A 132,642-nucleotide genomic window follows, 5' to 3' on the forward strand; every position below is an offset into this window, starting at 1 on the left:
CAGGTGTGGTCTATTCTGTCCTCTTAAAATGCTTGAATTTTATATTATTTGTAATGAAATAGAAAATCTTGGGATAGTTTAGAAAGAAGAGAATTCGAGTTAGTTGCAGCAGAGTTTATCTGTGGTACAGGTAGAAACCTAAGAGCAGGAGGAGACCATTCAGCCCCTGGCGTCTGTTCAGTTCAATCAAACCATGGCTGATCTGTATCATCACTCCACCTACCCGCCTTGGTTCCAACCCTTAATAACCTTACCTAACAGAAAGGTGAGGAGCTGGAAGACTCAAAGCTGAGTCACTACTGCACCAGCACTGGTAGGAGGGTGTTGTCACAGCATTGAAAGGTTACATCGACAGTCTCCACTGTTAATGTGGCTCTGCAAACTTGTAATCGAAAAAGTTGATACAAAAGTATGGCAACCTCGACAACGGGAATTAAGGTTTTGTAGACAGGAATTGTGTGCAGATCTAAGATTTTTAATACATTCTTCTACGGCACCAACCACCTCCCAAGCTCTTGACCTCCACCCCCGAGAAGGACAAGGGCAGCAGGCGCACGGGAACACTGAGTTCCCCTCCAAGTCACACACCATCCTGACTTGGAAATATATCGCCGATCCTTCATCGTCGCTGGGTCAAAATCCTGGAACTCCCTCCCTAACAGCGCTGTGGGAGAACCTTCACCACACGGACTGCAGCGGTTCAAGAAGGCGGCTCATCACCACCTTCTCAAGGGGCAATTAGGGATGGGCAATAAATGCTGGCCTTGCCAGCGACACCCACATCCAAGAATGAATAAAAAATTGTAGTTTGGGCAGGTTTTGAAGACATGAATTATTAAAATAAATTGAATTCTCACCCAAAAGAAGTAAATATTTGAGACTGTGTTTCCTGTTGATGTTCTTTGTGATACTTGCAAGCACAAAGTTAGAAATATTTGAGTTGATAATTGGAGGATATTAAATGGGCACCAGTTGAAGGAGCGTCTTAAAGGAGGAAAGAGAGGTAGAGAGGCAAAGAGGTTTAGGGAGGGAATTCCAGAGCTTTGGGCCTTGGCAGCTGAAGGCACGGCCACCAATGGTTGAGCGATTAGAATGCTGAAGAGGCCAAAATTAGAGGAATGCAAATATCTTTGGGGGGGTGGAGGCGGTGGTTGTGGGCACTGTTCCCCCTAAGCTATGCGCAGCCGCGCGTCACTCTTGATTGGGCCGCGCAGTGAAAAAAATGGGCCGTGCACTCGCGTTCCCTCGACGCTGACTCAAGGCAGGCAGCTGCATGGTAACCGCACCTCACTGGCAGCCGTGTGATTGGCAGGCCTGTCCAGTGAGGGGCAGTTACCGTGCCGCTGCCGCTTCCAGTCAGCATCACCAGCGCGAAGCTTCAGCGTGCCGCGGGAGCACGAGTGCAGCCTGAGGGGTTTATTAGACAGTCAAAGGAAGACAAGTCAGTAAGTACCTCAGCATCCCGAGTGCTTATCAGCACGCAATCCTGGCCAGTAACAAGTGTAGTATTAAGTTAAAAAAACATTATTTTACTAATCTGCAGGGCGATTGCCACACTGGTAAGTCCCCTGGAAATCCTTTGAAGAGACTGAAAATTGTCTCGGGACTTGGGCCCAACAGGTTTCAGCCTTTGTTGGTAGTTTCTGTGGGGACTTGTTTGAGACTGAACTTCCGTCTGCCCCAAAAATGGCCCCTGATGTCAGGAATTTCCTCATTCTCAGCCTGGTTTATGCAAAGCAGCCAGAATGCCTGCATTAACCAGCCAAACAAGCCATGAGCCAGAGGGTCCAGGCATGGGTGTTAGTCAAAAATGCAAGCAGAAAATCAGTTCCCCCTTTACAAGGGACCCGATTAGCCCTTTGACATCACTGCCACAATTTTATTTAATGATTCTGCAGTACTTAGCCCAAATTCAGGAAACTTCTTTTTATCCGGCACGGATGGGACCGACGTGGTGCCGGTTCATCAAAAATTCCGGATAACCGAACGCTATAGTGAAAGATACGGAGCGGAGAGCTCCGTATAAAGCAACAAACCCTTAGCAACAGCTTCAGAACAATGGGCACAAGTTGCAAGCATCTCTGTAGCTTAGCAACAGCTGCAGCCACACCCTTGCACAGCAACAAATGGAGTAAAAAAAGTAATAAAAGTTACCTGAACCTACTCCTGAATTTTGCCGGTTAACCGAGATTTCCGGTTATTGAGGTGTCGGTAAATCGAGAGTTTCCTGTATAACTGCTCCCCTTTGTTTGTGACTCAAATGCTTTTGGATCAACTGTGTGATTTGACACCAGTTTTTGGGCCATTCACTTTGGTTCCCAATTTTAACATGCAAAGGCTGAAACACTTGGCATAACAACGTAAGAAGCAGGAGTAGGCAGTTCACCAGGCTGATACCTGGGATGGCAGGAATGACGTATGAGGAGAGATTGGGTCGATTGGGCTTATACTCGCTGGAGTTTAGAAGAATGAGAGGGGATCTCATCGAAACCTATAAAATTCTGTCAGGCCTGGACAGACTAGATGCAGGAAGGATGTTTCTGATGGCCGGGGAAGTCCAGAACCAGGGTTCACAGTCTAAGGATAAGGGGTAAGCCATTTAGGACTGAAATGAGGAGGAATTTCTTCACCCAGAGAGTGGTGAACCTGTGGAATTCTCTGCCACAGAGGGCGGTGGAGGCCAGTTCATTAAATATATTCAAGAAAGAGTTGGATATATTTCTTAAGGCTAAAGGGATATGGGGAGAAAGCAGGGACAGGGTACTGAATTTGGATGATCAGCCATGATCTCATTAAATGGCGGAGCAGGCTCGAAGGGCCGAATGGCCTACTCCTGCTCCTATCGTCTATGTTTCTATGTTCGGCCCTTTGTGCCTGCAGCGCCATTCAATAAGCTCATGGCTGATCTTCAGTCTCAACTCCACTTTCCTACCCGATCCCATATCCCTCGATTTCCTTAGAATCAAAAAATCTATCTATCTCAACCTTGAATACACTCAACGAGTGAGCATTCACAGCCCTCTGGGGCAGAGAATTCCAAAGATTCACAACTCTTGAGTGAAGAAATTCCTCCTCATCTCAGTCTTAAATGGCCGACCCCTTATCCTGAGACTGTGCCCGCTAGTTCTAGACTCTCCAGCCAGGGGAAACAACCTCTCAGCATCTACCTTATCAATCGCCCTCAGAATCTTGTATGTTTCAGTGAGATCACCTCTCATTCTTCTAAACTCCAGAGAGTATCGGCCCAATCTCTCCTCAAAGGACAACCCTCTCATCCCAGGGATCAATCTAGTGAGCCTTTGTTGCACCTTCTCTGAGGCCAGTATATCCGTCCTCAGATAAGGAGACCAACACTGTGCTCAGTACTCCAGGAGTGGTCTCGCCACGGCCCTGTACAATCTTAGTAACACTTCCTTACTCTTAAGTGCAGGAATTGATATTGTGGAGAATGTTTGAGAGCAAAACATTGGAAGTGAAACATCTTTACGTCAACATATTAGTAAACATTTCCAAGTCTGCCTGATTGGTTCTTCTGTCCATGAAGAAAGATGAATGTCTATTTCTGTTAAATCATAGCTTTTCCTGCTTTTGGTTTTTAATTCGGTGACACAAATTGTGTGTTTTTTTCTGTACTTGTAAATAAATGCTGCATTTCCGACATGTTACATGGGGGTGTGCTGGTTCAAGAACACAACGTTTATTAATGGAAGTGATTGAGATTGAAAATACCTGTTTTTGTTCAGTTCTTTTTAATACTGTGAACTAAAGAACTACAGCACTTTATATTTTGATATGTGGAACACTCTTTGTTCCAGTCCTACTCAGGTCCCCTCCCTCACCTCTTTTTCCGGTACATCGATGACTGTATTGGTGCCGTTTCCTGCTCTCGCCCTGAACTAGATAAGTTCATTCACTTTACTTCCAATTTCCACCCTTCCCTCACCTTCACATGGTCCATCTCCGACTCTTCCCTTCCCTTCCTTGACTTCTCCGTCTCCATTTCTGGCGATCAGCTTTCGACAAACATCCACTACAAGCCCACAGACTCCCACAGTTACCTGGACTACACTTCCTCCCACCCCGCTTCCTGTAAGGACTCTATTCCATTCTCCCAGTTTCTCCGTCTCCACCGCGTCTGTTCTGACGATGCCACCTTCCACACCAGTGCTTCCGACATGTCTTCCTTTTTCCTCAACTGAGGATTCCCCTCTACTGTGGTTGACACGGCCCTTGACCGTGTCTGTTCTATTTCCCACACTTCTGCTCTCACCCCTTCCCCTCCCTCCCAGAACCACGATAGGGTTCCCCTTGTCCTCACCTTTCACCCCACCAGCCTCCACATTCAACGGATCATCCTCCGCCACCTCCAACGTGATCCCACCACCAAACACATCTTCCCCTCACCTCCCCTTTCAGCATTCCGAAGGGACCGCTCCCTCCGCGACACCCTGGTCCACTCCTCAATCACCCCGAACAGCCCTGCTCCTTCACCTGGCACCTTCCCGTGCAAGCGCAGGAGATGTAACACATGCCCTTTTACCTCCCCCCTTCCCACTGTCCAGGGCCCCAAACACCCCTTCCAGGTGAAACAGCGATTTACTTGTACTTCTTGCAATTTAATATACTGTATTCGCTGCTCACGATGCGGTCTCCTCTACATTGGGGAGACCAAACGCAGATTGGGCGACCGCTTTGCGGAACACCTCCGTTCAATCCGTAAGGGTGACCCTGAGCTTCCGGTCGCCTGTCATTTTAATTCACCGCGTCACTCCCACTCTGATCTCTCTGTCCTCGGGCTATTGCATTGTTCCAATGAAGCTCAACGTAAGCTCGAGGAACAGCACCTCATCTTTCGATTAGGCACTTTACAGCCTTCTGGACTCAACATAGAGTTCAACAATTTCAGATAATTATCCTTGCCCCCATTTTTCATGCAGTATGATTTTTGCTATTCCCATTTGCAACATTTTATCTTTCCTGCCTCTTAGAAAAGTACAGGGTGTTCTTTCAATTCCTTCCCAGACCTGAAACGTTAACTCTGTTTCTCTCTCCACGGATGCTGCCTGGCCTGCTGAGTATTTCCAGCATTTTCTGTTATTTCAGATTTCCAGCATCCGCAGTATTTTGCTATTATAGCACTTTATATTTATTGGGTGTCTGGTTGCATTGTGATTAATATTCTAATGACTTATGCGGACGTCCAGCCCGTCAGCGCCACAGGAAAGCCACTGCTCCTGCTGCTTGTGCAGCCATTGCTATAGTGACATGAGGGATGGGCTAATATGTTGAAAACTTTAAAATTAACACAAATTGCACAAACAGATATGCCTCTTTCAGCTCACCTTGGGCTTTCGGATTGTTTGTCGATGCATAACCGTGTAACTGAGTGACATTTCTGAAGTGTTAATGCTTTATTATGCAGTTTTTATATCCCAGTCATTGCTGACAAATACATTTTTATAAATAGTTTGTACACGACGAACTGAAAGCTTTTAATTAATTCTACCGTAAACAAACTTGCAGAATGGGCATGTAAATGACAAATGAATTTGCATGTCGATAAGTGTGAGGTGGTGCATTGTGGAGGAGGAATAAGGAGGCGACCCACTCCTTGGAAAATCAGAGTCTAAACGGAGTAGAGGTGAGAAGGGATCGAGGGGTATAGATTCCCAAATCATTAAAAGTAGCACCGCAGGCTAAAAAAGCCATAAAAGTGCAGATAAAGCACTGGGGTTCATTTCTAGAGAATGGAATTCAAAAGCAGAGACATTATGTTAAACTTGTATAGAATCTTGTCTGATTGTCTCATTATTTAAGATGGTGGGGTGGCAATATGGCATTACCGTATATATGCTTTTAAGTGGTTGCTGTTGCTGCCGTTGTTGTAAAATTTGCCTACGGATAATAAGGTCGCGCGGAAAGGAGTTTGTGACCCGCTCAGTACAAAAAAAATTAGAGGGAACTTTGGTTGTGGGGCTGGAGGAGGTTACAGAGATAGGGAGGGGTGAGGCCAGGAAGTGATTTGAAAACAAGGATGAGAATTTTAAAATGTACAGGTAGATTGATCATGATCTTTGGTTATTAGCTGTGTGTACATGTTCTGTTCAAATGGATGTTGGTGGGAAGGTTAAATCAGAAGTGATTGAGGATCACAGCGTGTTTTACTTTGAGCGGCTTTGCATCATATTGAGAAACTAGCTGAAACGTCTGTGGTATTTACTTCTGTATTTCATATTCCGTTTCAGTTTGATCTTGTCGTTTAAAATTAGTTTATTCCTTACTTGCCATTTTTGGGGTTCTGTTAAACATACCTTTTATAAAAAGGAAAAACAAGCGGCGTCTAGACTGACTTGGGCACCTGCTTGGCCCTTGTTCCCATGATCTGACGAGCGAGATGTTTCAAGTTCAGAATGTCCTGTTTGAAGTTAAATGTACCTCGTTCCTCCCCCACACTATCACTGAACAAAGGGAAGGAACCATTCCAGTATCGCCAATCATGCAATGCAAGTTGCAGTGGTATGTTGTATATTTAGTGAAGAAATAAATGCCGCAAGCTATGCAACCAGTACTCTTGTGAAAAATAAAAGGAAGACTTGAATTTCTATCGCGCCTTTCATGACCACTGGACATCCCAAAGCGCTTTGCAGCCAATGAAGTACTTTTTGATGTGTAGTCACTGTTGTAGGAAATGTGGTCGCCAATTTGCGCACAGCAAGTTCCCACAAGCAGCAATGTGATCATGACCAGATCATCTGTTTTTTAGTGATGTTGATTGAGGGATAAATATTGGCCCAGGACAAACTCCCCCGCTCTTCTATGAAATGGTGCCATGGGAGCTTGTAGTCCGCCTGAGAGGGCAGACGGGTCCTCGGTTGAACGTCTCATCCGAGATGGCACCTTCGACTGTGCAGCACTCCCTCAGCACTGCACTGGGAGTGTCAGCCTGGATTTTTGTACTCAAGTCTCTGGAGTGGACTTGAACCAACAACCTTCTGACTCAGAAGCAAGGGTGCTACCCACTGGGCCACTGGCCGACATAAGGGGTGGACATGGTTGGACTTGCCTAAAAGTCTTAAGGTTTTAACGTGTTGTAACAGTGTGGAAAATTCTGCTTTTCTTATTAAACTGTCAAGGTCAGCAGTGTCGAAACATTTCTTGAGGGCAGTTAAACTGCATGTCATGAAACCTCATGGCCACATGCCTCTTTAAAATTTATATGTATCTCCAAGCTACAGGTAACCATAGATCTTGGTGTTGTGATTTAGGATTTATCTGCCAATTGGGCAAAGCCAGTCTGCTGACCTCCAGACCTACAAAATCAAACGGGTCAATCAGTGAGTCAGAAACAAAATGAACGCAAGTGGAGCTGAGTTACCTGAGCTTCATGGATTGCATATCAAGGGTCAGCCGTGGCTCCGTGGGTAGCTCTCTCGCCTCGAGTCAGAAGGTTTTGAGTACAAATCCCACTCCAGAGACTTGAGCACAAAATCCAGGCTGACACTTCGGTGGTGCCATCTTTTGGATGAGACGTTAAACCGAGGCCCCGTCTGCCCTCTCAGGTGGACGTAAAAATCCCACGACACTATTCAAAGAAGAGCAGGGGAGTTCTCCCTGGTGTTTGGGCTTCAATCAACATCGCTAAAAAACAGATCAACTGGTCATTATCACACTGCTGTTTGTGGGACCTTGCTGTGCGTAAATTGGCTGTTGCATTTCCTACATTACAACAGTGACCACACTTTTCAAGCACCTTTTTTCTTGCTTTCGTTCTTGTTTGCTTCCTTCCCTCCTCCTTTACAGGCTGTACGCAGTCCACGGTCTGTAGCACTCCTGCTCCATGTAACAACATCTTGAAAATCTCTGTGGGGAGTTAAAACCATAGTGTCATCAGTACCCGTTTATGAAAGCCGTTGCCCCTGGTTGTGTTAAAATAAATGGCGGATGCCATATTCATCGGAAGGGATTGGTTTGGAGAAGTGACTGTGCCCAGCAGTGTAAGGGAGCTGAAGTGGAATACACAGGCCATGAGCAGTGAGGCTGAGTAAACATAGAAACATAGAAGATAGGAGCAGGAGTAGGCCATTCGGCCCCTCGAGCCTGCTCCGCCATTCAATGCAATCATGGCTGATCATCCAAATTCAGTACCCGGTCCCTGCTTTCTCCCCATACCCCTGGATTCCTTTAGCCTTAAAAAATATATCCAACTCCTTGAATATATTTAATGAATTGGCTTCTACTGCTTTCTGTGGTAGAGAATTCCACAGGTTCACCACTCTCTGGGTGAAGAAATTCCTCCTCATTTCTGTCCTAAATGGCTTACCCCTTATCCTTAGACTGTGACCCCTGGTTCTGGACTCCCCGCCATCGGGAACATCCTTCCTGTATCTAGTCTGTCTAGTCCTGTCAGAATTTTATAAGTTTCAATGAGATCCCCTCTCATTCTTCTAAACTCCAGCGAGTACAAGCCCAATCGTCCCAATCTCTCCTCATACGTCATTCCTGCCATCTCAGGTATCAGCCTGGTGAATCTTCGCTGAACTCCTTCCATGGCAAGAACATCCTTCCTCAGATAAGGCGACCAAAACTGCACACAATACTCAAGATGTGGTCTCACCAAGGCCCTGTACAACTGCAGCAAGACATCCTTGTTCCTGTACCCGAACCCTCTCGCTACGAAGGCCAACATACCATTTGCCTTGTTAACCGCCTGCTGCACCTGCATGCTTACCTTCAGCGACTGGTGCACAAGTACGCCCAGGTCTCGTTGCACTTCCCCTTCTCCCAATCTATTGCCATTCAGATAATAATCTGCCTTCCTGTTTTTGCCACCAAAGTGGATAACCTCACATTTATCCACGTTATATTGCATCTGCCGTGCTTTTGCCCAATCACCCAACCTGTCCAAATCATCCTGGAGTTTCTCGGCATCCTCCTCACAGCACACACGCCCACCCAGCTCTGTGTCGTCTGCAAATTTGGAGATATTACATCTAGTTCCCTCGTCTAGATCATTAATATATATTGTGAATAGCTGGGGTCCAAGTAACTCCGCTCAGTGGCACCTTCATGCCAGGCCCTTTGACATTCATCAGTGGCCATCCCTCAAAGGAGGAAGTAAATAGATAGATGTACAAACGAGCAGCTCTCCGATAGCATTGTTTAAAGTCAGTCAGAGAATACACTGTTATAACAATGGGGTGTTGTCCACAAATTGCGATTGGGGGAAATATTATGGCAATAATTGACATTTATGTGCACGCTATGCACATGACTTTTAATTCATGGAATCATACAGCGCAGAGGGAGGCCATTTGGCCCATCGTGCCTGTACCAGCTCTTTGAAAGAGCTCTCCAATTAGTCCCACTCCCCATCTCTTTCTTAATAGCCCTGCAATTTTTTCCTTTTCAAGTATTTATCCAGTTCTCTTTTGAAAGTTACGACTAAATCACATTATAGATATTTTTTGACATTGATGGAATTGAACAAATGATGGCGCACTTGATGCTGATTCTATGTAATAAGTCACCACACTTGGAAAGTAATCATTTTTTGAAATATTTGAGCGATACGATCAGGTCCTCTCCTGCTTCTTTCTTTCTTGCTCTCTGTCTCTTTGCGTCTTTTTTCTTTCCACTTGTGCGCTGTTTCTCTCCCTAACATGATTGCTGGTGCTGCCACTCTCTCTCACCTATTAACTGTACCCCAACAAGGACTCGGATGTTTTTCAAGCGTGCGGGAGGAGAGGAAATTAGCAGGAGGAGGATGGAAAGGTGTTACTTTTAGTCTCTTGAGTGGCTCCTCTCAGCAATGGTCTTTGCACTGGTATAAATATTTAGCTCATTAACTCAGAACAATTGAACTTTTGACTACAGTGTTGAAAAAAGCAGTGTGTGTTTATTCCTTCAGCTTTGTACAGCTGAATATATTGTACTTGCAGCCTGTTTGTGGTACTGACGCAGCGGGAGCAATTCCTCCTCCCAGATGACAGGTTTGAAAAGCTTCCTTTTTGTTTTCTGGTGCCTTTGTTGAGTCACATCGCTAAAAATTCAAACTTATTCTGTGACTCACTGATGAGGCAAGTCGCAGTCAGGGTTGAGGCAGTATATGTATCTGTTAGCGGCTGAGTTTTGGATGGGAAGAGAAAGGCTACTTAATACTACGTGGAAGCTTTCCTCTTCCTAATTCTTTTACATTTAGTTTCCTGCAATGGTAGCTCTTTCTTTGGGTAGCCATCACTCTTGGGGGAAATTAGAATGGGTCAAATGTTCCCTGTAGGTAGTACTCTGTTCTGCGCGGCCTGTTTCTTTAAATGTGCGGTTCCTTTAAATTTCTGCGCATGCATGGTATTTCCACTGTAAAAGTTTGTGAGCAGCCTGCACGGGACCTTGCAGATTACTGTGCTCGCAGCTTAGAGGGAACATTGGATGGGTCTCCATTGGTGTGTGTCAATGTTACCAGGCAGTCGTCATGAGTGTGTCATTGTTCACAGGGGGTCCTCGGGAGTGTGTCAGTGTTAGCAGGGGGTCTTCGGGAGTGTGTCATTGTTAGCAGGGGGTCCTCGGGAGTGTGTCATTGTTAGCAGGGGGTCCTCGGGAGTGTGTCAGTGTTAGCAGGGGGTCCTCGGGAGTGTGTCAGTGTTAGCAAGGGGTCATCATGAGTGTGTCAGTGTTCACAGGGGGTCCTCGGGAGTGTGTCAGTGTTCACAGGGGGTCCTCGGGAGTGTGTCAGTGTTAGGGGGTCCTCGGGAGTGTGTCAGTGTTAGCAAGGGGTCATCATGAGTGTGTCAATGTTAGCACGGGATCCTCGGGAGTGTGTCAGTGTTAGCAGGGGGTCCTCGGGAGTGTGTCATTGTTCACGGGGTCATCATGAGTGTGTCAGTGTTCACAGGGGGTCCTCGGGAGTGTGTCAGTGTTAGCAGGGGGTCCTCGGGAGTGTGTCATTGTTAGTAGGGGGTCCTCGGGAGTGTGTCATTGTTAGCAGGGGGTCCTCGGGAGTGTGTCATTGTTCACGGGGTCATCATGAGTGTGTCAGTGTTCACGGGGTCCTCGGGAGTGTGTCAGTGTTAGCAGGGGGTCCTCGGGAGTGTGTCATTGTTAGTAGGGGGTCCTCGGGAGTGTGTCATTGTTCACGGGGTCATCATGAGTGTGTCAAAGTTAGCACGGGGTCCTCGGGAGTGTGTCAATTTTAGCAGGGGGGTCCTCGGGAGTGTCAATTTTAGCAGGGGGCCCTCGGGAGTGTGTCAATGTTAGCAGGGGGTCCTCGGGAGTATGTCAATGTTAGCAGGGGGTCCTCGGGAGTATGTCAATGTTGACGGGGCCCTCAGGAGTGTGACAATATTTGCAGAGGGCTCACTGCACAGAAAACTGGTGCTATAGACAAATACTCCCCCCCCCCCCCCCCCCCCCAAACAAAAATGATCTGGCACTATGACCTACATTTAATCTTAGTTTTGAATTCTTATCCAGTCAGCTCTTGTGTTGTTATAGTAATGTTGCGGCTTGGAATATGATGTTGGGGATAGGCAGGGACTACAGAAATATCAACACAATATGGAGGGAGCTCAGGCTGGGCTGAGCTGCCCTCTGTTATTGAACATCCTGCTGACACTGAACTCGTGCAAAAGAACTTGCCTTTATACAGTGCCTTTCACGACCACATGATGTCCCAAAGCGCTTTACAATCAATGAAGTACTGTACTTTAAAGTGTTCACTTTTGTAATGCAGTCCAGGAATAAACATTGGCCAGGACACCGGGGAGAGCTCCTCTGCTCTTGGAACTGGTGCCATGGGATCATTTAGATCCACCCGAGAGAGCAGACGGGGCCTCGGTTTAACATCTTATCCAAAAGACGGCACCTCCAACAGTGCAGCACTCCCTCAGTACTGCTCTGGGAGTGTCAGCCTAGACTCCAGTGGGATTTGAACCCACAACCTTTATGACTGAGGCGAGAGTGTTACCAACTTAGGAAGACCACTAGTGCAAGGTACTGAAGTGCTGTTGGCACCCATGGAGCAGTTGGAGAGACTGAATCTAAGCAAATATGTTGTGCATTTAAAGGGGGATTGTTAGAACTGAAGGAGAACTCGGCAAAAAGGGAACAGAGAGATTGGGAAAAGGATGAAGCCTTAAAAAGCAACTTGCATACGAAATGTTGTAGCAGCAATTACATAAAAGAAGCTGCTACCGGATTAGCATGACTCCAAACTAAGATGGGGTAATCATTGATGCTGCCATCTGCTGTGCTTGATGATCAGTCTAAAAATATGTAAATATGTTGTTTTCTGTTAGACTGGCACCAAAATCTTAAAATAGAACTCTGTTTCATCCAAAGTTGTGTACATACTGTTTTTTGTCGCAGTTTAACTCCTTGCGGCCAAAGATTTCAGGTGCAAGTTCTGCAAAATGTAAGGATTGTTATTTCATTGAAGCCGCATTTCTAAAGTGCCTTTAATGTCGATAAAGTTTCCAAGCTGCATCACTGAGGCGTAAGGAAAGCAGATGCCAAACCACAGAGGGAGCAATTAAGAAGAGTGACTAAAACCTTCTCAGGCCAAGGAGGGATGCGGAATAAATGCTGGCATTGTCAGCGACGCCCACATCCCAAGCATGAAAATATTACAAAACAATAACTCGGAAGGCACAGATTATTGAATAAAATGCCGTCTTCATCTATTATAAAAAAAGGGATATAGAGGCACTGGAGAAGGTGCAAAAGAAGATTTACAAGGATGATACCAGAACTGAGAGGCTATGCTCATCAGGAAAGGCTGAACAGGCTGGGCCTTTTTTCTTTAGAAAAGAGTAGGCTGAGGGCTGACCTGATAGAGGGCTTTACAATTCTGAAAGGGTTTGATGGGGTAGATGTAGAGAAGATGTTTCCACTTGTGGGTGAGACCAGAATTAGGGGCCATCAATATAAGATAGTCACTAATAAATCCAACCAGGAATTCAGGAGAAGCTTCTTTACCCAGAGAGTGGTGAGAATGTGGAACTCGCTGCCACAGGGAGTGGTTGAGGTGAATGCGATAGAGGCATTTAAGGGGAAGCTGGTTAAACACATGAAGGAGAAAGGAATAGAAGGATATGGTGAGAGGGTTAGATGAAGATGGGTGGGGGAGGCTTGAGTGGAGCATAAATAACGGCATGGACCAGTTGGGCCGAATGGCCTATTCCTGTGCTTAAATTCTATGTAATATTAATTGCATATTCAGCAACCAATCCCCCACCATGAACATCCTGGGGGGTCACCATTGACCATAAAGTCAACTAGACCAGCCACATAAATGCCATGGCTACTAGAGCAGTTCAGAGACTGGTTATTCTGCGGCGAGTGTCTCACCTCCTGACTCCCCAAAGCCTTTCCACCATGTACAAGGCACAAGTCAGGAGTGCGATGGAATACTCCCAACTTGTCTGGATGGGTGCAGCTCCAACAACACTCAAGAAGCTCGACACCATCAAGCAGCCTGCTTGATTGCCAGCCCATCCACCAGCTTAAACATTCACTCCCTCCACCACTGGTGCACCGTGGCTGCAGTGTGTACTATCTAGGCTTTGGTAGGAAGAATAGGGAGGTCGCTTATCACTTGGAGGGTGGGAGTCTAGATGAGGTAGAGGGACAAAGGGATCTCGGAGTACAAATACACAAATCACTAAAAGTTGCGACACAGGTTAGCAAGGCCATAAACAAAGCAAACCAAGCACCAGGGTTTAGTTCTAGAGGGATAGAATTGAAAAGTAGGGAGGTTATGCTACACTTAAACTGCTGCGTGCAGTTCTGGTCGCCATATTATAAAAAGGATACAGAGGCACTGGAGAGGGTGCAGAGAAGATTTACAAGGATGATACCAGAAATGCGAGGGTATACATATCGGGAAAGGATGAAACCTAGAAGATAGGAGCAGGAGTAGGCCATTCGGCCCCTCGAGCCTGCTCCGCCATTCAATGAGATCATGGCTGATCATCCAAATTCAGTACCCTGTCCCTGCCTTCTCCCCATATCCCTTGATCCCTTTAGTCTAGAAATATATCCAACTCCTTCTTGAATATATTTAATGAATTGGCCTCCACTGCCTTCTGTGGTAGAGAATTCCACAGGTTCACCAATCTCTGGGTGAAGAAATTCCTCCTCATCTCTGTCCTAAATGGCTTACCCCTTATCCTTAGACTGTGACCCCTGGTTCTGGACTTCCCGGCCATCGGGAACATGCTTCCTGCATCCAGTCTGTCCAGTCCTGTTAGGATTTTATAAGTTTCAATGAGATCCCCTCTCATTCTTCTAAACTCCAGCGAGTATAAGCCCAATCGACCCAATCTCTCCTCATACGTCATTCCTGCCATCCCAGGTATCAGTCTGGTGAATCTTCGCTGCACTCCCTCCATGGCAAGAACATCCTTCCTCAGATAAGGTGACCAAAACTGCACACAATACTCAAGGTGTGGTCTCATCAAGGCCCTGTACAACTGCAGCAAGACAGCCTTGTTCCTGTACTCGAACCCTCTCGCTACGAAGGCCAACATACCATTTGCCTTCTTAACCGCCTGCTGCACCTGCATGCTTGCCTTCAGCGACTGGTGCAGAAGGACACCCAGGTCTCATTGCACTTCCCCTTCTCCCAATCTATTGCCATTCAGATAATAATCTGCCTTCCTGTTTTTGCCACCAAAGTGGATAACCTCACATTTATCCACGTTATACTGCATCTACCATGCATCTGCCCAATCACCCAACCTGTCCAAATCATGCTGGAGTTTCTCGGCATCCTCCTCACAGCACACACGCCCAACCAGCTTTATGTCGTCTGCAAACTTGGAGATATTACATCTAGTTCCCTTGTCTAGATCATTTATATATATATTGTGAATAGCTGGGGTCCTAGGACCGAACCCTGCGGTACCCCACTAGTCACTGCCTGCCACTCGGAAAAAGAGCTGTTGATTCCAACTCTTTGCTTTCTGTCCGCCAACCAGTTCTCTATCCAAGTCAATACCTTGCCCCCAATCCCATGTGCCTTAACTTTACACACTAATCTCTTATGCGGGACCTTATCAAAAGCCTTCTGAAAGTCCAAATACACCACATCCACTGGTTCTCCCTTCTCTATTCTACCAGTTACATCCTCAAAAAATTCCAGTAGATTAGTCAAGCACGATTTACCTTTTTGTAAATCCATGTTGACTTTGTCCGATCCTGTCACTGTTTTCCAAGTGCTCTGCTATTACATCTTTTATAATGGATTCTGGCATTTTCCCCACTACCGATGTCAGGCTTACCGGTCTATAATTCCCCGTTTTCTCTCTCCCACCTTTTTTGAATAGTGGGGTAACATTTGCTACCCTCCAATCCATGGGAACTGTTACAGAGTCTTATCGAATTTTGGAAGATAACCAGCAATGCATCTACTATTTCTAGGGCCACTTCCTTAAGTACCCTAGGATGTAGATTATCAGGCCCTGGGGATTTATCGGCCTTCAATCCCGTCAATTTCCCTAACGCTATTTCCCTACAAATACTGATTTCATTCAGTTCCTCCCTCTCATTAGACCCTATGTTCCCCGACATCTCTGGGAGTTTATTTCTGTCCTCCTTTGTGAAGACAGAACTAAAGTATGTATTTAATTGGTCTGCCATTTCTTTGTTCCCCATTATAAATTCCCCTGATTCTGACTGCAAGGGACCTACGCTTGACTTCAGCAATCTTTTTCTCTTCACATATCTATAAAAGCTTTTACAGTCAGTTTTTATGTTCCCTGGAAGCTTACTCTCATACTCTATTTTCCCCCTCTTAATTAATCCCTTTGTACTCCTTTGCTGAATCCTAAACTGCTCCCAATCCTCTGGATTACTGCTTTTTCTGGCCAATTTATATGTCCTCTCCTTGGATCTTATGCTATCCCTAATTTCCCTCGTTAGCCACGGTTGAGTCACCTTTTTTGATTTATTTTTATGCCAAACAGGGATAAACAAATTCTGTAGTTCATCCATGCGATCTTTGAATGTTTACCATTGCCTATCCACCGTCAACCCTTTGAGTGACATTCCCCAATCAATTCTACCCAACTCGCGCCTCATACCATCGTAGTTTCCTTTATTGAAATTCAGGACCCTAGTCTCTGAGTCAACTACTTCACTCTCCATCTTAATGAAGAATTCTATCATATTATGATCGCTCTGACCCAAGGGGCCAACAGGCTGGGTTTCTTTTCTCTTGAAAAAAGAAGGCTGAGGGATGACCTAATAGAGGTCTTTAAAATTATGAAAGGTTTTGATAGAGTGGATACAGAGAGAGTGTTTCCACTTGTGGGGAAGAGCATAACTAGAGGCCATCAATATAAGATAGTCACCAAGAAATCCAATAGGGAATTCAGAAGAAACTTCTTTACCCAGAGAGTGGTGAGAATGTGGAACTCGCTGCCACAGGGAGTGGTTGAGGTGAACAGTATAGATGCATTTAAGGGGAGGCTAGACAAGCGTATGAGGGAGAAGGGAGTAGAGGGTTACGCTGATAGATTTAGATGAGGAAAGATGGGAGGAGGCTCGAGTGGAGCATAAACGCCGGCATGGACTGGTTGGGCCGAATGGCCTGTTTCTGTGCCGTGTATCCTATGTATGTAATCCTGTGTAATAGCTACAAGATGCACTGCAGCAACTCACCAAGACTTTGAAGACAGCTCTTCCCAAACCCGTGACCTCTACACCCAGAAGGACAAGGGCAGCAGGTGCATGGGAACACTATTATCTCCAAGTCACACACATCATCCTGATTCAGAAATATATCAGCCATTTCTTCAATGTCGCTGGGCCAAAATCCTAGAACTCTCTACCTAACTGCACTGTGGGAGCACCTTCGCCACAAGGAGCGGCTCAAGATGGTGGCCCACCACCTTGAGGGCAACTAGGGACGGACAATAAATGCCAGCTATGCCAGTGATACCCATATCCCAACAATGAATTAAAAAAAAAAAAATTACAAAATTGAGGTGAGAACTGGAACTACAGTAGTACTAAAATGATATATTTCTGCTTGCCATGGGACTTTCTTAAATTGTTTCTAACTCGCTAGCACTGCAAAAGAACTGAAAACTGACAGTTCAAGAAGTGTGCCCCCGTTACCAGCAGTAGTGCTAATGTTGCACACTTGACTTGAGCACATAAACCACTTGACACTCCAGGGCAGTGCTGAGGGAATGCTGCACTGTCGGAGGTGCCGTCTTTTGGATGAGATGTTAAACCGAGGCCCCGTCTGCTCTCTCAGGTGGACGTAAAAGATCCCATGGCACTATTTCGAGGAAGAGCAGGGGAAGTTCTCCCCGGTGTCCTGGTCAATATTTATCCCTCAACCAACATCACTAAAACAGATTACCCGGTCATTTTCACATTGCTGTTTGTGGGAGCTTGCTGTGCGCAAATTGGCTGCCACGTTTCCCACATTACAACAGTGACTGCACTCCAAAAAGTACTTCATTGGCTGTAAAGCGCTTTGGGACGTCCGGTGGTCGTGAAAGGCGCTATATAAATGCAAGTCTTTCTTTTTGCGTTGGAAACGGGTAATATTTAGAGGTGACACTAGAAGTGTGAATGCGTTCCATGACAAGTTAGTCAAATGTGCTGTGGCAGGACTCCTTGTCCATGGTTTCTAACTTCAATCCCTGATGATGGACGTCTCGGGGCGAAGATGACATTGTCTGAAGAGAAGCTGCTTAACACGGAGATCTGGACAGTACAAAAAAATCTTTCTGCACTTGAGTATTTGGGCTAAAACTGACACAGCAATTTTTCTTTGTCCACGCTCAACGCCCTGCGCCGCCACATGTTCACTCTGGACCTCTCCAGCAGCACGGACTCACTCTATCTCAGAGACCCATCTTCTGTTTCTTTACCTGTCCCATAACTTGCTTCATACGATCATCCCTTTCATCATTTAATCACTCCCGCCTTCCCCCCTATCTCAGACCTTCCCTTTCATCATTTAATCACTCCCGCCTTCCCCCCCATCTCAGACCTTCCCTTTCATCATTTAATCACTCCCGCCTTCCCCCCATCTCAGACCTTCCCTTTCATCATTTAATCACTCCTGCCTTCCCCCCCATCTCAGACCTTCCCTTTCATCATTTAATCACTCCCGCCTTCCCCCCCATCTCAGACCTTCCCTTTCATCATTTAATCACTCCCGCCTTCCCCCCCTATCTCAGACCTTCCCTTTCATCATTTAATCTCTCCCGCCTTCCCCCTATCTCAGACCTTCCCTTTCATCATTTAATCTCTCCCGCCTTCCCCCTATCTCAGACCTTCCCTTTCATCATTTAACCTCTCCCGCCTTCCACCCTATCTCAGACCTTCCCTTTCATCATTTAATCACTCCCGCCTTCCCCCTATCTCAGACCTTCCCTTTCATCATTTAATCACTCCCGCCTTCCCCCCTATCTCAGACCTTCCCTTTCATCATTTAATCTCTCCCGCCTTCCCCCCTATCTCAGACCTTCCCTTTCATCATTTAATCACTCCCGCCTTCCCCCCTATCTCAGACCTTCCTTTCATCATTTAATCACTCCCGCCTTCCCCCTATCTCAGACCTTCCCTTTCATCATTTAATCTCTCCCGCCTTCCCCCCTATCTCAGACCTTCCCTTTCATCATTTAATCTCTCCCGCCTTCCCCCTATCTCAGACCTTCCCTTTCATCATTTAACCTCTCCCGCCTTCCACCCCTATCTCAGACCTTCCCTTTCATCATTTAATCTCTCCCGCCTTCCCCCTATCTCAGACCTTCCCTTTCATCATTTAATCTCTCCGCCGCCTTCCCCCCATCTCAGACCTTCCCTTTCATCATTTAATCACTCCCGCCTTCCCCCCCATCTCAGACCTTCCCTTTCATCATTTAATCTCTCCCGCCTTCCCCCCTATCTCAGACCTTCCCTTTCATCATTTAATCACTCCGCCTTCCACCCCTATCTCAGACCTTCCCTTTCATCATTTAATCACTCCCGCCTTCCACCCCTATCTCAGACCTTCCCTTTCATCATTTAATCTCTCCTGCCTTCCCCCCATCTCAGACCTTCCCTTTCATCATTTAATCACTCCCGCCTTCCCCCTATCTCAGACCTTCCCTTTCATCATTTAATCACTCCTGCCTTCCCCCTATCTCAGACCTTCCCTTTCATCATTTAATCTCTCCCGCCTTCCCCCTATCTCAGACCCTTCCCTTTCATCATTTAATCACTCCCCGCCTTCCCCCTATCTCAGACCTTCCCTTTCATCATTTAATCACTCCCGCCTTCCCCCCTATCTCAGACCTTCCCTTTCATCATTTAATCACTCCTGCCTTCCCCCTATCTCAGACCTTCCCTTTCATCATTTAATCTCTCCCGCCTTCCCCCCATCTCAGACCTTCCCTTTCATCATTTAATCACTCCCGCCTTCCCCCCCATCTCAGACCTTCCCTTTCATCATTTAATCTCTCCCGCCTTCCCCCCTATCTCAGACCTTCCCTTTCATCATTTAATCACTCCCGCCTTCCACCCCTATCTCAGACCTTCCCTTTCATCATTTAATCACTCCCGCCTTCCACCCCTATCTCAGACCTTCCCTTTCATCATTTAATCTCTCCTGCCTTCCCCCCATCTCAGACCTTCCCTTTCATCATTTAATCTCTCCCGCCTTCCCCCTATCTCAGACCTTCCCTTTCATCATTTAATCACTCCCGCCTTCCCCCCTATCTCAGACCTTCCCTTTCATCATTTAATCACTCCTGCCTTCCCCCCATCTCAGACCTTCCCTTTCATCATTTAATCTCTCCTGCCTTCCCCCCATCTCAGACCTTCCCTTTCATCATTTAATCACTCCCGCCTTCCACCCCTATCTCAGACCTTCCCTTTCATCATTTAATCACTCCCGCCTTCCCCCCATCTCAGACCTTCCCTTTCATCATTTAATCTCTCCCGCCTTCCCCCCATCTCAGACCTTCCCTTTCATCATTTAATCACTCCTGCCTTCCCCCCATCTCAGACCTTCCCTTTCATCATTTAATCTCTCCTGCCTTCCCCCCATCTCAGACCTTCCCTTTCATCATTTAATCACTCCCGCCTTCCACCCCTATCTCAGACCTTCCCTTTCATCATTTAATCACTCCCGCCTTCCACCCCTATCTCAGACCTTCCCTTTCATCATTTAATCACTCCCACCTTCCACCCATCTCAGACCTTCCCTTTCATCATTTAATCACTCCTGCCTTCCCCCCTATCTCAGACCTTCCCTTTCATCATTTAATCACTCCCGCCTTCCCCCTATCTCAGACCTTCCCTTTCATCATTTAATCTCTCCTGCCTTCCCCCCATCTCAGACCTTCCCTTTCATCATTTAATCACTCCTGCCTTCCCCCTATCTCAGACCTTCCCTTTCATCATTTAATCTCTCCCGCCTTCCCCCCCATCTCAGACCTTCCCTTTCATCATTTAATCACTCCTGCCTTCCCCCCCATCTCAGACCTTCCCTTTCATCATTTAATCTCTCCCGCCTTCCCCCCCATCTCAGACCTTCCCTTTCATCATTTAATCACTCCCGCCTTCCCCCCCATCTCAGACCTTCCCTTTCATCATTTAATCTCTCCCGCCTTCCCCCCATCTCAGACCTTCCCTTTCATCATTTAATCACTCCCGCCTTCCCCCTATCTCAGACCTTCCCTTTCATCATTTAATCTCTCCCGCCTTCCCCCTATCTCAGACCTTCCCTTTCATCATTTAATCACTCCCGCCTTCCCCCCATCTCAGACCTTCCCTTTCATCATTTAATCTCTCCCGCCTTCCCCCCATCTCAGACCTTCCCTTTCATCATTTAATCACTCCCGCCTTCCACTCTATCTCAGACCTTCCCTTTCATCATTTAATCTCTCCCGCCTTCCCCCCATCTCAGACCTTCCCTTTCATCATTTAATCACTCCCGCCTTCCCCCCATCTCAGACCTTCCCTTTCATCATTTAATCACTCCCGCCTTCCCCCTATCTCAGACCTTCCCTTTCATCATTTAATCACTCCCGCCTTCCCCCTATCTCAGACCTTCCCTTTCATCATTTAATCACTCCCGCCTTCCCCCCATCTCAGACCTTCCCTTTCATCATTTAATCTCTCCTGCCTTCCACCCTATCTCAGACCTTCCCTTTCATCATTTAATCACTCCCGCCTTCCCCCTATCTCAGACCTTCCCTTTCATCATTTAATCTCTCCCGCCTTCCCCCCTATCTCAGACCTTCCCTTTCATCATTTAATCACTCCCGCCTTCCCCCCATCTCAGACCTTCCCTTTCATCATTTAATCTCTCCCGCCTTCCACCCCTATCTCAGACCTTCCCTTTCATCATTTAATCACTCCCGCCTTCCACTCTATCTCAGACCTTCCCTTTCATCATTTAATCTCTCCCGCCTTCCACCCTATCTCAGACCTTCCCTTTCATCATTTAATCACTCCCGCCTTCCCCCCATCTCAGACCTTCCCTTTCATCATTTAATCTCTCCCGCCTTCCCCCTATCTCAGACCTTCCCTTTCATCATTTAATCACTCCCGCCTTCCCCCTATCTCAGACCTTCCCTTTCATCATTTAATCACTCCTGCCTTCCCCCTATCTCAGACCTTCCCTTTCATCATTTAATCACTCCCGCCTTCCCCCCTATCTCAGACCTTCCCTTTCATCATTTAATCTCTCCCGCCTTCCCCCCTATCTCAGACCTTCCCTTTCATCATTTAATCACTCCCGCCTTCCCCCCATCTCAGACCTTCCCTTTCATCATTTAATCACTCCCGCCTTCCCCCTATCTCAGACCTTCCCTTTCATCATTTAATCACTCCCGCCTTCCCCCTATCTCAGACCTTCCCTTTCATCATTTAATCACTCCCGCCTTCCCCCTATCTCAGACCTTCCCTTTCATCATTTAATCTCTCCCGCCTTCCCCCTATCTCAGACCTTCCCTTTCATCATTTAATCTCTCCTGCCTTCCCCCCATCTCAGACCTTCCCTTTCATCATTTAATCACTCCCGCCTTCCCCCCATCTCAGACCTTCCCTTTCATCATTTAATCTCTCCCGCCTTCCCCCCATCTCAGACCTTCCCTTTCATCATTTAATCACTCCCGCCTTCCCCCTATCTCAGACCTTCCCTTTCATCATTTAATCTCTCCCGCCTTCCCCCCATCTCAGACCTTCCCTTTCATCATTTAATCACTCCTGCCTTCCCCCCCATCTCAGACCTTCCCTTTCATCATTTAATCACTCCCGCCTTCCCCCCTATCTCAGACCTTCCCTTTCATCATTTAATCTCTCCCGCCTTCCCCCCCATCTCAGACCTTCCCGTTCATCATTTAATCTCTCCCGCCTTCCCCCCTATCTCAGACCTTCCCTTTCATCATTTAATCTCTCCCGCCTTCCCCCCCATCTCAGACCTTCCCTTTCATCATTTAATCACTCCCGCCTTCCCACCATCTCAGACCTTCCCTTTCATCATTTAATCACTCCCGCCTTCCCCCCATCTCAGACCTTCCCTTTCATCATTTAATCACTCCCGCCTTCCCCCTATCTCAGACCTTCCCTTTCATCATTTAATCACTCCCGCCTTCCCCCCATCTCAGACCTTCCCTTTCATAATTTAATCACTCCCGCCTTCCCCCCATCTCAGACCTTCCCTTTCATCATTTAACCTCTCCCGCCTTCCCCCCCATCTCAGACCTTCCCTTTCATAATTTAATCACTCCCGCCTTCCCCCCATCTCAGACCTTCCCTTTCATCATTTAATCACTCCCGCCTTCCCCCCATCTCAGACCTTCCCTTTCATCATTTAATCTCTCCCGCCTTCCCCCTATCTCAGACCTTCCCTTTCATCATTTAATCACTCCCGCCTTCCCCCTATCTCAGACCTTCCCTTTCATCATTTAATCACTCCTGCCTTCCCCCTATCTCAGACCTTCCCTTTCATCATTTAATCACTCCCGCCTTCCCCCCTATCTCAGACCTTCCCTTTCATCATTTAATCACTCCCGCCTTCCCCCCATCTCAGACCTTCCCTTTCATCATTTAATCACTCCCGCCTTCCCCCTATCTCAGACCTTCCCTTTCATCATTTAATCACTCCCGCCTTCCCCCTATCTCAGACCTTCCCTATCATCATTTAATCACTCCCGCCTTCCCCCTATCTCAGACCTTCCCTTTCATCATTTAATCTCTCCCGCCTTCCCCCTATCTCAGACCTTCCCTTTCATCATTTAATCTCTCCTGCCTTCCCCCCATCTCAGACCTTCCCTTTCATCATTTAATCACTCCCGCCTTCCCCCCATCTCAGACCTTCCCTTTCATCATTTAATCTCTCCCGCCTTCCACTCTATCTCAGACCTTCCCTTTCATCATTTAATCTCTCCCGCCTTCCCCCCCATCTCAGACCTTCCCTTTCATCATTTAATCACTCCCGCCTTCCCCCCATCTCAGACCTTCCCTTTCATCATTTAATCACTCCCGCCTTCCCCCCATCTCAGACCTTCCCTTTCATCATTTAATCACTCCCGCCTTCCCCCTATCTCAGACCTTCCCTTTCATCATTTAATCACTCCCGCCTTCCCCCTATCTCAGACCTTCCCTTTCATCATTTAATCACTCCCGCCTTCCCCCCCATCTCAGACCTTCCCTTTCATCATTTAATCACTCCCGCCTTCCCCCCATCTCAGACCTTCCCTTTCATCATTTAATCACTCCTGCCTTCCCCCCCATCTCAGACCTTCCCTTTCATCATTTAATCACTCCCGCCTTCCCCCCATCTCAGACCTTCCCTTTCATCATTTAATCACTCCCGCCTTCCCCCTATCTCAGACCTTCCCTTTCATCATTTAATCACTCCCGCCTTCCCCCCCATCTCAGACCTTCCCTTTCATCATTTAATCACTCCCGCCTTCCCCCCTATCTCAGACCTTCCCTTTCATCATTTAATCTCTCCCGCCTTCCCCCCCATCTCAGACCTTCCCTTTCATCATTTAATCTCTCCCGCCTTCCCCCCCCATCTCAGACCTTCCCTTTCATCATTTAATCTCTCCCGCCTTCCCCCCCATCTCAGACCTTCCCTTTCATCATTTAATCACTCCCGCCTTCCCCCTATCTCAGACCTTCCCTTTCATCATTTAATCACTCCCGCCTTCCCCCCCATCTCAGACCTTCCCTTTCATCATTTAATCACTCCCGCCTTCCCCCCCATCTCAGACCTTCCCTTTCATCATTTAATCTCTCCCGCCTTCCCCCCTATCTCAGACCTTCCCTTTCATCATTTAATCTCTCCCGCCTTCCCCCCCATCTCAGACCTTCCCTTTCATCATTTAATCTCTCCCGCCTTCCCCCCTATCTCAGACCTTCCCTTTCATCATTTAATCACTCCCGCCTTCCCCCCCATCTCAGACCTTCCCTTTCATCATTTAATCACTCCTGCCTTCCCCCCCATCTCAGACCTTCCCTTTCATCATTTAATCACTCCCGCCTTCCCCCCCATCTCAGACCTTCCCTTTCATCATTTAATCACTCCTGCCTTCCCCCCATCTCAGACCTTCCCTTTCATCATTTAATCACTCCCGCCTTCCCCCTATCTCAGACCTTCCCTTTCATCATTTAATCACTCCCGCCTTCCCCCCCATCTCAGACCTTCCCTTTCATCATTTAATCACTCCCGCCTTCCCCCCATCTCAGACCTTCCCTTTCATCATTTAATCTCTCCCGCCTTCCCCCCTATCTCAGACCTTCCCTTTCATCATTTAATCTCTCCCGCCTTCCCCCCCATCTCAGACCTTCCCTTTCATCATTTAATCTCTCCCGCCTTCCCCCCATCTCAGACCTTCCCTTTCATCATTAATCACTCCCGCCTTCCCCCATCTCAGACCTTCCCTTTCATCATTTAATCACTCCCGCCTTCCCCCCCATCTCAGACCTTCCCTTTCATCATTTAATCACTCCCGCCTTCCCCCCATCTCAGACCTTCCCTTTCATCATTTAATCACTCCTGCCTTCCCCCCCATCTCAGACCTTCCCTTTCATCATTTAATCACTCCCGCCTTCCCCCCATCTCAGACCTTCCCTTTCATCATTTAATCTCTCCCGCCTTCCCCCCCATCTCAGACCTTCCCTTTCATCATTTAATCTCTCCCGCCTTCCACCCTATCTCAGACCTTCCCTTTCATCATTTAATCACTCCCGCCTTCCCCCCATCTCAGACCTTCCCTTTCATCATTTAATCACTCCCGCCTTCCCCCCCATCTCAGACCTTCCCTTTCATCATTTAATCACTCCCGCCTTCCCCCCCATCTCAGACCTTCCCTTTCATCATTTAATCACTCCCGCCTTCCCCCCCATCTCAGACCTTCCCTTTCATCATTTAATCACTCCCGCCTTCCCCCCTATCTCAGACCTTCCCTTTCATCATTTAATCTCTCCTGCCTTCCCCCCTATCTCAGACCTTCCCTTTCATCATTTAATCTCTCCTGCCTTCCCCCCTATCTCAGACCTTCCCTTTCATCATTTAATCTCTCCCGCCTTCCCCCCATCTCAGACCTTCCCTTTCATCATTTAACCTCTCCCGCCTTCCACCCTATCTCAGATCTTCCCTTTCATCATTTAATCACTCCCGCCTTCCCCCCTATCTCAGACCTTCCCTTTCATCATTTAATCTCTCCCGCCTTCCCCCCTATCTCAGACCTTCCCTTTCATCATTTAATCTCTCCCGCCTTCCCCCCTATCTCAGACCTTCCCTTTCATCATTTAACCTCTCCCGCCTTCCACCCTATCTCAGACCTTCCCTTTCATCATTTAATCACTCCCGCCTTCCCCCCTATCTCAGACCTTCCCTTTCATCATTTAATCTCTCCCGCCTTCCCCCCTATCTCAGACCTTCCCTTTCATCATTTAATCTCTCCCACCTTCCCCCCATCTCAGACCTTCCCTTTCATCATTTAATCTCTCCTGCCTTCCACCCTATCTCAGACCTTCCCTTTCATCATTTAATCACTCCTGCCTTCCCCCCATCTCAGACCTTCCCTTTCATCATTTAATCTCTCCTGCCTTCCCCCCATCTCAGACCTTCCCTTTCATCATTTAATCACTCCTGCCTTCCCCCCATCTCAGACCTTCCCTTTCATCATTTAATCTCTCCCGCCTTCCCCCCCCATCTCAGACCTTCCCTTTCATCATTTAATCACTCCCGCCTTCCCCCCATCTCAGACCTTCCCTTTCATCATTTAATCACTCCTGCCTTCCCCCCATCTCAGACCTTCCCTTTCATCATTTAATCACTCCTGCCTTCCCCCCATCTCAGACCTTCCCTTTCATCATTTAATCTCTCCCGCCTTCCCCCTATCTCAGACCTTCCCTTTCATCATTTAATCTCTCCCGCCTTCCCCCCCCATCTCAGACCTTCCCTTTCATCATTTAATCTCTCCCGCCTTCCCCCCATCTCAGACCTTCCCTTTCATCATTTAATCACTCCCGCCTTCCCCCCCATCTCAGACCTTCCCTTTCATCATTTAATCACTCCCGCCTTCCCCCCATCTCAGACCTTCCCTTTCATCATTTAATCACTCCCGCCTTCCCCCCATCTCAGACCTTCCCTTTCATCATTTAATCTCTCCTGCCTTCCCCCCATCTCAGACCTTCCCTTTCATCATTTAATCACTCCCGCCTTCCCCCCATCTCAGACCTTCCCTTTCATCATTTAATCTCTCCTGCCTTCCCCCCATCTCAGACCTTCCCTTTCATCATTTAATCACTCCCGCCTTCCCCCCTATCTCAGACCTTCCCTTTCATCATTTAATCTCTCCCGCCTTCCCCCCTATCTCAGACCTTCCCTTTCATCATTTAATCTCTCCCACCTTCCCCCCATCTCAGACCTTCCCTTTCATCATTTAATCTCTCCTGCCTTCCACCCTATCTCAGACCTTCCCTTTCATCATTTAATCACTCCTGCCTTCCCCCCATCTCAGACCTTCCCTTTCATCATTTAATCACTCCTGCCTTCCCCCCATCTCAGACCTTCCCTTTCATCATTTAATCTCTCCCGCCTTCCCCCCCCATCTCAGACCTTCCCTTTCATCATTTAATCACTCCTGCCTTCCCCCCATCTCAGACCTTCCCTTTCATCATTTAATCTCTCCCGCCTTCCCCCCCCATCTCAGACCTTCCCTTTCATCATTTAATCACTCCCGCCTTCCCCCCATCTCAGACCTTCCCTTTCATCATTTAATCACTCCTGCCTTCCCCCCATCTCAGACCTTCCCTTTCATCATTTAATCACTCCTGCCTTCCCCCCATCTCAGACCTTCCCTTTCATCATTTAATCTCTCCTGCCTTCCCCCTATCTCAGACCTTCCCTTTCATCATTTAATCTCTCCCGCCTTCCCCCCCATCTCAGACCTTCCCTTTCATCATTTAATCTCTCCCGCCTTCCCCCCATCTCAGACCTTCCCTTTCATCATTTAATCACTCCCGCCTTCCCCCCCATCTCAGACCTTCCCTTTCATCATTTAATCACTCCCGCCTTCCCCCCATCTCAGACCTTCCCTTTCATCATTTAATCACTCCCGCCTTCCCCCCATCTCAGACCTTCCCTTTCATCATTTAATCTCTCCTGCCTTCCCCCCATCTCAGACCTTCCCTTTCATCATTTAATCACTCCCGCCTTCCCCCCATCTCAGACCTTCCCTTTCATCATTTAATCACTCCCGCCTTCCCCCCATCTCAGACCTTCCCTTTCATCATTTAATCACTCCCGCCTTCCCCCCATCTCAGACCTTCCCTTTCATCATTTAATCACTCCCGCCTTCCCCCCATCTCAGACCTTCCCTTTCATCATTTAATCACTCCCGCCTTCCCCCCTATCTCAGACCTTCCCTTTCATCATTTAATCACTCCTGCCTTCCCCCCATCTCAGACCTTCCCTTTCATCATTTAATCACTCCCGCCTTCCCCCCATCTCAGACCTTCCCTTTCATCATTTAATCTCTCCTGCCTTCCCCCCATCTCAGACCTTCCCTTTCATCATTTAATCACTCCCGCCTTCCCCCCCATCTCAGACCTTCCCTTTCATCATTTAATCACTCCCGCCTTCCCCCCATCTCAGACCTTCCCTTTCATCATTTAATCACTCCCGCCTTCCCCCCCATCTCAGACCTTCCCTTTCATCATTTAATCACTCCCGCCTTCCCCCCATCTCAGACCTTCCCTTTCATCATTTAATCACTCCCGCCTTCCACCCTATCTCAGACCTTCCCTTTTGCCCTTTCCTCCTCCCCTTTCCCTGCCCCTACACTTGCTTAAAATCTGTTATATCTCTAACTTTTTCCATTTCTGACAAGTCATCGACTTGAAACGTTAACACTGTTTCTTTCTCCATAGCCGCTGCCTGATCTGTGGAGCGTCTCCAGCATTTTCTATTTTTAATTTCACTTTTCCTTTGTTGTTCATTTTATACCACATCCGTAGAAATTGAAAACACCATAGCTTGGGCATCGCTCTATGTTTATCATGGGCTGTCTACGTGCATACTATGGAGTGCCAGGTTCCATATGCAAACTTCCATTTGCTGTTCCTGTTAAGATTCATGCAGCTTAAGTTGCTGATAGTAACAGATCTTGGTGTTGTGATTTACAAGGCTTGAAAAGCCTTTTCGAAACATTCAGGTTCACCCAATTCAAACTGGTGAGGAATAAATATGAACACAAATAGGACTGGGATGGGGTGGAGTTTAGTCATTCCTGCTCCGTAGTAAGATATTTAATATGGGATTTATTACAGCTGGAAGCAGGATCTGCCACTTAGTTTTTTTCTTGGATAATGAATAATTCAGCCCCCCCCACCCCCCCTCTCTCCCGCCTTGCTTGCAAGTTGACTTCTTCATCTGGCAGCTTACAATTGAATATTTAAGATCATTGAAATTCAATAACACTGTCGTCTTATTCAGCTATCGCAGCTACCCACACGCAGTTTTAATTTGTTTTATGGACATTACAGTATCTCTCAAAAGTTTAGTCTATTTACGGGAATCATTCTTGTTGAGGGAGTTAAAATTTAAAAAATTCCAGTCGCTTCCAATTGGCAGTAATTTTATTTTTTCAATTTTAGGGAAATGCAGTATTCCTTTTTTTTTTGAGGGTCTTGGCCAGATTAAAAATACACACTAACCACAGTCTCGAGACATGTTTGGGAATGTCATCATGCACTGGGTTCTGCAAATGCTTAATGAACAGTACTTTTATCTTGTGTATACTATGCGATTGAAACATCTGTGTTATCGTAGACCAGATAAGCCAACTCGTGTGTCTCAAGGCACATGGGTCTCTGGTTGCAGAATCATAGAATGATGCAGCTCAGAAGGAGGCCACTCGACCCATCGTGCCCGTGCCAGCCCTTTGAAAGTTACCCAATTTGTCCTACTCCCCTACTCTTTCCCCACAGCCCTGAAATGTGGTCATTTTTGAAAGTCTCTGCAGTCCACTCCCCAGTTCCAGGCTCCTCTTGTAAAGGGAAGGATGGAGGGAGAGCAAAACATCGTGCTATGATTTCATTTACTTAGCCAGTTTCCATTATTGGGTGCCTGAGCTATGAATTAGATTCTCTAAACCTGGCATAGAGGACACAGAGCACTTACACTCTGTGTAGTTCAGCGTTAGGCTGCTGTCGTCGTATTTACATTGGTTTTACCAATTCTGGCAAGCTCTAGGATGAACAGACTTGAATTTTCAATGTGAGCTTTTAATCTCTCTTTCGCTCTCTGCCATGCACTTCCTGCATTTGAGAGTTACAGATAAAATACTGCAGAGGTAGAATTTCCTTTCCAGTTGCTTTATAAGAAACAAAGAAAAGAAAGCAAGACTTGCATTTATACAGCACCTTTCATGACCACCGGACATCTCAAAGCACTTTACAGCCAATGAAGTACTTTTTGAAGTGTCGTCACTTGTAATGTAGGAAACGCGGCACCAATTTGCACACAGCAATTTTTTCAATTTCAATTTTATTTGTCACATAACCAAATGAAATCCAGTCAGTGAAATGCTTTTTTCTTAACGAGCCGAGCGCACCAAGCAGCAAAGGACACTTAGCTGCCTGGTACGCAAGAAGCCCGCAAGGACGGCAGCCATCTTCATCGGCGCCATCACAATAAGGTCTGCTCTCGCCTCGCTCCGCCTTTCCCGCACTCCTGCCCGACAATCTTCAGCCGCCGTGGCACCGACGTCCCGCGGCCTGCTTCTCCCTGGCTCTCCTGCCACCCGGTCTGACCTCTGAGCCTCCCGCGGTGTCCGACCTTCCAGGGCCTGCTTTTCCCGCCCTCGGTCCGCTGGCCGCCTCCCCTCCTACCAGTTCGACCTCCCGCCGAGGAGCTGCCGGCCATTGTGCTACAGCGGGTCGTCGTGGCCTCCATCGCTGCTTCTGCAGCCTCCTCGCCGAACTCATCAGCGCCGATGCACAGCGTCTGTAGTGGGAGTGGGCCGACCGACTCAGGGAGAGCGCTTACCCTGCGACCGCCGCGGACGCCATCAAGCTCACACAAACAGCGATGTGATAATGAGCAGATCATCTCTGATGTTGATTTGAGGAATAAATATTGGTCAGGACAATGGGGAGAGCTCACCTGCTCCTCTTCGAAATAGTGCCGTGGGATCTTTTATGCCCACCTGAGAGGGTTTGAAGTCTCATCTGAAAGACGGCACCTCCGACAGTGCTGCACTCCCTCAGCACTGCACTGGAGTGGCAGCCTAGAATTTTGTACTCAAGTCTTGAGAGGGATTTGAACCCACAACCTTCTGATTTAGAGGTGAGGGTGCTATTCACTGTGCCACAGCTAACATAGAAAAATAGGAGCAGGAGTCGGCCATTCGGCCCTTCGAGCCTGCTCCGCCATTCAATATGATCATGGCTGATCCTCTATCTCAATACCATATTCCCGCTCTCTCCCCATACCCCTTGATGCCTTTTATGTCTAGAAATCTATCTATCTCCTCAAATATATTCAGTGACTTGCCCTCCACAGCCTTCTGTGGTAGAGAATTCCACAGGTTCACCACCCTCTGAGTGAAGAAATTTCCCCTCATCTCAGTCCTAAATGTCCTACCCCGTATCCTGAGACTGTAACCCCTCATTCTAGACCCCCCCAGCCAGGGGAAACATCCTCCCTGCATCCAGTCTGTCTAGCCCTGTCAGAATTTTATACGTTTCAAAGAGATCCCCTCTCATTCTTCTAGTCAATACAGGCCCAGCCGACCCAATCTCTCCTCATACGACAGTCTTGCCATCCCAGGAATCAATCTGGTGAACCTTCGCTGCACTCCCTCTATGGCAAGTATATCCTTTCTTGGGTAAGGAGACTAAAACTGCACACACTACTCCAGGTGTGGTCTCACCAAGGCCCTGTATAACTGTAGTAAGACATCCTTGCTCCTGTACTCAAATCCTCTTGCAATGAAGGCCAACATACCATTTGCCTTCCTAACTGCTTGCTGCACCTGCATGTTTGCTTTCGGTGACTGGTGTACAAGGACACCCAAGTCCCTCTGTACATCAACATTTCCCAATCTATCACCATTTAAATAACACTCTGCCTTTCTGTTTTTCCTACTGAAGTGGATAACTTCACATTTATCCACGTTATACTGCATCTGCCATGTATTTGCCCACTCGCTCACCTTGTCTAAATCACCTTGAAGCCTCTTTGCATCCACCTCACAACTCACAATCCCACTTAGTTTCATGTCATCAGCAAACTGAAATATTACATTTGGTTCCCTCATCCAAATCATTGATATATTGTGAATAGCTGGGGCCCAAGCACTGATCCCTGCAGTACCCCACTAGTCACCACCTGCCACCCCGAAAAAGACCCATTTATTCCTACTCTCTGTTTCCTGTCTGTTAACCAATTTTCAATCCATGCCAGTATATTACCCCCAATCCCATGTGCTTTAATTTTGCGCACGAACTTCTTATGTCGGACTTTATCAAAGGCCTTCTGAAAATCCAAATACACCACATCCACTGGTTCTCCCTTATCTATTCTACCAGTTACATCCTCAAAAAACTCCAGTAGGTTTGTCAAACACGATTTCCCTTTCATAAATCCATGTTGACTTTGTCTAATCCCGTTGATATTTTCTAAGTGTCCTGTAACACTGTAAGGGAGCACTTGGTACATTTAGCTTGAGGTTGTTAAAGAACGTTTAAGCACTTTTGACCCTTTCTTCCAGAGGAATTGCTGTGGTTGATTGTTGGAACAAAGTAAGTTGTAAGTGTTACATTCAGTGCCATTTGTTTTCTGCCAAGTTTAAAACAGAGCAAAAACGTTGCAGCATCTGACGAGTAGTTGCTGTTGTGTGTCGTTGCATTGGTAGCCAGTGTGCTGTGTATGGCCTTGGCAAGCAGTTTAACTGGAGTAGTTCTGTGTAATTCAGCAGGACAGGTTCAGTTTGGTAAGACATGAAAGTATTGGGTCTTCATTAAATATATGGCCCCACATTTACCAACTTAATTGAGGAGCGGGCGTCTCAGATTGACCCGCAAATACTTAATTGTTGGGACTGTATATCGGGCACCCATGCCCACGTGGTTGAGGAAGATAGAACAACTTGTCGCGCCTTCCACAATCTCAGGACATCCCAAACTGTGTTCCCGAACTTTTTTTTTTGGGTGTGCAGCCCATTCAAATTATGGTGCATGTGCGTTTATTTCCATTGAAAAGCCAGTGAATGCCCTGCGGGTCCTCCAGACCGCTGCACAGCTTAGCGGGATGCATTGGTCTCAAAGCACTTTACAACCAGTGAAGTGCTTTTCAAGTGTAGTCACTGTTGTAATGTCGGAAGCGCGGCAGCCGATTTGCGCACAGCAAATACTGTACAGAATGGCAAATGCTGCAACTGTAGAAAGAACGTTGATCTTTTGTATCTTTTTGGCGATCACTTTTTGGGACCACAAGTTCCTATTGCTTCAGAAAATTGCCAACTGTGTTCATCCATCATGCTTTAGAAATCTGAGATGATCTAAAATTAAGTGAGTCTGCTGCCTGTCTTTGGTTACCTGGAGGACGAGCGTTTGAAGATGTGCAAGTTGTGAACATGCCAAATTCTGCAACTGGTATTTGTCGATGTTAAATGTGATGGTTCTTACGACGAGAATTTATCTTGCATTTAAATACCAAGGAGATGGGTAACTGCTAGAACACAATAGTCAGAACTTCATTTCGACTACAAACTTGATGAGTTTCCGTTGTCCTTTTTTTTGGTAGGTGTTATTAATTGTACTAAACTCCAGGATTAGGTGTGCTTATTGCATTCAAGTGACTGGGCAGATATATTTGAAATATTTCAGATAAATAAAAGATGGCTTAGGACCCAGGACTCCTTTGTTGTGCTGTGGTCCTTGTTATAATATTTTGTCATGATCCTTCTTTAGTTCCCACATTAGGCCCATACGACCTATGCAGTTGCATTGGGCCCCTCATTTTGGGGGTCTTGTACTACATTTTCTCATAGACCAATATGCAGGTCGACTGTTTATACCCAAGCATTAATTGAAAGGAAGCCAGTTTCTGAAAACTGATAGTTGAGGCAGAGATCTTATAAGGGGAAAAATAGAAAAACATTTTAAGTGAAAGAGGAGGTCGTTGAGATACTGGATGGGATAAAAATTGATTACGAGGAGGTTTAAGGTAGCAAAATACTGCGGATGCTGGAAATCCGAAATAACAACAGAAAATGCTGGAAAAACTCAGCAGGCCAGGCAACATCCGTGGAGAGGGAAACGGAGTTAACGTTTCAGGTTGAAGACCCTTCATCAGAACTGGAAAAAAAGCAGGAAGAGGGATAGATTTTAAAGCAAGTGGGGGCTGGGAAAAGGGGGAGGGGATGAAAGATTAAGATTTAAGGTGATTGGCAGAAGAACCAAATGCGACATGAGGAAAATCTTTTTTACGCAGCGAGTGCTTAGCATCTGGAATGCACTGCCTGATAGGGAGGTGGAGGCAGTTTCAATTGTGGCTTTCAAAATGGAATTGGATAAGTACTTGAATGAAAAGAATTTGCAGGGCTCCGGGGAAAGGGCGGGGGAGTGGGACTAGCTGAAGTGCTCTTGCAGAGAGCCGGCACGGGCTCGACGGGCCGAATGACCACCTTCTGTGCTGTAACCATTCTACGATTCTATGAGCAGACGAAGATACAGAGCATTAGTTGTGGATTACTCTCGCAAAGAGCTGGTGCAGATACGATGGGACAATTGGACTCCTGTGCTGTAAACCTCTCTGGTTTTAAGTGATTTGCATTGTGACAGCTGTGGCTCAGTTGGTAGCACCCTCGCCTCTTGAGTCAGACGGTTGTGGGTTCAAGTCCCACTCCAGAGACTTGAACATAAAAAGCTCGGCTGACACTCCCAGTGCAGTGCTGAGGGAGTGCTGCACTGTCGGAGGTGCCGTCTTTCAGCTGAGATGTTAAACCGAGGCCCCCTCTGCTCGCCAGTGGATGTAAAAGATCCAGTGGCACTATTTCGAAGAAGAGCAGGGGAGTTATCCCCGGTGTCCTGGCCAATATTTCTCCCTCAATCAACATAACAAAAAACAGATTATCTGGTCCTTATCACTTTGTGGGAGCTTGCTGTGTGCAAATTGGTTGCTGTGTTTCCTACATTACAACAGTGACTACACTTCAAAAAGTATTTCATTGGCTGTAAAGCACTTTGAGACGTCCTGGGTGCATGAAACGCACTATATAAATGAAAGTTCGTTCTTTTTCTTTTCTCTCTCTCTCTATCCTTTGTCTTAATGGTTCCAGTTCGGTTCCAGTAATAGAATCTTTCAATACTAAGGTTTCAGTTCTGAATAACTTATGCGGAAAACTTGGACAGTTGCACATACAAATATTTGCCAGTCGAGGTCAAAGCAACATCTTGCAAAGTAGCCTTGCCTGATGTTGCTAACTTTTATGTCCAAAGTGAGTATTACAATTCAGGCTTTCCTCCAACACTTTTAACTTATATTCACATCAAAAAGGCAGTTCCTGTAAGAAAACCCAAGTCTGGTACAAACTGAAACTTGCACACTTTTATGCTTGAGGGTGAGTGGGATAGCGTTACTCCTTCACCATGGGTTTATGCACTGGAGGTTACATAGACGGCCCACCATGTCCTATTTATCCATTACAAAATGTGGCAAATAGCACACCGACCGGAAGGCCATAAACCTTCAGGTTAAACAAGTGATCGAATTTATTTTCCAGCGGTATCATTACACAGAAGCAGAAACAGAAAGCTGCTGATTGAATCTTGACTGTTCTAAAAGTATTTGTAGTATCAGTGCACAAACTTTTAAATGGCTCCAGAATGTAGTTCTTACTCTGTCCAATTAATTTGCTAAGCTTTTGTAGACTTTCTGATGCAATAATTGTACGTGGGTGAGAGGCTAATCTTGCCTATTGCGCATAGTTCCGCCATCAATAAGTGTGGATGGTGAACTACCAGTCAAGCCAGTTCAAAATGATGCATTTATGCATGGAATTAATTCTTGGACAATATGCTGTGAGGAGGATGTCGTGAAACTCCAGGATGATTTGGACAGGTTGGGTGATTGGGCAGAAACATGGCAAATGCACTATAATGTGGATAAATGTGAGGTTATCCACTTTGGTGGCAAAAACAGGAAGGCAGATTATTATTTGAATGGCAATAGATTGGGAGAAGGGGAAGTGCAAAGAGACCTGGGTGTCCTTGTGCACCAGTCGCTGAAGGTAAGCATGCAGGTGCAGCAGGCGGTTAAGAAGGCAAATGTTATGTTGGCCTTCGTAGCGAGAGGGTTCAAGTACAGGAACAAGGATGTCTTGCTACAGTTGTACAGGGCCTTGGTGAGACCGCACCTTGAGTATTGTGTGCAGTTTTGGTCGCCTTACCTGAGGAAGGACGTTCTTGCCATGGAAGGAGTGCAGCGAAGGTTCACCAGGCTGATACCTGGGATGGCAGGAATGACGTATGAGGAGAGATTGTGTCGATTGGGCTTATACTCACTGGAGTTTAGAAGATTGAGAGGTGATCTCATCGAAACCTATAAAATTCTGTCAGGCCTGGACAGACTAGATGCAGGAAGGATGTTTCTGATGGCCAGGGAGTCCAGAACCAGAGGTCATAGTCTAAGGATAAGGGGTAAGCCATTTAGGACTGAAATGAGGAGGAATTTCTTCACCCAGAGAGTGGTGAACCTGTGGAATTCTCTGCCCCAGAGGGCGGTGGAGGCCAGTTCATTAAATATATTCAAGAAAGAGTTGGATATATTTCTTAAGGCTAAAGGGATCAAGGGATATGTGGAGAAGGCAGGGACAGGGTACTGAATTTGGATGATCAGCCATGATCTCATTGAATGGCGGAGCAGGCTCGAGGGGCCGAATGGCCTACTCCTGCTCCTATCTCCTATGTTTCTAATATTTAATTTGATTAACCCCAGGGTAAAGATTAGGCATCTGAACTACTTTGCAAGTGAAACACCCTAACCTGCATCTTGTAGGCATCTTGTCACCTGCCTCCATCTTGTAGTTCATCAGGAATAGGCCCACTCGAGTTAGTTCACAAATACCGTTAGCCGGTTTTTCTCCGATCATTTTCCAAAAAAAAGAGCTGTAATAGAGTAATGTTAGGGTTATCTCCTTCTCTGGCTCAGTATCTGTTGAGACGTGACATAACTCTGCTTCCTGTCAGAGTTACAGGTGTATTTTTACTTGCAGAATAATATAAAACATTGTATAAATGAAAAACAGAATCTTGTCATGCTTTTAGTGCATTGTGATTTGTGACCTTTCATTCTTCTTAAATATAAACTAGGATGTCAAGACTCAAAGCCACTACAGTCATGGCTACAGTGATTCGCTGGCACGGAAAAGCCACATCGATGACTACAGCACTTGGGACATCGTCAAAGCTACACAGTAAGTGCAAAATGTTTTCAGAAACCTGTTGGGCTTCTTGGTGTATTTTGTCTCTGCTTTAATCATTAAAGTTTTTTTTTAAAACCTTGAAAGTTGACCGACATTGCCTCCCGGTTTAGTGACGCCTCGATTTTAAAATTCTTGCCCTTATTTTCAAATCCTTGAATGGCCTCGCCCCTCCCTATCTCTGTAACCTCCTCCAGCTCCACAACCCTCCCAGATATCTGCGCTGCTCCAATTCTGGCCTCTTGCACATCCCCGATTTTAATCACTGCGCCATTGGCGGCCGTGCCTTCAGCTGCCAAGGCTCTGGAATTCCCTCCCTAAACCTCTCTGCTTCTCTACCTGTCTCTCCTACTTTAAAACACTCCTTAAAACCTACCTCTTTGACCAGTCTGCCCTGATATCGCCTTATGTGGCTCGGTGTCAAATTTTGTCCGATTGCGCTCCTGTTAAGCACCTTAGGATGTTTTACTACATTCAAGGCGCTATATAAATACAACTTGTTGTTGTCGGTGTTGTAAAGTTACAGCAGAGCCAGTATTTATTTAAATCTAGCTATTCTCTAGCTTACATGGAAACATTTATCATCTCGTTTTGTACCAACAACACCAACTTGCATTTACATAGCGGCTTTAACATAGAAAACCATCACCAGGCGCTTCGCAGCGGTATACTGAGCCAGCGAAGGAGCTACTGGGAGGGATGACCAAAAGCTTGGTAAAAGAGGTGGGTTTTAAGGAGGGTCTTAAAGGAGGGAGGGAGGAGTCGGAGATCATTCAGGAGGGAATTACAGAGCTGAAGGTTCAGCTGCCAACACTGAGGCAAAGGGAGAGAGGGATGCTCAAGAATCCAGAGTCAGAGGAACGGAGAGCATTGGAGCGTTGTGTAGGGCTGGAGGTTACGGAAAGAGGGAGACGTGAGACCGTGCAAGGATTTAATCATGAGGATGAGATTTTTAAATTGGAGGCACTGGGGGACCAGGAGCCACTGTACGTCAGCAAGAACAAGATTGATGTTTGAGTGACACTTGGTGCGGGATAGTATATAGGCACCAGTGTTCCCTCTAGGTTGCGCAGCACTCTGGACCTCCCGCACAGCCAGCTTGCCAGTTTTTCAATGCGAAAAACCACGCATGCGCAGTATTTTGAATGGGCCGCGCACCCAAAATTAACGGGAACATAGGCAGGATAAGGATAGACTTCAAGAGGACATAGGCTGGTGGAATGGGCAGACACGTGGCAGATGAAATTTAGCGCAGCAAAGTGCAAAGTGATACATTTTGGTAGGAAGAATAAACTAAATGGTACAATCCTAAAGGGGGTGCATGAGCAGAGAGACCTGGGGGTATATGTGCACAAATTGCTGAAGGTGGCAGGGCAGGTTGAGAAAGTGGTTAAAAAAAAAACTAAGGGATCCTGGGCTTCATAAATAGAGGCACAGAGTTCAAAAGAAAGGTAGTTATGAAGAACCTTTATAAAAGACTGGTCCGACCTCAACTGGAGTATTGTGTCCAATTTTGGGCACCGTACTTTAGGAAGGATGACGACGCTTGCGTCTGCGCACACTCTGAGGTCGAACTCCAAACCATTGTCAACACCTTCACCGAAGCGTATGAGAGCTTGGGCCTTACATTAAACATCCGTAAGACAAAGGTCCTCTACCAACCTGCCCCCGCCACACAGTACTGCTCTCCGATTATCAAAATCCAAGACGAGGCCTTGGACAACGTGGACCACTTTCCATGCCTAGGCTCCCTAGGGCAGACGTCGATGACGAAGTCAAACACCGCCTTCAGTGTGCCAGTGCAGTCTTCGGTCGCCTGAGGAAGAGAGTGTTTGAAGACCAGGACCTCAAATCCAGCACCAAGCTCATGGTCTACAGAGCAGCAGTGATACCTGCCCTGCTGTATGCTTCAGAGACCTGGACCATGTACAGCAGGCACCTCAAAGCACTGGAGAGGTGCCACCAACGCTGCCTCCGCAAGATCCTGCAAATCCATTGGCAGGATAGGCGCACCAACGTCCGTGTTCTCACTCAGGCCAACATCCCCAGCATCAAAGCTTTGACCACGGGTCACATTGTCCACATGCCCGATACGAGACTCCCAAAGCAAGCACTCTACTCGGAACTCCGACACGGCAAGAGAGCCCCAGGTGGGCAGAGGAAAAGCTTCAAGGACACCCTCAAAGCCTCCTTGAAAAAATGCAACACCCCCACCGACACCTGGGAATCCTTGGCCCAAGACTGTACAAAATGGAGGAGAAGCACTCAGGAAGGTGCCGAACACCTCGAGTCTCTTCGCCGGGAGCAAGCGGAAGCCAAGCGCAAACAGTGGAAGGAGCACACGTCAACCCAAGAACCCCACCCAACCACTGTCTGCCCCACCTGTGACAGAGACTGTAGGCCCCGCATCGGACTCAGCAGTCACCTGAGAACTCATTTCTAGTGTGGAAGCAAGTCATCCTCAGTTCCGAGAGACTGCCTAAGAAGCAGAAGAAGGCCTTAGAGAGGGTGCAGATAAGATTTACGAGAGTGATTCCAGGGATGAGGGACTTCAGTTACGTGGATAGACTGGAGAAACTGGGGTTCTTCTCCTTGGAGCAGAGAAGGTTGAGAGGAGATTTGATAGAGGTGTTCAGAATCATGAGGGGTCTGGACAGAGTAGAGAGAGAGAAACTGTTCCCATTGGCGGAAAGGTCGAGAACCAGAGGACACAGGTTTAAGGTGGTTGGCAGAAGAACCAAAGGCGACATGAGGAAAAGCTTTTTTACGCAGCAAGTGGTTAGGATCTGGAATGCACGGCCTGAAAGGGTGGTGGCGGCGAATTCAATCGTGGGCTTTCAAAAGGGAGTTGGATAAGTACCTGGAGGAAAAAAATTTGCAGGGCTTCGGGGAAAGGGCAGGGGAGTGGTCTTGCAGAGAGCCGGCATGGGCTCGACAGACCTAATGGCGGCCTCCTGTGCTGTAACCATTCTATGATTCCAGTGCCTCAATACTCTTTTTATAATATGGGGACCAGAATTGTACACAATACTCCAAGTGTGGTCTAACCAAGGTTCAACACAAGTTTAGCATAACTTCTCTACTTATCAATTCTATGATCAGTCATACAAGAATGGGTGAGCTGCCGGCCATGCCACTTGAACAGCATCGTGTTAATTGGTCTGCAAGCTGCGGCTTTTCATGGGCAGAGTGTAGGGTCAGGATTTTGGTTGAGGTAACAGCTCAAGAGCACAAAATCATTTGCTCTTGTGCTCAATTTTCCTGTTTTGAATTACAGGTTTGTTTGCACACACACACACACACACACACACACACACACACACACACACACACACACACAGACACACACACACACAGACACACACACACACACACACAGACACACACACACACAGACACACACACACACAGACACACAGACACACAGACACACACACAGACACACACACACACAGACACACACACACACACAGACACACACACACAGACACACACACAGACACACACACAGACACACACACAGACACACACAGACACACACACACACACACACACACACACACACACACACACACACAGACACACACACACACACACACACACACACACACACACACACAGACACAGACACAGACACACACACACACACACACACACACACACACACACACAGACACACACACACACAGACACACACACACACAGACACACACACACACACACACAGACACACACACACACAGACACACACACACACAGACACACAGACACACAGACACACACACACACACACACACACACACACACAGACACACACACACACAGACACACACACACACAGACACACACACACACACACACAGACACACACACACACAGACACACACACACACAGACACACAGACACACAGACACACACACAGACACACACACACACAGACACACACACAGACACACACACACAGACACACACACAGACACACACACAGACACACACACAGACACACACAGACACACACACACACACACACACACACACACACACACACACACAGACACACACACACACACACACACACACACACACACACAGACACAGACACAGACACAGACACACACACACACACACACACACACAGACACACACACAGACACACACACACACACACACACACACACAGACACACACACTCTCTCTCTCTTGGGTGTGGTGTATTTTGCTAGATGCTCATGGAGAAGATCAAACTAAGATTTTGAAAATCTTAGCAGCATGGTCATTACGAAACAGGAAGGCGCACTGCCATTCACATGAGACCCTGATGGGCAATTAGGCTCAAGCACCGTGGTATGTTTTGCTGTGTAAAAGGTGCTATATTTTACACAGCAAGTTGTTGTGATCTGGAATGCACTGCCTGAAAGGTGGTGAAAGCAGAATCAAAAAGTAACTTGCAAAAAGGAATTGATAAATACTTAAAGGGAAACATTTACAGGGCTATGGTGAAAGAGCAGGGGGGAGTGGGACTAATTGGTAGCTCTGTCAAAGAGCCGGCACAGGCACGATGGGCTGAATGGCCTCCTGTGCTGTATAATTCTGTGATTCTATAAATGCAATTTGTTTGTTGTTGATGTCGTTGGAAGAACTCTCTTATTGAACTGTTGAGTTACTGACTTAACCCCATCACTGCAGAGGCTCGTTGTTGTGCATGGGGCGGGAGTGTTGGGAATGTGGCTATCTGAGAAAGTTCCTTCCATCCAAATGTTAGTTTCTAGTACGTATGTTGTGATTGTGAAGAGTTGTTGAATTTGAGATACAGGGTACTGATCATTCGATTTTTGCTTCTTTTCCTTAAAATAAAACAGCGTGGTTGATTTTAAAGCTCATTACTTCGTACAAATGCAGAGATGCTAAACTGCAAATCGTGCATCCTCTAACCTTAAATCAGCATAGATTGCAAAATGAAGTTACAATTACAGTTGGACAAATGTCAATTTGCAAGTGCTATATTCCCGAGAAAACCTCTGCATCATGCAGCAGATCATTCAGCTTAGGTATACTCTGACTCAAGACTGGTTGATCTAAACAGCAGTTTGACGGAGTTAAGCTGCTTAACATTAACAAAGAATGACGGAAATTGTGGAGGATTTACCAGTGTCTCAGATAAGCCCAAGGTGAAGGGATGGGTTTGTTTCATTATTTTCCTCACCTGGTTCTTCAGGTAGTACATAATGAATCTGAACCTGTGTATATATTTATAAAGAAAAACAACAACTTGAATTTCTTCCCCCGATGGTGTGGTTGGTTATGGCATTGAACAGCTGAGCTATACCAAAAAACAAGGTTCAGTCCCTAGTCTGCAAGAGGATAACCAGGGAAAGGGTAGGGCCCATGAGGGACCAAAGTGGCAAGCTGTGTGTAGAGCCAGATGAAGTAGGTGGGGTTTTAAATGAATTTTTTGCCTCAGTGTTCACTATGGAGAAAGACGATGTAGACATAGAAGTCGGGCAAGGGGACTGTGACATACTTGAACATATTAGCATCGAGAGGGAGGAGGTACTAGCGGTTTTAGCAGGCCAAAAAGTGGATAAATCCCCAGGCCCGGACGAGATGTATCCCAGGCTGTTGTGTGAGGCAAAGGAGATTGCAGGGGCTCTGACACAAATTTTCAGAACCTCTCTGGCCACAGGGGATGTACCAGAGGACTGGAGAACAGCTAATGTAGTACCATTATTCAAGAAGGGTAGCAGGGATAAACCAGGGAATTACAGGCCAGTGAGCCTAACATCTGTGGTAGGGAAATTATTGGAAAAAATTCTGAGGGACAAAATTAGTCTCCACTTGGAGAGGCAAGGATTAATCGGGGATAGTCAGCATGGCTTTGTCAAGGGTAAATCATGTCTGACCAATCTGATTGAATTTTTCGAGGGGGTGACTAGGTGTGTGGATGAGGGAAATGCTGTGGATGTGGTTTACATGGACTTCAGTAAAGCTTTTGACAAGGTCCCGCATAGGAGACTGGTCAAGAAGGTAAGAGCCCATGGGATCCAGGGGGCCTTGGCGCGTTGGATCCTAAACTGGCTGAGTGGCAGGAGGCAGAGGGTGATGGTCGAAGGTTGCTTTTGTGACTGGAAGCCTGTGTCCAGTGGGGTACCTCAGGGATCGGTGCTGGGTCCCTTGCTGTTTGTGATCTACATTAATGATTTGGATGAGAATGTAAAGGGTATGATCAGTAAGTTCGCGGATGACACGAAAATTGGTGGGGTGGTAAATTGCGAGGAGGAAAGCCTCAGGCTACAGGACAATATTAACGGGTTGGTCAGATGGGCGGAAAAGTGGCAAATGGAATTTAACCCGGAAAAGTGCGAGGTGATGCATTTTGGACGGACAAATAAGGCAAGGGAATACACAATGAGTGGTAGGACCCTAGGAAGTACAGAGGGTCAGAGGGACCTTGGTGTACATGTACATAGATCCCTGAAGGCAGCGGAACAGGTAGATAAGGTGGTTAAAAAGGCTTATGGGATACTTGCCTTCATTAGCAGAGGCATAGAATATAAGAGCAGGGAGGTTATGATGGAGCTGTACAAAACGCTGGTGAGGCCACAGCTGGAGTACTGTGTGCAGTTCTGGTCGCCTCACTATAGGAAGGATGTGATTGCTTTGGAGAGGGTGCAGAGAAGATTCACCAGGATGTTACCTGGGATGGAGCGCCTCAGCTATGAAGAAAGACTCAACAGGCTGAGGTTGTTTTCCTTGGAGCAAAGGAGGCTGAGGGGGGACCTGATTGAGGTGCACAAAATGATGAGGGGCATAGATAGGGTAGATAAAGAGGAACTTTTCCCCTTAGTAGGGGGGTCAATAACAAGGGGGCACAGATTCAGGGTAAGGGGCAGGAGATTTAGGGGGGATTTGAGGAGGAACTTTTTCACCCAGAGGGTGGTTGGAAGCTGGAACTCACTGCCTGAAAGGGTGGTAGAGGCAGGAACCCTCACAACATTCAAGAAGCATTTGGATGAGCACTTGAAATGCCATAGCATACAAGGCTATGGACCAAATGCTGGAAAATGGGATTAGACTGGACAGGGAGGGATGGGCGGCGCAGACACGATGGACCGAAGGGCCTCTTTCTGTGCTGTAAAACTCTATGACTCTATATGGTGTTGGCTGATATCAGTCAGATTGGTGGTCGGGGTGTTACAATTGGGCTTGCTGCTCCTGGGTTCGAGAGAAGAGAATTGGCCAGGGTTCTTGATCCTTAAAGCTATCCATTCTACGTTGACATATGAAGACTCTCCATGCTTGAGAGTGCATGATATCTGTGGAACCACAACAAGAAGCTAATGCTTTCTGGAGGGAGAAACCCCTTGAGGTTTCTCTTGTGCAGAAGGTGACGAATGTTGGTGCTGGTGAAAGGAACACTTCAAATACAATCGGATCAGATACATGCCGAGGAAAGCCCCTTCCACACCTCTCTCTCAACAATGGACCTCAGGAAGAGCACTCCTTAAAGCGCCAGTGATTCTCTATCACTGATTACAGCTATCCTATGGTCATTCTGAGCAAGGTTTCCACAGGAAAGTTGCTGTAATATTGGCTCATGCCCACTCAGAACTGGGTTGAGTCTAACCAAGGTCATAAAACAATCAGTGAAGAGACAGGAAACCTTCCTCCTGTCGGTCAGGACTGGGTTTGAATTCTAGGCCCTTGAGTTGGAATGCTACTGTTGACCGCACTGAATTACCCACCCCTTTTTGTTTTAATTCATTCTCAGGATGTGGGTGGCCCGGGCAAGGCCAGCATTTATTTCCCATCCCTCGTAGCTCTCGGCAAGGTGGTTGGCTACCTTCTTGACCCATTGCAATCTGTGTGGTGAAGATGCTCCCACAATGCTGCTAGGACCCTTTGTCGTGGTTTGATAAACCGCGAGGCCACTTCACAGGGCAGTTAAGAGTCGTACCATGTTGATATGACACTGGAGTCACAGGTAGGCCCAGTCCAGTTAAGGATGGCAGGTTTCCTTCCCTGAAGGCCATTCGTGAACCATTTGAGTTTTTATGACAATCTGACAGCTTCATGGTCACTTTTACTGGTGCAGTCAAGCCTGTTTAAATTAATAATGATAAAAGAATAAAATGTTGGAGAATAAAATCTCCTTGCACAAATCCCTGTTCCAATTATAGCTATCCTTTTAAAATGAAAAAAGCATTTAAGTAAATTGCATAAGTCTGGATTTATTCATTTAAATGTTGCACTGCCTCGCAAAGGCCTATCTGTTAAGCCCTTTTGCCAATCAATGTGTTAAGCTCTCTTTACCAGTGTTTTTGTCTAGGTGTGAACTAACCAATTGAGTGATGTTTCATGGTCTTTTTCACCTCATCAGGTGCTACTAGGGCTCAAGCAGTCAATGTCGCAAGCACTTTTGTTAAGGTTTGAAACGTGCCCTATCCGGTCCTAAATGCTTTTAGCTGACCCGTCGCCAACAAACCTGCAGAAACTCTGTCTGTGTGAATAATGGAAGCACCATCCTCTAAAGAAGGTTTTTACTCTTGCTGATGGTAATCACAATGCTGAAAGGTTCCCAGAGTGAAATCACGCAATAGTTGCGTGTGTCACAGCATGAAATATGTCACGGAATCAAAAATACAGATCAAATTATGAATGAATGGCATCAGATGGCAAACCCTGTAAGAAGGAAGAGAGAAGGGAAGGACACAAAGGTGAAAACTGCACTGTTGCTCCGGTTTGAGAATGTCCATGCAGTTGGTCTTCCAAGAATTGGGCCACTTATGCAGATGAAAGCCAAAACACTGGCAGAAGGTTTAGGTCGTCCAGATTCGATCCTAACAATGGCTGGTTGTCTTGCTTCAAATTTGGACTCGAGATTGTCTTTAAAAAGCCTGATGGAGGAAAAGAAGGATGCCAACTTTTTATTTCCCGATTTTTTTAGTTTAGTTTTGGACTGAATTTCCAAGCTGCCCGTGGTGTGATTTGAAATCTCATTCTCCGGATTATTCGGCCAAATCTTGGCTTGCTAGTCCAGCAGCGGAACCTCTGCACTATCGTACCCGCTTTTCAAAATAAAAAATCAGGTAAAATTAAAAAATTAACACTTACAGATTGACATTCATTGCGAGGAAGGTGGATCTGTTCTCTGCTCTGACCCAGTATGGCAGATCTGAACAAGAATGTCTCCTTTTAGGGAAAGGGCGTTATTCCGCTTGACGTTTCTCCACTGGATAACTACTTCCGCTGTCTTTCAGTGAGGCGAAATAGTGAATCACAGCACCTGGCGCCAGGATTGGTCTTAGTTTACACTTCATCCCAAGTTTCTTTTATGGCCTCAGGTTTCTCAAATTGAATGTAGATTCTGCTGTAGGGTTAATTGTAAAACTGAACAATTGCTCGTTTCCTTTGAATGTTATACTTTACAGTTTCTAAATGTAGACTTGTAAGTTGGTTGAAATTGATGATATGCTGACTATATCGAACAGGGAGAAAAATGAGAAATGTTGATTGATTTGACACCTTTGGCCAATTTCATGAAGAGTTCATTTACATATATAAAGCTACCAGTGTGTCTTCACCAAATTCCATTTCCACTAAACAGCATTTTATTTTTGGGAAACCCATTTCAATCTGTCGATGTGTTGAGGAAGCTGAGGTCAGAATCCCAGCAATACGTGAAGAAGTGCAAGGCACCTGGCTTTTCAGATGGCGTTCTTCAGCTGGAAGTAGCATCCCGCGTACCCATCGCTCTCCCTTTCAGCAAAGCAACATCTATCATCATCACAGCCACTTCTATACTGCGTCCAATGATTTGCTTCCATTGGAGAAAGAAACAATTGGACGTGGAGGTGTTTCCACTTGCGGTGGGGGAGTACAAAACTAGGAGTCAATAATATAACATAGTCATCACTAATAAACCCAGTGAGGAATTCAGGAGAAACTTCTTCATTCAGAGTGGCGCGAATGTGGAGCTTGCAACCACATGGATTAGTTGAGGCGAATGGCACAGATGCATTTTAAGGGGAAGCTAGATAAGCACATGAGGGAGAAAGGAATAGAAGGTTATGTCGATAGGGTGAGATGAATTAGGGTGGGAGGAGGCTCGTGTGGAGCATAAACGCCAGCATGGACTGGTTAGGTTGAATGGCCTGTTTCTGTGCTGAAATTCTATGTAATTGGCTATTTCTGAGAGGACCCTCCTGTGTATAGTGCAGGAGAATAAGGTCATGTGGTGACTTCATCTCATTTATGAAGCACTTCTGTGTCTCCTCTCCTGAAAGTGGTGACTGATGCTCGGGAGCAGTAACATGGGTTGCACAGCCCTCTGATACCTGGCCAAAGTGGCTGTGTGTGAGTATTGGTCGGACAACAAGGAGGCCGGGAACATTCGAGCAATGGGCAAGCCTGTACCCACACATGCAGTTTCTAGCAGGTGTCATTCGATAACAAATTGGAGTCCGGGTCCTTGCTTCCCTTCACCTCCCCCGCATCCGCCATACACCTCCCAGCCAAGCTATCAGGAGGCCAATTGTATCATCCCTCCCCCCTCCTCCACTGCGAGGAGCAGTTCAGCATGTACCTGGGGTTGAGCCCAGGAATTTCATGGTCTGATTAAGGTAGGACCATGTTGAGTGAAACAATTAACAGTTAAGAAGCTCGGAAATTGATTTTTCCACAGAGAATTGTGTATACGCGCCGAGAAATAAGATGGAAATTAATGATGCTAAGTCTGAATTATATGAAAGCCTACGTCAACACAATCGTCAGACACGTGCATAGGTAGAGCAAAGTCGTTTTCTTTCTTTTCTAGGTATGGAATATTTGACCGCTGTCGAGAGCTTGTGGAGGCAGGTTACGATGTACGACAGCCTGACAAAGAAAACGTCACACTCCTTCACTGGGCCGCTATCAATAACAGAATTGATCTGAGCAGGTAGGTCTTTGAGACCCATGGCCGTGCTTCAAGCTATCACGAACAAATCGGGACATGGTATACGCTGGCTTGTAATACCTTGCTTTAAATGTCAATTGACAACAAGACTGGTGCTTGGTGACGGTCTGATTTGTGTAATGAAAATTGCATTAATGTGTCTAGTATCTCTTGTGCTATTATGGAATGCCTACAGTTTAAGAATCTTACTTGCCATCATTGCATTTCGGATGTTTGATTGAAACCCTGCCTCTGCCTAGTTTATATCCATTCATTTACGCTTCATTATTAACTTCTTTCTCTGTTTCACAGGTTATATGACCCCTAGTTATGGGGGTGAGCTAAGGTTCTTAATTCTAAATGATCCAAATACTTGCAGTCAACATTGAAGGTGTTTTTACATTTTCAGGGTTGCATCTCATGGCAGAGAAGGTCAAGGTGGAAAAAAAGTGACCAAGACTAGGATATGTAGGTTATTTGCAAGTTAAGTCCAGTTTGTGATCTCACAAGCACACGGTGTTTTAGGGAACTTATGCCACCTGAACATCAACCAACAACAACTTTCATTTATTTAATACCTTTAATGTCAAAAAACATCCTAAGGTGATTCACAGAGGCGTAAACCAGTTCCAAGAATATTGATTATGCAGGTCTGTCATGAGCAGGACCGCATACAATATTGAATGAAGTACCTTTAACTATTAATTGTCAATGGTACTGAGAAATGAGCCAGACAGATGTTTTGACTACGAAAGCAAAATACTGCGGAGGCTGAAAATCTGAAAAGAAAGAGAAAATGCTGGAAATACTCAGCAGGTCAGGCAGCATCTGTGGAGAGAGAAACAGAGTTAACGTTTCTGGTCGATGAACAGATGTTTTGGCTAGCTCTAGAACAAAAAAACAAGAGACAAACGGAAATCCCGCCTGAGAGAAGAGCAGAACTTCTTCAAGGGGGGCATTCCTGGAAGACAAGTGGCAGTGAATTCCATTTTTTATTTATGTTACTAGCATGACTTGATTTAACGGCTACTATACGACAGTCATTACTACAGCAAGGTTCGAGGTCAGAGAGTACGGCAGTGTAGCTGATTAGCAGTGTTCCCCGTAGGCTGCACTGTGTTCTGCGCGGCCTGTTTCTTTCAATGCGCGGTCCCATTTAAATTTCTGCGCATGCATTTCCAGTGTAAAAGCTTGTGAGCAGCCTGCACGGGACCTAGCAGATGACTGCGCAGCCACGCACACTCGCAGCTTAGAGGGAACATTGCTGATCAGCATAAAAAAAACTCAAATTTATAAGTATCAGAAATTGCTGGGTTAAATTTTAAAACCGTGCAACAGGATAATGTGTGTCATGTCCAAAAAGATTAGGACTTGGTAAGTTGAAAATTTACAGTGTATTTTCAAATTGGCCCTGATGGACTTGCACTAGAAGCCTGTCACTTGCAGGACAAGACTGAAAGATGCTATTTCCTCAGGTTGCAAACGAATTGTGGTCTGAGACAATTCAGTGTTCGTCTACGACGCTCTAGTTTTAGCCTTTGGAGTACATCTGCTGCGAGTTGTCTATGGTTGTTGCTTTCCTTTTCTGACTTACAACTAACACCTTGCACGCACTGGCATTTGTCATAGATGCATTCATGCTCTTTCTGAACTTCAAGCACTTGTGCTACTGAATTAACTGTCTGCATGCCCTTCGCATTATTTCTACTTTGATCGTAGCCTTTCCAAAAACCATGTTCTAACTCACCGTTAACCGTACTTAGGTTTTTAACCCAAGGTATTTTCTTCAGGCTCAGTGTCACAAACTGCTCCACTAAGTGAGCCCCTGCTCCTGGTGAACCGGATCGCACCGTTACTTGCCCAATATTTTGGTAATTGTAGCAAGCCCAGGAATCAAATGGGGAACTGTATTGCAATCGCATGTCACCACAACTTTGGAAAAGCGTAATAATGAAGGTTCTCTCAGAAGGCTTGGTCTATAAACCACCAGACAAATTTATTGAAAAGTGAACAGGTAAACGAGCGATAGCAAGAACAAATGGTAGATTTACATTAATTATATACTTAACTATATCCCACAGGATATAGGAACCAACAAAAGTGCTTCTCCTGTGCTAGTACTCCATATAAAACAACCTTGAGACGTGCTTCCCTACGAGTCTAGTGTGATGGTTTTACTGCTGATATGCAAAGGAATCTTTTGTGTACCTCTGTCTGATGGATTTAAAAAAACCTCTTGATGCAGGTGAAGACTGCCAAGTATAAATGCACATCCGGGAGCTCCTGGCTACAGCGCTGCCCAGCAAATGGATGCAAAGAAACAGGGTCTGCCCGTTCTCTCGCTTCCACCCCCTCCCTTTCCCCCCAGCCCCAGTCAAAGCCTGACAAGAGACTTCCCTCGATTCCTGAGAACAAGGGATTCAAAAACGTGCGTGCCTGCGCAAATACAGCTGCCGTGTACAGTAGAATTCAAAGACATCTCCCAGCTCGCCTGCCTTGTCGCCAACTGAGAAGTCAAACTGACAATCCGATTGAGTAGACCAACACCCGAGCAGGTGGCAACGAGAAATGCTTCTTGGGAATGAGGCCGTTGTAGTAATTTTTTGCACATCATATTGTGTAATGTGTATTCTCCGCAGCCTGAGGTAGTTGCTAGCAGTATGTGGCATTTAAAGTGACTGCCAGCCTCATCGATCAAGATATTAAAATATATGGATGATCGTATTCGAAATGTGACTCTGAACCCTTTGTCGCAACTCTGTAACCAGTGCAAAACCTCAAGACTTTCGAGCAGCTTTCTAAAACCTTTCCATTCAGGTGACCAGGTTTAACTTATCTTGTAGGAAAAGCCTTTCTCGTGAAAATATCATCACAAGGCCTCTAATTTACCATCTTGTCAAGCTCAAGACCAGGGAAAATACATTCCTTTTTTGTCTCATTTCCACCGTCTACTTATTGGTAACTTCAACAAAGGCTCCACCCAAGGTTGTCGAAGGCTGGCTGAAAAGAACTCCTTTGTCCAGGTGATGCTTCCCGCAATCCGCAGGGAGTTTGATTGAACGCTGCAGTCCCTTGAGAAGTGGTTGGATTCACCACGCTTTCTCTACACACAAAGAAAGGAAGACTTGTATTTCTCTAGTGCCTTTCACGACCATCGGACGTCTCGGTGCTTTACAGTCAATGAAGTACTTTTTGAAGTGAAGTTACTGTTGCAATGTGGGAAATGCGGTAGCCAATTTGGGCACACCAAGATCCCACAAACAGCAGTGTGATAATGACCAGATAATCTGTTTTTACTGTTGTTGATTGAGGGCTAACTATTGTCCAGGACACTGGGGATAACGCCCCTGCTCTTCTTCGAGATTGTGCCCTACGATCTTTTACATCCATCCGAGAGGGCAGATGGGGCATCAGTTTAACATCTCATCCAGAAGGGCTAACAAAGTGGAGAAAGCAGAAGATCAATTCATCACATGAATACCCAGTGCACCAATCATTTTCTAAAGATCCTCTTTTCTCACTATCTCGGAGTCCCCCCTCCTTAGCAGTTTTGCAGTTCTTGCCCCTTGTCCCGTGGATGAAGGGAAAGCACCCCCACACCCCGTCAGCCACCCAATTTTTGAAAAATTCGGCCAGCATTTATTGCCCATCCCTAATTGCCCTTGAGAAGGTGGTGGTGAACCGCTGCCTTGAACAGCTGCAGCCCGTGTGGTGAAGGGACTCCCACAGTGAATATACTTCTTTGTAGAGGTTTGGTACAACTGAGTGTCTCGCTGGGCCATTTCAGAGGGCAGTTAAGAGTCAACCACACAACCACATTGCTGTGGGTCTGGAGTCACATATAGGCCAGACCGGGTAAGGACGGCAGATTTCCTTCCCTAAAGGACATTAGTGAACCAGATGGGTTTTTATGACAATCCAGAAGTTTCATGGTCATCATTACTGATACTACCCATGAGGGACAGCAGGGAAAGCATCCCGAAGATAGAGACCTGCACTAAATAACTGTGTTGTACCAGAAAATTTACACCATAATCATTGATCCGGAGGTTAAGCTGTCCAAATAATCTTCTGTCTTCAATTCTGCCATCTCTTTTCACACAGTTTCTGTTCCTGTTTGAACCCCCACTATCCTTTCCTAATCCTCTGTGGTGTTCCCAAAACTGCTGCCTTGGACTCCCAACAGTAATGGTTAAAGTGCTCCTGTATATTTCTTTCCACTTTTCTTTCCTGCCTCTCCCAAAGGTGTGCTTTCTCACCCAAACAGCCAGTCTTTGTGTGCAAGCCTAGGCAGTGAGTAACAGTGATCAATTCAACCATGAGAGGCCTCATTAACGTCCACGTGGCCACTTTCCGGCAGCAGTCGTTGGACAACAAAAGGGAGTCCTAATCTGTGTGTGTGTGTGTTGTTGCTCCTCCTTCTCCTTCTCCTCCTTCTTCTTCTTCTTCATCGTCCCCCCCCCTTGCTGCCACCCTGGCTGAGATCCAGTACGATAGCAGAGGCCATAGATGGATCACATTAACTTCAAGCAATTCAGCAAGTACATCGTGAACAAGATGCAGTGTTTGCCATGTATTTACTGCCTGTGGGAAGTTCCAAGTAGTTAGAGATTTGGACCACCTTAGCTCGCTACTGTTTTCACTCGAACATTGAATTTTCTGTTGACCTTTCCAAATAAATTTCTGTCCCAAAGTGATATTGTTTTGAATTAGGACTGCTCAATACTGTATATATCCATATTGTACATGATCCTGGAAGTGCTTAAAATGATGATAAAGACCCTCTATCTCAATTTTAATATCTAAATCAATCTATATGTGTGTAATCAGAAACTTTTGGATACCTGCCTCAGCATGCTTTCAGCTTCTAAAAGAAAGGACTTGCATTTATATAGCGCCTTTGACAACCTCGGGACGACCCAGAGTGCTTTACAGCCAATGAAGTACTTTTTGAAGTGTAGTCACTGTCGTAGGAAACGCGGCAGCCAATTTGCGCACATCAAGCTCCCACAAACAGCAATGTGATAATGACCAGATAATCTGTTTTTAGTGATGTTGACAGGGATAAATATTCGCCTCAGAGACATGGACCATGTACAGCAGGCACCTCAAAGCACTGGAGAGGTACCACCAACGCTGCCTCCACAAGATCCTGCAAATCCATTGGCAGGATAGGCGCACCAACGTCGGTGTTCTTGCTCAGGCCAACATCCCCAGCATCGAAGCTTTGACCACACTCGTTCAGCTTCGATGGACGGGTCACATTGTTTGCATGCCCGATACGAGACTCCCAAAACAAGCGCTTTACTCGGACTCTGGCACGGCAAGAGAGCCCCAGGTGGGCAGAGGAAACGCTTCAAGGATACCCTCAAAGCCTCCTTGAAAAAGTGTAACATCCCCATCAACACCTGGGAATCCCTGGCCCAAGACCGCACAAAGTGGAGGAGAAGCATCCGGGAAGGCGCCGAACACCTCGAGTCTCTTCGCCGGGAGCAAGCGGAAGCCAAGCGCAAACAGCACAAGGAGCGCACGTCAACCCAAGCACCCCACCCACCCGCCCCTTCAACCACCGTCTGCCCCACCTGTGACAGAGACTGTAGGTCCCGCATTGGACTCATCAGTCATCTGAGAACTCATTTTTAATGTGGAAGCAAGTCATCCTTGGTTCCGAGGGACTGCCTAAGAGTAAGAAGAATAAGTATTCGCCAAGACACTGGAGAGAACTCCCCAGCTCCTCTTTGAATAGTGTCAAGGGACCTTTTACGTCCACCTGAGAGAGGAGACGGGGCCTCAGTTTAAAGTCTTATCCGAAAGGTGACGCCTCCGACAGTGCAGCACTCCCTCGGTACTGCACTGGAGTGTCAGCCTAGATTTATGTGCTCCAGTATCTGGCGTGGGATTTGAACCCACAGCCTTCTGACTCAGGTGAGAGTGCTGCCCACTGAGCCACGACTGACACTTAATGACACGAATGGTGAAATATAGTGTCTCATAGCTCTAATCTTCAATATTGTTCACCTCTCACTTTTCAAAACTTGCTTTAGATACTTAACTATGTTCAGCTTTGTTCCCCAAAATCTCTTATCTCACTTATACATTTATATTAAAGAAATTGCTGTATCTCCAGAATTGATTTGCAGTATTAGCTGAAGGTGCAATTAGTTTAGTTGTCGGTGTTTTATGCTGAACTCGTTCGTCCCCAAAACCTCCTTTCCTTTTCTCAGTTAGTGAATGTTATAGCACAGAAGCAGGCCATTCAGCCCATCACGTCTGTTCCGTTCTGTGTTTCTCCACATGAATTAATTAGCAATCTTGTTGTGCGAGACCCCTTAGGGCGGAACGATCATAATATGATAGAATTCTTCATTAAGATGGAGAGTGAAGTAGTTGACTCAGAGACTAGGGTCCTGAATTTAAATAAAGGAAACTATGATGGTATGAGGCACGAGTTGGCTAGGATGGATTGGGGAACGTTACTTAAAGGGTTGACAGTGGATAGGCAATGGCAAACATTTAAAGATCGCATGGATGAACTACAGAATTTGTTCATCCCTGTTTGGCATAAAAATAAAATAAAGAAGGCGATTCAACCGTGGCTAACAAGGGAAATTAGGGATAGCATAAGATCCAAGGAGAGGACATATAAATTGGCCAGAAAAAGCAGCAAACCTGAGGATTGGGAGCAGCTTAGGATTCAGCAAAGGAGGGCAAAGGGATTAATTAAGAGGGGGAAAATAGAGTATGAGAGTAAGCTTGCAGGGAACATAAAAGGTGACTGTAAAAGCTTCTATAGATATGTGAAGAGAAAAAGATTGGTGAAGTCAAGCGTAGGTCCCTTGCAGTCAGAATCAGGGGAATTTATAATGGGGAACAAAGAAATGGCAGACCAATTAAGTACATACTTTGGTTCTGTCTTCACAAAGGAGGACACAACTAACCTCCCAGAGATGTCGGGGAACATAGGGTCTAATGAGAGGGAGGAACTGAATGGAATCAGTATTTGTAGGGAAATGGTGTTTGGGAAATTGACGGGATTGAAGGCTGATAATCTACATCCTAGGGTACTTAAGGAAGTGGCCCTAGAAATAGTAGATGCATTGCTGGTCACCTTTCACAATTCTATAGACTCTGGAACAGTTCCCATGGATTGGAGGGTAGCTAATGTTCCCCCACTATTCAAACTGGTAGAGAGAAAACGGGGAATTATAGACCGGTAAGCCTGACATCGACAGTGGGGAAAATGCTAGAGCCCATTATAAAAGATGTAATCGCAGAGCACTTGGAAAACAATGACAGGATCGGACAAAGTCAACATGGATTTACAAAAGGTAAATTGTGCTTGACTAATCTACTGGAATTTTTTGAGGATGTAACTGGTAGAATAGATAAGGGAGAACCAGTGGATGTGGTGTATTTGGACTTTCAGAAGGCTTTCGATAAGGTCCCGCATAAGAGATTAACGTGTAAAGTTAAAGCACGTGGGATTGGGGGTAAGGTACTGACTTGGATAGAGAACTGGTTGGCAGACAGGAAGCCAAGAGTTGGAATAAACGGGTCTTTTTCCGAGTGGCAGGCAGTGACTAGTGGGGTACTGCAGGGATCGGTGCTAGGACCCCAGCTATTCACAATACATATTAATGATCTAGACGAGGGAACTAGATGTAATATCTCCAAGTTTGCAGATGACACAAAGCTGGGTGGGCGTGTGTGCTGTGAGGACGATGCCGAGAAACTCCAGTATAATTTGGACAGGTTGGGTGATTGGGCAGATGCAGTATAATGTGGATAAATGTGAGGTTATCCACTTTGGTGGCAAAAACAGGAAGGCAGATTATTATCTGAACGGCAATAGATTGGGAGAAGGGGAAGTGCAACGAGACCTGGGTGTCCTTGTGCACCAGTCGCTGAAGGTAAGCATGCAGGTGCAGCAGGCGGTTAAGAAGGCAAATGGCATGTTGGCCTTCATAGCGAGAGGATTCGAGTACAGGAGCAAGGATGTCTTGCTGCAGTTGTACAGGGCCTTGGTGAGACCACACCTTGAGTATTGTGTGCAGTTTTGGTCACCTTATCTGAGGAAGGATGTTCTTGCCATGGAGGGAGTGCAGCGAAGATTCACTAGACTGATACCTGGGATGGCAGGAATGACGTATGAGGAGAGATTGGGTCGATTGGGCTTATATTCGCTGGAGTTTAGAAGAATGAGAGGGGATCTTATTGAAACTTATAAAATTCTAACAGGACTGGACAGACTAGATGTAGGAAGGTTGTTCCCGATGGTTGGGGAGTCCAGAACCAGGGGTCACAGTCTTAGGATAAGGGGTAGGCCATTTAGGACAGAGACGAGAAGGAATTTCTTCACCCAGAGAGTGGTGAACCTGTGGAATTCTCTACCACAAAAGGCAGTTGAGGCCAATTCATTAAATATATTCAAGAAGGAGTTAGATATATTTCTTAAGGCTAAAGGGATCAAGGGATATGGGGAGAAGGCAGGGACAGGGTACTGAATTTGGATGATCAGCCATGAGCTCATTAAATGGCGGAGCAGACTCGAGGGGCCGAATGGCCTACTCCTGCTCCTATCTTCTATGTTTCTATGAACCACCTCGTCTAATTCCCAGTTTCCTGCTCACTCCCCATATCCTTTCATATTCCTCTTTTTTTTCAGCAGCTGTCTAATTCACTTTTAAAAGTATTTATGGACTCCGCTCTAACCGGTTGGTAACACAGAATCCCGCACCCCAATCACCCTCTGTGAGGATTTTATTTTTTCTAACCTCCAATTTCATCCAGTCTCAGAAAAGTAGAGAGTAAAAGCTGAGTCATGGGGCTGGAGGAGGTTGTAGAGGTACGGTGAAGCAAGGCCGTAGTGGGATTTAACATCAATAACGGTAACTAAGCTGATTGAATCTACCATCATAATTGTTCCTCTCCTCCCGACCTCAGAAGAATGTTGTTTACAAGATCCATTCTTGCTGCTTTCCTTTTCAAATTCTAAGCATGTCGACCTCTCCTCCTTATCAATGATTTTACTTTCTCCCCAAACTTCCTACAGTACAGTGCAATGAGCAGATTGAACAGGTAATTTGCTGTGGTCTGGGGCTGGCTGGCAGACTCCAGCTGCAGTGTCTGAGCTCCGCATCTAAGTACCTCGTTAACACAAGTGTGTGTTGTCATGCCCCCAGGGTATTACAGTTCAGAAGCAAAATACTGCGGATGCTGGAAATCTGAAATAAAAACAGAAAATGCTGGAAATACTCAGCAGGTCAGGCAGCATCTGTGGAGAGAGAAACAGTTAACGTTTCAGGTCGATGACCCTTCGTCAGAACTGGAAAAAGCTGGAGATCGAACAGGTTTTTAACAAGTGCAGGGGGCAGGGAAAGGGGGGAGGGGAGGAAAAAACAAAAGGGAAGATCTGTGATAGGCTGGAAGGCAGGAGAGATTAAGAGATGGTGCAAGGCAAAAGGAGATGGTAATGGGACAAGTTAAGAAACAAAAGATGGCTCTAGATGAAGTGTAAATGGCTCTGGCAGAATGAGAGACAGCTGCCATGTGGGAGAGAGAAAAAAATATATAAATAAAATAAATGGGGGAAAAAAGAATAGGGGCCGAGGTTACGGTCTGAAATTGTTGAACTCGATGTTGAGTCCAGAAGGCTGTAAAGTGCCTAATAGAAAGATGAGGTGCTGTTCCTCGAGCTTACGTTGAGCTTCGTTGGAACAGTGTAAGAGGCCGAGGACAGTGAGGTCAGAGTGGGAGTGGAGCGGAGAATTAAAGTGACAGGCGACCGGAAGCTCGGGGTCACCCTTACAGACTGAATGGAGGTGTTCTGCAAAGCGGTCACCCAATCTGCGTTTTGGCCTCCCCAATGTAGAGGAGACCACATCGTGAGCAGCGAATACTAAATTGCAAGAAGTACAAGTAGGGACCGTTCCCTCCGCGACACCCTGGTTCACTCTATCACCCCTTCCCCTTCGCCCGGCACCTTCCTGTGCAAGCGCAGGAGATGCAGCACCTGCCCATTTACCTCCCCACTTCCCACTGTCCAGGGCCCCAAACACTCCTTCCGGGTGAAACAGCGATTTACTTGTACTTCTTGCAATTTAGTATACTGTATTCGCTGCTCACGATGCAGTCTCCTTTACATTGGGGAGACCAAACACAGATAGGGTGACCGCTTTGTGGACCACCTCGGTTCAGTCCGTAAAGGTGACCCCGAGCTTCCGGTCGCCTGTCACTTTAATTCTCCGCTCCACTCCCACTCAGACCTCTCCGTCCTCGGCCTCTTGCACTGTTCCAATGAAGCTCAACGTAACCTCGAGGAACAGCACCTCATCTTTCAATTAGGCACTTTACAGCCTTCTGGACTCAACACAGAGTTCAACAATTTCAGACCATAACCTTGGCCCCTATTCATTTTTTTTCCATTTATTTTATTCATTATATTTTTTTTCTCTCCCACATGGCAGCTGTCTTTCATTCTGCCAGAACCATTTACACTTCATCTAGAGACATCCTTTGTTTCTTAACTTGTCCCATTACCATCTCCTTTTGCCCTCGCTCCATCGTCCCTTTTGTCTCTTAATCTCTCCTGCCTTCCAGCCTATCACAGACCTTCCCTTTTGTTCTTTCCTCCCCTCCCCCCTTTCCCTGCCCCTACACTTACTTAAAAACCTGTTCCATCTCCAGCTTTTTCCAGTTCTGATGAAGGGTCATCGACCTGGAACGTTAACTCTGTTTCTCTCTCCATAGATGCTGCCTGACCTGCTGAGTATTTCCAGCATTTTCTGTTTTTATTACAGTTCAGAGTGCGGTGAGAACGCCAAACTCCCACATGCAGCGCTCACACTGAATTTGTCATTGGGTGGGGACCGAGTTGAAACTCTCCAGCTCTGGGACTGGAGCAGAACCCAAGCTATGGGGGGAAGGGGTAACCTATGCAGGATAAACATCTTGCTGTACCGAACATTAAATGGTACATTTTATGAGTACAGGAAACTCTCTTTTTACTGGCACCTAAATAACCGGAAATCTCTCTTAACTGGCAAAATTCAGGAGTAGGTTCAGGTAAGTTTTACTTCATATTAGTGGCCATGTAACCGGGGTTCTGGATCTGTGGCCGTGTAACCGGAGTTTTTTTTTAATTCATTGATGGGATGTGGGCGTCGCTGGCTAGGCCTGCATTTAGTGCCCATCCCTAATTGCCCTTGAGAAGATGTTGGTGAGCCGCCTTCTTGAACCGCTGCAGTCCATATGGTGTAGGTACACCCACAATGCTGTTAGGAAGGGAGTTCCAGGATTTTGGCCCAGCGACAGTGAAGGAACGGCGATACAGGTCCAAGTCAGGATGGTGTGTGGCTTGGAGGGGAACTTGTAGGTGGTGATGTTCCCATGCGTCTGCTGCCCTTGTCCTTCTAAGTGGTAGAGGTCGCGGGTTTGGAAGGTGCTGTTGAAGAAGCCTTGGCGAGTTGCTGCAGTGCATCTTGTAGATGGTACACACTGCAGCCACAGTGCGCCGGTGGTGGAGGGAGTGAATGTTGAAGGTGGTGGATGGAGTGCCAATCAAGCGGGCTGCTTTATCCTGAATGGTGTCGAGCTTCTTGAGTGTTGTTGGAGCTGCACTCATCCAGGCAAGTGGAGAGTATTCCATCACACTCCTGACTTGTGCCTTGTAGATGGTGGAAAGGCTTTGGGGAGTCAGGAGGTGAGACACTCGCCGCAGAATTCCCAGCCTCTGGCCTGCTCTTGTAGCCACAGTATTTACATGGCTGGTCCAGTTCAGTTTCTGATCAATGGTAACCCCCCAGGATGTTGATAGTGGGGGATTCAGCGATGGTAATGCCATTGAATGTCAAGGGGAGATGGTTAGAGTCTCGCTTGTTGGAGATGGTCATTGCCTGGCACTTGTGTGGTGCGAATGTTACTTGCCACTTGTCAGCCCAAGTCTGAATGTTGTCCAGGTCTTGCTGCATATGGACACGGACTGCGTCAGTATCTGACGAGTCTCGAATGGTGCTGAACAGTGTGAAATCATCAGCGAACATCCCCACTTCTGACCTTATGATGGAGGGAAGGTCATTGATGAAACAGCTGAAGATGGTTGGGCCTAGGACACTGCCCCGAGGAACTCCTGCAGTGATGTCATGTGATTGAGATGAATGGCCTCCAACAACCACAGCCAACTTCCTTTGTGCTAGGTATGATTCCAACCAATGGAGAGTTTTCCCCTTGATTCCCATTGACTTCAGTTTTGCTAGGGCTCCTTGATGCCACACTCGATCAAATGCTGCCTTGATGTCAAGGGCAGTCACTCTCACCTCACCTTGCAACAGGGACGCCTGGATCTGTGGCCATGTATGGGGCTCTCGTACCTTAGTAAGTATACCGCTCTGTAATCCGGACTTTTTGATCAACCGGCAGCACGCCGGTCCCGTCGGTGCCGGATAAAAAAGAGTTTCCTGTAAATTCAGTGGATTTTTCTGGGGAATTCTTGACTTGCACCAAGTCCCATTCACCCATCGCCATGTGCTCACTGACCTACATTGTCTGCCGGTCCGTCAACACCTCGATTTTAAAATTCTCATACTTGTTTTCAAATCCCTCCATGGCCTCGCCCCTCCCTATCTCTGTAACCTGCTCTAGCCCTACAACCCTCCAAGATCTCTGCGCTCCACCAATTCTGGCCTCTTGCACATCCCCGATTTTAATCACTCCACCATTGGCAGCCATGCCTTCAGCTGCCTGGACCCTAAGCTCTGGAATTTTCTCCGTAAACCTCTCTATATCTCTCTTCCTTTAAGTCTCTCCTTAAAAACTACCTCTTTGACCAAGCATTTGGTCATGTGTCCTAATATGACCTTGCGTGGCTTCGTGTCAAATTTTTGTTTGATAACGCTCCTGTGAAGCGCCTTGTGATGTTTTACTACGTTATAAGTGCTATATAAATGCAAGTTGTTGTTAAGGGTCTAGGACTGCAGATTGGGTATTCCTGCCCTACATAGGTAACTAGAGAGATAACCCATTTAAGAATGGATTGGGAGAAGTTTTTGGACACTTTGAGCTGATCCTACGTTTTGACTGGCCATTTCCTTCTATTCCCAGCCGTGGTTTACGTATTCAAACAACTATGTTTGGCTGTATATTGTATTGGTCTGTATATTATCTTTGAGATTAATTTATATACTTGGGGAAACTAGGAAAAAATTTAACCATCTTTGCTGGCCGAGTTTTTTTCCATACAGCCCAAAATCCATTGCCGTAATCCAAATACTGTAGTTGGATGAAAAATGGTTTATTTAATTGTTGAAGTGAATGTGAGATAGTGTGCGTTTTTTCTTTCAATTTGACACTGAGATGTGTTTGCTGGTTCAAAACATAGGAATAGTTGGACAAAGGTCTGCTGCTGTGATTTTTACTTTGCCTCCAGGTGTCCATGTGGACGATACTGAGATACTACATGAGAGACCAAGGGGCAAGTGCTTCTCTGTAGAGCAACGGGGAAAATGGGGCATGTCAACTTGCCCAACTCTCGTTAATGACAGAAGGAGGCCATTCGGCCCATCTTGTCTGTGCCGGCCGACAAAGAGCTATCCTGCCTAATCCCACTTTCCAGCACTTGGTCCATAGTAGGTTACAGCACTTCAAGTGCATATCCAAGTACTTTTTAAATGTGATGAGGGTTTCTGCCTCTAACACCCTTTCAGGCAGTGAGTTCCAGACCCCCACCACCCTCTGGGTGAAAAAAAATTCTCCTCAACTCCCCTCTAATCCTTCTATCAATTACTTCAAATCTATGCCCCCTGGTTATTGACCTCTCTGCTGAGGGAAATAGGTCCTTCCTATCCACTCTGTCTAGGCCCTGCATAATTTTATACACTTCAGTTAAATCTCCCCTCAGCCTCCTCTGTTCCGTTGGGACGGACTTCACTTGGCCAGTGCTGGGACTAGAATCCTGGCGAATCGAATAACTAGGGCTGTAGAGAGGGCTTTAAACTAATTAGTTGGGGGGAGGTTTTAAGAAAGCGAAAAATAAAAATGACAGCGGAGAAGGCATTAGAGCAAGGTAGCAGTGGGGGAATTAAAAACCAGAGCGTGTCAGGAAGGGACAGAATGTATGATGGTAAAGTAGTAAAAGGGGTAAAAACAGGAATAAATTGTCAGGAAACATATTTGAAAGTTCTTTATCTGAATGCACGCAGCATTCGTAACAAAATAGACGAGTTGACGGTACAAATAACTACACATGGTTATGATCTGGTGGCCATTACGGAAACATGGCTGCAAGATGATCATGACTGGGAACTAAACATACAAGGGTATTTGACAATTAGGAAGGATAGACAGGAAGGAAAGGGAGGTGGGGTTGCTATGTTAATCAAGGATGGAATCACTGCAATAGTCAGAAATGATATTGGGTCAAAGGATCAGGATAGTGAAACAGTTTGGGTGGAGATAAGGAATAATAAGGGGAAAAAGTCACTAGTGGGTGTAGTCTATAGGCCTCCTAACAGTTGCAACTCTGTTGGTCGGAGTATAAATCAAGAAATAGTTGGGGCTCGTAATACGGGAACAGCTATAATCGTGGGGGATTTTAACTTTCATATTGACTGGACTAATCAAATTGGGCATGGCAGCCTTGAGGAAGAGTTCATAGAGTGTATTAGGGACGGGTTCCTTGAGCAGTATGTAACTGAACCAACCAGGGGGCAGGCAATCTTAGATCTGGTCCTGTGTAATGAGACAGGATTAATAAAAGATGTCCTAGTAAAGGATCCCCTTGGAATGAGTGACCATAATATGGTTGAATTCCAAATTCAGTTTGAGGGTGAGAGAGTTGGATCTCAAACCAGCGTACTGAGCTTAAATAAAGGAGACTATGAAGGTATGAGAGTAGAATTGACTAACGGGACTGGGAAAACAGATTAAAGTGTAAGACGGTACAAGAGCAGTGGTCTACATTCAAGGAGATATTTCACATCTTTCAAGAAAAATATATTCCACTGAGGAAAAAGGGGAGTAAAAGAAAAGACAGCCATCCGTGGCTTAGTAAAGTAATAAAGGATAGTATCCGACTGACAACAAGGGCATATAAAGTAGCCAAATCTAGTGGGAGGATAGAAGATTGGGAAGCATTTAAAAGCCAGCAAAGAATAACTAAAAGATTAATTAAGAAAGGGAAGATAGATTATGAAAGTAAACTAGCAAAAAATATAAAAACAGATAGCAAGAGTTTCTACAGCTATATAAAAAGAAAAAGGGTGGCTAAAGTGAACGTTGGTCCCTTAGAGGATGGGACCGGGAAACTAGTGGTGGGGAACATGGAGATGGCAAAGACGCTGAACAAATATTTTGCATCAGTCTTTACAGTAGAGGACACTAAAAATATCCCAACACTGGACAAACAGGGGGCAATGGGTGGTGGGGGGGGGAGAGGAGCTAAACACGATTAAAATCACTAAGGAGGTGGTACTCGGGAAAATAATGGGACTTAAGGCGGATAAATCCCCCGGACCTGATGGCCTACATCCTAGGGCCTTGAGAGAAGTAGCGGTAGGGATTGTGGATGCATTGGTGATTATTTTCCAAAACTCCCTGGACTCAGGAAAGTCCCGGCAGATTGGAAAACTGCTAATGTAACACCCTTATTTAAGAAGGGAAGTAGACAAAAAGCTGGAAACTATAGACCAGTTAGCCTAACATCTGTGGTTGGTAAAATGTTGGAGTCCATTATTAAGGAAACAATAACAGAGCATTTGGATAAACATAATTTAATAGGACAGAGTCAGCATGGTTTTATGAAGGGGAAGTCATGTTTCACAAATTTGCTCGAATTCTTTGAGGACGTAACATACAGGGTGGATAAAGGGGAACCAGTGGATGTAGTGTATTTGGACTTCCAAAAGGCATTTGACAAGGTGCCACACAAGATTACTGATCAAGATAAAAAATCACTGGATTGGGGATAATATACTGGTACGGGTGGAAGATTGGCTATCTAACAGAAAACAAAGAGTTGGGATAAATGGTTCGTTCTCGGGCTGGCAATCAGTAACTAGTGATGTTCCACAGGGGTCAGTGCTGGGACCCCAACTCTTTACAATCTATATTAATGATTTGGAGTAAGGGACCGAGTGCAACATATCCAAGTTTGCCGACGATACAAAGATGGGAGGGAAAGCAGTGAGTGAGGAGGATATAAAAAACCTGCAAAAGGACATAGACAGGCTAAGTGAGTGGGCAGAGATTTGGCAGATGGAATATAATATTGGAAAGTGTGAGGTTATGCACTTTGGCAGAAAAAATCAAAGAGCAAGTTATCTAAATGGAGAGAAACTGCAAAGTGCTACAGTACAAAGGGATCTGGGGGTCCTGGTGCATGAAACACAAAAAGTTAGTATGCAGGTGCAGCAGGTGATCAGGAAGGCCAATGGAATCTTGGCTTTTATTGCAAGGGGGATGGAGTATAAAAATAGGGAAGTCTTGCTGCAGTTATACAGGGTATTGGTGAGGCCACACCTGGAATACTGCGTGCAGTTTTGGTTTCCATATTTAAGAAAAGATATACTTGCTCTCGAGGAGGTTCAGAGAAGGTTCACTCGGTTGATTCCGGAGATGAGGGGGTTGACGTATGAGGAAAGGTTGAGTAGGTTGGGCCTCTACTCATTGGAGTTCAGAAGAATGAGAGGCGATCTTATCGAAACATATAAGATTGTGAGGGGGATTGATCGGGTGGATGCGGTGAGGATGTTTCCACTGATGGGTGAGACTAGAACTAGGGCATAATCTTAGAATAAGGGGCTGCCCTTTCAAAACTGAGATGAGAAGAAACTTCTTCACTCAGAGGGTAGTAAATCTATGGAATTTGCTACCCCAGAGAGCTGTGGAAGCTGCAACATTAAATAGATTTAAAACGGAGATAGACAGTTTCCTAGCAGATAAGGGAATTAGGGGTTATGGGGAGTGGGCAGGGAAGTGGACGTGAGTCTAGGTTCGGATCAGCCATGATCCTATTGAATGGCGGAGCAGGCCCGAGGGGCCGTATGGCCTACTCCTGCTCCTACTTCTTATGTTCTTATTATGTATCCCGTATGCATTCGTAACCACCTTATCTACCTGTCCTGCTACCTTTAGGGATCTGTGGACATGCACTCCAAGGTCCCTCTGATCCTCTGCACTTCTCGGTGTCCGACCATGTACTGTGTATTCCTTGCCTTGTTAGCCCTCCCCAAAATACATTACCCCACACTTCTCCGGATTGAATTCCATTTGCCACTGTTCTGCCCACCTGACCAGTCCTTTGATATCTTCCTGCTGGCCGCAGGTTTTTTCTTCATTCTCAACCACACGGCCAATTTTTGTATCATCTGCAAACTTCTTAATCATATTTTATACATTCAAGTCCACATCTCACCTCCTCCATTGAGAAAGACTCAAGTCCCTTCACTGCAACATCCAAATGATTCCAGTGCTTTTCTCTTCCACTGGTTTAACTGGCATTCCATTGCATGTGTTGATCACTCTTTAGGTGAAGAAAAACTGCTAACAGCTTTGCCCTTTTACTCGTTTAAACCTTGTACTCTGTAAACAGCAAGGAAAATTACTTGAAATCATGTAAGATCACTTCTCCGATCTTTTTTCCTTTCAAAGCTAAAGAGCACAAGTTTCTCCAGTTTTTCCTTTTACTGGAGAGCTCTTTGTGGCTCTCTACACTCAATTTGAATGTCTCCCTTGTGCCTTGTAGCACAGAACTGGGCACAGTTATTCAAGTTGTGGTCTGATCAAGGCACTGCAATCTGATTATGACTGCTTCTGATTTGCATTTTATTGCTTTGGTTCCATAGTTCAGCATGTTATTGCCTTTGTTGATTGTTGCTCTGCAATGTTCGGACATTTTCATCTCCGAGTCTACGAACACACCTGGGTCTTGTCTAACTTGCAACTTTAGATACTTCAAAACCATTCGCCAAATGTGTGCTGCAAATTCAACCATTTTGCTTTTGGGTTTCTGCATCCAAATCATTGATATAATTAGAAACAATAGTCGCTCCAACACCGATCCCTGGGACATACCAATCAGTACCTCCCCCCCACCCCAATGTAACTCCTCTAAAAAATACCCTTCGACCAATTCTTCTCCCTTCCAAAGATTTACCTTGAATCCCACAGCTTTCAGCGTAACTAATAACCTTTTGGGTGGAACCTTGTCAAACGATTTCTGTCAGTCAATTTATAGGGTTTACTGCAGCACACTTGCGATGTAACTTCCTCAAAGAAGTCAAGGAGTTGGTGAAGCAGAATCTTTCCCATCTGAATCCAGTTGACTGCTGTTAATTTGAGTTGTTGTACAGCTAGTCTTTTACGTTTACACCTGATATCTGATTTCCATTGTTTTACACAGGATTAAAGGGAGACTAATGGTCTGCAGCTGCCTGTGTTTGAATTGTCTCGCTTTTAAAATAAGGCATGACATTGGCCAGTTTCCAATCTACTGGTACCTCCCCAGTGTCAAATGACTCCCTCGTAATGACTGTTGATGCCTCACTAATGGTTTCCTTTAGCACTGTGGGATAAACAACTGTCTATCCCTGGGGATTTATTGTTTTTGAGCCCATTCAGCCTGTCTAGGTCGTCCATTTCAGTTGCGTCGGAGTCATTAATTTTACCTGGGGTGACTCTGTTTTGGGGAAGGCATGTTGCTCATACCATCCCTTGTGAATACTTGGAGTAAGTAGTCATTCCGAATGTTTACATCCCAGTCCTGTCCTCTGTTTCAAGCTTGCCTGCAATTTTTATGGTACTCACCCATTCTCTGACTGCTCTTACTGTTGAGCTGCAGAAGTAATTTCTTACCGTTAGCTGTTGTGCTTTTTTCCCCCCTCCAGAGCTCTTTGCACCTCTGATCATCTTTCGAGCATTTTCTTCCATTTATTCCCGTAAACCCCAGCACCTTCCTTTCTGCAGTATTCTGTGCAGGTCATTTTTTCTCTCAATATTGCTTCTTCTTTGTTTTATTAATCCATTTCGGGTCATGCCCATTTAGGTACAGTATGTATTTATCCTGCATGCTGAACATTGTGCTTTTTTAAAGGTGTTCCGTTTGCCCTGGCCTGAAGTGTTGTTGAACCACCTCCTCCAGTCGAGTTGCTTGAGCTTGTTCCTTCATTTCTCTTTTAAGTTAGCCCTTTTAAAGCTGTGTCTTTGGTATTTCCGAATCTCAGATCACGTTAATCATTTTGTGGTCATTGTTGGCCAGGAATGCCAAGATTCCCTTTTTTTGTGCTATGTCTGGGTCACTTACATGGACCAGGTCGAGATGAACGTTACCTCTTGTGGTCTCTCTGACCCACCGGGCCATGAAGCAGCCCTGTGTTACATTAACGAGCTCCGACTCTGGACAACTTGGGCTTGTCCCAATTCATTTCAGATTGATTAAGTTCACTGATTTAAAATAGCTCTCCTGTTCTTGCATGCCATTCTTATTTCTTCATAAAGTGAAATGTCTTCCTCCTTCTGCTGATCAGGAGATCTATAAGCATCCTTCTAGCGTCAGCCTAATTGGGTTTTTTGTTGCATGTGAGAGATGTCTTAAAAAAAAGGAAAGACTTGCATTTCTATAGCGCCTTTCACGACCACCGGACGTTTCAAAGCGTTTTACAGCCAGTGAAATGCCTTTTGGAGTGTAGTCACTGTTGTAATGGAGGAAACACGGCATCCATTTTGTGCACAGCAAGCTCCCACAAACAGCAATGTGATAATGACCGGATAATCTGTTTTTGTTGCGTTGATTGGCCCAGACCCCAGGGATAACTCCCCTGCTCTTCTATCCAGAGTAGTTTGTTTATTTTTCTACCTCTCACTGGAACAACTTCTTTTACCTCCCAGGTATCTCTGCCATGTATGACATGACTACACCACCTCCTTTACTGACCATTGTTTTTACTGAACATTTTATATCTTGGCGTTGTCAGGGAATGTTAGTAAATGAATAAATAATAGCATGTGGAGAGAGTAACACAGTGGGTTAAAGAACTATGGCCTAGAAATTCAGTTGTTAGTGCCAGCCGCTAGCGCCTTAGGAGGAGGAGAAGTGAGGCGCGAAGCGGCTAGCGCCTGGGCGCGGCGCGATCTGCGCCTCTCGCGAACTTCGGTCAAGATTTAGCGGCGGCGCAAAACCGTAGCGCCCGCTCAGCTGCGCGCGCAGATCCTGACGTCATTTCATGGTGCAACGCCCTTGGTGCGCCCCGAACCGGAACTTCAGTGGCGCCCCCCTTCTGTGCACCTGGCGCCCCCAGCGACTGGTTGAGTGGAACAGTTCCCAGTTGCTGCGGGGGGCGCTATTTAAAGGGGATTTTTCCTTCATTCTTTGTGGCAGCCATTTTGTTCCACTCCTGTGTGAGAGAGAGATATTTGGAGAGACACAAAGGGAGAGAGCTTTCTGCTTTGACTCAGCGTTCGCACAGGTACTTCTGGTTTCAGGCCAGAGCTTTGCAGTTGGATTTAACTTTCAGTGCCATAGCCTTGAGTCGCCACATATAATGGGGGCTGCAATGGGTGGAAACGTTGGCTTTCTGCATTGCATTCAAAGGGCTCAGAGACGCCGAGAGAGAGTGCCAGTCATGGCCAGATGGAGACGGGCCAACAGGCGTTGGCACAGGAGGCCTTACCCACCCAGGGTATACCGCCAGCAGTTCATATCTGAACATGTCTGAGGAGCAGTGTGTTCGGAGGCTGCAATTCAGAAGGGAGGTGGTCACAGAGATCTGCCACCTGCTTCAGAGAGCTCTGCAGCCACAGCTGAGGAGCAGGACGTCTCTGTCGGTGGCAGTGAAGGTGACGGTGGCTCTCAACTTCTATGCCACCAGCTCCTTCCAATCCGCTACTGGGGACATTGCCAATATCTCCCAGTTCGCGGTACATTGCTGCATCCGCCAGGTGACGAATGCCCTCTTCAGAAGGAGACGTCAGTACATCTCCTTCCCCATGACCCTGGACAAGCAGCAAGAGCGTGCAATGGGATTTGCAAGAATAGTGGGCTTCTCCATGGTCCAGGGCGCCATTGACTGCACGCATGTGGCTTTGCGGGCACCGCTACAGAATGCCGAGGATTACCGCAACTGGAAGGGCTACCATTCGCTCAACGTCCAGTTGGTGTGTGACCACAGGCAGCTCATACTAGCTGTCAATGCCCGCTTTCCAGGCAGCAGCCACGATGCCTACATCCTGCGTCAGACTTCTGTGGCAGACATTTTCGAAGCCCCAGCTCACCCAGGAGGCTGGCTTCTCGGGGACAAGGGCTATCCTTTGTGCACCTGGCTGATGACCCCGCTCCGTGCACCCAGCACCCCTGCTGAAGAGCGATACAATGACAGCCATCAAGCTACCAGGAACGTCATTGAGCACACAATCGGCGTGCTCAAGCAACGGTTCCGCTGTCTGGACCGTTCCGGAGGAGCCCTACAGTACTCGCCTGAGCGAGTCTCCCATTTCGTTGTAGTGTGCTGCATGCTGCACAACCTGGCTATCCTCAGGACTCCGCCACTGCCAGCAGACATTGGAGGACCACCAGAGGAGGAGGAAGAGGAGGAGCACCAAGACGGGAGGGAGGCACAAAGTGCAAGGGCCGTCTGTCGGCGGATTATTGCAACTCGGTTCTAGGCCCCCTCTCAGGGAATGGCTTGTGCCAATGAAAGAACATGAATGGAGCCGCTCCGCAAACCCTCAGCCGGTCAAGGCAACAAATAGTTCAAAGTGCAAAGATGGACAATCTGAATAAAGCAAATTTTTTATTTTACAAACTCTGTGCCCTTCCTGCATGACAAACAAATTCAGAGAAACCCCCCAAAAAACAGTCAGACACATAACTGGCTCTCACAACCTTGAGAAAATGAAAAAAACAGTTAAACAAAAATGACCATGATTCTTGGCCTTCATATAAAAAACAAACACAACATTCTCGGCCTTCATATAAAAAACAAACACAACATTCTCGGCCTTCATATAAAAAAAACATTTTGCCACACCTACTTTTTCTACTGCGAGGGTGATCCGCCTCGCTTCCACGATTAGCCCCTTCCCGCCCTGCAGCTCCTCCTCAATGGGACCCCAGTGGTTGCAGCAAGGCTGGGGGAAGGCTGCTGAGGGTCAGATGGTGAGACGGCAGATGCCCTTGGGGGACGGCCTGGACCAGCTCTGGGCCTGGAGGGCCCGGCTTCTGACTGCTCCAACTCTGCTTGGGCGGCAGCAGTCTGTCCTACGGGTGGTGGCAGCTGCAGTGGAGGAGTGACAGTGTTGGCTGCAGGAATGCTGCCAACCTGACAGAGCACAGGCACTCCCTGGTCGGCCGAGACACTGGCACTCGCACGGGTCAGCACTGAAGCATGCGCAGCAATCTGCTGAAGCACAGACTGCTGGGCTGCTGCGGCGCGGCGAGGGCCCCGTTGCTGCCTGGCCGATCCAGCGAGGGTGGCAGCAGTTAGTGCCCGTGTGGCCCTGGTCTGTGTCTGCATCACACCAGCCAGTGAATGCACGGCACGACTGAGCACTTGGCTGGAAGCCGCCTGTGATGCCACGAAGTCCTGCAGACTCCTGGCCTGTGCTGCCCTGAATTCCTGAACACTTCTTGCCAGTGACTCTGTGGAGTCAGGCATCCTTGCCACTGCAGCCATGAGCTCAGTGTGCCTGCGCTCAGCCTGGGCGCCCATTTCACCAAGGAGCCGCACCTCCTCTGCGCTCACCGTAGCAGGACTGGAGGCCGCACTCGCCCTCCGGGGAGAAGGCTGCCGAGCTTCCCCACCCCTCCCGCGTTGCTGCAGCCCGCTGGGCCCCGGAGCTTCACCCTCATCAGACCCTTCCCCACTTCCCCCCTGCTCCCCTCCAGTGAAGACGTGTCCCCATCGTGGCCATGGGCTGCGTCGGCTGAGGGTGGCACTGATGGGCCGGCTTCCTCTTCCTCGAATTCTGAATCAAGACACAGTGCCAGCTTGAGGGCCCGCCTCCTCACCTGGCGAATCAGCATCTGAAAGCAGGGAGGCACAAGAGTTGCTTTAGAGTGAGGACAGGGCGGCAGCGAGGGAGGCATGAGTGCTGCTATGCACTGCATTGGTTCGAGAGTGGCAAAGGATGCTAGTGTGAGGCACAAGTGGAAAGAGAGAGGTCAAAGAGGTGATGACCTTACCATTGCTGTCCAGAACGGGGTCGGCATCTCCAGTGGCGACGGGGCCAATCAGCCAGCCTCCCATAATCTGCTCCACTCACTGCTCCAGGTCGCTGAGCTCTTTAAGGTCAGGACGGCCTCCCCCGGTCCGTCGCTGCTGCCTGCAAGAGAAAGGACGGAGTCTAAGTACACTGTCAAGCCCTGATCTTGCCTGCACTGCTTCCCATGGTGGAATAGCCCTGACGGTGTGTAAAGTGCTGAATGTGCAAGTGATTTTCATGAGAGTCCCATAGCTGTTGGATGAGGGCTGGGCATTGGGGCTTTCAGGTCCCTTTGGCCATAAAGTGAGGTGCACATGCAGGGATGAAGAGGATACTAGAAAGGGTACTCACCCTGACAACCTGAGTGAGGTCGTTGAACTTTTTTCTGCATTGCACAGGAGTCCTGGCAACCATGCTGTTGGAGGTCACCCTGTTTGCCACCTCCCTCCAGGCTTTTCTATACTCGCTGGGCAGCGGCCTCCTGCCACTATCAGGGAAGAGGACAGGTCGCCTGCGCTCCACTGCGCCAACCAGTAGCTTCAGGGCACCCTCGCTGAAGCGCTGCGCTCGCTCCCTGGCCTTATCCATAGTCCTGCGCGTTGAACTGGTGAAGCAGCTATGTTCAGGGCTGCAGTGTGCAGGGCGTCGCAGCAAAACAAATCGACCCTCCCCCTTTAAGAGCTGACCGGCGCCAGCGTGTCTGCCTTCAATCAGCAACTCGCCGCACCTACGCTGCGCCCGCCCTTGGTGGTAGCGCCCCGGCTCGCCGGCTTAGCGCCTTATGCTAGTCGTGCACCGCCTGCTTTAGTGCAGCAGCAACCTCTTGGGGCAATGCAACTCAATTTCGGCAAAGGTGGCGCTGAGTTGCGCCGTTCGCTAAATTTAGCGATCGCCCGGCTGCAGCGCCCCAAACGTGGCGATACTGAATTTCTAGGCCTATCTCTTTTACTTCTGGGGCCCTGGCTCAAATCTTGTCCAGGCTCATTGGATGAAAGTCTCCTTTCTCCGTCAGCCCACCATGATCCTGGGTTGTAACTGAGTCTGGGCAGACACGGCCAGTTCTGTGCGCGTGTGGTCCCACAGCACAAAAAACTGCCAACAGTTCGATCCTCATCGTCCCAAAGGGTTGGCAAATGAGAACAAACCACCCACTGGTACACTGGTGGGTCAGGAGGTAATGGTCTTCTCAGGCTGGTTTTAGCAAACATTGTTGGAACATTGAGATGATGAAGTCTAAAGTCGACATTTGACTCGCACTGAATTGGTGAGCATAAACTTTCTACAGAAAAAAAATGGCCACCCCACCTTCAGAACAAGAACAATGATCTACTGACAATAATGCATACATCAGGATTCATGCCAGAGATCTGGCGCTCGTGTTCGCATCATGCCAGCGTGCTCCCTGGTCTGTCAGACTGCCCTGATCATTATTAACTACAAATAAATGTCAATCGCCTTTGTAAGAATACTGTTAACCACAGCTGAAGCACTGTCCCTCATTTATTGGACCGATTTTATACTTGGGCAATTATTTCATTTGATGGAAGGAAGAACTTTCATCTGCACAGCACCTTGAGCTGTCTCTCAAAGGTCCCAAACCCTTTCATAGAACAGTGAAATACTTCGAAGCAGGGGTCATGGTTGTTGGGTAGGTGAACGTGGCAGCCATTTTTGCACACAGCAAGGTCCAACGAATGGATGAGCTGTTTGTTTATTTGGCGGTGTTGGTGTGAGGGAGGAATGTTGGCTGGGACACACTTGGACTCTTGTATTTTTTCCCCAATGGCATCTTTAACATCCATCTTTGATAGAGTACGTTATGAAATATGTTATTTCTTCCCCAGAGCATTTAGTTTAATTAACCCTTGAAAATGACAGTGACATTTCTGCATGAAAAATTACCTTGAGTATCTATTTTTTTATTCCGGAAACACTATGTTCATCTCATTTAGTGGGATAACACTTGGCTAGAAATTTACAGAAAATAACTTCCGAAGCTGTGGTATTGGGGACAAGGTGCATCTGTTCCTATACCTGAAAGGGTCCTTTAAATATTTAAAAAGTTGCAAAGCAATTTTACCAAAACGTTAATGTGTTTCAACTTGAAATATCTTGTTTCCTCAGAGATTGGGTGAGGCAGTGGTGTTTGAGTGAATGAATGATTTTCTGGCACAGCCGAGACTTGCTAATGGAATCGTTAATGAAATGTATTTCAGGTACTACATCTCAAAGGGTGCAATTGTGGATCAGCTCGGAGGAGATCTAAATTCCACCCCTCTCCACTGGGCAACAAGGTAAAGATACACTTGGCTTCACATTGCCTTGTAGGGCTGATCCTGTGCTCTGAGGGAATGGAACATGCTGGGACACAGTAAATGGAACCAACTAGGATTGGTTTAGGATTAATTTTTCAAGTTGCTGAAAAATTTTACAGGTATAGCAAAAACATTTAACGGTTTACATAGAATGTACAGCACAGAAACAGGCCATTCGGCCCAAGTGGTCCGTGCCGGTGTTTATGCTCCACACGAACCTCCTCCCACCTTACTTCATCTCACCCGATCACCATATCCTTCTATTCCTTTCTCCCTCATGTGCTTATTCAGCTTCCCCTTAAATGTATCTATACTATTCGCCTCAACCACTCCCTGTGGTAGTGAGTTCCACATTCTGCCCACTCTGAATGGATCAGGCTAATGCCATTCCGATACAGGATTTAAACCATTGTTTAGGCGACGAGGCATGACCATACCTTCATGGTGCAGTTCTTTGCGGACTAGAAAGGTTGTGGCAACCTACATAAGGGTTTTTTTTTTAAGCACTGTATCTGTAACCTTTTACCTGAATAGGAAGCTCTCAAAATGAGACCTGTTTTTAATAACGATTGTTTCAAATCTGTATTGCAGCTTTCATTAGGCACCACCAGACTGTTATAGCATTTAACCACGTTAACTGTGCTTTTAAGTGTTTCTATCCACTGAGGTCATGACCTGTGCAACAGTTCATATATATCCTGACCAAATTGACATGTACAACCAGTGCCAACTACATGTGTTAGGAAGACTTCTACAACATGTGTCCAATGTGAGAAAAGGCCATTGGCCTATCAAGCCTGCTCCATGTGAGTATTCTAGCATGGATTTCCCCTTCCCTCCACCATCACTTGTTGACCCCGTCTGCCCCATACTAAGAACTGGTGAGTTTTCTTCAATTAACAGCCCCGAAAAAAAAAAATCAAGCAGCGTTCCAAATATCCCTATAGCCCACACTTCCCCCAAATTGACAGATGGCAATTCAGCTTCCTTGGGTTGGGGAGCGGTGGGGGGGGAGCTGACTGAGTGGGGGAGGAGGAGATAAAGATATTTCTAATCTCTAGCCTTGTCTGAGATTTGTGAAGTTTGTACTGCTGCCCTCCAGTGTTATGTTGATTGTTGATTTTAAATAGTCTGGGGCTTACTTCAGCCTTGCTCATACTGCAGGTATTCTGAACCTTTTGTTATTTTAAAAGGCCTCTGCCATGTCTCCCCTATTTCTCCCGTAAAAATACGATTAGCTGCTTGAGCCTTTGTTAATAACTTAGTCCTGGAATCTTAGTATCGCTGAATGTTTGTTTTTTATTGTCAAATGTGCTTTCAGCAACATAGAAGATAGGAGTAGGCCATTCGGCCCTTCGAGCCTGCTCCGCCATTCAATGAGATCATGGCTGATCATCCAAATTCAGTACCCTGTCCCTGCTTTCTCCCCATATCCCTTTAGCCTCAAGAAATATATCCAACTCTTTCTTGAATATATTTAATGAACTGGCCTCCACCGCCCTCTGTGGCAGAGAATTCCACAGGTTCACCACTCTCTGGGTGAAGAAATTCCTCCTCATTTCAGTCCTAAATGGCTTACCCCTTATCCTTAGACTATGACCCCTGGTTCTGGACTGCCCGGCCATCAGAAACATCCTTCCTGCATCTAGTCTGTCCAGACCTGACAGAATATTATAGGTTTCGATGAGATCCCCTCTCAATCTTCTAAACTCTAGTATAAGCCCAATCGACGCAATCTCTCCTCAGACGTCATTCCTGCCATCCCAGGTATCAGCCTGGTGAATCTTCGCTGCACTCCCTCCATGGCAAGAATGTCCTTCCTCAGGTAAGGTGACCAAAACTGCACACAATACTCAAGGTGCGGTCTCACCAAGGCCCTGTACAACTGTAGCAAGACATCCTTGTTCCTGTACTCGAACCCTCTTGCTACGAAGGCCAACATACCATTTGCCTTCTTAACCGCCTGCTGCACCTGCATTCTTACCTTCAGCGACTGGTGCACAAGGACACCCAGGTCTCTTTGCACTTCCCCTTCTCCCAATCTATTGCCATTCAAATAATAATCTGCCTTGCTGTTTTTGCCACCAAAGTGGATAACCTCACATTTATCCACATTATAGTGCATTTGCCATGTTTCTGCCCAATCACCCAACCTGTCCAAATCGTACTGGAGTTTCACGACATCCTCCTCACAGCTTACCCTCCCACCCAGCTTTGTGTCGTCTGCAAATTTGGAGATATTACATCCAATTCCCTCGTCCAGATCATTAATATATATTGTGAACAGCTGGGGTCCTAGGACCGATCCTTGCGGTACCCCACTAGTCACTGCAATTATCTTGAGTTAAATTTCTTCTGGGTACTTAACCAAAAGTGACAGATACCAGGGCAAATATTTTGTCCTTGTTGGGCAAATCCTCGACCAAACCTTTGCATGCTCATAATAGTCGTCTAGTCAATAGTTTGTGTAAAATATTGTTTGTGTCATTCCTTCCAGACAGGGTCACTTGTCCATGGTTGTGCATCTGATGAAGTATGGTGCGGAACCCTCACTGATCGATGGAGAAGGCTGTAGCTGTATCCACCTGGCCGCTCAGTTTGGTCATACCTCTATCGTTGCATACCTGATCGCAAAGGGGCAGGTAATTTTCAGCCTATGTTTGTTTGTACACCTGAACAGCATAATTTATCATCACCGACAAAGCAGCCCACTTGATTGGCACCCCATCCACCACCTTAAACATTCACTCCCTCCACCACCGGCGTACCGTGGCTGCAGTGTGTACCATCTACAAGATGCACTGCGGCCACTCGCCAAGGCTTCTTGGACAGCACTTCCCAAACCCACGCCTTCTACCACCGAGAAGGACAAGGGCAGCAGGCACGTGGGAACATCACCACCTCCAAGTCACACAACATCCTGACCTGGAAGTATATCGCCGATCCTTAGTGGTCGCTGGGTCAAAATCCTGCAACTTCCTCCCTAACAGCACTGTGGGAGCACCATCACCACACGGACTGCAGCGGTTCAAGAAGGTGGCTCACCACCACCACCTCGAGGGCAATTAGGGATGGGCAATAAATGCTGGAATTGCCCGTGACACCCACATCCCATGAATGAATTTTAAAAAAAAAGAACTTTCATTTATATAGGGCCTTTCATTTCCTCAGGATATTCCAAAGTGCTTCACAGCCAATGAATTACTTTTGAAGTGTACTCACTATTGATTTGTTAGCAAGCATGACTGCCAATTTGTGTACTGCGAGGCCCCACAAACAGCAGCGAGATAAATGACAAGTTAATCTGTTTTGGTAGCGCGACAGAATACCGGGGAAAAGTCTCCTGCTCTAGTTTGAATAGTGCCAAGGGATCTTGAGCAACCCGCTAAACAGGCAGACAGTTTTTAAAATTCACCCAGGTTTGTACTCTTGTATTTTTTTGTATTATTCAAAACCCCTTTTTTTTTAAAATGGTTTAACCCCCGCCCCCAGGTTAATGATAAAGGCTTGAGGGGTAAAAAGTTGATGGGTAGCGTTAGTTCATCGAGATTCCCATAAATAAATACCCACTCAACCAACACTTAAAGTTGAAGTGAAGAAAACCAAATTAAAATAACCGAAAATGCTGGAAACACTCGGCAGGTCAGGCAGCGTCCATGGCGAGAGAAACAGAGTTAACGTTTCTGGAGTGTTTCCAGCATTTTGTGTTAAGCATCCACAGTATTTTGCAATTGTAAAACCAAATTAAATCCTGTTGTGTTTCAGAGCTGCACCGAAAGCAGATATGGTTGCTTCAGTTTTGCAAAATCGAAAATAGAGAGAGGCAGAAATGCAATCCAGGATTAGCAGCATCGAGAGATCAAAATCGGTGGCAGAAAAGATGAAGGAAGTGCTCGAAGGCAGAGAAGCCTAGCCGGGACTTACACCAAAGCAGAATAGATTTGTTGCTCAAAAGCAAACTAGCTTAATTAAAAGTATGAAATTGTATTTTTTTTTTGCAGGTTAGAAACTGACTTGGACCATCATGTTTGGTGACCTCAACAGGCTCCCAGCAGTCTTGCTTAGCTATGTGTCGCAACCAATGTTCCCTGTAATTTTTTTTTGGGGGGGGGGGTCATGCGCCCCTTCAACGGGCTGCGCGGCCCATTCAAAAGTCCGTGCAAGCGCGGCTTTTTGATAAGGCTGCATAGGACCCCTGGAGTGCTGCGTGGCCACACGACTTAAAGGGAACATTGGTTGCAACATGAGAGTTCTTTTATTACCCCCACCCCACCTTCCCTTCCACCAGTAGGAAAGTACCTCACCTCTCTTTGGCAGTTCTCCAAAATAGCTCAATTGAGGTCGGGGACACGGCAGAGTGGGGGACAGCACCTGCATCTCGCCACCCGAATGCATTCCTTAATTTTTTTCCTAAACAGCTGCGCGTACAAAAAGCGGTATTTGTCGCAGTTATTGGCTGTAGCACGGTGGCATAGTGGTTAGCACTGTTGCCTCACAGCGCCAGGGACCCGGGTTCAAATCCGGCCTCGGGTGACACTGTGGAGTTTGCACATTCTCCCCGTGTTTGCGTGGGTTTTCTCCGGGTGCTCCGGTTTCCTCCCACAGTCCAAAAATGTGTGGGTTAGGTTGATTGGCCATGATAAAAAATTGGCCCTTAGTGTTAGGGGGATTAAATACGTGGGGTTACAGGGTTACGGGGATAGGGCTTGTGTGGGATGGCTGTCGGTGTAGGGACCGGGTGCTAGGGTTTGGATGATCAGCCATGATCTCGTTGAATGGCGGAGCAGGCTTGAAGGGCCGAATGGCCTACTCCTGCTCCTATCTTCTATGTTTCTTTGAGTGAGATAATGTGGCCGTGATATAGCGTGAAGGGCTGAGGATCATTCATTTCTCATTGGTGCTCAGCATGATCCATGTTGACGTTTATTACATAAATACTCGTTGCGCCCCTCAATAGTTGCCTGATCCTGTAAAACTCTGATCTGATTATTCCAGCAAGGCTTTAGAAAAGAATTAATGGCATTTTGGAATCCCTTTCTGGCTAGGTTCACGACATAAGGATTACAGAAAGCAAATTTATGGGATCAAAGAGGGAATGGAAAAAAGCTATTTCTGACGGCTTTCATTCCAAAAGACGGGTCAGTGAAAAGCTCAATACAAGCAATTGAAAATAGCCCTGAAATTATAGTGACAGTCGTACATGGAAGCTACTGGGAGGCAGCATTTATAGCCAGTGCTAAGGCTTTAAAGGAGTTGTTTTTCGTATCTTTCCAACGGTAAAGCCACTGGTTTTGGCCACTATCCGCCCCTATTGTTACATTGCAGTAATTACTGGAATGAGATCATCAGTGTTTGTACAAAAGCAAAACGCTGCGGATGCTGGAAATCTGAAATATAATCCGAAAATGCTGGAGACACTCAGCAGGTCAGGCAGCATCTGTGGAGAGAGAAACAGAGTTAAAGTTTTAGGTCGATGAACGTTTCGTTCTGACGAAAGGTCATGTTAGGTTAAGCCCCTGTTTAATAAAAAAAACATACACTGATGTGTTTTACCAGTTCCTTGCTGCTGATTTCCAAACTTGAGCTCCCACTCTACCTGATTGATGAAGTTTGATCCTTAATTGGATGAAAATTGACTCTACTCTTCCAGCTAATTAAGTCTCAGGAAGTTAAAGATTAACCCAAACGCATCATTGAAGGTCTTTTATTTGCTTTGTGGCACTTGCTGCTCCCCTCATTTAGATCTTGGCAACGCCCACACAGTACAAGTCGATTTACATGACCCTTCACCACATTGTTTCTCAGATCCGTGCTATATCTTTAGGAACTGGATCTTAATGTTTGATAACGCTGAAACCCTCTAACGATACAACAGCGCTGCTACATCTAATGCTGCAGTTAAAATTCTTCCGTGTAACCCCGTCCTCAAGGATGCTTCAAATTGGCACCCGTCACTGTGCTGTTGGAAGCAGTTACGCTTAGTGTTATGCAACTTAGGTAGAAACATAGAAGATAGGAGCAGGAGTAGGCCATTCGGCCCCTCGAGCCTGCTCAGCCATTCAGTGAGATCATGGCTGATCATCCAAATTCAGTACCCTGTCCCTGCCTTCTCCCCATATCCCTTGATCCCTTTAGCCTTAAGAAATATATTTAACTCCTTCTTGAATATATTTAATGAATTGGCCTCAACTGCCTTCTGTGGTAGAGAATTCCACAGGTTCACCACTCTCTGGGTGAAGAAATTCCTCCTCATCTCTGTCCTAAATGGCTTACCCCTTATCCTTAGACTGTGACCCCTGGTTCTGGACTCCCCCGCCATCAGAAACATCCTTCCTGCATCTAGTCCTGTTAGAATTTTATACGTTTCAATGAGATCCCCTCTCATTCTTCTAAACTCCAGCGAGTATAAGCCCAATCGACCCAATCTCTCCTCATACGTCATTCCTGCCATCCCAGGTATCAGTCTGGTGAATCTTCGCTGCACTCTCTCCATGGCAAGAACATCCTTCCTCAGATAAGGTGACCAAAACTGCACACAATACTCAAGGTGTGGTCTCACCAAGGCCCTGTACAACTGCAGCAAGACATCCTTGTTCCTGTACTCGAATCCTCTCGCTACGAAGGCCAACATACCATTTGCCTTCTTAACCGCCTGCTGCACCTGCATGCTTACCTTCAGCGACTGGTGCACAAGGACACCCAGGTCTCGTTGCACTTCCCCCTTCTCCCAATCTATTGCCGTTCAGATAATAATCTGCCTTCCTCTTTTTGCCACCAAAGTGGATAACCTCGCATTTATCCACATTATACTGCATGTGCCCAATCACCCAACCTGCCCAAATCATCCTGGAGTTTCTCGGCATCCTCCTCACAGCACACATGCCCACCCAGCTTTGTATCGTCTGCAAACTTGGAGATATTACATCCAGTTCCCTTGTCTAGATCATTTATATATATTGTGAATAGCTGGGGTCCTAGCACCGATCCCTGCGGTACCCCACTAGTCACTGCCTGCCACTCGGAAAAAGACCCATTTATTCTAACTCTTTACTTCCTGTCTGCCAACCAGTTCTCTATCCAAGTCAGTACCTTGCCCCCAATCCCATGTGCCTTAACTTTACACGCTAATCTCTTATGCAGGACCTTATCGAAAGCCTTCTGAATGTCCAAATACACCACATCCACTGGTTCTCCCTTATCTATTCTACCAGTTACATCCTCAAAAAATTCCAGTAGATTAGTCAAGCACGATTTACCTTTTGTAAATCCATGTTGACTTTGTCTGATCCTGTCACTGTTTCCTAAGTGCTCTGCTGTTACATCTTTTATAATGGACTCTAGCATTTTCCCCACTACCGATGTCAGGCTTACTGGTCTATAATTCCCCGTTTTCTCTCTACCACCTTTTTTGAACAGTGGGGTAACAATAGCTACCCTCCAATCCATGGGAACTGTTCCAGAATCTATAGAATTTTGGAAGATGACCAGCAATGCATCTAGTATTTCTAGGGCCACTTCCTTAAGTACCCTAGGATGTAGATTATCAGGCCCTGGGGATTTATCGGCCTTCAATCCCGTCAATTTCCCTAACACCATTTCCCTACAAATACTGATTTCATTCAGTTCCTCCATCTCATTAGACCCTATGTTCCCCGACATCTCTGGGAGGTTATTTGTGTCCTCCTTTGTGAAGACAGAGCCAAAATATCTATTTAGTTGGTCTGCCATTTCTTTGTTCCCCATTATAAATTCCCCTGATTCTGACTGCAAGGGACCTACGCTTGATTTCACCAATCTTTTTCTCTTCACATATCTATAGAAGCTTTTACAGTCAGTTTTTATGTTCCCTGCAAGCTTACTCTCATACTCTATTTTCCCCCTCTTAATTAATCCCTTTGTCATCCTTTGCTGAATCCTAAACTGCTCCCAATCCTCAGGTTTACTGCTTTTTCTGGCCAATTTCTATGTCCTCTCCTTGGATCTTATGCTATCCCTAATTTCCCTTGTTAGCCACGGTTGAGTCACCTTTTTTGTTTTATTTTTATGCCAAACAGGGATGAACAAATTCTGTAGTTCATCCATGCGATCTTTAAATGTTTGCCATTGCCTATCCACCGTCAACCCTTTGAGTAACATTCCCCAATCAAATTACAGCATCAGAAACAGGCCGTTCGGCCGAACTGGTCCATGTCGGTGTTTATGCTCTGTGAATTAAATCAAGCTGCGATATTAGGAACCACTTGTTAAACTTCCATTTTACAATGTTGCTGAGCAGTTGAGCAACAGCAAATTCATTACTGTGGCTCTGATAAATTTATAGACAACCTTGTTCCCAGCAGACACCGCGTGTTGGGTTCTAATAATTGGGTATTGCAGCCATATTTTAATCCTTTCGGCCCATTGCATTTTTCTGACAACAACATGTCTGATAAAAAAAATAAGGAGCTGTCTTTGCATTCGATGCAGTTGTTTGCGAAATGTTTTCATTTATTTTGCCAGGCGTGTGCTGAGCATATACTGACTCTCATGTGTTCCTTGCACATGGCATGAAAATACAAAGGAAACCCAATTTAAAATAGGAATCTGGTCCCTGCTCATCAGGGGCTGGTTGTTGCATCGCAAATTGTTAATCCTGATCTTCCATCTGCCCCGTAATTACCCACCAACAAAAGGAAATGTGTGTGAGGGAGGGTAACAGCAGCAATTTCTGCCTCATCTGTTGCAGGAATTAACAAGCACCCACACAGACGAGGCGAAGGTCATCTTTTTGTTCTAGCTGAGCTGTGCCTGTGGGACAGCCAAAGAAATATATCCAAGGAAGCGATGGAAATCTTTGCTGGGTATACAGCACCAGTTGGGAGCATTAAGCTATTCTTGTGTAGGCTAGGGTGAGCGGTGGGAAAGAGCTGGGGAGGCAAGGGAAACACCTGCACCAGTGGTAGAGCAGAGGAGGGAATACAACCGATACCAGGCTGGCAAAAGGGATTAGATTTTGTTTTTGTTATTGAAATAATAGCAACTTTATAATAGGAAAATGAAGACGGAGGGAGACGGGCTATTCTGAGGGAGAGGGAGACATCTTACAGTATTCTCCATTGTAATAGTAGCAATGTGACTTTGTTCAAAATAAAAGTGGCACATCTCTCTCTCTCTCCGTCCCCTTCTCTCTCTCTCTCTGTCCCCTTCTCTCTCTCTCTCTCGTCACCTTCTCTCCCTCTCTGTCCCCTTCTCTCTCTCTCTGTCCCCTTCTCTCTCTCTCTCCGTGTCTCTGTCTCTCTCCGTGTCTCCCTCTCCGTCTCTCTCTCTGTCCCTCCCTCCCTCCTCTCTCTCCTCGCCCCTCTCCCCTCCTCTCTCCCTCCCTCCTCTCTCTCCCTCGCCCCTCTCTCCCTCGCCCCTCTCTCCCTCGCCCCTCTCTCTCCCTCGCCCCCCTCTCTCCCTCGCCCCCCTCTCTCCCTCGCCCCCCTCTCTCCCTCGCCCCCCTCTCTCCCTCGCCCCCCTCTCTCCCTCGCCCCCTCTCTCCCTCGCCCCCCTCTCTCCCTCGCCCCCCTCTCTCCCTCGCCCCCCTCTCTCCCTCGCCCCCCTCTCTCCCTCGCCCCCCTCTCTCCCTCGCCCCCCTCTCTCCCTCGCCCCCCTCTCTCCCTCGCCCCCCTCTCTCCCTCGCCCCCCTCTCTCCCTCGCCCCCCTCTCTCTCCCTCGCCCCCCTCTCTCTCCCTCGCCCCCCTCTCTCCCTCGCCCCCCTCTCTCCCTCGCCCCCTCTCTCCCTCGCCCCCCTCTCTCCCTCGCCCCCCTCTCTCCCTCGCCCCCCTCTCTCCCTCGCCCCCCTCTCTCCCTCGCCCCCCTCTCTCCCTCGCCCCCCTCTCTCCCTCGCCCCCCTCTCTCCCTCGCCCCCCTCTCTCCCTCGCCCCCCTCTCTCCCTCGCCCCCCTCTCTCTCCCTCGCCCCCCTCTCTCTCCCTCGCCCCCCCCTCTCCCTCGCCCCCCTCTCTCCCTCGCCCCCCTCTCTCCCTCGCCCCCCTCTCTCCCTCGCCCCCCTCTCTCCCTCGCCCCCCTCTCTCCCTCGCCCCCCTCTCTCCCTCGCCCCCCTCTCTCCCTCGCCCCCCTCTCTCCCTCGCCCCCCTCTCTCCCTCGCCCCCCTCTCTCCCTCGCCCCCCTCTCTCCCTCGCCCCCTCTCTCCCTCGCCCCCCTCTCTCCCTCGCCCCCCTCTCTCCCTCGCCCCCCTCTCTCCCTCGCCCCCCCTCTCTCCCTCGCCCCCCTCTCTCTCCCTCGCCCCCCTCTCTCTCCCTCGCCCCCTCTCTCTCCCTCGCCCCCTCTCTCTCCCTCGCCCCCCTCTCTCCCTCGCCCCCCTCTCTCCCTCGCCCCCCTCTCTCCCTCGCCCCCCTCTCTCCCTCGCCCCCCTCTCTCCCTCGCCCCCCTCTCTCCCTCGCCCCCTCTCTCCCTCGCCCCCCTCTCTCCCTCGCCCCCCTCTCTCCCTCGCCCCCCTCTCTCCCTCGCCCCCCTCTCTCCCTCGCCCCCCTCTCTCCCTCGCCCCCCTCTCTCCCTCGCCCCCCTCTCTCCCTCGCCCCCCTCTCTCCCTCGCCCCCCTCTCTCCCTCGCCCCCCTCTCTCCCTCGCCCCCCTCTCTCCCTCGCCCCCCTCTCTCTCCCTCGCCCCCCTCTCTCCCTCGCCCCCTCTCTCCCTCGCCCCCCCTCTCCCTCGCCCCCCTCTCTCCCTCGCCCCCCTCTCTCCCTCGCCCCCTCTCTCCCTCGCCCCCCTCTCTCCCTCGCCCCCCTCTCTCCCTCCCTCGCCCCCCTCTCTCCCTCGCCCCCCTCTCTCCCTCGCCCCCCTCTCTCCCTCGCCCCCCTCTCTCCCTCGCCCCCTCTCTCCCTCGCCCCCCTCTCTCTCCCTCGCCCCCCTCTCTCTCCCTCGCTCCCTCGCCCCCCTCTCTCTCCCTCGCCCCCCTCTCTCTCCCTCGCCCCCTCTCTCCCTCGCCCCCCTCTCTCCCTCGCCCCCCTCTCTCCCTCGCCCCCCTCTCTCCCTCGCCCCCCTCTCTCCCTCGCCCCCTCTCTCCCTCGCCCCCCTCTCTCCCTCGCCCGCCTCTCTCCCTCGCCCCCCTCTCTCCCTCGCCCCCCTCTCTCCCTCGCCCCCCTCTCTCCCTCGCCCGCCTCTCTCCCTCGCCCGCCTCTCTCCCTCGCCTCCTCTCTCCCTCGCCCCCCCTCTCCCTCGCCCCCCTCTCTCCCTCGCCCCCCTCTCTCCCTCGCCCCCCTCTCTCCCTCGCCCCCCTCTCTCCCTCGCCCCCCTCTCTCCCTCGCCCCCCTCTCTCCCTCGCCCCCTCTCTCCCTCGCCCCCTCTCTCCCTCGCCCCCCTCTCTCCCTCGCCCCCTCTCTCCCTCGCCCCCTCTCTCCCTCGCCCCCCTCTCTCCCTCGCCCCCTCTCTCCCTCGCCCCCCCCTCTCCCTCGCCCCCCCCCTCGCTCTCCCTCGCCCCCCCTCTCCCTCGCCCCTTCCTCTCCCTCGCCCCCCCTCTCCCTCGCCCCCCTCTCTCGCCCTCCCCCCCTCTCTCGCCCTCCCCCCCTCTCGCCCTCCCCCTCCCTCTCGCCCCTCCCTCACCCTCCCTCTCGCCCCTCCCTCACCCTCCCTCTCCCCCTCTCTCTCTCCCTCTCTCTCTATCTGCCGCTCCCCTCTCTGTGTGTGTGTGTCTCTCTTGCATGCTTTGAAATTTAAACACATGATTGATTTTTTCTCGTATTTTTGTAATCTGTAGACAATTAGCCAACGTTTGCATAGCCGCCTGGATCAGTTTAGAGTCGGTGACCCAACTATTTCTGTTCACGGCAAAATGCTGACTGAACAAAGATGTGCACAAATGACTTTTTGTTGGAGAATGCGTGAGAGAAGACAACTGAGTCAAAATATCCTTGTGTTTTTTCCCCTTCCTATTTTCTCCCGTCCTTAGCACAGTCGAGTCTGGTCCTTTTCTCGCCTACACACCACGCATGCACTTTTCCAGCAAGGGTCACTGTATAGCGATTAGAAGTGGATTTGTTTTTAAAACTCTCCATCCCCCAGCTCAGGGGCACGGGTTTCAGTGTGGTGCTTCAACTGTTGTTGAGGCTTCTGTCAGCTAACTCGGTGTAGGCTGGTAATGATTTAGAGTTTCATTGGGCTGTACCTATTGGGAGAGCTTGTATTACATATTACATAGAATGTACAGCACAGAAACTGGACATTCGACCCAACTGGTCTATGCCGGTGTTTATGCTCCACATGAGCCTCAGCATAACCCTCTGTTCCTTTCTCCCTCATGTGCTTATCCAGCTCCCCCCTGAATGCATCTATACTATTCGCCTCAACCACTCCCTGTGGTAGCGAGTTCCACATTCTAACCACTCTCTGGGTAAAGAAGTTTCTCCTGAATTCCCTATTGGATTTATTAGTGACTATCTTATATTTATGAACCCTAGTTCTGGTCTCCCCCACAAGTGGAAACATCTTCTCTGTGTCTACCCTATCGAACCCCTTCATAATTTTAAAGACCTCTATCAGGTCACCCCTCAATAAATATATTTTGCAGTTAACAGGTCAGCACTTTAGTTTTTCCCCTCTTCCTCCCGTTCCTTCCACTGTTCAAGTTAAACCTTTTTTAGGGTTTTTCTCTGGCAATTAACTCCTTTTACCCCTGTTCTGCTAAGTCGGAATTATCGATTAAGTAAGGGATCTTGAAACGCAAACTGAGATTTTTGTTATGCAAGGGTATGAAGGGTTTCAGAACCAAGGCAGTTAGATAGAGTTGAGATACAGATCAGCCATGATCTAACTGAATGGTGGAACAGGCGCGAGGGGCTGAATGGCCTCCTCCTGTTCCTATGTTCCTAAATGCATTTATGGACAGATCACAGCAATCTTGGTGCAGAAACATTCATTTCCCTCAGCCTTGATAAGTTGACAGTTCGGATTCTACAACTACGTTTTAATAGTTACACTTTAAGTAGCTTGTTGTGCAACTTCAGAAAATAGCTTTGTTAAGTTTGAGAAGGTCTTTCTGACATAAGAAAACTACTAGGCACTTGGTCTGAGTATTAAACAAAGCTTTAATCAACTGTTTTTCAACAGGGAGATCTAGTTGTGTCCTTCACTAGTTCCTGTTAATGAATGTCCTGAGCAAGCTGGGCCCGTGCCCGAGTATTTATACTCTCCCTGGACAGCGCCACCAGCAGGCCACCCAGTATTATTACATAAGTCATTTCCCATGAATGACAAGATTCATGTCACTTTCAGCTCGTGCTTTGTGGGCCAATTACTTCGAGTCTCTTGGTACCATCTGCCAAACACTTACATGATCTCGCAAAATGACCACCTTGATCTCCCGGGTGATGCTGACCAGCACTGCTATGCCCTAATTCATAAAGTTCCATCTGTTTTCTGTACAATGACATGACGTTGGAAAAAGAGATCAAAAAAGATGATGACATTTAAGATGGAATGGGGAGAAGATCATTTATAAACTAAACAAACTTAGAGAGGATAAAACCCCTGGTCCAGATGGATTACATCAGCGTATATTAAAAGAAGTTCGGGAAGAGATAGTAGAGGCACTATTACATATGCATAAAAATTCATTTGAAAAGGGAACACTGCCAGAGGACTGGCAGACAGCTAATGGGATCTCTGTATTTAAAAAGCGAGAGAGAACAAGTCCAAGGGACTATAGACCAGTTAGCTTAATATCGGTGGTAGGAAAAATAATGGAATCTTCACTGAAAGATGCAATAGAAAAACATCTAGAAACCAAAAATATAATAGAGCAGTCAGCATGGATTTCAAAAGGGAAGATTATGATTGACCATCCTTATTGAATTCTTTGAAGAAGCAACAGAAAGCGTAGATAAGGGTAATGTAGTAGTTGTATTATACATGGATTTTCAAAAGGCTTTTGATAAGGTACCGCAGAGTAGACTCACGACTCAGGCCAGAGTATGTGGAGTCAGGGAACAAGCTGGCTACAGAACAGGAAATCGAGAGTAGGGGTTAAAGGTAGTTACTCAGACTGGTGGGATGTGATGTTAACCATTTACATAAATGATTTGGACTCTGGAATCGGAAGTACAACTTCAAAATATGCAGATGACACCAAATTGTGGGGTGTAGTTAATACAGAGGAGGACTGCGACAAAATACAGGAAGACATTAATAAACTTGCAGATTGCGTGTGTAATTGACATTAATTTCAAGATAGATAAATATACGGTGTTACATTTTGGTAGCAAGAATAAGGTGGCCACATATTCCTTTGGGAAATAAGAGTCTAAATGGAGTAGAGGAGCCACGGGATCTAGGGGTACAGATACAAAAATCACAAAGTAGCGATGCAGATTAGTAAGGCCATGATAAAAACAAATAAAGCACTGGGGTTCATTTCTAGAGGGAGAGAATTGAAAAGCAGAGAAATTAAGTTAAACTTGTATCGAACCTTGGTTAGACCACACTCTGAGAAACTCCTGCCTGTTTCTACAGGTGCTGCCAATTTTGCTGTTTGGTCAACCCAGAATTCATGCTTGAAACGGCTTGAAGGGAAACCAAATTACTCGTGAGGACCTATGTTCCCTCTAAATTTTTTTTTGGTGCGCGGTCCCTTTAAATTTGCTGTGCGGCCGCACATGCGTGCTGTCTTTACCAGCGGCAACAGCTGGAGAACGACCTGCACGAGACCTCCGGATCGGTGCGCATCCGTGCACCTTAGAGGGAACATTAGTGAGGACTAGCCCGAACCGAAAAACCCTTCCCACTACTTTGGGGGAAGTCTTATTTTGAGTGAGTTCAAGGGCAATTGTCGCTGCTGAAGTGAGTGAGCAATTAGCAGCAACAAAAAACCTTAATAAATGTGCTTCGATTTATCCTTTTCAAATATTTCTTTTGACCATTTGTTTCAGGACGTAGATATGATGGACCAGAATGGAATGACACCCTTGATGTGGGCTGCTTATAGAACACACAGGTTAGAGCGGTTTCAACACTTGAATGACCTGCCATTTGCTGACTAAATGGCTACTCTTATGTTCCACGAAGTGTTAGGATGATCTGGAACGCGCTGCCTGAAAGGGCGCTGGAAGCAGATTCAGTCGTAACTTTCAAAAGGGATTTGGATAAATACTTGAAAAGGAAAAATTTGCAGGGCTATGGGGAGAGAGCAGAGTGGGACTAATCGGAGAGCTCTTTCACAGAGCCGGCACAGGAGCGATGGGCTGAATGGCCTCCTGCTGTGCTGTACGATTCTATGAAGTCTAACTTTGAAGTGGAAAATGTTCTCTTTCATCTACCAATGTTCTGCCCAGCTGCTGCATCTTCGAAGGGCATTGGATCCCTACTAGGGTGTCTGGCACTGGGCAGGTGCCCTCTGGTACTCCGCCCAAGTGGCTATTCTTCATCTGTCAGCCGAGAAGGCCAGTGCTGGCATGCTATTCAGCCGTGACGGGTGAAACCGAGCCCGATCTTGCCGTCACCCAATGTCTATTCTTGCATGTTTCCAGCGGGGATCACCGCGTAAGAATCGGGAGCGGTAACTCTGCCCCATTTCCCCCCCTCTCTGGTGTCAGTTGTAGCTCCTCGACTGACCACTATGGCTGAGGTCAGCTATCTCAGCTCAGCCTGGAGGTCAAACCTCGTCCTGGTCTGTTCAGGTATTCACTGCTTTAACCGTCAGAGCCATCGTTCAATTTCATTTTAACCGTTCTCCTGTTTTTGTCTCTCTTCTCACATGTGATATGCAATTCTCTTTTCTCTACACTTCCCTTCCATCCCGCCCAAGCAAAGCAAAAAAAAGGTAATATTACATCGAATTTACGTTGTTTCAAAAATCTGTGCTATTTCTTTACTTAAGAACTAGGAGCAGGAGTTGGCCACACGGCCCCTCGAGCCCGCTCCGCCATACGGCCCCTCGAGCCTGCTCCGCCATTCAATAAGATCATGGCTGATCATCTGTCTCAACTTCACTTTGCCGCCTGATTCCCTTAAAGTCAGAAAGTCTACCCATCTCAGCCTTGAATATACTCAACAACTGAGCACCTGGGATAGTGAATTTGCAAACTGGATCTTAATGTTTTATTGTTGCGATAACACTGAAACCTTCTAACTATACGGCAGAGCTGCTGCATACATTGCTGTACTGAACACTTCTGTGTAACCACATCCTCGAAAATGCTTCAAATTAGCACCTCAGTTAGTGTGCTGTATTGGTTCCACTTAATGTTATGCAACTTGCATAGAATTTACAGCACAGAAACAGGCCATTCGGTCCAACTGATCAGTGTCGGTATTTATGCTCCACACGACCCTCCTCCCACCTTACTTCATCTCGCCCTATCAGCATATCCTTCTATTCCTTTCTCCCTCATGTACTTATCTAGCTTCCCCTCGTCTCCTCTTTGGCGGAACAGGCTCGAGGGGCTGAATGGCCTTCTCTTGTTCCTATGCCACCTTGGAGCGAGCTGGGAGATGCAGTTTTTCTAGGCTCTGTCCTTTGCTGGTTTCAACGTATCCCTCAGAGAGGGACAAAGGCCATGTCAACACCAGTGCCTTGCAAGAGCAGGACAGAGGCTGGGTACATTGCGACGAGGTCTCACCTCCTGGCCTCTCTGTGCCTCTCCTCCATCTCAAGGCTCAAGTCGGGAGTGTGATAGGATACTCACCTCACCTGGATGGGTGCAGGCGCAATAACACTGAAGAAGCTCAGCACTGTCCAGGACAGAGCAGTTCACTTGATCATTGCCCATGCCACTAGACTTACTACCCACCCCTTCACAACTGGCGCACTGTGCATGATCTACAAGATGCACCTCCCAGCCCCTCAACCTTTATCCTTGAGAAATACCAGCACGGATGTCATTGGGACGCCCTCGCCTCCGAGATCTCCACCACCCTGACTTGGATTTATAACGCCCTTCCTTCCTTCATCGATGTTGGAGCAATATCCCGGAATTTTCTACTCCTCACCATCGTGGGAACACCATCGCCACACGGACTGCAGCGGTTCCAGGAGAAGCTCCGTCGCCACCTACCCGGGGAAAGTAGGGATGGGCAATAAATGCCAGCCTAGCCAGCGAACACCCACCTACTGAGAATTCCTTTTTGTTGTAAATCTGTCCTTCCCCACCCCTTCCCAAATTACTGGGGAGGAAAAAACCCACCTTTTAGTCTTTCTGTTTCTTGCATGTAGCTGAATATTGTAAAGTAATGACTTGTACTTACAATATCTATAATTTCTCCTTAAAATATCTATAATTTCAAAAGTTATTCACCATTCCTTGAAATGGAGAATATTGTGTAATCACCAGCACGACAACAAATATCGAATGTTCCTTGTGTGAAGTTACGTCCGGCTTTCTTTTATTTTGAGATGTTTTTGCACCATCAATAAGTTTATACGGCTTTTTGTAATTGGTGAAGGGAAGATTAGAACTGTCTTCAAAACCTTACTTGAAAAATCATGGATCTGTACTTTTTAGAGACTGATTTGGCCTCGTTTCGTTTGGCTGGAACTGACAGCCGGCCTGTTTGAACCAGCAATGTTATCGTTGTTTCTGCGTTTCAGTGTGGATCCCACAAGACTGCTGCTCACGTTTAATGTGTCGGTGAATCTTGGGGACAAATACCACAAGAACACAGCATTACACTGGGCAGTACTGGCAGGAAACACCACTGTGATCAGTTTGCTCCTCGAGGCTGGCGCTAACGTAGATGCTCAAAATATCAAGGTATCAATTTCTATTTTTTTTTTTTATTAATATAAAGAATCAGAACAGTTCGTAATCGAATTTAGGTAGCAGGTATTTCTCCAGCAAAATCCACATGGAAATTGACTTATTTCACATTAAATGATATTACCCAACAAAGCTTTATGATGCACTAGTTTTCTCGTACAATGGAGCATGCTTTTTAAATATCTGCAGCAGCCAGCAAGAGAGTTTTATATTTAAATATTGCCTTTCACGACCTCAGGACGTCCCAAAACGCTTTACAGCCAATTAAGTACTTTTGAAGTGTAGTCACTGTTGTAATGTTGGAAAAGGGGCAGCAAATTTGCACACAGCAAACTCCCACAAACAGCAACATGAAAATGACCAGATGATCTGTTTTGGTGATGTTAGTTGAAGGATAAATATTGGCCAATGGGGAGAATTCTCCTGCACTTCTTCAAAATGGAGCCATAGGAGTCTTTTACGCCCACCTGAGAGGGCAGATGAGGCCTCGGTTTAACATCTCATCCGATGGACCGCATCTCCGACAGTAGGGTTGTATTCCCTAGAATTCAGAAGGTTAAGGGGTGAACTATTCGAAGTTTTCAAGATATTAAAGGGGGTAGATAGAGAGAAACTATTTCCGCTGGTTGGGGAGTCTAAGACTGGGGGGCATAGTCTAAAAATTAGAGCCAGACCTTTCAGGAGTGAAACTAGGAAACACTTCTACACACAAAGGGTGGTAGAAGTTTGGAACTCTCTTCCTCAAACGGCAAATGATGCTAGATCAATTGTTCATTTTAAATCTGAGCTTTTTGTTGACCAAAGGTATTAAGGGATATGGGCCAAAGGCGGGTATATGGAATTAGGTCGCAGATCAGTCATGATTTCATTGAATCAGGCTCAAGAGGCTGAATGGCCTCCTCCTGTTCCTATGTGCAGTGCTCCCTCAATACTGCGCTGGAGCACCAGCCTAGATTTTGTGCTCAAGTCTCTGGAGTGAGACTTGAACCCACAACTTTCTGACTCAGAGCCACAGCTAACTTCTACCAGTAACAATGCTAGTTGGGTCTAGCAAAATAGGTAGTGAAAGAGAAGTCTTGTTAGGGGCTCATGGTCTGCCTGCTGCTTCCTGCTCTTGGGTGCCTTTTGGCGAGTGACTTGCTCCCTCCCACTCTCTGGGTTGGTTACCCAGCAGTCTGCTTTCCCTCTTCTCCTTCTTGCAGTCTCTCCACGTAGCAGTGTAAGCATTACAGGAGACACACAGGAGGAAGAAGGGGAGATTCAGAAACGGAAGGGAAGGAGAAATTGGAAAGAGGGAAGTGACAGAAAAGTAGGATAGGGAAGATAGACAAGTAAAGAAAGAGCGAGAAACAGAAAGAACTTACATTTCTGCAGTGCCTATCACAGCCTCGAAGCACTTTACAGCCAATGAACTACTTTTTTGGAGTGTAGTCACTGTGTTGTAATGTAGGAAACGTGGCAGCCAATTTGCGCAAAGCAAGATCCCACATACAGCAATGTGGTAATGTCCAGATAATCTGTTTTTTAGTGATGTTGGTTGAGGGATAAATATTACCAGGACACCGGGGAGAAGGCAGTTGAGGCCAATTCATTAAATATATTCAAGAAGGAGTTAGATATATTTCTTAAGGCTAAAGGGATATGGGGAGAAAGCAGGGACAGGGTACTGAATTTGGATGATCAGCCATGATCTCATTAAATGGAGGAACAGGCTCGAGGGGCCGAATGGCCTACTCCTGCTCCTAGCTTCTATGTTTCTGTGAGAACTCCCCTGCTCTTCCAGTAGTGGCCGTGCGATCTTTTACATCCACCTGAGAGCTGAAGAGATCTTGGTTTAACGTCTCATCTGAGGCGGTTAAGGAGACGGTGAGGAATTTTGCTTTTTGCAGACTTACTAGTACCAGTAGCCTGTGCTGGAGTGCTACTGGTGACTGAATTTATTTGGGGTTAAAAAGTTAGCAATCCACTATTTAAAGAGGACTGTACATCCTTATATAAAAGGAATCTATTTTAAAAGTATGTGATGGAAAACTCCAATATTTGCCACTGCATACATTTTCTGTTTTCACAGGGTGAAACACCGTTAGATCTTGCTAAACAGAGGAAAAATGTTTGGATGATTAACCATTTACAAGAAGCAAGGCAAGCAAAGGGCTTCGACAGTCCTTCCTTCCTAAAGAGGCTGAAGGCAGACAAGGTGAGCAGGAAGAAAGAATTTGCAATAATAAAGCATCCTTTTCACAACCTCAGGGCGTCCCAAAGTGCTTTACAGCCAACCAAGTACTTTTTGAAGTGTAGTCACTGTTGTGATATAGGAAATGTGCACACAGCAGGGTCACACAAACAGCAATGTGATAATGACTGGATAATATGTTTTTTAGTGATGTTGGTTGAGGGATAAATATTACCAGGACATCAGAAGAATTTCCCATCTCCTCTTTGAAATAGTGCCATGCGATTTTTTTACTTCCGCCCGAGAGGGCAGACGTGGTCTCGGTTTAACGTCTCATCCGAAAGATCGCACCTCCGACAGTGCAGCACTCCTTCAGTACTGCACTGGAGTGTCAGCCTAGATTTCTGAGCTCAAGTCTCTGGAGGGGACTGGAACCCACAACCTTCTGGCTCCATGGCGAGAGTGCTGCCCACTGAGCCGCGGCTGACACAGGTGTCAAATACAGATACAGACTGACCTGTGTATCTCCACTCGGATGAAACGTCTGAGAGAAACAGCAAATGTGGGGGTTTGAGTCTTGTGCCCACATATTATTAGGTTGAACGCCTATTGTGCAGTTTAGCTTAAGATCTTCTTGAACGAGCAGTTAAAGATGGCAATACAGCTCAGTGGATGCGAGTCCAATTCCCCAGCTGATGAGTTCCTGATGTTAGCCGTAACTGGGTGGCGTGGTGCTGAGCAGCCAGCGTTCCTACATTAGAACTGAATCAGAGCATTGCCCCAGCTCCTGGTGTGACATGATTCAAGGCTGTTAATAAAGGACTCTGATTTGGTCACCTTTCCACCCTGACTGCTGCTGAGATATGGTTCCACAGCCACCGGTTGCCCCCAGAATCTCTCCGAGCAGGCATTATTCGTACATGAGTCTCGACAGTGTGCAGCTGAGGGCTATTTGACTGCAAGAGGGCATCACAGCCAGGTCTGATCCTGCCCTCGCCTGGAGTCACATTTTCAGTTGGATTCATTGGATCATGATGGATGGTCGGTACACTAGGTGGGTATTTTTCCTCTCCCTTCTAACCTTCCCTAACCCAGGCTCTGCTGAAAACCATTGTTGGGGCCAAAGTTTGCTTTGAGCTGTGTGGCCGCGCGACCTGGCAACGATCTGCATGTTCCGCGCAGCTGGTTCAACGGCATTCTAATGGCAAAAACCACACAAGTGGTCATTTGAATGGGCTGCGCAGCCCCTTAAAGGGGCCACGCACCCAAAACCAATTTGGTTGAACACTGGTTGGGGCTCTGCTGGTGTTGAGGGTGAAGTCTGCTAACTCTTCCTAGCTTGGAGGTCGACTCTGGCACCTTTCTGATCTGGGAACTTTAAAAATAAAAATATTTTTAAGACAATTGTGAAATGAGTAGCACAAAGTATAATCCTTAAAAGGGACCCTTATATCAAACTTGGATCATTGTTCTTGCTTTGTCGCTGGCGTTTACACATTCCAGGAATTATATTTTTGGGGCATCTTGGCACCAATTTGGGTGAGCTTTGAGTTTAAAAAAAAATCTTGGTGTGATCAAGAAATATACTAAAGTTTTATTTATACCATGCAATGGCACAATTAGCCTTCAGGTTAGTTAATATCCTTCACAAGGAAAACTGCAAAAAGGTCAGATTGTAATATTTTCATTGGCGCATACTGGAGTAGGAAGAACGATGCAATTCTTTCGATTAAATTGCACATTCTTGAGATGTAGTGCGTACTTGCCAATGTGAACACTTTTAGCAGGAGACTTGTTGGATGCATTCACCTGTTCCTTCATTCCCGCATTCACTACTGTACCAAAAATAAATAACTGTCTTTGGCTTGACTGAGTTTGCAATTTGTCTTTGAAATTTTTTACATGTTTGGAGTGTCGTATAATTAGGTTTTGCTGCAATTTTATTTTAAAAACAGGAATTTCGTCAGAAGGTGATGCTGGGAACTCCATTCTTGGTGATCTGGTTGATGGGATTCATAGCCGACCTTGACATTGACTCTTGGCTAATAAAGGGACTAATGTACTGTGGAGTCTGGGCACTGGTGCAATTCCTTTCCAAGTAAGTGATTTAAGTGAAACTTGGCAACTGTTGGCGTATTATTTTTTCTGTCCACCCCCAATCCCTCTGCGTTTCTCAGCATCCATATTGCTGTTCTTGAGCTCCTATGATGTCATTTATACTCCTTGATTTGATTGTAATCCTGGCCAAGAATCAGTTGTAGTGTCTACAATATATAATTTAAAATTCTCACCCTTGTTTTCAAATCTCTCCGTGACTTTGCCCCTCCCTATCTCTGTAATCTCCTCCAGCTCCACAACCCTCCCGAGATCTCTGTGCTCCTCCAATTCTGGCCTCGGGCACATCCCCGATTTTAATCATGCCACCATCGGCGGTCGTACCTTCAGCTGCCTTGGCCCTATGCTCTGGAATTCCCTCCCTAAACTTTTCGCCTCTCTACCTCTTTCTCCCTTCAAGACACTCCTTAAAACCTACCTCTTTTACCAAGCTGTTGGTCATCTGCCCTAATAAAGTAAGAAAGACTTGCGTTTATATCGCGCCTTTCATGACCACCAGACTTCCCAAAGCGCCCTACAGCCAATGAAGTACTTTTGAAGTGTGGTTACTGTTGTAATGTAGGAAACGCGGCAGCCAATTTGCGCACAGCAAGCTCCCACAAACAGCAATGTGATAATGACCAGATAATCTATTTTAGTGGTGTTGATTGAGGGGTAAATATTGGGCTAGGACACCGGGGAAAACTCCCCCTGCTCTTCTTCCAAATAGTGCCATGGGATCTTTCATGTCCACCTGGGAGAGCAGACGGGGCCTCGGTTTAATGTCTCATCAGAAAGACAGCACCTCCGACAGTGCAGCACTCCCTCAGCACTGCACTGGGAGCGTCGGCCTAGATTTTTGTGCTCAAGTCTCTGGAGTGGGACTTGAACCCACAGCCTTCTGACTTGGAGGCGAGGGTGCTGCCCACCGAGCCACAGCTGACACAGCTAATGTCTCTATGTGGTTCGGTGTCAAATTTTGTTTGATAACGCTCCTGCGAAGCACCTTGGGACGTTTTCGTTAAAGGTGCTGTATGAATACAAGTTGTGTGTAGAATTTCCCATGAAGAGGCGTTACGTTATATCTCAAGCACAGTACGTGCCACGTGATGTACTCCTCCACTGACCCATCGATTACGGCCCATATCCCAAGAATGAAAGGCACTGCTTAGGTACTCCTTTCAGACAGTGATGTAAACAGCGATAATCTGCTGTTAATTACGTAGCCAAAATAGAACGTGTCCGAGGAACTTGTGATCACACTGCGTCATCGGGATGCACCTTGAAAACTGTGCCCGGTTGTGGTCACTGAGACGGGAGGAGATATTTGCCTGCTGGAGGCAGTCCAGAGATGAGCCACAAGTCTGATCCCAGAGACAGGTCTGAGGGAACACTGGAGAAACTGGGGCTTTTCTAGCCTGCGATACGGTGTCTGACAGGTGATCTCACAGAGGTACCCAGGATAGTTAAGAATATTTGAAGTTAAATTGCGAGAGTAGGACAAGGGGTCACAGGTTAAAAAACAGTAAAGCATGTATTTATTATGCCATCGCCAATGTTCGCTGTGAGCTGCGCTTTGTTCTGCGAGGCCTGTTTTTTTTTAATGCGCGGTCCTTTGTAAATACCGCGCATGCGCAGAATTTTAAATGTAAAAGCCGGTGAGCGGCCTGCGCGGGACTTTTCAGATTACTGCACAGCCGCGCACACATAAACAGGCACATTGTCCTTTGTCATCATGTGTAAAGTTCTGGAGGTGATGATAATGGTAAAGGTAAGGGCATCACGGACTGTATTGACATTATTGTCTCTTGCAGATCGTTCTTCGATCACTCCATGCACAGTGCACTTCCTCTTGGAATCTACCTGGCCACCAAATTCTGGATGTATGCTACATGGTTCTTCTGGCTGTGGGCTGATATCCTTTCCAATATCTGTTTGATCATTCCTTTCCAGTGGATTTTTTACTTGATGAAACGCCTGTGGAGGGGGAAGGGAGGGAAGGTGAATGCTTAAGTGCCAATTTATCCAATTGTCTTGAGTACAGTTATCACTCACTTCCAACTGGTCCGCTGTCCTGACCAGTTGGAAGTGAGTGATAAAGATGTGATTTTTGCCCTGGCCCCACTCACCCCTCATTATCTGCTTCCACTTTCTGCACACACAACTTGGCAGAGAAGGGACTGGGGCTTCCCTTTTTTATGTCGATTTATATGCGGGATGCTGACATAAGTGGCTCGGACCGTATTGTACTCTAGGGAATCAAGAATTATGGAACTAGCTGTTGCAAAGCTTTACTGTGATGGAAAGTAAACAGGAATCTTAGAATTCCAGACACTGGCCTCTCGAGACTTTAATTCCTTAACACTGAAAAAACATCTTCCCGTTCTGTCAGTCCACCTCCCATTTCTGGTCAATAGTGTGGGACTCTTCTACAATTTTGGTAAGTCGTGGAAATCGGACCCAGGGGTAATCAAAGCCACAGAAGAGCAAAAGAAGAAGGTAAGAGGGAGACGGGGGTTTGCAGTGCCCAAACCTGTAAACCCTACTATTGGGATCCATGCTAGGGCCGTTGGTCAACACTGAGTTACAGCAAAGGTGCCCATACGTTCCTCGCCAGTCAGTCAAATAATGCGTGTGGTCAAAGAAAAGAAAGACTTGCATTTATATCGCGCCTTTCATGGCCACTGGACGTCCCAAAGCACTCTACAGCCAATGAAGTACTTTTTTTTTGAAGTGTAGTCACTGTTGCAATGTAGGAAACGTGGCAGCCAATCTGCACATAGCAAGCTCCCACAAACAGCAATGTGATAATGACCAGAGAATCTGTATTTTTTTTTTGTGATGTTGGTTGAGGAATAGATATTGGCCAGGACACTCGGGGAGAACTCCCCTGCTCCTCTTTGAAATAGTGCCGTGGGATCTTTTACATCCACCCGAGAGAGAGCGGCCGGGGCCTCGGTTTATCGTCTCATCCGAAAGACGGCACCTCCGACAGTGCAGTTAAGGCTGTGGAATGTCAGTTACCGTAATTCACATCCTGTTAGCAAGGGCATGAATTAACCTTGGCAAAGACACAAATTCCGCCTTATTCGCAAGCACATTCCAATTAAAAGAAACTTTATATTAAGTGTCGAGTTACAGTAGTATAAGTACTGCATCTGGCTCGGCCCCTCTGCGTTTGCAGGTAGTTATAAGTTAAGTCCCAAAAGTGAACAGATATCCTTTTTTGCTTCTGTTTCCATTATTATTTTTACAGATGTTTTAATTACTTAAAAGCTATCAATCTAACCTTAGAAATACTGCAAGTATTTAAGCGTACTTGCAACGTCTCACTGTTTCTGCAGTTAGATTATAATTTTTATTGACTGTGTAATTAGTCTAATTAAAGGGATGGTCCATGCAACTTCATCTCACTGGCTATCACCTTAACCGACCTCAAACCAGTCCTTGTATTAACACGCGGACATCCTGCTCTGTTATTCATTATATTTTGTTATCCATTGTTCAGACATGAGATGAGTGTGGCAACAATATCCTTGGCTGACTTGCGAAGCTGCTTAGTTTACATAAGGGGCTTAATCCATGAGGTGACAGGAAAGGGGGAAATGTAGCTGCCATCACTCCGACAACTCCTAGCTGGCAGAATTTTTAAAATAAAAACATTTTTGGGTACAGTGTATGAGTAATTTGAGACGTGACGTGTGGTGAGTGTAACGTGCTCAGGAGGAACGGGTGACTTTGGACCCCTGGTTCCCAAAGCTCCACCACTGGGGGTTTTCCTCGCCTCACGTCTGGGTCTGTTGTAGACTCATTGATTAGAGAGATTGATCGCTGTGATTGGTCAACAACTCAAGTGTCAGCCTAGAGTGGGTAGCACTCTCGCCTCTGAGTCAGAATGATTGTGGGTTCAAGTCCCACTGCAAAGACTTGAGCACATAATCTAGGCTGACACTGCAGCGTCGTGCTGAGGGAGCACTGCACTGTCTGAGGGTGCAGTCTTCCTGAAGAGATGTTAAACCGAGACCCCGTCTACTCTCTCAAGTGGATGTAAAAGATTCCAGTGCATTATTCAAAGAAGAGCCAGTGGAGTTCTCCCCTGTGTCCTGCCCAACATTTATCCCCCAACCAACATCAAAAACAGGTTATCTGGTCATTTATCACATTGTTGTTTGTGGGAGCTTGCTGTGTGCAAATTGGCTGCTGCGTTTCCCACATTACAACAGTGACTACACTTTAGAAAATACTTACGTGGCCTTAAAGCGCTTTGAGACATCCTGAGGTTGTGAAAGGATATATATATAGATGCAAGTTTTTTCTTTGATTCCATTATTGTTGTATCATGCACAGTAGAAGGTGAACTAGACGGACCTTGGATGTTTTCCGTCCAGCAATTTCTATGTCGGTTCAATGCTGTTCTGATCCAGGGGACAGGGGTGGAAGAAAGGACGACAGTGTGGGAGGCTAAACCAACACTGAGGGGTCAGGAGCAGTTATGGGGGCAGCATCCTTTTTTTAAAGACAAGGACTTGGATAATGGAACCTGTGCATCCTTGCCCTGTGTCAGCTGTGGCTCAGTGGGTGACGCACTCACCTCTGAGTCAGAAGGTTGTGGGTTCAAGTCCCACTCCAGACACTTGATCTCACAAAGCGAGGCTGACACTCCAGTGCAGTGTTGAGGGAGCGCTGCACTGTCGGAGGTGCTGTCTTTCGGATGAGACGTTAAACTGAGACCGTCTACTCTCTCAGGTGGACGTAAAAGATCCCGTGACACTATTTCGAAGAAGAGCAGGGGAGTTATCCCTGGTGTCCTGGTCCAATACTTCCCCTCAACCAACATAACAAAAACAGATTATCTGGTCATTATCACATTGCTGTTTGTGGGACCTTGCTGTGTGCAAGTTGGCTGCCGCGTTTCCCACATTAAAACAGTAACCACACTTCTAAAGTACTTAATTGGCTGTAAAGCGCTTTGAGATGTCCAGTGGTCGTGAAAGGCGCCATATAAATGCTAGTCTTTTAATTCGATCTGAACTGGGTCTGGGCCAAATAGTTTGAGAGTCCACAAAGGTTGGTTAACAAAGCACGAGTCAAATTCTTTTGAGTTTGCAGAATAATCAGCATACCTCCTGCAAACTAAACAGGGTAATGAAAAGACTCCAGAAACCACCCCCCACAAAACCTTCTAACTTGATCAGGAGGATATCCACAGCACTGGTTGTAAATACAGAGTGTGTTTTGTGAACTGCTCAATTAACCATTTGTTTCTGTCTGACGTGTTAATTTTGATATTGGAAAGACCGAAGCCATTGTTTTCGGTCCCGCCACAAACTCCGTTCCCTAGTCACTGACTCCATCCCTCTCCCTAACATCTGTCTGAGGTCGAACCACACTGTTCGCAACCTTGGTGTCATATTTGACCCGGAAATTAGCTTCCGACCACATATCTGCAGCATAACAAAGATTGCATACTTCCATCTCTGTAACATCGCTCGTCTCCGTCCTTGCCTCAGCTCATCTGCTGCTGAAACCCTCATCCATGCCTTTGTTACCTCTAGACTTGACTATTCCAACGCACTCCTGGTTGGCCTCCCACATTCCATCCTACGTAAACTTGAGGCCATCCAAAACCCGGCTGCCCGTGTCCTAACTCGCACCAAGTCCCGTTCGCCCATCACCCCCTGTGCTCGCTGACCTACATTACTCCCGGTTAAGCAGCGCCTCAATTTCAAAATTATCATCCTTGTTTTCAAATCCTTCCATGGCCTCGCCCCTCCCTATCTCTGTAATCTCCACAACCCTCCGAGATTTCTGCGCTCCTCTAATTCTGCCCTCTTGGCCATTGGCGGCCGTGCCTTCTGTTGCCTAGGCCCTAAGCTCTGGAATTCCCTCCCTAAACCTCTCCGCCTCACTACCCCTCTCTCCTCCTTTAAGACGCTCCTTAAGACCTACCTCTTTGACCAAGCTTTTGGTCACCTGCCCTAATTTATCCTTATGTGGATAGGTGTCAAATATTTTGTCTTTTAATACTCCTTTGCAGCGTCTTGGGACGTTTTACTACGTTAAAGGCGCTATATAAATACAAGTTGTTGTTGATAATGTTAAAATGTCACACAAGTTTAGTGTAACTTGTGAGAGATGGCGATTGTCTCTCAAATTGCGTATGTTTTTTTTTTTAAATCCCTTTAACCTTTCACAAGAGCGTTAGTGCTGGGAAATTCCTCCTCAACTCAGTCCTAAATGGCCGACCCCTTATCCTGAGACTATGCCCCCTAGTTCTAGACTCTCCAGCTAGGGGAAACAACCTCTCAGCATCTACCCTGTCAATGTACCTCATATTCTTGTATGTTTCAATGAGATCACCTCTCATTCTTCTAAACTCCAAATAGCCACATGGGAATATGATGTCGTGGCAATGACGGAGACCTGGCTCAAAAAAGGGCAGGGCTGGGTATTAAATATTCCTGGATATAGGGTGTTCAGGAAAGATAGGGAAGGAAAGATAGGAGGTGGTGTGACAGTATTGGTTAAGGAGAATGTTACTGTGCTGGAGAGGGAGGATGTCCTGGAGGGGTCAAGGACAGAATCTATATGACGAGAGTTAAGAAATAATAGAGGTGCCATTACACTACGAGGTGTATTCTATAGGCCACCAAATAGTGGGAAAAATACAGAGGAGCAAATTTGCAGGGAAATTAGAGAGAGATGCAAGAACTATAGAGTAGTGATAATGGGGGACTTCAACTATCCTAATATAGACTGGGATAGTAATAGTGTAAAGGGTAGGGAGGGGGAAGAATTTCTGAAGTGTGTTCAGAACTTTCTTGATAAGTACGTTTCCGGCCCAACGATAATCTTCCAATCCTTCTTAGAAACGGGGGTGGTGCCAGAGGACTGGAGAATTGCAAATGTTACACCCATGTTCAAAAAAGGGTGTAAAAAACCCAGCAACTACAGGCCAATCAGTTTAACCTTGGTAGTGGGGAAGCTTTTAGGAACAGTAATCAGGGACAAAATTAACAGTCACTTGGACAAGTGTGGATTAATTAAGGAAAGCCAGCATGGATTTGTTAAAGGCAAATTGTGTTTAACCAACTTGATCGAGTTTTTTGATGATGTAACAGAGGGTTGATGAGGGCAATGCGGTTGACGTGGTGTACATGGATTTCCAAAAGACGTGCAGCAAAGTGCCACATAATAGGCTTGCCAGCAAAGTTGAATCCCATGGAATAAAAGGGACAGTGGCAGCATTGGCTAAGTGACAGGAAACAGAGTAGTGGTGAACGGTTGTTTTTCGGACAGGAGGAAGGTATACAGTGGTGTTCCCCAGGGGTCGGTTCTAGGACCACTGCTTTTCTTGATATATATTAATGACTTGGACGTGGGTGTACAGGGCACAATTTCAAAATTTGCAGATGACACAAAACTTGGAAGTGTAGTGAACAGTGAGGAAGATAGTGATAGACTTCAAGAGGACATAGACAGGCTGGTGGAATGGGTGGATGCATGGCAGATGAAATTTAATGCAGAAAAATGCGAAGTGATACATTTTGGTAGAAAGAATGAGTAGAGGAAATATAAACTAAAGGGTACAATCCTAAAGGATAAACAGAGATCATGGGGTATATGTGCACAAGTCGTTGAAGGTGGCAGGACAGGTTGAGAAAGCGGTTACAAAAAGCTTACGGGATCCTGGGCTTCATGAATAGAGGTAGAGAGTACAAAAGCAGGGAAGTTATGATGAACCTGTATAAAACACTGGTTCAGCCTCAACTGGAGTATTGTGTCCAATTCTGGGCACCACACTTTAGGAAGGATGTGAAGGCCTTCGAGAGGGTGCAGAAAAGATTTACGAGAATGATTCCAGGAATGAGGGACTTCAGTTACGCTGATAGACTGGTGAAGCTGGGGTTGTTCTCCTTAGAGCAGAGAAGATTGAAAGGAGGTTTGATAGAGGTGTTCAAAATCATGAAGGGTCTGGACAGAGTAGATAGAGAGAAACTGTTCCCATTGGCGGAAGGGCCGAGAACCAGCGGACACAGATTTAAGGTGATTGGCAAAAGAACCAAAGGCGACGTGAGGAAAATCTTTTTTACTCAGCGAGTGGTTAGGATCTGGAACGCACTGCCTGAAAGGGTGGTGGAGGCAGATTCAATCGCGGCTTTCAAAAGGGAATTGGATAAATACCTGAAAGAGAAAAATTTGCAGGGCTACGGGGAAAGTGCGGGGGAGTGGGACTAGCTGAGGTGCTCTTGCAGAGAGCCGGCACGGGCTCGACGGGCCGAATGGCCACCTACTGTGCTGTAACCATTCTGTGATTCTAGGAGTATGGGCTCAATCTCTCCTTGTATGACAACCATCTCATCCTAGGAATCAGCTTCTTTTCAGTAATCCTTGAAATGACCTCTGCCAGCAAGTGAGAGGCTGACTCACCCTCTCACTGGCTTCTTGGCTGAAACTCGAACCTTTCTGATAATCCACCAGTCCTGGGTTGAAACAATGCTGCAAATTTACTCACAAGCTCCTTGAACATTTGATCTGCAGTCGTTTCATGGGGCTGGGAGATTTCTTGATGAGGTTTTCCATTCCCATGAGAATCACGAGCGTAGAATTGACAGCACAGAAACCGGCCATTCGGCCCATCTGCTCCATACCGGTGTTTATGCTCCACACAGGCCTCCTCCCACCCCTCTTCATCTTACCTCCTTAGTATAACCTTCTATTTCTTTTTCACTTGTGTGTTTATCAAGCATGGAGGCCTTTCCTGTTCGATCTGGAGGTCTAATTACGTCAGTTTGTAAAAAGTAGTGCTTATTCAGTATAAGTTACGGAGTTTGCTACAGCTGGATGTGAGGGCCTTCCTGTTACAACATGAAGTTTCCTCAGTTGGCAATCTCTTTAACTTTGGGTATATATTTAGAGAAAATTGAACACCCACTCAAATTAAAAATAACATTTTAGCTCCTCCTGGTGGCTGCATCAGGTATTGTCTTGGTCAGTGGGATCTAATGCACTTTTTTGTGAATATATTTTTGATTCTTAACTAGACGGCAAAGTAGAGTGTCTGGAAGCATTCCAGTTTTGAGGGGGAAGGAGCGATTTCAAGCCAAAGTTGGCAGAAGAACCAGTGGTCATGGTGATGAACAGTGCAGGACAGCATTGAGGTTCATAAGGAAAACGAGGTCCCAGATCTTATCTCCCACACAGCAGAGAAAGATAGCAAGGAAAATATATACTTTTTAAAACTTGTCCCTCTCTATCTCTAACCTCCCCCAGCCCTACAACCCTCTGAGAACTCTGCATTCCTCCAGCTCTGGCCTCTTGCGCGTCCCCCCACTTCCTTCGCCCCACCATTGGCGGCCGTGCCTTCAGCCGTCTAGGCCCGAAGCTCTGGAATTCCCTCCCCAAACCCCTCCACCTCTCCTCCTTTCAGACGCTGCTTAATTAAAACTACCTCTTTGACCAAGCTTTTGGTCACCTGTGCTAATGTCTCCTCCTTTGGCTCGATGTGAATTTTTGCCTGATTATGCTCCTGTGAAGCATCTTGGGACATTTTACTATGTTAAAAATCGCTATGTAAATGCAAGTTGTTGTTTGACTGGTTCAGCTATAGGAATGTATGTCTTGGTATGAAATAGCTTCGTATTCGAGCTTTATGCAAGATGTTACTGATTTCTACTGTTGTGTTTTTTCTTGTATCACAGACAATAGTGGAACTGGCTGAATCTGGGCATTTGGATCTTAGCATATTTTGCAGTACTTGTTTGGTAAGATATGACCTACTTTTCCACTTGGCTTTTCTGAAGAGGGACCCTGTTTCATTCTTCAGATGCCACTCCCCATCCTTGCCTGAAATAGTTACTGGGAATTTACACGCAGCCAAGCCAGTGTTTCACACAGCGTGAAACAAGTCTAGCCGCTATATCGGTGAAATCTAAATAAATAATTACATTGCTGTAAATTAAATTGGTTTTTTTTTCTTAGATTTTGTGTTTAATTCTGACATCTTAAAAAGGAAATCAGCTGCATATTAAATGAGTTTATTCTTTAAATTTGGGCTTTTTTGTCCTTTAGGAAAAAAAATCTATTTATTATAACTAGAATAACAGCTGATCCTTAGCAGATCAGAGATTCGTGTCTTTGGCTTCACTCCATCACTCGTGTCCTGTTCCAGATTGCTGCTTCCCTCTCTGAGGATGCTGGGGCTGCTGTCCTAATGCCTGGGCTGTTTTGCTTATTCTCCAAGGCACATGAATTGGAGCACAGAGTCCCGAAAAAAACAAATCGTCAGCGTCTCGTCTGCAATTTGTGAGGCGTGTGCACACCCAGTAGGTGCCAGCTGTGGCTCAGTGGGTTGCACCCTCACCTCCAAGTCTGAAAGTTTTGGGTTCAAGTCCCGCTCCAGAGACTGGAGCACAATAATCTAGGCTGACGCTCCCAGTGCAGTGCTGAGGGAGTGCTGCACTGTCAGAGGTGCCGTCTTTCGGATGACTCGTTAAACCGAGGCCCCGTCTGCGCTCTCAGGTGGACGTAAAAGATCCCACGGCCACTATATCAAAGAAGAGTGGGGACCTTCTCCCCTTTGTCCTGGCCAGTATTTATCCCTCAATCAACATCATGCAAAAACATGATCTGGTCATTATCACATTGCTGTTTGTGGGAGCTTGGCTGCCATGTTTCCTACATTACAACAGTGGCTACACTTCAAAAGTATTTCATTGGCTGTAAAGCGCTTTGGGATGTCCTGAGGTCATGAAAGGCGCGATAGAAATGCAAGTCTTTCTTTCTACAAAAACGTATGCGTTCCTTCACAAATATATAACGCCCTGCTTACTCTGTTTCAACGCGGCTTTGTGTTTTCTGATCAGATCCAGAAGCCCGTTCGGTCCAAGCACTGCGCTGTGTGCAACAGGTGCATCGCCAAGTTCGATCACCACTGCCCATGGGTTGGTAACTGTGTGGGTAAGTCACAGCATTCATACTGATTTTTAAAGCAATTAGGGGAACGTAGTCGGAGTTAATAGCAGTGGGGAACTAAAAGGCTAAGCAAAAATGGGATTACGTAGAGTTTGCAGCACTGAAACAGGCCATTTGGCCCAACTGGCCTATGCCTCCTCCCTCCCTGCTTCATCTAACCCCATCAACACATGCTTCTATTCCTTTCTCCCTCATGTGTTTATCCAGCTTCCCCTTAAATGTATCTATACTATTCACCTCAACCACTCCCTGTGGTAGCGAGTTCCACGTTCTCGCCACTCTCTGGGTAAAGAAGTTTCTCCTGAATTCCTTATTGGATTTATTGGTGACTATCTTATATTTATGAACTCTAGTTTTGGATTTCCCTGGGAGGGTATTTCAGTCCACCATAGAAAGTGATGATGCCCACATTCTGAAGAACGATATATTAAGATAAATCAGAATAGACTGTAATGATGTGTAGGCTTTATTTACAACATCATAACTTCAAATGTTTGAGAGACATTCATGTCAGAAATATTTAATACTCTTTGATATGGCGTCCTGAAAAGTCTTAACTCGACAGTTAGAATTATAGAATGACTCCGCACAGAAGGTAACCATTCGGCCCATCGTGCCTGTGCCGGCTCTTTGAAAGAGCTCTCCAATTAGTCCCACTCCTCCACTCTTTCCCCATAGTCCTGCAATTGTCTCCCCTTCCAAGTGTGGGTACAGTTGCATGTTGCTGGACTAGTAATCCAGAGAGACAAATTCAAATCCCACCACGGCAGTTTGTGAATTTGAATTCAGTTAATTAGTCATAATGGCACAGGAGGAGGCCATTCGGCCCATCAAGTCCGTGCCGTATTAAATAGAAATCTGGAATCAAAAGCTACTATCAGTAATGGTAACCATGAAACTATCGGATTGTCGTAAAAACCCATCTGGTTCACTAATGTCCTTTAGGGAAGGAAATCTGCCGTCCTTACCCGGTCTGGCCTATATGTGATTCCGGACCCACAGCAATGTGGTTGCCATCTGAAATGGCCCAGCAAGCCACTCGGTTGTATCAAACCGCTACAATAAAGTAACTCCCTCCCTAACAGCGCTGTGGGAGCACCTTCACCACACGGGACGGCAACGGTTCAAGAAGGCGGTGGCTCACCACCACCACCTTCTCAAGGGGCAACTAGGGATGGGCAATAAATGCCAACAACACCCACATCCAATGTTCTCTTTAAGCTATGCGACCGCACATTATTCCAGGGTACCCGCGCAGCCGGCTTTTCAATATAAGAACCACGCAGGGCCAGAAGAATTGTGGGGAACATTGTCCACGTCCTGTGAATACAGGAAACTTTTTTTTATCCGGCAAGGACAGGACCGACGTGGTGCCGGTTCATCAAAAATTCCGGATAACCGAACGCTAGAGTAAAAGAGACGGAGCTGAGAGCTCCGTATAAAGCAACAAACCCTGTAACAGCTTCAGAACAATGGCCACAAGTTGCAAGCGTCACTATAGCTTAGCAACAGCTGCAGCCACACCCTTGCACAGCAACAAATGGAGGAAGGCAAGTAATAAAAGTTACCTGAACCTACTCCTGAATTTTGCCGGTTAACCGACATTTCCGGTTATTTAGGTGCCGGTAAATCGAAAGTTTCCTGTACATTTAAAAAAATATATTTTTAAGAGTGTCTAATTAGAGTATATAATTGCTGCAATGTTTTGATTGTTATTTGTTACTGAATCAAAAGCAACAGTAGTTACATGGTTATCATCAAACTACCGGATTGTCTTAAAAACCCAGCTAGTTCACTAATGTCCTTTAGGGAAGGGAACCTGCCGCCCTTGCCCGGTCTGGGCCTACAGCAATGTGGGTGACTCATAACTGCCCTCTGAAGTGGCCCAGAAAGCCACGCAGTTGTATCAAAACTGCTATGAAAATTTATAATCCACACGGACTGCAGCGGTTCAAGAAGGCGGCTCACCACCAATTCCTTGAGGGCAATTAGGGATGGGCAATAAATGCTGGCCTTGCCAGCGACGCCCACATCCCATGAATGAATTTTTTTAAACTTTGTTACGGTACAGTATCGTCTCCTGTTTAAATCATCGAATCACCTGATGTGAACATTTTCCCTGTTTTCTAGGAGCGGGGAACCACCGATACTTCATCGGATACCTGTTCTTCTTATTAGGCATGATCATTTGGATGATTTACGGCTGTTTCTTATGTAAGTAAAGCGCAACGACTAGAATCTGGTCTGCTTCCTCTCGCTCCCGGGAGATATTTATGGCCGGTTACCCTTTTTAACTTCAGACTGGCGCGTCCACTGCGAGACCAACTACCCGAAAGATGGATTCTGGACGTACCTCACTGAAATTGCGAGCTGCTCCCCGTGGGTTTTCTGGATGTTTCTGAACAGTCTTTTCCACTTTCTGTGGGTGGCCGTGTTGCTCATGTGTCAGATGTATCAGGTAAACAGGAAAATCTACTTCCCGAATTTCAGGTCTGTTAAGATTACAACCGTTGAACGGTTTGTGCCTCTCGAGTAAGGTTTTGAATTGCCATATTTACGCCTCGGTCTCCCTGTGACCTGTGCCGTACCCAGCCAAGGGGTTCTGACCGACGGCATGCTTTTACTCTGCCACTGATATTTGCACCCCCGCCACCTCGCCAATACATTTATCGGCGTTCCTTCATCGTCGCTGGGTCAAAATCCCGGAACTCCCTCCCTAACAGCACTGTGGGAGCACCTTCACAGAATCACAGAAACCCCACAGTGCAGATAGAGGCCATTTCGGCCCATTGAGCCTGCACCGACACATATCCCACCCGATCCCCGTAACCCCTACACCAACACATATCCCACCTTATCCCCGTAACCCCACGTATTTAATCCCCCTAACACTAAGGGTCAATTTATCATAGCCAATCAACCAAACCCGCACATCTTTGGACTGTGGGAGGAAACCGGAGCACCCAGAGGAAACCCACGCAAACACGGGGAGAATGTGCAAATTCCACACAGACAGTCACCCGAGGCCGGATTCGAACCCGGGTCCCTGGCGCTGTGAGGCAACAGTGCTAACCACTATGCCACCGTGCTGCACCGTGCTTCACCACACGGACTGCAGCGGTTCAAGAAGGCGGCTCACCACCACCTTCTCGAGGGCAACTAGGGACGGGCAATAAATGCTGGCCTTGCCAGCGACACCCAGATCCTGAGAATGAATTTTCAAGAATTGAGAGATTCAGGAGCATGAATCTTATTTTTCCACCATTTCGTGGTAGCTCCCAGCAAGGCTGTGCTGAGACTAAGATTTTTTTCTTTTTGTTTTAAAACGTCTGACTCTGCGGTTCCTCTCGCACTGAGCAGGATTACTATTGCAACAACACATCATCAGTAGGGTAAAACTAACCTGTCTCACGACGGTTTAACCCCAACTCGCGCTCCCTACTAGTGGGTGAATATTCCAACGGTTGGTAAATTCTGCCGTGGCTCAGTGGGCAGCACCCTCGCCTCTGAGTCAGACGGCCGTGGGTTTAAGTCCCACTCCAGGGACTTGAGCACATAAATCTTGGCTGACACTCCCAGTGCAGTGCTGAGGGAGCGCCGCACTGTCGAAGGTGCCGGCTTTCAGATGAGACGTTAAACCGAGGCCCCGTCTGCCCTCTCAGATGGACATAAAAGATCCCGTGTTACTATTTCCTGGCCAATATTTATCCCTCAACAAACATCACGAAAACAGATTATCTGGTCATTATCACATTGCTGTTTGTGGGAGCTTGCTGTGCGCAAATTTGGCTGCCTCGTTTTCTCTATTACAACAGTGACTACACTTCAAAAAGTACTTCACCGGCTGTAAAGCGCTTTGGGATGTCCAGCGGTCGTGAAAGGCGCTATAGAAATGCAAGTCTTTCTTTTCCTTCACCATGATGGAAAGAGCTGACATTGCAGGATCAATAAGCGACGTCGCTACGGACACTTGGCCACCTTCATAAAGAGCTTCCAGCTCTTTTACTTCAGTCCTCTACCACAGAAGGCTGTGGAGGCCAAGTCACTGAATATATTTAAGAAGGAGATAGATAGATTTCTAGACACAAAAGGCATCAAGGGGTATGGGGAGAGAGCGGGAATATGGGATTGAGATAGAGGATCAGCCATGACCACATTGAATGGTGGAGCAGGCTCAAAGGGCCTACTTCTCCTATTTTTCTATGGCCAGCTTGGGGGCCACATTGCTCCCACCCCAACCCCTAGGACTTTCTCCCCCTATTTTTGGTCCACCCTTCCTCTTGACGCTATTCTCAGATGGAAAGCCAGGCCAGATCAGATCACCTGTCTCGGGGTCGCCACTAATGCCATCAGCCGCGAGAGTGCAAATCTGGTTGACGTTTGCCGCTGATATTTACCCTCATCTGGGCAAGGGAGATTGGAATCGCCCCTCGAGCGGGAATCTTATTTTTGTGACAGCTCCCAGAATCTCTCAGCCCGGGAGGCAGCCATTTGGCCCATCACGCCCGTGCCGGCTCTTTTGCCACAGCTATCCAATCAGTCCCACTCCAGTGTTCCCTCGAATTACTTTTTGGGGCCGCGCGGCCCCTTTTAACGGACGACGCGCGGCCCGTTCAAAATTCCGCGCACGTGCGGATTTTCCCTTTAAAATCCGGTGAGCCAGCTGCGCGGGAGCTCCAGAGCGCTGCGAGGCCGCACAGCTTAAAGGGAACGTTGTCCAACTCGCCCTGCTCTTTCCCCATAGCACTGTAAATAAATGCTGGCCTTGCTAGTGACGTTCACCTTCCCGAGAAGGAATTTAAAAAGTGTGATTTGTTCTCTCGTACTTCACTTGCCTGTGAGCCTTGACTGTGTGTCTCAGCAGACGATCCGATGTTGGGACACTTCATTGTCAACTCCGATCCTGTCCTTTGCTCAGCGGCTCCACCTGGACACTCCTGTTGAGGATCGCTGCATTGGATTCTTGGTTGATTTTCCCCCTTCCTTAATCCAGATGCATGAAGGAGCAATTATTGCAGTCCCTGTCAACAACAACTTGTATTTACACAGCGCCTCTAACGTAGTAAAACGTCCCAAGGCGCTTCACAGGAGCGATTATCAAACAAAATTTGACACCGAGCCACATAAGGAGATATTAGGGCAGGTGACCAAAAGCTTGGTCAGAGGTAGGTTTTAAGGAGCGTCTTAAAGGAGGAAAGAGAGGCGGAGAGGTTTAGGGGGGGAATTCCAGAGCTTAGGGCCGAGGCAGCTGAAGGCACGGCCGCCAATGGTGGAGCGATTAAAATTGGGAATGCTCAATAGGCCAGAATTGGAGGAATTGGCTCCTCGGCTGAGATGAACCAACTCCACAAAAACTGACCCAGACCCTTCCTGGGTTTGCCAGGCCCGGAGAAGGAAGCTTTGCTCGTGAGCCATCGGGACTGCACGGATTTTTTAAAAATGTATTCGGAATATTCCCTGTTAATTATTTTTAGTTTATTTCAATATCTAAATTTGAGCTCGTCCAAAACTTTGCTGCCCGTATCCTAACTTGCACCAAGACTCCAGCAGCAGTGTCTGAGCTCAACATCTAAGTACCTCGTTAACACAAGTGTGTGTTGTCGCGCCCCCAGGGTATTACAGTTCAGAGTGCGGTGAGAACTTCAAACTCCCACATGCAGCGCTCACACTGAATTTGTCATTGGGCGGGGACCGAGTTGAAACTCTCCAGCTCTGGGACTGGAGCAGAACCCAAGCTATGGGGGGGAAGGGTAGCCTGTGCAGGATAAACATCTTGGCATTTTTAACATTAAATGGTACATCTTATGGGTAATTCTTGTGCAATTCTTAACCTAACTCACCACAAGTCCCGTTCACCCATCGCCCCTGTGCTCGCTGACCTCCTTTGGCTCCCGGCCTGGCAGCGCCTCGATTCTAAAACGCTCATCCTTGTTTGCAAATTCGTCTGTGGCCTAGCCGCCCCCCAACTCCCCTCTCATCTCTGTAACCTCCTCCAGCCCTACAACCCTCCGAGATCTCTGCGTTCCTCCCATTCTGACCTCCTGAGCGTCCCCGATTTTAATCGCTCCACCATTGGCGGCTGTACCCTCAGCTGCTAAGGCACCAAGCTCTGGAAGTCCCTCCCTAAACCTCTCTCGCCCCTCTACCTCTCTCTCCTCCTTTAAGACCCGCCTTAAAATCTACCTCTTTGACCTCACCTGTCCTAATATCTCCTTATGTGGCTCAGTGTCAAATATTGTTTTATAACGCTCCTGTGAAGCACCTTGGGACAATTAACTATGTTAAAGGTGCGATATAAATGCAAATTGTTATGATTTCCAAAGATTGAAGCTTTTATTTAAATTTAAAGAAATGCCTTAGAATGGCTCCAAAGTTTAATACGTAAGAGTTGCATGTGTGTCAGTTAAAAGTAAACTACCCCCAAGAAGAATCGCTTGTTTGTTGAAACGTTAACTGGTTTATTTCTGATTGGTGAAGATCGCTTGCCTTGGAATAACTACAAACGAGAGGATGAATGCAAGACGCTACAAGCACTTTAAAGTTACGACAACCACTATTGAAAGTCCCTTCAAGTGAGTACCTGTTTGTATAAACGCTTCAGTGTGATACTAATACTGTGCACTTCAGTCACCGTGAACTGAAATTCAGACAGCAGTTCACTGACGAAATCAGTCAGACAAAAACTAGCAGGGAAAAAAATAAGTTGAAGGCCTTATAATTCATTCGGTTCAAGAAAGCGGCTCGCCACCACCTTTTCCAGGGCAATTAAGGATGGCCAATAAATGCTGGCCTTGCCAGCGACGCCCACGTCTCGTGAATGAATTAAAAAAATTATATATGGATTACTTTTTTTTTTAATCACGTCACAAATAATTCGATAGCAAAATACTGCAGATGTTGGAAATCCGAAATAACAACAGAAAATGCTGGAAAAACTCAGCAGGTCAGGCAACATCTGTGGAGAGAAATTTGAGTTGACGTTTCGGGTCGAACCCTTCTTCAAGAGTTTTTCCAGCATTTTCTGTTGTTATTTCACAAATAATTCACCCCTTTCATACCAGAATAGCAGAGCTGAGAGGTTATGTCTATCGGGATAGGCTGAACGGGCTTGGGGCTCTTCTCTCTAGAAAAGGGAAGACTGAGAGGTGACCTGATTGAGGTCTTTACAATTATGAAAGGGTTCGACAGGGTAGACGTAGAGATGATGTGTCCACTTATGGGGAAATCCAAAACTAGGGTTCATAAATACAAGATAGTCACTGATAAATCCAATAGGGAATTCAGGAGAAACTTCTTTACCCAGAGAGTGGTGAGAATGTGGAACTCGCTGCCACAGGGAGTGGTTGAGCCGAATAGTTTAGATGCATTTAAGGGGAAGCGAGATACACACATGAGGAAGAAAGGAATAGAGGGTTATGCTGATGGGGTGAGATGAAGAGGGGTGGGAGGAGGCTCGAGTGGAGCACAAACACGGGCACGGACCAGTTGGGCTGAACGGCCTGTTTGTGCTGTACATTCTATGTAACTTTGATGCATTCAGACGATTGAATTGTTTTTTCTCTGTTTTACCCTCCCACCAGCCACGGTTGCATTAGGAATATCATAGACTTCTTCGAATTTAGATGTTTTGGCCTCTTTCGCCCTGTAATGGTGGACTGGACACATCAGTATACAATAGAATATGACCAGACATCGGGCTCCGGCTATCAGCTTGTGTAGTGGGATCCATGCCCACAGAGCGAATCATCTACCATCAACCCTTCGAACTGGTGCCTGACAAATTCCCTTCATTTTCTTCTCCAATATCAACAATCCAGATATGTTGCTGAGAGGAGGTCACATCCTGTGGTACTTTCATCTGGATACGTCGCATTCAGAAATTAAACAAGGACAGTTTCGCTGCCTGTTTTTCCCCCCCCCTTCCCCTCCCCAGTTATGATCAAAGTGTGCTATAAGCTGACGGCAGAAAGGGACCCTTTATTTTTTTTAAAACAGACTGCTTTTCACGGGAATTAATTTTTAACATCATGTTATGTCTGCCTCCAATTCTGGAGTGAGGGGGACAATGAGGTCCGAATCCTGGAAGCCCCCCGATTCCGGCCCATTCGTTTGAGAAAATGGGTACCCCAAATTCGCCGTATTCACCAGGAGCGTGCCAAAATGCGTCCTGTTTCGATTGTGCTGCTTCTAAGCATTGCTTACATGGTACTTTAAATTTCATAGCGGAATGCCAGAAATCGATGTCCACGATCGTGTGCAGAGGTAAAATCTAAACGCCTTTGTATCAGCCGTTCATTATTTTAAGTGCTGCTTTATTTTTCCGTTTTAATCATGGTTTTAAAGATTGAATCGATGTCAAAATAATTAGGTGTTAATAACTGCTGACAGGAAAAATCACGAGCTTGCGCCCCAGTGCTCTGTGTCTCACTCGCTTGCCCGCGATTGGGTGGGTTTGCTCAATTCTATGGCAGACTGCACAACAGTGAGCGTTGGAACTATTCCTCTGGGATCGGGTGGCCGGTGGGAGAGAGGGGAAGCTGCAGTCGCCCATCTCGTGCCACCGGGCGGGACAGCGTCTTTTCGCTGGTCAGTCGCGGAACTGCAGCGCCAGTCGCGGAGGGCGTCTTGTCTGCCCTCCTGCCTGAATGGCGCAGGGTGGCGAGTGGCTCTCGGTGGGAGGGGAAATGGAGAGAAAAACTGCATCTTTTAAACTGCATCTTTTTTTAAAAAAAATAATAATAATAGATCTCAACTCGGAGCACTGTAATGCATTCTTGCGGATCTTTCGGTTTTTGTTCACGTTTGTCTGTCCACCACCTCCTGGAAACTCTTAACGTTTACAGACAGTTGTGAATTATGCTGAGGTGAACGAGCTCAAGAAACCTGTGCAAAAGGCTTTAAATCAGCTCCTCGAGCCAGTGTAGATTGGTTGTATCTGTACATAAATTATTTATCAACTAGATTTACCAGTGCGTCATTTTTGCCCGTGTTAGTTTGGAGCCACGGACTTAAATCTTCAACTCCACCAAGAGACCAGAAACGTATAGGAATGTAGTTCATTTGCTTCCGGTGGTGCTGCTGTTGATAGCTGATCAACCCATTGAGTTCGCTGCATGTCTGATGCTTGGCAAAAAAAAGTTATTTTTTTTATAAATGGCAGCTCCCTAGACTGTAGGACATAAAGCATCACAACGGCTTACAGTGAAGTGTTATTCTCCGCTTCTTCCCTTTAGCAGGAAGATCAGCGAATCTGTAAATAGTGGGTGTCCTGTGTTTGCAAAGTGCAAGAATTTTCAGTAGCTGTTTATTTTGTAGTGGAAACCACGCGTAGTTTGTAAGCAACGTATCCGATATCGAGACTTTGCAGTATTGTAACATTAGTCAACTTGAATGTTTGTTTGTATCAGGTTTAAAAAAAAAACAAGATGACCTTCTCCCTGGCACAGATTTGAGCATATTGCCAGTTTGTGCTGACTATAACATTGCATTGGCGAGACACTCTGGGGGGTGAAACCCGTCACTGGCGGTAATGCACGAGCCTGTTTTACACCCCGCCCGATCGACTGTGATGAGAATGAAGATCAGGCGCGGGGAGTGAAACAGGCCCGGGGCCAATGTTCCCATTAAGCCACGCAGCGCTCTGGAGCTCCCGTGCAGCCGGCTCACCGGCTTTTAAATTGGGGAAAACTGCGCGTGCGCGGTACTTTGATCGGGCCGCGCAGCCCCTTAAAGGGGCCACGCACCCAAAAAAAAAGATTATGGGGAACATTGGCCAGGGCGTGATGTTACTGACCCCTTTCACCCCTTCCCCCCCCTCTAAAGTTTAACACACTGGTATTTATCATGATGACTTTTCCTTTGTACACTGCCTTTTGAATAACCTGTTATTTCCCCTCACTTTGAATTCTGCGGTCCCTACCCCAGGCCAGCTTTTTTTTTTGTCGTTGTGTGTGTGCGCGCGCGCCCAAGTTTCATACCCACAAGTAAATGAGTTTCACGTTCCACTTATACTTGGAAGACACTACATTCTGCAAATTGTGAATATTTCTTTGTTTTTGTATGACATTATTTACAACTGTGCCAAGTGGTTTTTTTTTGCTACTATCCAGACCCTTTATGTACAATGTGGAGAACAAAATATAGGACTGTAATATGTTCAAATTAAAAAAAAAAAAAACTGGCTGTCCTTGCAATGGTTGGATCAGTTTGTCAAATTTTGTAAATTATTGAACTAATAAATCAGCTGCATCTCGCCATTCATCGCTATCCAACATTACTTGCTGTCTGCGGGCTGTTTTTTGTGTGACTGCAGTTGGTTGCTGGTTGAAGTTTTATATTCATCATCAATTCTTTTATCCGATCCTCCTTGTGATTTGCCTCCAATTGTTGTACCTGCGTGCTTACAGCGTTTATTTGTAACTTTAGTTGGAGTTCACCGCCCGCTTTGGCTTGGCGATCGCGAGCAGCCTGACTCCAATGCGGTCTCGATCCTGACGAGAACCCCGGGGGGCCACCACCTACCTTGCACCTTCCACAGGATCCCTCAGGCCTGGGGAGCACTCAGGCTGCCGCTGTAGGGCCGATAAACACAGTGACCAGCCTCCGTCCCTGACCAAGCCACTACGGAGAAAACCTGGTGTCGGTCGGGTCCGCGCAACAGGCGGTCCCACGCACCGAGGAGATCTGCCAACCCAGCGCATCTGACCAAGCCCCCCCGAATTGAATCACCCGGACATACAGCACCCCAACATCCATTGACCCCGCCTCCTTAACTGATTCCCGCCCTCTTGAGAACTCTCCAACGTTCTTTTTGACTTTCCCTTACGCCGCGCGTTGACCGTCAGTCAGGGCATTCCATTTGAAGTCAAACGGCATGTCCAGGGAAGTTGAAGACTGAGTGGATTATCCAGTTAGTTGGCAGGAGGTGGTTTGATTTTTTTTGTCGTGTGGTGACAGTATTGTTGTTTATTTACACTTAACACCCCCCAAGCCTTGCACTTCCACTTTGCTCAACTCCAGTGATTCCCCACGTTCCTACCAACATTCTTCACTTTCCTCCTCCTTCCTTTCTAAAGCCAACCCAAGACCTTTGCACTGCTCTGTCGGCCCCATCTCTTCTCAATTCTATCTAATCTCTTTCCTCCCACCTGGCATCCAGTTCATGCTCCGATCTACAAAGCACTCTAAGTTGTTGTAAAGAATGTTACTATAAGGAAAAGTTCAATCAATATAGAGTCTTAGTTTTTCACGAGATTCTGTTTGGTCATCGACGCTAACCTAAAAGTTTGCTTCTTTTGTGTGTGCGGACTGAGGCAACTGGATGTGAACTGTTGACTATTGGTGTCCTTGGTGAGCGTTCTGCTTGAGGTCTCCAAAGACTTGTCTTTCACTAAAACATTAATCCTCACAGGTAAAAGTTGACAACCAAACAAGGAGGGATTATTAATTCCCCAAAAGTGTAGATGGTGTCGGCTGTGGCTCAGTGGGTAGCACACTCGTCACCCACTCCAGAGACTTGAACACAAAATCGAGACTTGAACACAAAATCTAGGCTGACACTCCCAGTGCAGTGCTGAGGGAGTGCCACACTGTCGGAGGTGCCGTCTTTTGGATGAGACCTTAAACCGAGGCCCCATTTGCCCTTTCAGGTGGACGTAAAAGATCCCATGGCACTCTTTGAAGAAGAGCAGGAGAGTTCTCCCTGGTGTCCTGGGGCCAATATTTATCCCTCAACCAACATCACTAAAACAGATGATCTGGTCATTATCACATTGCTGTTTGTTGGAGCTTGCTGTGCGCAAATTGGCTGCCGCGTTTCCGCCGTTACAACAGTGACTACACTTCAAAAAGTACTTCATTGGCTGTAAGACGCTCTGGGACATCCTGAGGGCATTGAAGACGCTGTATAAATGCAAGTTCTTTATTTGCATTTTCTTTTTCTCCATTTATGAAAAGACGACTGGTTGGAGGTTGGGTGAAAAAGCCCTCCAGCTTGCTCGACTTGGCCTTTTGCGTCCCGTTCTATTCAGAGAGCTGATGTTCCTTTTGCAGCTGACACGGCAAAACCATGAGGAGGAGCAAGATGCTGAGGAAGTAAAAGCTGAACCGGTCAGGTATGCAATGTATTGGCATCCATGGGACATAAGGTTTGCACTATCAGTTACCCATGTGGCAAATTTTTTTTTCTTCTCTGTTGTCAGGAGTGGCACTTTCTCACTGGTGGTAGTATCTGACAGTAAGTCATCCTGGACCACTGCAGTTCCAGCTCAATGGTAGATGAATGGAGGTGGGGGGGAGCCACATTTGGAAATGGTGTTTGGTTAGGGAAAAACTTGGAATAGAAGATAGGAGCAGGAGTAGGCCATTCGGCCCCTCGAGCCTGTTACGCCATTTAATGAGATCATGGCTGATCATCCAAATTCAGTACCCTGTCTCTGCTTTCTCCCCATATCCCTTAATCCCTTTAGCTTTAAGAAATATATCTAACTCCTTGAATATATTTAATGAATTGGCCTCAACTGCCTTGTGTGGTAGAGAATTCCACAGGTTCACCACTCTCTGGGTGAAGAAATTCCTCCTCCATCTCAGTCCTAAATGGCTTACCCCTTATCCTTAGACTGTGACCCCTGGTTCTGGACTCCCCCGCCATCGGGAACATCTTTCCTGCATCTAGTCTTGTCTAGCCCTGTTAGAATTTTATAAGTTTCAATGAGATCCCCTTTCTTCTAAACTCTAGCGAGTATAACCTAATCGACTCAATCTCTCCATACGTCATTCCTGCCATCCCAGGTATCAGTCTGGCGAATCTTCGCTGCACTCTCTCCATGGCAAGAACATCCTTCCTCAGATAAGGCGACCAAAACTGCACACAATAATAAAGGAGGAAAAGCTACTGGGTGATGGAGCAGAAAGACACATAGAGAAAAAAAAGACCATGAGACACCCACGAAAACCCAACAAAGTTATGAAACTGGAGACATGAAACACTCATTGTATGGTTGTTTTATTGTACTGTGCTTGGCCCAGGACAAGCTATTAGGTGCTTTGCACACCCATTTTTTTCTGCAAAGTGGCAAAAATGTTTGGCCCTCATTTAGAATACTGGGTCCAGTTCTGCCCATCTGGCATGCTGAGGGATCTTGAGGCTTTGGAAAGGGTGCAGAGGAGGGCCACAAGATTGATTCCAAGGTTAAAACACCTTAGCTATCCAGATAGGCTCAAAGAGCTGGGTCTGTATACTTTAGGGAAGAGTAGACTCGGGTGATTTGATCGAGCTTTATGAAATAACAAAGAGACTAGATTGTGTTTGCGTGGACCGATTATTTCAACTGGATAGGTTAGGGAGGACCAGAGATCACGCGTATAAGTTATATATGGGCCAGAGCTGGGTTGGATGTGAGGCGCTTCTTTTCCCCAGAGAATAGCAGACCTGTGGAACAGATTGCTGGCTCGTGCGGTGAATACCCATTTGCTGAATTACTTCAAGTGAGAACTGGGCCTCTTTTTCTGTCTGGGGCAGAGATCACCTCATACAAGAGGTCGGTGCCCTGTAACATAAATCAGGGCCGAGGTAATCCGGACAAGTTTCGCTCGCCTCAAGGGGTCAGAGAGGAATTTTCCAGATTATTTCCCCCGAATTGGCCTGGGGTTTTAAGCTGGTTTTTCGCCTCTCCCGGGAGATTACGTGACTCCGAGTGGGGTGGGGTGGGGAGTGTCTGTAACGTGATGCATAGGGCGCCACAACTGCATGGGACAAGGTAGAAGGGCTAGTTGGTCTTCTGCCCGTCATTTCGCATGTTCGAAACCACTCGACAGTCTTCGGCGCCAGGAAACCATTCTCAGCACATTGATCTCTTTCTGACAGTAGAGCTCCTTCCAACCTTTGGTTTCTGAGGACTCGACTGTCCAAGGTATCCAGGAAACCCGTTAAATCGCCCGAGAACGATTTGGAACAGGAGCCTCTCCAGTTCTGTGGGCAGCTTTCCTTTGTCATTGCCACGTCCGAGGAATAAAGCTGTGACCTTTGGGAGGCAGGAAGCCCCCTCAAGATTTTTAATCCGCTTTCAGTCTGTGGCTCTGAAGGACTGCTCTGTGTTGCCTTTCAGCACAGCTCTGGCAGTTTTCCAAAAGTCAAGTCATTTCAATAAAGAGCCCAAGGAGTGATTTGATTCTTTGTTGACTCAACTGATTGTCAAATCCTTAAGCATCATCTCTCTATTTGTTGACTAAAGGACTAAAGAACTCTGTTCTTCCAACTGGCCAACACTGACCTAAGGAGCTTGAATTCATTTGGAAACAAATACACAGCATGTGGCAGAGTTCACTCCTTCACAAATGTGTTTCCTGCAGATATTTAATTGGGATCAGTGTCTTGCAACAACAACAATGTCCTGCATTTATATTGTGCGTTTAACAAACATCCCAAAGAGTGGGAGATTCTGTGAGTAAACAGGGCGGGAGATTCTGTGAGTAAACAGAGTATTTGGTGAGTATTTCTCCTCTTTCTCTCAGCTTGGGCATTCGCTTAAATTAAGAGCTGTGATTATAAATTATAAACTATATATAGACAATTGAGTGATATTCCAAACCTTGAAAACCTGATTAGTTAAATAAAATACAATAGAGATGCCAGGGCAGGTGATGTGTTGCAGCTGTAGCATGTGGGAGCTGGTGGACCCCAGCGTGATCCACAGCGACCACATCTGCAGTAAGTGTCTGCAGCTCGAGGAACTTCAGCTCAGCTTCCGACACTGCGATACATCAGGGAGGGAGAAAGTTACCTGGATACTTTGTTCCAGGAGGCAGTCACACCCCTTCAAATCTGGTCCGTGGTCAGGAACAGGAGGGTGAGACTGCAAGTGAGGCAGGTCTGGGGATCCAGAAGGTAGCATTGGAGGAGCCTCAGTCCTTGCACTTGTCCAACAGGTACGAGGTTCTTGCAGCCTGTGTGGACGAGAGCAGGGACTGCAGGGAGGATGAGTAAACTGACCACAGCACCGTGGTACAGGGGGCCATTCAAGTTGGGGGAGTAAAAAGGAATGTAGTAGTGGTAGGGGACAGTATAGTTAGGGGGATAGATACTGTTCTCTGTAGCCGAGAGCCTGAGTCCCGAAGGCTGTGTTGCCTGCCTGGTGCCAAGGTTAAGGACATCTCCTCGGGGCTTGAGAGGAACTTAGAGTGGGAGGGGAAAGATCCAGTTGTCGTGGCCCACGTAGGAACCAACGACAGGTAGGACTAAGAGGTTCTGCTGAGGGAGTATGAGCAGCTAGGGGCCAAATTAAAAAGCAGAACCACAAAGGTAATAATATCTGGATTACTACCTGAGCCACGAGCAAATTGGCATAGGGTCAATAAGATCAGAGAGTTGAATGCGTGGCTCAAAGATTGGTGTGGGAGAAATGGGTTTTGATTCATGGGGCACTGGCACCAGTACTGGGGAAAGAGGGAGCTGTTCCGTTGGGACAGGCTTCACTTGAACCATGTTGGGACCAGTGTCCTGGCGAATCGAATAACTGGGGTGGTAGATAGGGCTTTAAACTAAATAGTGGGGGGGGAGGGTTCACGAGAAGGGGAATTTAGAAAGTCAAAGAGAAAGGAGAAGGCAATAGTGCAGGGTAGCGATAGGGGTAATGATAACCAGAGTGTGACAGGAGGAGACAGAGTGTACGAACATAAGCGTGCACCAGCAAATAGCTTCAGAGTAGGTAAAAATGGTATAAAGAAAAAATTAACAGCTCTTTATCTGAAAGCACGCAGCAATCGTAACAAGATAGATGAGTTGACGGCATGAATAGAAATAAATGGGTATGATCTGATAGCCATTACAGAGACGTGGTTGCAAGGTGACCAAGGCTGGGAACTGAATATTCAGGGGTATTTGACATTTCAGAAGGATAGGCAGAAAGGAAAATGAGGTCGGGTAGCTTTGTTAATAAAGGATGAGATCAGTGCAGTGGTGAGAATTGATATTGGTTCAGAAGATCAAGATGTAGAATCAGTTTGGATGGAGATAAGAAATAGTAAGGGGAAAAAAGTCACTGGTGGGAGTAGTCTATGGGCCCCCTAACAGTAGCTACACTGTAGGACAGAGTATAAATCAAGAAATAATGGGAGCATGTAAGAAAGCTACTGTGATAATCGTGGGCAATTTTAATCTTCATATAGATTGTACAAATCAAATTGGCACGGGTAGCCTTGAGGACGAGTTCATAGAATATATTCGGGATGGTTTCTTAGAACAATACATTATGGAACTGAAATAAAGAGTAGCTTGCCTTTCAAAAGCTAGGCTTTATTAACCTTAAAAAACCAGCAGTACATGTTAAGCACCCAGTCTCAACCAAACTGTAGAGAACTGAATTTAAGATTGCCACCACAGGTCACATGGAATCAACTAACCAATAAGTTTACAGCATATATCTCAAGGCAGGAAAACAGGCAACCAATTACAATGCTTCTTATAAAACAAGAATAATCACCACATTCACCCCTCCTTTTAAAATATACTTCAACCTAGGTAGCCTTTACAGTTTACAATTAGTTATTTATGACTAGAGCAATACATGTATAATGCCTTCAACAATTTTAAAATTTTACTATTAAATTATTAATTATTTTAAAAGTCCATTTTTAATCGGTCGACCGGATATCTTGTTCGTGTCGACCTTCTTAGCCTTGGTGGAGTTCCTTGCCCTCCCACACCAGGAGACACAGAAATATCTTCTGCAGACACGGCCTTATAATTACAGTTAGCACCAAGGTGCCGGAGTGCTTGTAAATAAGCATCCAAGGATTCTCCTGCCTGCTGCCTACGGGCAGATAAAAGGTGACGTGCAAATACCTCATTTTTGGGTTTAACAAAAAAAAATTCCAACGTAGCAATAGCCAATTCATAAGTTTCACAGTCCAAAATATACTTATACACATCCGGAGCAATGTAGTTGATTAGTATATCCAACTTATTCAGAGATTGCTGATCCAACACGCCCAAAAAGTTTTTTAATGTACGATACCAATGTTTCCATTGGTCATCCACTCCTGCAGAATTAGGGTCAGCATTAAATCGTTCCGGTCGAAGATATCGTTCCATTATAGCAAAAGGTTAATAAATTGAAATAAAGAGTAGCTTGCCTTTCAAAAGCTAGGCTTTATTAACCTTAAAAAACCAGCAGTACATGTTAAGCACACAGTCTCAACCAAACTGTAGAGAACTGAATTTAAGATGGCCACCACAGGTCACATGGAATCAACTAACCAATAAGTTTACAGCATATATCTCAAGGCAGGAAAACAGGCAACCAATTACAATGCTTCTTATAAAACAAGAATAATCACCACAGGAACCAACCAGGGAGAAGGCTATTTTAGATCTGGTAATGTGTAATGAGACAGGATTAATTAATGATCTCATAGTAAAGGATCCTCTCGGGAAGAGTGATCATATTATGATAGAATTTCAAATTCAGTTTGAGGGTGAGAAACTTGGGTCTGAAACTAGTGCCCTAAACTTAAATGAAGGCAATTCCAAAGGTATGAAGACCGAGTTGGCTAAAGTAGACTGGGAAAATAATTTAAAGGGTAAGACGGTAGATAAGCAGTGGCAGACATTTAAGGAGATATTTCATAACTCTCAGAAAAGGTTTATTCTAGTGAGAAAGAAGGACTCTACGAGAAGGATGAACCATCCGTGGCTAACTAAGGAAGTTAAGGATGGTATCAAATTGAAAGAAAAGGCATACAATGTTGTGAAGATTAGTGGTAGGCCAGAGGATTGGGAAATTTTTAGAAACCAGCAAAGGATGACTAAAAAAATAATAAAGAGGGAGAAGATAGATTATGAAAGTAAACCAGCAAAAAATATAAAAAGACAGTAAGAGCTTCTACAGCTATATAAAAGGGAAGAGAGTAGCTAAAGTTAATGTTGGTCCCTTAGAGGATGGGACTGGAGAATTAATAATGGGAAACAGGGAAATGGCAGAGACATTGAACAAATATTTTGTATCGGTCTTCATGGTAGAAGATGCTAAAAGCATTCCCAATAATAATTGATAATCAAGGGGCTATAGGGAGGGGGGAACTTAAAACAATGACTATCACTAGAGAAAAGGTACTAGGCAAACTAAAGACCGACAAGTCCCCTGGACCTGATGGCCTGCATCCTAGGGTCTTAAAAGAAGTGGCTGCAGAGATAGTGGATGCGTTGGTTGTAATCTACCAAATTTCCTTGCATTCTGGAGAGGTCCCAGTGGATTGGAAAACCGCAAATGTAACGTCCCTATTCAAGAAAGGAGGGAGGCAAAAAGCAGGAAACTATAGGCCAGTTAGCCTAACATCTGTCATTGGGATAATGCTGGAATCCATTATTAAGGAAGCAGTAGCAGGGCATTTAGAAAATCATAATACAGTCAAGCAGAGTCAACATGGTTTAATGAAAGGGAAATCGTGTTTGACAAATTTATTAGAGTTCTTTGAGGATATAATGAGCAGGGTGGATAAAGGGGAACCAGTGGGTGTAGTGTATTCCCAGAAGGCATTCGATAAGGTGCCAGATAAAAGGTTACTACACAAGATAAGAGCTCACGGGGTTGGGGGTAATATATTAGCACGGATAGAGGATTGGCTAACTAACAGAAAACAGAGAGTCGGGATAAATGGGTCATTTTCCAGTTGGCAAACTGTAACTAGTGGGGTGCCACAGGGATCAGTGCTGGGGCCTCAACTATTTACAATCTATATTAATGACTTGGATGAAGGGACCGAGTGTACTGTAGCCAAATTTGCTACTGATAGAAAGATAGGTGGGAAAGCAAGTTGTGAGGAGGACACAGAGTCTGTAAAGGAATATAGACAGGCTAAGTGAGTGGGCAAAAAATTGGCAGCTGGAATATAATGTGGGAAAATGTGAGGTTATCCACTTTGGTAGGAAAAATAAAAAAGCAAATTATTATTTAAATGGAGAGACTACATAGTGCTGCGGTACAAAGGGATCTGGGAGTCCTTGTACAAGAAACACAAAAAGTTAGCATGCAGATACAGCAAGTACTGTAATTAGGAAGGCTAATGGAATGTTGGCCTTTATTGCAAGGGGGATGGAGTATAAAAGTAGGGACAGGGTGTTGGTGAGACCACACCTGGAGTACTGCGCACAGTTTTGGTCTCCTTATTTAAGGAAGGATATACTTGCATTAGAGGCAGTTCAGAGAAGGTTCACGAGGTTAGTTCCTGAGATGAAGAGGTTGTCTTATGAAGAAAGGTTGAGCAGTTTCAGCCTATACTCATTTGAGCTTAGAAGAATGAGGTGATCTTATTGAAACATAAGATTCTGAAGGGGCTTGACAGGGTAGATGCAGAGAGGATAGAAACATAGAAGATAGGAGCAGGAGTAGGCCATTTGGCCCCTCGAGCCTGTTCCGCCATTTAATGAGATCATGGCTGATCATCCAAATTCAGTACCCTGTCCCTGCTTTCTCCCCATATCCCTTGATCCCTTTAGCCTTAAGAAATATATCTAACTCTTTCTTGAATATATTTACTGAATTGGCCTCAACTGCCTTGTGTGGTAGAGAATTCCACAGGTTCACCACTCTCTGGGTGAAGAAATTCCTCCTCATCTCAGTCCCAAATGGCTTACCCCTTATCCTTAGACTGTGACCCCTGGTTCTGGACTCCCCCACCATCAGGAACATCCTTCCTGCATCTAGTCTGTCTAGCCCTGTTAGAATTTTATAAGTTTCAATGAGATCCCCTCTCATTCTTCTAAACTCTAGCGAATATAAGCCTAATCGACCCAATCTCTCCTCATACGTCATTCCTGCCATCCCAGGTATCAGTCTGGTGAATCTTCGCTGCACTCTCTCCATGGCAAGAACATCCTTCCTCAGATAAGGTGACCAAAACCGCACACAATACTCAAGGTGTGGTCTCACCAAGGCCCTGTACAACTGCAGCAAGACATCCTTGCTCCTGTACTCGAATCCTCTCGCTATGAAGGCCAACATACCATTTGCTTTCTTAACCGCCTGCTGCACCTGCATGCTTACCTTCAGCGACTGGTGCACAAGGACACCCAGGTCTCGTTGCACTTCCCCTTCTCCCAATCTATTGCCGTTCAGATAATAATGTCTTCCTGTTTTTGCCACCGAAGTGGATAACCTCGCATTTATCCACATTATACTGCATTTGCCATGCATCTGCCCAATCACCCAACCTGTCCAAATCATACTGAAGTTTCTCTGCATCCTCCTCACAGCACACACGCCCACCCAGCTTTGTGTTGTCTGCAAACTTGGAGATATTACATCTAGTTCCCTCGTCTAGATCATTTATATATATTGTGAATAGCTGGGATCCTAGCACCAATCCCTGCGGTACCCCACTAGTCATTGCCTGCCACTCGGAAAAAGACTCGTTTATTCCAACTCTTTGCTTCCTGTCTGCCAACCAGTTCTCTATCCAAGACAGTACCTTACCCCCAATCCTGTGTGCTTTAACTTTGCACGCTAATCTCTTATGCGGGACCTTATCGAAAGCCTTCTGAAAGTCCAAATACACCACATCCACTGGTTCTCCCTCATCTATTCTACCAGTTACATCCTCAAAAAATTCCAGTAGATTAGTCAAGCATGATTTACCTTTTGTAAATCCATGTTGACTTTGTCCGATCCTATCATTGTTTTCCAAGTGCTCTGCTATTACATCTTTTCTAATGGACTCTAGCATTTTCCCCACTACCGATGTCAGGCTTACCGGTCTATAATTCCCCTCGTGGGGGAATCTAGAACTAGGGGGCACAGTTTCAGGATAAGGGGTCGACCATTTAAAATGGAGATGAGGAGGAATTTCTTCTCTCAGAGGGTCGTGAATCTTTGGAATTCCCTACCCCAGAGAGCTGTGGAGGCGGAGTCATTGCATACATTCAAGGCGGAGATAGACAGATTTGAGCCACAGGGGAATCCAGGGTTATGGTGAGCGGGTGGGAAAGTGGCATTGAGGCCAAGATCAGACCAACCATGATCTCATTGAATGATGGGGCAGACTCGAGGGGCTGAATGGCCGACTTCTGCTCCTATTTCTTATGTTCTTAAGGTCTTAAAGCACTTCGCGGTTGAATTATCAAACAAAAGTTTGACACCGAGCCACATGAGATCTTCAGACAGGTGACCAAAAACTCGTGAAAGGGGTAGATTTTAAGGAGCGTCGTAAAGCAGGAGAGAGGTAGAGTGGTTTAGGGAGGGAATTCCAGAGCTCAGGGCCCAGGCAGCTGAAGGCACGGCCACCATTGGTGGAGCGATGGAAATCGAGGATGTTCAAGAGGCCAGAATTGGAGAAGCACAGAGATCTCAGAGGGCTGGAGGAGGTCACAAGGATATACACTGGAGCTGTACAAAGCAATGGTGATACCACCTGGTCAAAAGTCTTCAGGTTCTTCCTGCGTTAGAGACGTAAATGTCTATATTGCTCATCAGCGCATAACTGTGATGTGATGTAGTCTATTGATGTATCTCAAGTACTCAGTTTAAATTAATCCCATGAAAGATTCCTTAAAACAGGACCTTAACACACCAAGGTTGATTTAACAGCTGACTTATTAAATCTGTATTTCTAAATGTGACAGTTCAAGTACTCGGCCGTGCTGCTTGATAAGCTGCTGAACTCACTTGCAACTCACGAGCTTTCGCAAGAAGGACCTGCATTTCTCTAGCGTCTTTCACGAACACCGGATGTCTCAAACCGCTTTACAGCCAATGAGGTAAATTGTGTAGTGTAGTCACTGTTGTAATGTAAGACACGTGGCAGCCAATTTGCGCACAGCAAGCTCTCACAAACAGCAATGTGATAATGACCAGATCATTTTTTTTTTAGTGGTGTTGGTTGAGGGATAAATCAGCACGTATAGTACTTCTAATGTAGAAAAATGTCTCGAGGCACTTGATACAGAGGCGTTGCCCCTCTAGCCCTACGATGAAGTTTCCTTTCGGTCACATCTGAGGAATATGGCTGTGAACACGGCCTGTATATATTGTGAGTGCCCATGAATTCAGGCTCCTTAAGTTCCAAAGTGCTGGACGTGCTTGACTGATTTCAATTGCCTCCCATTAGAACATAAGAATTAGGAGCAGGAGTCGGCCATTCAGCCCCTCGAGCCTGCTCCGCCATTCAATGAGATCATGGCTGGTCTGATCTTGGGCTCAGCTCCATTTCCCTGCCCGCTCCCCATTATCCTCGACTCCCTTATTGTTCAAAAATCTCTCTATCTCCACCTTAAATATATTCAATAACCCAGCCTCCACAGCTCTCTGGGATAGAGAATTCCACAGATTTACGACCCTCAGAGAAGAAATTCCTCCTCATCTCAGTTTTAAAATGGGTGACCCCTTATTCTGAAACTATGCCCCCTAGTTCTAGAATCACCCACAAGGGGAAACATCTTCTCTGTATCTACCCTGTCAAGCCCCCTCCGTATCTTATATGTTTCAATAAGATCACCTCATTCTTCTAAACTCCAGTGAGTATAGGCCCAGCCTGCTCAACCTTTCCTCATAAGACAACCCCTTCATCCCAGGAATCAACAGCTATATTATATAGCTGTACTTTAGGTTTGTCTACAGGAAGCAGCTATAACTGCAAACCTGTGCTAGTCTTTTTGTCTGTAGTGCACAAAACCACCCTACTGATGTGGGCGGACAAGCTTCAAGCAGAGGGTGGTCATGTTTTCCAGAAGTCGGTGGAGATGCAGGAGCATCCCAGAGGTCCCTGACCTTCCCTCCTAGATGATGCGTCCTGCTCCCCTTCTACCACCTAACGCTTTCTAAAAATGTTAACTATCATGCTTTGATTGGATCTTGCAGCTGTGACTCACTCTTGTGAATGTAACTTTCCATTCTGTGTGTCTAGATCCCTTCGCGAAGGCACTCTCGGGCTGTAATGCCTGTCCTTCTGGTGCAGCTCTGCCGTAACTCCAGTGGGAGGGCTGGAAACGAAGCCGGGACCCAGATAGGATGGGTCTCAGTCTTGCCCAACAGTTTCCTTTGGCCTCCTGCCACCCCAGACAAAGCCATTCACCAGGCGGGAGCGGCACCAGAGGAGGGGCCTCCCGGGAGTTCGCTGCCCGTCATGGGGTTGGCAGCCTTGAACGTCCAGAGGGAAGAGGAACGCCGGTTGTGGTCTGCATGGGGAGGTCCAGGCCGGGGTTGTGGCCTTAACAACCAAAGAGAAGAGATGAAAAGAGGCCTGCTGGAGGCAGAGTCTGGAGGTTTCTGGGAGGGTGGAGGGGCGTAGAATGACTTCTCGAGCTTTCACCCTCATGGCATCGACACATGTTGCTAAACTGGGTGACCTTGCATACTCCAGGGATCAGTGCTGGAGGTCACAGTCTTGTGGCTGCCAATCTTGCTGGCTCATGCAATCTCAGATCCCTACTGTTTAGAATAAACCTCCTTTTACTGTTTCCACCCCACCCCCTCAAAATGTACTATTTCTTAGTCCTTTGCTTGGAACTGTATCTGCCATCTATCTGCCCATGTCCTCCAGCATTCTTCCTCACAAGTGTGCCACACACCCTTAATTTGATAGCAGCAAACTTCGACAGGATATCTCTTGTACCCTGACATCATTTGCATTAAGTGGAAATAAATCCCAGTACAGATTCCTGGGGTACACTTCATTAGGGTTAAAATCAATTTAACCCCAAAATCTCTGCTTTCTGCCCCTTACCCATCTTTCCACCAAATGCAGCTGCACTTCCTTTAATGCCACGAGCCTTGATCATCGCAGCAAGCTGCGCATCTTGCAAGCCATAGAATAGACATTGCCTCGGGACTCTTAAAACATATTTTACATTCGGCCTAGCAGAAATAAATTTGAGCCGTGCAGAAACAGACAAAGTTTTTTTAAAAATAAGCGTGGCAGCAGGAGACCCAGTCAAGAGCATGGATTATTTTAGCTGAAGGCGGGATCTTACAGAAGAACAGGAATTGCTAGACGAAGACAGACCCAGGTCCGTCTAGTCAACCTTCTACCATCCTGGTGGCCACATGATACAACGACAATGGAATTGTTGACCAATCACAGCGATCGATCTCTATCAATGAGTCTACAACAGACCCAGACACGAGGCGAGGAAAACCCCCAGTGGTGGAGAGCTTTGGGAACCAGAGGTCCAAAGTCACCTGTTCTTCCCGAGCAATACACATTCGATCGTGACAGGTTGTCTCCATCCAAAGTTTGAACTGCAATCAATGAACTTACAAAAGTTAACTATTTGGAGATAATGGCTCAATTCCTATATTCAGGGTTACAAGACCAAATATTTTAATATATCTGATCCAATCTCATCCCATCGGAGTATTTAAAGAGGCTGTTGATTGCTTCCTTTGGGAAGATGGTGATTACAGCAGCTTCACAGAGACTCTTCCCATAATCCGTGTCAGATCAGAGTTATTCAGGGATAACGTGCAAGGCTGATGTAACTTTTAAAAGCATCAGGGAATAGTAACACTGCAGCATTGTTAATGAAGCCATTTAAAAAAAAAATTCAGATTTTGCTTTTTTTAAAAATACTGGACTATTTTTCCCCTTGTACTTTCTGCAAAGCAGCGTGGGATTATTTTCTACAATAAAAGCATTGAGAAATGCAATTTATTGTTGAATATCTGCATAAGGACTGCCGTTCGACCCCTTGAGCCTGTTCCCCGATTGTGGCCGATCTGTATCTCAGCTCCAGTTACCCGCCTTCGATCCATAGCCAATGATGCCTAACAAAAATCTATCAATCTCATAGTCTTGAAAATTTCAATTGACTCCCAGAGTTTCTGATTTCCTCTCCCCTTTGTGTGAAGAAGTGTGTCCTGACATCACCCCGAATGGCCGAGCTCTAATTGTATTATGCCTTGATTCCCCACACCAGAGGAAATAGTTTTTCCGTATCTACCCTATCAAATCCATGAATAATTTTTAAACACCTCGATCAGGTCAACCCTCAATCTTCTCAACTCGAGGGAATACAAGCCACATTTATGCAACCTGTCCTCATTATTTAACTTTCTGGTGAATCTGCACTGCACCGCCTCCAAGGCCATTATATCCTTTCTGAGGTTCGGTGCCCAGAGCTGAATGCAGCACTCTAGATGGGGTCATAAGAACATAAGGATCTGGAGGAGGTCATACGGCCCCTCGAGCCTGCTCTGCCACACGGCCCCTCGAGCCTGCTCCGCCACCCGACCCCTCGAGCCTGCTCCGCCACCCGACCCCTCGAGCCTGCTCCGCCAATCAGTAAGATCATGGCTGATCATCGACCTCAACTCCACTTTCCCGCCCGATCACCTTGATTCCCCTAGAGTCCAAAAATCTATCTCAGCCTTGAATATACTCAACGACTCAGCATTCACAGCCCTCTGGGGCAGAGAATTCCAAAGATTCACAACCCTCCGCGTGAAGAAATTTCTCATCTCGGTCTTAAATGGCCAACCCCTTATCCTGAGACTGTGTCCCCTAGTTCTAGACACTCCAGCCAGGGGAAACAGTCTCTCAGCATCTACCGTCAAACCCCTTCAGGGTCTGACCAAGGCTCCGCAGCCCGCTCTCACGTTCGATGAAGGCAAGCCGGCTGTTGTTTCTCACCAGAGTTTGTACCTTCACTGTCACCTTTTCATCTTGCTGTGTGCCGTTAAAGAGTTTTAGGAATCTTTCATTGCAGCCGCAATCTGCATCAGTGCAGTGGCAGAGTGTACGACCGCCTCCGTTGTTTTGGTCATTGCAGAGCTAACTGCAGAGGAAGCATCCAATTCAGCCCAAACTAGCCCAATGAACCGTAGATGTTTACAGCACAGAAGGAGACCATTCGGCCCATTGTGTCTTTGCTAGAGCAATCCAAAGCTAATTCTCCTGTCCTGCTCTCTCCCTATCTGCTTTTAATTTCAATCCACTTTTCCCTTAAATGGCCTCAACCACTCCTCTGTCCAAAGCATTCCATGCTCCAACAGTCCTCTGCATAAAAGTTTCTTCTAACCTCTCTCCTCTCACAACAACCATTTTAAATTATCTGAGGAAGGATATACTTGCCTCAGAGGCGGTGCAACGAAGGTTCACTAGATTGATCCCTGGGATGAGAGGGTTGTCCTATGATGAGAGATTGTGTAGAATGGGCCGATACTCTCTGGAGTTTAGAAGAATGAGAGGTGATCTCATTGAAACATACAAGATTCTGAGGGGGATTGACAGGGTAGATGCTGAGAGATTGTTTCCCCTGGCTGGAGAGTCTAGAACTAGGGGCCACAGTCTCAGGAT

The 132,642-nt window shown here is 46.6% G+C and overlaps 1 protein-coding gene across 1 annotated transcript; it reads left to right on the forward strand.

Annotated features, from left to right (window-relative positions):
• Nucleotides 1–17,677: 17,677 nt before the first annotated feature.
• Nucleotides 17,678–116,617, forward strand: zdhhc17 (zDHHC palmitoyltransferase 17). The gene is made up of 17 exons (XM_086009732.1): nt 17,678–17,722; nt 36,844–36,947; nt 47,768–47,890; nt 73,294–73,371; nt 75,890–76,034; nt 88,293–88,357; nt 90,950–91,112; nt 93,190–93,315; nt 95,247–95,389; nt 97,200–97,300; nt 97,760–97,884; nt 105,087–105,149; nt 106,251–106,344; nt 108,490–108,573; nt 108,660–108,817; nt 112,837–112,931; nt 113,940–116,617. The coding sequence occupies exons 1-17, from the start codon at nt 17,678–17,680 to the stop codon at nt 114,076–114,078; spliced, it is 1,851 nt and encodes a 616-aa protein (XP_085865858.1). The 3' UTR covers nt 114,079–116,617.
• The last annotated feature ends 16,025 nt before the right edge of the window (nt 116,618–132,642 follow it).

This window comes from Somniosus microcephalus, chromosome 16, assembly GCF_052327205.1.
Source record: "Somniosus microcephalus isolate GS21.2 chromosome 16, FLI_Smic_1.0, whole genome shotgun sequence".
NCBI classification, from domain to species: domain Eukaryota; kingdom Metazoa; phylum Chordata; class Chondrichthyes; order Squaliformes; family Somniosidae; genus Somniosus; species Somniosus microcephalus.

Bases quoted from the DNA above. Each gene is read 5' to 3' on its own strand.
- zdhhc17 (XM_086009732.1), top strand. From the start codon at position 17,678: ATGACATTGTCTGAAGAGAAGCTGCTTAACACGGAGATCTGGACA. The intron at 97,301-97,759 runs ATATCCTTTCCA...CACTGAAAAAAC, and splicing joins GTTCTTCTGGCTGTGGGCTG to ATCTTCCCGTTCTGTCAGTC. The intron at 105,150-106,250 runs GTAAGATATGAC...TTTTCTGATCAG, and splicing joins TATTTTGCAGTACTTGTTTG to ATCCAGAAGCCCGTTCGGTC.